The sequence below is a fragment of the Pinus tabuliformis genome, chromosome 1_1 (genome assembly GCF_031772625.1).
Source record: "Pinus tabuliformis cultivar Carrire ecotype Pingquan chromosome 1_1, CPIR1, whole genome shotgun sequence".
NCBI lineage: Eukaryota > Viridiplantae > Streptophyta > Pinopsida > Pinales > Pinaceae > Pinus > Pinus tabuliformis.
The window spans coordinates 237,727,247-237,871,425 of NC_142297.1; the positions used below are offsets into that span (position 1 = coordinate 237,727,247).

General features: G+C 40.5%; 2 protein-coding genes and 2 pseudogenes across 2 annotated transcripts; 3 read left to right on the forward strand and 1 right to left on the reverse strand.

Annotated features, from left to right (window-relative positions):
• Window positions 1-4,198: 4,198 nt before the first annotated feature.
• On the forward strand, window positions 4,199-83,904 carry LOC149212400 (histone H2A pseudogene; annotated as a pseudogene).
• A 103-nt stretch (window positions 83,905-84,007) lies between these two features.
• LOC149212401 (histone H2A-like) lies at window positions 84,008-85,033 on the forward strand. The gene is made up of 2 exons (XM_089390600.1): window positions 84,008-84,214; window positions 84,436-85,033. Exons 1-2 carry the CDS (start codon window positions 84,008-84,010, stop codon window positions 84,655-84,657), a joined length of 429 nt encoding a protein of 142 aa, XP_089246726.1. The 3' UTR covers window positions 84,658-85,033.
• Window positions 85,034-85,308: 275 nt separating this feature from the next.
• Window positions 85,309-92,521, forward strand: LOC149212402 (potassium transporter 26-like; annotated as a pseudogene).
• Window positions 92,522-94,258: 1,737 nt separating this feature from the next.
• LOC149212403 (putative protein phosphatase 2C 44) lies at window positions 94,259-116,783 on the reverse strand. Its single transcript, XM_089388676.1, has 4 exons — window positions 116,747-116,783; window positions 114,199-114,443; window positions 94,629-94,902; window positions 94,259-94,461 (listed from the first exon to the last, which is right to left on the reverse strand). The coding sequence occupies exons 1-4, from the start codon at window positions 116,781-116,783 to the stop codon at window positions 94,259-94,261; spliced, it is 759 nt and encodes a 252-aa protein (XP_089244802.1).
• Between the last annotated feature and the right edge of the window lie 27,396 nt (window positions 116,784-144,179).

A 144,179-nucleotide genomic window follows, 5' to 3' on the forward strand; every position in this document is an offset into this window, starting at 1 on the left:
CCAGGTTGTTATGAAACCAGCTCAAGAAAAGATAGAAAAGATAAATCCATGCCTTAGAATTCAGCCTCTTCGAGGGGGCAACCTCCTTTACATTACATAAATGAACAATTCTTGGATGATACAAATGAAAAGACCTCCTTTCTATATATAGGAGTCTGAGGGGTCATAACATAATCAGAGCCAACATAACAATAATAATGTAAGGGCACAATAATAACAATAGTGGGCTTCTATGGGGCACAATAGTAACAATATGGGCACTACATGGGTACATCAATATAATAAGTGGGTTGTCCTAATAACAATAAGGGGTTACACTAGTAGTATAGGGGCCTAGCAATAATAATGTAAGGGCACAATAATAACAATAGTGGGCTTCTATGGGGCACAATAGTAACAATATGGGCACTACATGGGTACATCAATATAATAAGTGGGTTGTCCTAATAACAATAAGGGGTTACACTAGTAGTATAAGGGCCTAACATGCCGCTCTCCTTCAAAAAGCGTTGTCCTCAATGCTTGAGTAGTTCTTGATGCTTCTGTATAAAATTCCTGTCCTCCCATGTGGAATCTTCAGTGAGTAAGTTCTTCCACTTGATGAGATACTCTGAAATTGATCGATTTCGTAGCTGTCGGGTTCTTGTTTCTGCGACTGCTCCAGGTTCCAATATTATTTTTCCTTCCTCTTCAATTTCTGGCAATATTGTTTGAATTGGGATCTTTTGCAACTTTTGAATAAGTGGCCATACTTCTTCACCCTTCTTCCATTCATCCCTTGCTTCATTTATCCAATCTGGTTGGATAATAGAAATATCACAAAATAATGCTTCCACATCCTCATCCTTGAAGAGTCTTCCCATTCGGTAAGGTCGCCATTTTTTAAGTGCATGTAGCATTGCCAACATTTCCTTCTCATAAATAGATTTCTTGAGATGTAGCAGTAAAAATACCCAATTACCTACATCAAAAATATTTTTCACTATGATGTTGATCTACCTGTTGTTTCGTTTGATTTTGCATTGAAGTGGCGTTATCCTTTAAAAGTTGGAGAACTTGTTGTTGTTGCTCGATGTGATATTTAACTACTTGAACCTTTTTCTTCTTGATATGTCCTTCTATCTCTAGAGTTTGAGGAGTGGTAATTTCTTCCAATCCTTTACAAGATATGGTCGGATTCATTTCTTGATGCTCGATGTGATATTTCACTTCTTGCACCTTTTTCTTCTTGATATGTCCTTCTATCTTGAGAGTTTGAGGAGTGGTAATTCTTGCCAATGCTTTACAAGATATGGTATGATTCATTTCTTCTTTCTCTGGGGTGGGGTCCTGGCATATATCCTCTTCTTTGGATGTTTCTTGATCCTTTTCTTCCTCCTCTTCATATTCTATGTAAAATAATTTCTTCTCAGCACACTTATGACCTTTAGTGCATTTGCTATCACAATTGTAACAAAGCCCTTTTTCTCTTTTTTCTTCCAATTGTTGTGGTGTAACCCTTGTAGGTTGTGGAAGGCTAGGAGAAACAACACTTCCATCTTTATAGTTGTGAGGGGTATGCTTCCTGGTTTCCATAATTTTGCTTTCCACTATGTCACAAAGCCCTTTTATTCTTTCCAATTGTTGTGGTGTTGCTCTAAAGAAGGTGTTGCTCTTTGTATGCTCATAATGTGCTATCATTTCCTCTGTGAAAATTGACCACGTAACAAGTTGTTTACGAGAACAAAGCCCTTCATACCATAAAAATTGATTCGGTTCTAAATATGAAGATGCAATACATAACTTTTGTAACAGTGGTACACCATATAGATCAAAATATTGCTCCATCTAAAGTATCCAATTTACCGATCCTTGCCATCAAACTTCCTCATGTTGCTTTTTCTTGATTTTAGGAGCTCGATCTTGAAACGAATGTAACTTTGTACTTTCGGATCTTTAAGTTCTAAAATTGTGACCTATAGTAGCCCTCTGTATCCTCTTTCCAATGCCACCAGTCTGATCCAAATTGGATTCTCCAAGGAAGAGTTATGCGAAATCGCCCACAGTGACCTGATTATAGACTAGTTCAGTAGAGCGAAATTGTATGACGTGCCACGAGTCACTGTTTCGACCTTTGGCTCTAAACAATATAGAGAAGAAACTACAGTCCGTACTCTTTCTGTACCTTCTTACGAAATTTCAATCCAATGCTCAGAGAGAAAGTTATGATGATTTTACCCGGGTCACCTGTTTGGAATGTAATTCAGGAGTCTGCAAAAAGACCAACTTCCTCAGATCATATCTCTGCAAATATAGTGCGAAATGTTCTAAAATTTGGACCCGAGATTCAATGCGATTTATTCTCAAATGGGTTTTTTTTTAGCTTCTGAAACATTGCAGAAAAAAAGTTATAGTGAAAATGCCACGATGACCTGTTTGGAGCAATGAAACCCTAGAATCCAAAGCTCTGATACCAAATGTTATGAAACCAGCTCAAGAAAAGATAGAAATGATAAATCCATGCCTTAGAATTCAGCCTCTTCGAGGGGGAAACCTCCTTTACATTACATAAATGAACAATTCTTGGATGATACAAATGAAAAGACCTCCTTTTTATATATAGGAGTCTAAGGGGTCATAACATAATTAGAGCCAACATAACAATAATAATGTAAGGGCACAATAATAATAATAGTGGGCTTGTATGGGGCACAATAGTAACAATATGGGCACTACATGGGTACATCAATATAATAAGTGGGTTGTCCTAATAACAATAAGGGGTTACACTAGTAGTATAGGGGCCTAACACAGGTTCTGCACAACCTTCTTAGCTGCCTCCTTCCTCTTCTTCACGGTAGCACTTTCAATACCCGTGCTTGGCCTAGCAGCTATATCTAAAGGAGCACACCGCTAATAGGGAAAGTCATGCCACTTCTGTGCTGGATCCTTCCGCGTTTGGATATATACTAGGTGAAAGTTATCCTTCAATGCTGCGTAGGCTGACAACTGCTTGTGCAAGGTTGGGGACAACCTTGGATGCTGGTTAATTTCCATCAGAAACCAAAAGATCATCGTCTCCATGATGCACACAGGGTCCTCTGTATCCCATAGGGAGGCAAACTGAATAGCCTCCGGCAATCCTTCTTCCAATGGAGGAAACTGGCTATCCTCTGGAAGTTCCCATTGAACCAACACAATGGAGAGAAGTAACTAAGCGTAATGAAATGGCTTGGTTTCATCCTAGGCCTCACGACAATTCACCACGAATTCCTGGCAAAGGTACTTGGACCAATTGAACAGTACACCTTTCATGCATTGAGCCCTTAGGGACACTATAGGTGCCAGAACTTCATTCGCACAACATTACTTCATCATCTTTCCAGCCAATATATGAGTGGCTAATTTAACTGTGGGGTTGTTTGTTGATAAGATGGAATACCCTCGCACCTTCTTCACAAGTTCATAATATTTTTTCATTCGCCCTGCCAGCTCCTTCTCTCCTGTCTTTTCACCAAATTCCTTAGCCAGATTCAGATCTTTATGAGGCAGGTGCATAATCCTATGAATCAACATGTCAGTGATGGGAATAGGCCCCCCTAGCTATAAACACCCATCACGCACCAAAGTGAGTAGCTGACGTATGAAAATTGTGTTAATGATGGTGCAATGGTAATGTGGCACCCATAGCAATTTGAGAAACCCTGATTGCTCAATGTTGTGAACCCATTCCTCCGTTTCTAGCGTAGTAACACCTGTTTCTTCATAATACACTCTCTTCATGCATTTCTCCATCACTAAGTGAGGTAACTTAGCGTGATGCATAAGGTTCCAATCCTCCATTTTCAATAGTGGGGATTGTGCGAGCCGCAGACCAAAAAAGGGAATCTTCTCAGGTAGTAGGGGTGTGGAGATGGTAAATTTCTCAGTCTAGTCTTTTGTAATCTTCACCTTTACCTTCCTCGGAGGGATATACTGAGGGAGATTTTTTATGGGCTTCGCCGCTTCAGCATCAACATATTTTGTTCCCTGGCCTTCATCCGCCTCCAGATCTACAACCTTCTGTTTTCCTTTTGTTGACTACTTGTATTTCTTCTGTGTTGGTGTCACGTATGCTTCCTTGGGGAAGCCCGTACCTGCACTAATGTTTTTTGCTTTTCTTGTACTGCAGGTTTTTTCCTTCACCATGGACTATTTTTGCCTGGGCATCCTCGGCGCCATGGGTACTGTAGGCATGGCTTCAACGTTGGGTACTTTTGGTCCTGGAGTGTCAGAGACAACTGCTTCCAAACTTAACACTTCGACAAGGTTAGTGGCAGACATCCTCTCCATAAAAAATTCATGAGCTTCACGAGAAATGTCTGTGTGTGCAAAGAATTCCTTCCAAAATGCTCGGCTCATGAGAAACAGACAAAAAATTTCATCAACAACTATAAGGGTGCAAAGTTTTCTCTGTTGGGCCAACATATAGAATTTATAGGGGGTTTTGAATTCAAATCCAACCGTTCCCCCCAATTTTTGACAATTAATGTTCTTTTGGCAGCAAATCTTCAAAGATTTTGGCCTTAAATGTCACCATCCTACTCCTCTTAACTGCCTTTTGGTTGTCAAGTCATGAATGTTGACTCCAACAGTCACTTTCTACTATAGGATAAAATGCATGGTGTATGGAGAATGAAGATACCCTCAAGGGTCTTCCTAGGACCCTTGGCAGATTGTGAGATTATCTACAGTCATCACAAAGTTACATGCATGTCCATAAACATTAACTAACTATCAAGGAAAAATTGATGGATTACGTCAATCCTCCATGTAGATTTTCTAGAGAGCGTAATGTAGCCAAGTGGAAATACCTTGAGCCGGCTCTAGATCAAGTCCTACACATAGAATAGACAAGCACAATCACAGCATACAACTCTGGTAACTAATACATGAATATATAAAAGACATCTAACTACACATAACTAAGCTACTCATGCTAAAAGGTATTTGACAAACAAATAAATGAATGATAGTACCAACACCATGGAGTGGATAGTACAACTGTAGTTCTATATTAATGTCACAAGAGTGATTACAACCATTTGTTGCATCAACCTTCCCTTACCCCTCCAGCTTCTCTCTCTCTCCCTTCTTGCCAACTTCTTATGATCTGAGACAATGCTCGACAATCAAGTATGCTATCCTTTCAAATGATCTCACCTCTATCACCATAGCCCTAGCATTTCTTATGTAGCAATTGAGTTAGGGTTGCCAAGTTCCTCCATGAGTCTCTTAGGGTAAAAGCAATGATGTTTCCATGATTTTGAGCTCTTTCCCATTTTCCTCCTTCATTAGGATTAGAAATCCCACAAATAGGTCGAACTTGAGATGTTTCCTTGCTTTTCTAAGTAAACTGAGGAGAAAATATCTAGATATTTATGAGTCAATTTGCTCCCCTTAGATGCTCACTAGGATCCACTAGCATTGTTCTCATACTAAAAACTAGAGTTAGTAGGGTCACTAATGCTCCCTTAGGCTTACTGAGAAGCTTTATAAAGCAGGTTGTCAGTGTTTAGCCAATGTTAGTGTGGAAACAAGGCATGTGATCTTGGTCTTTGCTTTAGCTATCTTGTCTTTCCCCTTTGGGTTTATGAGGGGGTCATTTTGTTGTATAACAGATGCCCCCTAAAGTATGAGATCAGAGGCTATGACGATGGCTGAAATAATTTACTTAACTGTAATTTTCCTTCTTCGACAAAAAGAGAGAGAGGATCGGAGCTTCGGGTGGTACGGGAAACCTGATACAACACACACACATATATATATATATATATATAAAACAACTAAAATCATGTCCTAAGTCAGACATTCCCATGCTCAGTAGCTATGTCAGAGTGATTTTCTCATAAAAAGAGATATGATGATGTTGGCCATTGATAAGCACAATGCGGATCCAGTGTCATAATAGAATCATCCTGATGAGCTATCTCCAAAAAACAATATACGCAACTTGGGAGAGGAAACAAGGCTGAGTGATGCAAGCCTCTACCCAAGGTCTTGATTTCCACTTCACCGAACAACATATATCAATACATGTGAATATATGCATTGATGTCGAACATGCACGAAATCATCTGATTACCACTCAATAATGGAGACTGTTAACAGACGCGAAAAATGTCACCAATAATGGTGATGGTCTCCAAGATGCACAGTACAATCTAGCGAGTGTGAAAGATGTTTTTGTCGTCAAACACTTATCGAATCTCTTAACCAGGAGCCAATAATGAGAACCCTTGATCAAACACAAGGTGACCTTCCACTAATGTCTGCAAGTACCAAGGCACTAAATGTGTTTCTGGGTTGTCTTCCTAGATAGAGTGTTGAAGTCAATAGGAAGATACCTGTCGAAAGGTAGGCAATAATGTGTCCTGCATCAATCGACACGAAACGGGACAAGAATGATTTCTTTTTTGAGGAATCTTTGAGCATTGGGTCTAAACGACAGAGGGCATGATGAAAGGATATGCTTGATGGGTTGATGGAGGAAACAAAAGTTTAACCCTTGAACAATAGAAGGCACGACAACGATTTTAACCATGCAGCACTAGACTCATGAACACCAATGAGTGTTAGGATATAGAGATGCAAGAACATCGGGGTATTTAGGCTAAACTCATAGGCTGGTAAGACTCATATTGAGAAGTCGTCACAAGGAAGGCTTATCTGAGGGAGTGCCATGTTCAAGGGAACGACTGCTTTCAAACCATGCTTTCTAATACTGAATGCAGTTGTATTGTCTACTTTCCCCATATGATTAGTTTAGTGAGTCTAGACGGGTAAACTCGTCGATCTTTTCATATTTTTAGAGTCTGAAAAGGACTGCAAAAAGAGCTACTCTATGCCCTATTTGATTAGTTTAATGAGTCCAGACAGGAAAACTCGTCGATCTTTTCATGTTTTAAGAGTCTGAAAAGGATGTAAAACAAGTGACTCTATACCTCGTTTGTGTAATTTAATGAGTCCAAACAAGACAACTCGGTGGTCTTTTCATATTTAGAGAGTCTGAAAATATCGTAAAGAATGACTCCAGGGTGGTCCCTTTGTCATAGTTTTTAACTAAGTGTGACAAAGGTTTAATAGTAAACCTGGATCGATTACTTTTCCGTGAGTTAATCTATTGAGACCAAATAAAGAGAAACCTAAGTTCAATAGATGTTGACCTCATTTTAGTACAAATACGAGGAGACAGACTAAACTCAATTTTTGTCGTGAATTTTTAATGAGTCATGTGACGACAAACTCAATACCTTCATCAAATTTTAAAGAGTCAAATGAAGAAAACTCTAGGTATCTTTTTCAATTTATTGAGCAAGAAAAAAGAGATAAAATAAATGTTCATTCCTTCTCTGTAGATTTAGCGAGCCCGAAGAAGGGAAAAACTCGGGGATTTTTCGATTTAAGAGGGAGAAATGGTCCCAAAAAAGTAAGTGCTCTTGTTGCAGCAGTAGATTTTTAATGAGCCCGGTGACAAAAAATCGGGATTTTTCAGTTTAACAAGTGAGAAAAGTACCTAAAAGAATGCTCGGGTCATATTTATAAATGTTTAATGAGCCTAAAGAAAAAACTCTGGATTTTTTCAGTTTAATGAGCGAGAAAAAGTGCCTAAAAAGAATGCTCTAATGATCTTTTTCAGTTTAATGAGCTAGAAAAAGAGAAAAAAAAGGGTTGCTTAGACCGTCGTTGTATGTGTTTAACAAGTCCAATGATGACAAACTCATGGATTTTTAGTTGTTAGAGCAAGAAAATATCCCATAAAAGAAAAGCGCTCATTGAGAATTGCATGCAGTGATTTTTTCTTTTCATTCCTGAAAGTACTTTCATCAAAAGTGGAAAAAGTATAAAAAGCAGCAACTCTTATCCATATGGGGTCATGCATGATAAAAATTCATGGAGAATGGACTACTGCCTCTTTAATGATTTTTAAAAAAATCATGTCTCCAAAAATAAATATAAGGACGTTTTTTGAGCTTTCACATTCACCATTTTCACTATTTGAGCACTGTGAGAGCATTTTGGAGCTAAAGAGGAGTAGATTTTCCACGGACCATTACAAGAGATCCGGGCAACCATTCGACGTGCCGTTAGCCCCAAGTAGAGGCCAAAACCTTGCTCTATGCATTTCTTAACCTTTATTATCAGTTTCTGTGGTGGATTTTTGCAGATCTAAGATGCCCTAAAGTGGTATTTGCACACTAACACCCTCTAGCTAGCCTGTAGGGAGCATTAAATACCCTATACGACCTGCTAGAGGGCATTAGTCCTCCCTGTGTACCACTAGGGTGGGGGGCATTATAGCTTAAGGGTATAGTTTATAACCTCATACAGTGATTCCTGAAGTTGTTTTGCCCCCATTTTGACTGATTTTAGGGTTATTTTGCATACGTTTCAAGCCATAATGACTAGCCTATGGAGAGAATGGGCCCATGATAGCTAGGAATTGCTGATGTGAAATGATCCAACATGCATACTTGCATTGCGCCACTGTGGTTTACTGAAGTATGCAAAGTTGGAGCTGATGAAAGGGTAGGATGATTTATTGAGATGGATTATCCAACATTGGGATGAACATGAGCAGGTGTTCAGGATTGAAGATCAGGAGCTGGCCGTGGTTCGAGATGACATTTACTTTTTGACTAGTTTGTCATGCCATGGAGCACAAGCAAACCTCACCGGGGGTAGGCTTGATCCTATATCTACCCTAGAGCTGGTGCAATCCTACTACATCCCTGAGAGCAGACTTGTCAGTAATAGAGTCCCCATAGATAGGGTTAGGTCTCAGTATATGAGGGCCATTTTATGGTTGATTGTGTGGTTGGTGGGGTCAAAGAGTCCCAACGTAGTGACAAAGACCCAACTGTTACTTGCACTTGACTGTGTCCAGCCGCAGATGTTCAACTGGTGTGAAGCAGTGCTTCGCCAGTTGAAGGTAGAATTAACCACATGCAAGACTCGAACCCAACAAAGTTTTCGGCATGGTACACTCATAGCTCATTCATTCTTGAGAGGGTGCCTATTATGTGCCCAAGGATGAGCTTAGGTCCCTTTGATCCGAGGGAGCCGAGACAGGGGCGATGGTCATCACTTGATCCTCACACAGGAGGAGGACTGATCCGACACTGCTTTGAGGAAGATCTCTTCCAGTGGCTTCGAGGTCAGATCGTGATGATTGACGACTATGCCTATGAGGGCATGGATTTTACCGGCGACCCTGACTTGACGCTGCCAGCTGGGACCAACTGGGGTCCTCAAGGTGAGAATGATTTTTTATAGTACTTAGGTATTTTTTAGCTTTTGAATGTTTATGTGATGTTTTTTATGGATGAACAAGTACTGACATGAAGCTTTATGATTAACAAAGATGTGGTGCCATTACAACCTACAGGTGAACCTCGCCATATGCGACGAGGAGGCCAACTTCCTGCTCGGGGTTGATGCCGACAGTCTTCGCAAGGTTTTCAGGAACCTGGAGGGTTTGAGCATGGGTGTCCCCCCCCTTCCTATAAGGGAGATTCTCCCTCATATGCAGTGGCACACAGTCGGTGTACCTGAGCAGTTTCTGGTTCCTCTTTGGAGAATAGCTAGAGCCGTTTTAGCATTTCAGGAGCAGTAGGCTCTTTTTAGCAGGTGTTTTGGCATAGCCAATGGGTGTTTGTAGCTGGGCTTAGTAGCCATTTTGTACTTAAAACATCCAAGTTTTGGAATGTTTCGATGTAAAAGACTGGATTTTATCTATATATATATATATATATATATATATATATATATATATATATATATATATATATATATATATATATATATATATATATATATATATATATATACATATATATATATATATATATATATATATATACAAACATTTTGGTATTTTAATGGCATAAATGTTTTTCAAATGTTTTTTGTAAAATTTGTAACTCTATAAATTTTTACTTTTCATGCATGCTTCTATATTGAATGAGACAGATGCCAATTTAATACATAGTTAGCTCATGAATCAACAGTTGTATTAAATCTTGTATGAATGTGTTCATAAGTAATAAATTCGAATTTACGTTCCAAGATTCGTACTCTTAAATAATGATATAACAAGGTTGGATTACGAATGTGATAACGATTTGTTAATTTCATAATGACCAGCTGAGAGTCTAACCTGACCACCAGATTGGAGATATCCCTTGGTGACGCTTCTGTAAGAAGTGAAATGATCGACATACACTTGGCAATATTATTGGTGGCAGTACCAAGAAAGACTCCACCGGAAAAAAACAGTTTCGACTTAGGTGTGTAGATGACCCAAGCAGCTGATGAAATGTGTCGTGTGTGACGACTGGCACCATTCGCATATCCTACGTATGTTTAGGGTAATGAATACATTTGCATTGTGAGAAGGATGAATGAGACAAATATTCCAATAAATACCAAAACAATCCAATCACATCAAAAAAGGCGACAAAACTTATAAATACATAAAATTACAAAGCACATGCCCAGTGCAATACTAGCAATAATACTTTTTCAGATAGAGCCCATTTATGGGCTCAGTGAGCAGAATTCCCTCCCAATCTTGTTTTCGGGAAAAGTGTCTATTCAGAACGACCCTATCCCACAGGGTTGTGATAGAGACCTCATAAACAAACAGGGAAAAATACTCTTGTATTCTCCTTTATGGACTATAAATGAAGATGATTAAGATGAACCGACCTGTGTCTTACGCTAGTTGTTTGGTCCAATCTCTCTTCTCTTTGCCAGCTTCCAATGATCTGCTCCCTCACTTGCCTAGCGTCACCAAGTTCCTGCAAGTTCACAGAAGAGAGAAACTACACAAAGACATGGATTTATGTTCATAAAAGGCTTAGGATCAGATTTAAGCTAAACATACAAATATAACACACATCAGATATACAAGCATGTAGGAGAAACTCAAGTAGTTTTATTGATAAAACAAGAAGATCCAGGAGGAGTTACAACCAATGATTCCTGATCCAGCATCAACCTCCCAGCATAGAATCCCTTCTTCACCTCCAACAAAACATAAATCACCCAATACTCTGATATCTATCACAAAACCAACAGCAATTCTCTGCAATGTACAAAATTATAGCCTCTGGATCTCTTGGTGAGGGATCCATATATAGATGTATGCAAAGAGGATGAGTCAGCTCATGAATTAATTAGTGGCTTCTCTCTATCAGTTCTTGCTTCCACTTGGAGACTGAGAGCCTCTCACTCATCACTGGTCGAATTCAGTGAGGCAAGTGTCATTGGAGAAGATTCTGGAAGCTTCCATTGTCTCTCCACCTCGTTGAATGACTCTGCCACTTGTCATTTCCCGCTCAACGCACCCTGGTAGTGCATTCAAGTGCATTGCAACGCACCTATCCAGTGTATTTGGGTGCTTTGCAACGCAGTCAGCTAGTGGAGCACTTGAAATGATCCTGTTTTGACTAGTTTTGAGCAGTTTCTGGTGGAGAACTTCTGGGAGAAGCTGTAATTTGTTGACCTTGTTTCTTTAGGAGCTGGAACAACACTTTTAGGGACTTAGGATCCCTTGGTTTATGGACATTTCATGCCTATAGCTGTAAGGCACAAAAATGCCTATAACAGTTGCCCCCTAAAGTATGAGGTCGTTTATCGGGTGAAATGCTTTATTAGGAGGATCCGAAGTTCTTCTAATGCTGGAGAGGAGACCTGTAATGAGATACAATACAATACATTATTTTCATACTGTTTTCATGATCTAGCTGAGGTGGGCATTCCCATGCTCAACTTTATAAATTCATTTTCATGTACATAGGACAGACAATCGTCTGATGGTAGACTGATGATTCTGATGAAGTCATCATCCTTTTGGTAGGATGATTATCTGTGCTGCAATGTTGTACATTTCAATGTCTTTATTTTTCCTGAATATATATCGTAGCCCGGATGGATGAAACTAGATCCGAGGTCTTCAATCTCGTCCGATCTTCACTATAAGTACAAGTCGATCCATGTGAGAAATGTTTTGAAGTCGAACATGGAAAGACATCGCTTGATTACCAGTCAAGGATGTAAATTGTTAACAAGCGCGAGAGGAATCACCGATAATGATAATGACCCTCAAGGTACTGCAGTACAATTCACGTGGAAAGGACTTGGCGTCGAACACCACACAAAATCTTTCGGTCGAAGGTCATTGATGTATACTTGTCGCCGGAAGTGAGAAACTTGCCATTGAGGCATGCAAGCTTCAAAGTACTGAAGGGGTGTTCCTAGATCAACTTCTTGGATAATGAGCTGATGTAGACAAGAAGCGATCCATCAAAGGAGGGCCTTAATGAATCCCACATCAATGACACGGAACGGAGCAAATGATTTTGATGGAGGTGAAAACGATCTGGTGACATACGGTTCAGGGTAGCGGTCATGAAAGAGTGAAGTATAATGTATGGTAGTGGATGGGACACGGGTGACTTCTCTGGATGACTTCTCTTGAACATGTTGGCGACACTTATGTGATGGATCGGTAGCATTTAACCCAAATGTGGATGGTATGGCGTGACCATGGTGATGTGACCGGTGAATGAAACAACCCAACCCGACTCTGGCACGGAGTGGAAGTGTCATGTTCAAGAGCGACTTGCTACCAATAAAGTTTCTTTGAGTTTTCTTCCCAATTTTTCCCCAGTCATTTCTGACCAGTACCTCTTTATTTTTGTCAAGCTTGAGGAGGATAACATATGCTTGTTCTATAATTCACCCTTCGGGCAAACCCATCGCTATGTTTTAACGAGCCTAGCGATAGTGAAACTCGTTCTCGTCTAAAGACAAGTTTGTCGCTATTAATCTTTTTAACGAGTCTAATGACAAAGATAACTCGGTCCTTTTCCTTTTTAGGGAGTCTGAAAAGGTACGTAAAGATAACTCTGGAATTCCTTTTTCGTCATCTAATCCCTTAAGTCCGAAAAAGTATAAAACAATACAGAAGGGATGAATTTTCGATAGTTTTAACGAGCCGAACAAAACAAGCGCTCGATCGTTTTGTGCAATAATCCCTCAGGTCCAAAAAGATTAAAATCTAGAGGAGGGATAGCACTTCCTGTCGCTTTAACGAGCTGGAAGGCCAAAACTCGGCAATCTTTTCATATTTTACAAGTCAGATGAAAAGAGCTTAAAGAAGACTCGTCTTTTGAGGAACGAGTGATAAGACGGGTAGCAGCTGATTCCAGGTAAGGTTTGGAATTTTCCAATCACGGCAATGTCACAAGGATGGCTAGTGAAATCACTCTTCGCAGCTGTTCCTCAAAATGGGTAAACAATCAAATGGAGGTGAACGATCGGCCAATGGAAAAGTGGAGGTGACGGTGCAAACACGACCAAGGCTTTAATGGCTGAAAATGTTTCATTCACGATGGTTATTTACCGGAGGATAGTTCATTTTTTAACGAGCTTAAATGCGGGTGGAAACATTTGCTCGATCTTATGTTTATTTTTTAACGAGCTTGAACTATGTGCTAAAACTGCTCGATAAGTGGTCTTGTTTTGATTTTTACCATAGATAGCTTTGTCCTTCCAAAGATAGTACTGTATTTTTCAACTGCTTCATCAAACTAGTTAGAAATGATCAATATTTGCTTTGAAAATGAGATTAAAACACTAATACCTTACTCTGAACTACGTGAAAGTAATTAAAAAGTGTTTTTTACCTCTCATTTTACCATTTCATTTGAACTTGGTTTGTTGGAGCTTTGGAGGTGTTTTCCCCCTCGATTTTCATCTGCTGATTTCGGGAGATTCTGTCGACGATTCTCGGCGCCGTCTGGACCAGGTAGGAGCTAAACCCGAGCCCTTTCATTTCATGGTTTCCTTTTTGCATTCTGTGCCCTGTTCCCTGCTTTTCTGAGCCCCTGGGGTTTGATGGGATCGTTCTGCCATCAACGCACCCTGGGTACATCGAAACCTGCGCTGAATGTTGGTCCTCATGAAGGCAGTTTGACATTCAACGCACCTGTAACACTGCTGCAGGTGCGTTGGGCGCAGAAAGGAAAGTTATTGCACAGTTTTTAATGGAATTTTTCCCTGTTTCTCATCAAAATCAGGATCTAATCTCCTCTCTTGTTTGTTTTTGCAGAGATATTGGAGCAAAATGACCCTTACATGGCGAGAACGAGAACATGAAGAAGAGGACATGATTGCCCTACATGATCCTGTTACAGTGAACGCGCTGCGGAACTGTGGCTTGCTGAAGTTCTTCCGCATCTCTAGCATGAGACAGCAGATTAACTTGCTGAAGTATTTGCTTGACTCTTGGGATCCTATCAACCAGGTTTTCCAAATTAGGGGCAAATCTATCCCCTTGACTGCAGTAGACATCTATTTCTTGACTGGCTTGTCGAGGCGGGGTGCCCCCATCTCTTTGTCAGGTTCGGTCCGAGGAGGCGATTCTGTGAGAGATTATGTCCGTCAGTATTACAGGGAAGGATCTCAACCGAGTAAAGACGGCAAGATCATTATCCGTGATGTCACTGATAGGTCCCTTAGGACTATCCTATTTACGTTTGGTAGGATGGCCGGTAGCGCATCTCTTCATGTAGCCAACAGATCCTATATGCAGCATGCCTTGGAATGCCTTCAACCAAAGGTGTTCAACTGGTGTGATGCAGTACTTCTTGTTATGAAAGAGCAGTTGACCAAGATAAAGAACGGGAAGTTGAAGAACTTTGGGTTCGGTTCCATTTTGACCGCCTTTGCCTTGGAGAAGATACCACTGATGCAGCCGCAGTACATTGCGCTCGACTTACCTTCTCCTACTGAACCACGCATGCAGAGATGGGTTGACCATATGTCTAGGCATGCTGGTCAATCTCAGATTTCTTTCTCTGATACCTTCTTCAGGTGGTTTGATCGTCAGGAGATGGTCTATTCCGAGTATCCATATGCCGGCATGGACTTCCGGGGTGATCCAGATTTGGTACTGCCGGATGGCGAGCAGTGGGGTGCTATTGGTAAAATCTCTGACCATATTGTTGTTTACTGTTTTTGTTTATAATGTCCTTGTGATTTGTTCTATCAAGACTCTAATCAAACTCATGTGTACATGCAGATGTCGGTCCTGTTCGTCCAGTAGCTCGCGTGAGAGTACCAGCTGTTGTCCCAGCAAGAGAGGTCGCCGGAAGGGTTATTCTTCACGACCTTGATGTGGCCGAGACTCTTACAGCTGTGCAGGAGCAGGTGGAGAGCCTTACTCTCGGTATCCCGGAAGTGAGGATTGACGAGCTACCTTTGCAGTTACAGTGGCATACTACTAGTGAGCCTAGACGATGGACTCGTCTCTTACGCATGATCGCACAGGCTGTGACTTGCTATCACGAGCACCATTAGACTAGGGTGCCCCCTAGCATTTTGAGTTTTAGGCCATGTGACCGATTTTTGTCTTGGTTACAGAACATTATGTGTAAACCATAAACAACTATATATGTATTTTTTATTTTCGGAGTTTTATTCTGGTTGAGTTATATGATCCACATGTAGAACATTGATGATGTGTTTCTTTTTATAAATGTTGCAAATGTCTATCTAACACATAGTTCGCCAATGAGTCGGTTAATGTGTTTAAGTTTCTGGAAATGTGCTGGTATTGAATAAGATCAAATTGTCTTTCCAAAATCTTAACCCTTAGGAACATGCGATAAATAGCTGGGTTTCGGACGGAATATATACCATTGAGTTGTAGTATTACGAGCTGTGAGTCTAACCTGACGATTAGTCGACGTATACCATGAGTGATGGCATCAGAGAGAAGTTCTATCAACGCACTATATTCAGCGATATTGTTTGTTGATTGACAAATACATACACCTCTGAAACTTACTAACTCGCCGGTTGGATCAAAAATGGTCCAGGCTGCGGAGGACAGGTTCCGCGAACTACGACCCGCTCCGTTGGCATATCCAACACATGGTTCCAATGGGTTTGACATCTGCAATAAATGTAAAAAGGTGGATTACTCGACCAAAACAAACACTCTTAGCAAAAACAAAAATATAACAAAAGCATATTGGTTACTACTAGGCGTAGTAACGCTTGAGGTACAACCCATTACGAGGTTGCGCCAGTGGAATTCCGTCGTAATCCATCAACTCGTAGGCTCCTTTTGCTAACACCCGTTTAACAATGTAGGGGCCCATCCATAAAGAGTTAAATTTACCTGCTCCCAATTTATCAGATTCTTGGTCGTAAAGCAGGACCAAGTCACCTTCCGAGAAGACACGGGGTTTGACACTTTTGTCAAACTGCGCCTTGACTCGTTTCTTATGGGCTTCGTTGGCCAACGCAGCGTCACGATGGGTTTCATCCAATTGGATTAATTCCAAGAAACGAGATTCTTCTTCTGAAGTTCCGGGGAGGAGATCGATTGCGAGTTTGAGAGACGAGATTTCACACTGGACTGGTAAGACTGCTTCTAGGCCGTATACCAGTTGGAAGGGTGTGAACCCGGTCGCATTCCTTACCGATGTTCGGTAAGCCCACAAAGCTGAGTACAGGATTAGGTGCCATCTTCTTTTGTGAACTCCGATCATCCTTTGCAGCATGCGCTTCAGGACCTTGTTGATTGCTTCAACTTGTCCATTGGCCTGCGGATAATATGGAGTAGAGCTGTCGTGAGATAGCCCTAGTTTGGCAGCTAATTCAACCATCATGTGATTGTGAAAATGCGATCCATGATCTGTGACTATAGCCTGTGGTACGCCGAATCTGGCAACTACATGATTGAAAAAGAAAAGGGCAGCTGTTTCACTAGTATTATCTAATGTAGGCATCGCCTCGGCCCATTTGGTAAAATAGTCCACTGCGACTATAATATACCCATGCCCCTCAGTCAAGGTGGGGTTACATGTCATGAAATCGATTCCCCATTTGGCGAATGGCCCAACAGCAACTATTGGCTGTAAAGGTGCGGGTGGTTTTTTGGTTTTGCTATAAAAAATTTGACAAGCATGGCAACTTCTGACTGCGGTTATGCAATCTTTGAACATGGTTGGCCAGAAGTATCCTGCTCGTAAGATTTTTTGTGTTGTAGCATATCCAGATTGATGCCCCCCACACGCGCCTGAATGACACTCATTTAGGGCTTTTTCGGCTTCCTCATGGGTGAGGCACCTCCTCAGAACTGTATCAATACCACGACGGTAAAGTGTATCACCGACGATCATGTAGTCTTTTGCTTGGTATCAAATATGTTTTTGTTCAGAGTGAGAGGTATTTGGCCTGAATTTTTGGGTTTGGAGATAAATGATTATATCTCCATACCACTCATTTCTTGTAGATATCAGAAACAAACTTTCATCCACAATTGATTCTTCGGATGTTTCATCGTTGGACGACGATGGGAGATCACATAATAATTCTGCGAAAACTAGAGCTTTCTTTGACTTGGATTTTACAAATTCCAGATCAAACTCTTGGAGGATCACTATCCATTTTGAATATTTGCCCCCAAGCAACTGTCGCGACAATATATAAGTCATGGGGTTGCAATCTGACAGAATGGTAGTTTTCCGAAAGAGGACATAGTGTCGAAATCTTTGTATCGCTTGAACCGCTGCAAGCGCTAGTTTTTCAACATAAGAATATTTGCTTTCTGTATCATTTAAGTTCTTACTTAAATAATAAATAGGATGTTCTATTCCATCGACTTCTTGAACTAAAACCATTGCGATGGTCGTATCTGCTGCAGCCAGATACAGGTTAAAGTCTCTTTGATAATCAGGGGCATACATTAATGATGCTTTCATTAGGGAATCTTTTAAAGCATCAAAGGAAGCTTGCGTGACCTAATCCCAGTTAAAGGGTACCCCTTTTTTCAAAAGACGTGTATAACCTTTAGCAAGTTCAGCGTAATTTGGAATGAACCTCCTCAGAAAGTTTGCTTTCCCTTGGAATTTATGAATCTGAAGCAAATTCGAAGGTGGAGGCAAATTTATGATTGCCTGGACCTTACAAGGGTCGAGACGAATCCCATCCTTGGAGACTACAAAGCCAAGTAAATGACCAGAACTGATGCAAAATATACATTTGTGCGGATTGAGTCGTATCTTGTAGTGTCGGCAACGTAGAAATATTGCTCTTAAATGCTGCGGATGATCAGTCCGCTTTCGCGAATGAGCCGGAAGGTCGTCGAGATAAGGTTGAACGATGTTTTTGATGTCATGGAAGGCATAATTCATTGCCCTCTGAAACGTCGCCCCTGTGTTCTTTAAACCAAAGGGTAATTTTCGATATGCGAATGTGCCCCACAGACAAATGAATGCAGTCTTTGACTGGTCCTGTGGGCGGATATTTATTTGATTATACCCGGAAAATCCATCCATGAATGAAAAGATTTTGCATCCAGCGCATTCATCAATTATCTGGTCAATGAAGGGTGTAGGGTAGTTGTCTTTTGGACAAGCTTGATTTACATCCCTATAATCGACGCACACTCTAATTGTCCCCTGTTTTTTCATAACTGGGACAATGTTCGATACCCAATCGGTTAGCGGAACCGGGTAGATGAAACCAGCATGCAGGAGTTTTTCGACTTCTGCCTTGATGGCAGCGGCTTTCTTGGGGTGCACCTGCCTCAGTCGTTGCCGTACCGGTTTAACATCTGGATACATCTTGATTTCATGTTCAACGATACTCGAGTCGATGCCTGGCATTTCACTGTATGACCAGGCAAAGACATCTCTGAATTCGCGAAAAAGAGCGTTATATATTTCCAGTTCTGAAGGAGAACAACATTTGCCGACATAAATATTCTCTACAATATCTATTTTGGTTGAGATATTTATGGCTATAGTCTCTTCAATGTTGGACAAGTTTCGCTCGGAATCCACCGTATTTACAGTATTTGATAGAAAATCAATTACTGAAGGATGGTAGAGGTCATTTTGAGTATCTTCTTCGTAATTTGGAAGAAGAGAACGATGGTGGGAATCATTCCATGGCGCTCCTTCAACTTCCATAGCTTGGAGAATTCCTTCGTCGGTGTCATGCACTTGCGACCAAGGATCTGAAGGAGTACCATATTCTCTAGACCTATCCATCCAAACGCTTAACGAGCATTGATTTGGGTTTGCCTCCCATGCCAGAAACATTGATTGCTATAATATTTCTATTGGGCTTGGGGGCAAAACCATTGCATGATCCATGTGGATATCGTTTTCTGAGATCTTTGCGGAAGATATCATATTGCAGGTTCCTATCGACGCTACTTCCACCAAATCAATTGGAGGTGGAAGAGCGAAAGTTCCCATTAGTATAGGATCTTTTAGTAGGCCTACTCCGATATTCTGAAGCGAATGGGGGCTTCCATGGATCATGGTAATGCTTCCTGTAACTTGTGAACCATTGGGGAGGAAGTTTTGTTGGTCGACGATTGTAATCCCCCCCTGAAAGGGAATTGCAATCTTTCTAAAATAGGTCGACACAACAGCTGCCATGGCATATATCCACGGTATTCCTAGTAGGATGTTGTAATCAAGATTCCCATCGATGACTTCAACATCTATTTCTACTGTTTTTCCTCCTAGTTCGACTTTCAAGTTATTTAGGATACCGTACGGGGTATACGTCCTTCCGTCAAATGCTTTTAATGTTGTCGCAGATCGCGACAAGGTTGGAGATCCTAAAGTTTTCCAGCAGCTCATTGACATGATACATGTAGATGCCCCCTCATCAATAATCGTTCGGTGAACAGTTTTGTTGAGGGCTTTCACTTGAACAAGGAAATCTAATTGAGCTGGTAACTGAGGATCGTACCCTTTGTGGTCAAAGGATACAAGATTGGAATCCTTTGGATCAATCCCACCAATGGATGATAACAAAGCCTGCCTTTGGGATGGGCAGTTTTGTAGTACTTGAAGAGTCGACATAGCGGATGGCGATTGGTCCAAATCTTCCACTATGTTATAATGCTGCGTCGCTCTAGCGCGAGGATTAAATGTCGACTTGTGTACTACTCCCTTTGGCGGTTTTATTGTCAATTCAGGGATGGTGGGTGGTACAACTTCTGTCGAAGTTGTTGTCGAACTACTTGGTTGATCTTTATCCTTGTTGTTCGACAGCTGAGGATTCCCGTAATCTTTGTTCCTTGTCGAAATCAAAGCATCATTTTTCTGTTTCGAAATCGACAACATTAGCACTTGAGACGGGGAAGCATTTCCACTTTCAACCAGATTTGTTCCTGGATTCGGAAATGGATCGGTTAACACTGCTGAGGTTTTCTAACTTTTAAAGAATCTCTTAAGCTCAGCTTTGTATGGACATTCTTTCGTCCAATGATCCTCATCGCATATCATGCACCCTGAAGGGGGTTTCCTATTTCCAGGAGGGTTCGAAGAAGATTTTTCGGGAGATTGCTCATCCTGTTTCTTCTTCTTCCCTTTTCCTTTCTTCTTGCTTCCTGGTTGTTTGGTTTCTTTGCCTTTATCTGTTGATACGGCATTTACTTCCGAAGCAAGAAGTTCGTCTTTTGCATTTTGACCTGAAACCTTACGGGCCTTTTTGGATGTGGCCCTTGTCAATTTCGTGTCTGTCATGCCAATCACGCCATCGCCGGCATGAGATTCATTGTTTGATTTAGGAGGAGGAGGAATCGAGGATTCCGGTCTAGGGGCGTCAGGTATTTTGTCGTAGAGCGTGTCGGACTGAGTGTAAATCAAATCCAGATATTGTGCATGAGCGATCACTTGCTCTTCTGTTACGACTCCCCCCTTTGCCACATCTTCCGTGATGGAAGGCAGTAAAGACTTGATAAACCATTCAGCTAATAGCTGATCGGGAACGTACGTTTCTACCATCCTACGACGACATCGCCACTCATGTATATGATCAGATATGTGAGTGGCTATTGTCTGTTTAAAGTTGGTAAGCAGTTCTGTTCTCATTTCATACCTTATCGGTAATTGAAAATGGGTTAAAAAGGTTGTGGCTAAGGTGCTGAAGTTGTCGAACGAAGCTCTAGGCAATTCAATGTACCATTTTTCCGCTGGACCTGTTAGTGTCCTCTAAAAAAGGCGAAGCCTTATCGAATCATCATTTAAAGTGTTTGATGAACACCATAGATGAAACGTCATCACATGATTCGATGGATCTTCACCCGGATTTCCATTAATCTTAGGAATATCTGATGGAAGTTTGTGTGGAATCGCTGGCCACCAAGGGGCGTAAGCAATTGGATCGTTTGTTAGCCGGTTTTAATCATCTAACTCTAAAGTTGCCACGAATGTTAACTGTTGATTCAGGTTAGGTGAAGCATACCCAAGATACGATGGAATCGCCTGAGAAATTGGTCTTTGTATACCGGCATAATGCATTTGATGCTGATATGTTTGGTAAGGTTGGTGGACTTGACCATTATAAAATGGTTGATTTTGACCGTTTTGAATGTACGGCTGTCCACTGTTTGCAAATATCTGTTGCTCAGCACCTTGGTATACTTGTTGGAATTGTGGTTGTTGGTACTGCACCAGCCACGGTTGTGAAGCCATGTGTTGTTGCCCGATACTAACCGTTTGACCAAGGTGAGGGGTAATTGTACCCATCTGGGCCTGTTTCGCCCTACTAGTTGACGATTGTGGTTGAGTCGCAGGGTCAATAGGTTGTTGCATTACAACCTGAGAAACTTGAGGTTGACACACAACAGGCAGTGCTTGAACTTGCGACACAGTCACAATAGCTGGCGTAGTGGGTATGTTCGACATAGGTACGCATTGTTGCATCGAATATACAACTCTTGGTTGTTGAGGTAGTATAGGTACCCAACCACTTGAGGTAATTCCAGTATAACCTGAATGTTGTTGTGAACTCCCGTATGGATATCCTCCCGGAGGTGGTAATGAAAGGGCGTACTGCCCCCCATACGGTGGTAATCCAGAACTCAAGGGAATTGTTTTCCCTTGGGGACCGGACTGCCCAAATTGACCTCCAAATGGATCAATTTGTTGAGACTCAACATAAGAGTTTCCGGGTATAATTCCGGATGAACAAACAGGAACGGACCAGACTGTCGAAATAGCCCCTGGATGGGCTCCTTCTAGCGGTTGTGAGCTAGTCGGGACAGATGGTATGCCGGCGAACATTGTCGGAGTGACAACAGGGAGTTCTGTTGTCGCTGTGTCAGAAGACACAGTCCTAGATGTTGACGGTTGTTCAGACATTTGTAGTCTATCCAAAAGATTACCTAGCGATTCTACAGGAACTTCCGCTGGTGGTAGACTAACTTCTGATGTCGAAGGAAATAGAGTGACCCCAACTCCAAAATGTGTTGGAGTACTTGCTTGCGGATCTTCTACAATTTCCTCTATCGCAATCAGACCAGGTGGAAGGGGAAGACTGTCAGGTCCGTAAAATATTTCTGGTGCCGAAGAGGCAGCGACAGATGTTTGAAAAGTAAGACTCTCTGAACCGGTTATGGATGGAACTGGTTCAGTAACACAAGTGCTTGTTCTCAAACTAGGATCAGTATCACTGTCCTTCTGTGGCTGTTGAACTTCTTCTGTTGAGGCAGGGATTCCAGAAATGTTTGGAGTAACCGGAGTCTCTAATGTCGTTGGAACACTTGTTCTAACTTTGATTGGAGACTTGGATCCGGTTAAACGAGTCTGCTTTGTCCGTACTGGTTTCGTTTCCGGAGACAAAGACGGTTGACTCGTAAGCCTCCGCGAACGACGGGGTTTCAATTGAATTTCTTCCACGATTGCGGATTACTCGATCAACTAAAATAAAAGGGAAAGTATGTTTCCGTGTTAAATGAATTTTAGACGCTTTTGACACAACTTGCTTTTTCAGTTTTAAAGAGTCGAGAAAAAACAAAAGATGACTCTAGTCTCCTTCGATTTTTAATGAGCCTGAAGTGACAAGTGCTCAAATGGACCTTTTCCATTAAGGAGTCTGAAAAGGAATGAAAGGGACTACTCTGGAGGTCTAGGTAGAGGGAGTGCCAAACCAATCGCAAAACCGTAGAATAATTTTTAGGGTACGGCGGTCAATCTTCCTGAATGGTATGTTCAGTGCATTGCGATCAGTAGGGCGGCCGACACGGCTTCCTATGGATAAAGGTTTCATGCCTATAGGGGTCTCCCAATATATACTCGACGGTACGTGGGAGCACAAGTCCGTACTGGCACTTATCGTCTCAAAGTGGAGGAATCACCCAACCAACAGTGAGGACAACAGTTACCAGGCTTTACGACGCTGGAATACGTCTCTAGCCTAGACCTCTAGATGTTGTGCGTTAAGTTACAAAGCATTGTTAAGTTCATTGAATTTATTTTAGGTTGATCTTTCTTATGAAGTTTGCCTTTTGGGTTCACCACGAGATGTAGATGTAATTCCTAAAATGCAATCTAAAGATGATAAGCAAGCTTTTATCTCTTTTCAGTAATGAAAATCCTAGCTACAAGGGGAAAAGAAAGACACAATCTTTTCTCAAAGAGCAAAGAGCACACTGTAAATGCACTTTTCCTAAATCAAGCCATACAAACTGTCAATATGCAAATGCACTTGTGCATGTATTTTTTTTTCACTTTCTTAATATTGATGCCTAAAAAGAAAGTTGTTGTACAAATTTGAATTCGATTTCAAGTGAAAATCACAAACAAGCTTCTTTTCGAAATCAAAAAGTAGAGACAATTACGACACTTTATGATTTTGAAGTAAACACTTGTTTCGACACTAGAAATTCACAAATTCGAGCCAAAGGAAAAAGTAAAAGCGTAATCAACTGTCAACAGCAAATAAAATTTCTCCTAAGATCAAAAACGACACTTACGACAGATCTAGATCTAAGGGCGACAGTATGACCAGTTTAATTTTGCAATGGGAAACTGTAAATGACGTAACAAATACACAAAAACAAATACAGTTTCTTTTATACAACTGAGGCAGAATTAAGGCAAAGAAAAGGGGCTTTTAAACAGACAAACACACTGATCACAGGCTGCAAAAATCAGAGGCAAAACTGGAAAAAGTGAGCAAAGAACCTCAACTAGGCAGGGCTAGGCTGATCAACGCACCTGCTACACAGAGAAACTGAATTGCAACGTAGGTAGCCCTCTCGGGAACTGTGCTGAAATGCAGAGTCTCTTCACAGAGCCTGCGCTGAAGCAGAAACGAGAATTTTCTCTGGGTTCTAGGTCACGGTTTGCAGTTTAATCTATGGTTTTTGGTCGGATAAAAGCAATCAAATGTGTACAATCAGAGGGTTGATTTACAAGAGGTTTAAGAGCTATCACAAAGGGTAATCAGATCATTTGTGAGTCAACTGTTCAGATCATAAACAGGCCCAGTGAATGGACTAGAGTAGCAGATGTCTACTTTGCATTTGTAAATGGCAAATGCAGTTCGATTCGCTACTCCTAAGTTTATGAGATGAACAACAATAGAAACACAAATAAACTAACTAGACACGATCCCTAGCGGAGTTGCCATTTTGTTTTCGGGAAAAGTGTCTATTCAGAACGACCCTATCCCACAGGGTTGTGACAGAGACCTCAGAAACAAACAGGGAAAACTACTCTTGTATTCTCCTTTATGGACTATAAATGAAGATGATTAAGATGAACCGACCTGTGTCTTGCGCTAGTTGTTCGGTCCAATCTCTCTTCTCTTTGCCAGCTTCCAACGATCTGCTCCCTCACTTGCCCAGCATCACCAAGTTCCTGCAAGTTCACAGAAGAGAGAAACTACACAAAGACATGGATTTATGTTCATAAAAAGCTTAGGATCAAATTTAAGCTAAACATACAAATATAACACACATCAGATATACAAGCATGTAGGAGAAACTCAAGTAGTTTTATTGATAAAACAAGAAGATCCAGGAGGAGTTACAACTGATGATTCCTGATCCAGCATCAACCTCCCAGCATAGAATCCCTTCTTCACCTCCAACAAAGCATAAATCACCCAATACTCTGATATCTATCACAAAACCAACAGCAATTCTCCGCAATGTACAAAATTCCAGCCTCTGGATCTCTTGGTGAGGGATCCATATATAGATGTATGCAAAGAGGATGAGTCAGCTCATGAATTGATTAGTGGCTTCTCTCTGTCAGTTCTTGCTTCCACTTGGAGACTGAGAGCCTCTTACTCATCACTGGTCGAATTCAGTGAGGCAAGTGTCATTGGAGAAGATTCTGGAAGCTTCCATTGTCTCTCCACCTCGTTGAATGACTCTGCCACTTGTCATTTCCCGCTCAACGCACCCTGGTAGTGCATTCAAGTGTGTTGCAACGCACCTAGCCAGTGTATTTGGGTGCTTTGCAACGCAGTCAGCTAGTGGAGCACTTGAAATGATCATGTTTTGACTAGTTTTGAGCAGTTTCTGGTGGAGAACTTCTGGGAGAAGCTGTAATTTGTTGACCTTGTTTCTTTAGGAGCTGGAACAACACTTTTAGGGACTTAGGATCCCTCGGTTTATGGACATTTCATTCTTATAGCTGTAAGGCACAAAAATGTCTATAACAAATCTTGAAGCTCATATGCCCCTTTTGAGAGGGCCTTCTTGACGACGTAGGTACCTAGCCATAAGGGTTGAAGCGTGCCTTCCCCCAAGAGGTCATGTTTTTGATCATAGAGCAAAACAAGATTGCCCTCTTGGTAAGAACAAGGTTTGACCTTTTTGTCATACTGGGCTTTTACCCAGCACTTGTGGGCCTTGAGTGCTAATTCAACATCTCGACAGTTTTCATCGAGTTGATTAAGGTAGAGCAGGTACTCTTCTTCGGTAGTAGTACGGGTCAATAGTTCAATGACTATTTGTAGGGAAGGGACTTGATATTCTATTGGTAAAACTGCTTCTAGGCCGTAAGCTAGTTGAAAAGGTGTAAAGCCCATGGCCGTTTTGACTGAAGTTCGGTATGCCCATAACACCGAATATAACATTCGGTGCCAATTGGTTTTGTGATTTCCTACCAATATATGGATCATGGTTCTGAAGACGTCGTTGATGGCCTCTACTTGACCATTAGCTTGGGGGTAGTGGGAGGATGATTGATCCTGACGAAAACCAACCAGCGATGTTAAATGAGACATCATATGGTTCTAGAAATGAGATCCATGGTCTGTAATGATTGTGCGGGGTACACCAAAATGACAGATAACCTGACTGAATAGGAATGGTGCTGCGGTTTCTCCGTTAGCTCTATAGCTGGGAAGGGCTTTGGCCCATTTCATGAAATAGTCCACAATTACTATGATATAGTTGTGTCCAGTAGAGGAAATGGGATTGCAAGTGACGAAGTCTATCCTCCATTTGGAAAAGGGGTCGACGAAGATAACCGGGTGCAGTAGGGCCGGATAAGTGCACATTTTATTTGTGAATACTTGACAAGGATGGCATTGTCGAATGGCCGTGACACAATCTTTGAACAAGGATGGCTAGTGATAGTCTGCGCGCAATATTTTCTGTGCAGTAGATATGCCAGAAAGATGATCGCCACATGCCCCAGCATGGCAGTGATTTAAAATGTGTTCCGCCTCTTCATGAGTGAGGCAACGTCAAAGAACAAAATCCGCACCATGATGATATAACGTATCATTAATCACTATATAGTGTCACGTTTGGTGACAGATGCGATGACGGTCACTGGACGATAGTTCGGGGCAAAACCGTTGTGCTTGGAGGTAGACAAGGATGTCTACATACCAAGGATTGGTGGTGTCGATGAGATAGATAGCTTCATCCGAAAGAGGATCGTGGGCTATTTTCTTAGGATCGACAACAGGAAGTTCCGACAAAAGTTCGGAAAAGATTAAGGAGTTCTTTGCCTTGGCAACAGTCAAAACCAAATCAAATTGTTAGAGGATTACAATCCATTTTGAATATTTTCCTCCAATTACTTGATGAGACAAAATATGTCTCATGGGATTATCCAAGGTGATGACCGTAGTCTGTCACAGCAGGATATAGTGTCGGAATACTGCCAATGACAGCTTTTCCACATGTGAGTATCTGAGTTTAGGCCCAGCCAGGCCTTTCGACAGATAATAGATTACATGTTCACCTCCAGTCATCATGCATTTAAAACAAGACCATTCCCAGAGAGGTTGGCGAGGCAGTAAGGTATAGAAGAAAGTCTTGGCCGTAGTTGGGAGCGCTAAGGAGTGGGGCTAATATAAGTGCCTTTTTCAAGGCATCAATTGATCGTTAAGCTTGATCACCCCACAGATACGACAATCCCTTCTTAAGCCGGCGCATGAAGCCTTTCATCAACTCAGCATAGTTCACGATGAACCATCGTAAAAAGTTTGCTTTCCCTTCCAAACATTGGAGCTATAGAACGGATTGTGGTTTGGGCAATTGAGTAATTTCCTTTACCTTATCGGGATCAACCCTTATCCCGTACTTGGAGACAATGAATCCAAGTAAGCATCCAGACTTGATGAAGAATACACATTTATGTGGATTTAGACGTATGTTATAAAAGTGACACCTAAGAAAGATGTCTCTTAAATAGTTTAGGTGCTGCATTCACTACTTGGAATGGGCTGGAAGTTCATCCAAGTAAGCTTGAACGATATCCCTGATATCATGAAATGCGTAGTACATGGCTCTTTGAAAGTTGCTCCCACATTTTTTAAACGAAATGGGAGTTTCTGATACACAAAGATACCCCATGGGAAAACAAAGGTGGTTTTATGTTGGTCTTTGGGTTTTGGAGTAATCTGGTTCTAACCTGGGAATCCATCCATGAATGAAAATGATTCACAACTGGTGCAGTTGTCGATGATCTGGTCGATGAACAGTGTCGAATAATTATCCTTAGGACACGTGGCATTCAAGTCTCGATAATCGACACATACATGGATGGTTCCTTGTTTTTTATCAACAGGAACAAGATTGGAAGCCCATTCCGTTAAAGGAATAGGATAGATGAAATCACCATGTAACAACTTTTCAACCTCATTTTTTATGGTTGCCGTTTTGCAGGGATGGACCAGTCAAAGTCTTTGACGGAAAGGTTTTGCATTGTCGTAAAGCTTGATCTCATGCTCAACAATAGACGGATCTATGCTGGGTATTTCCTCATAAGACTAGGTGAATACATCACAGAATTCCTTGAAAAGGTAGGTGAAGCTTGCAATTTCCTCAGGATTGCAATCTCCTCCAATCTGAATATTTTCCATGATGCCTGTCATGACAGAAATATCGATGAGCAATGTTTTCGAAATATTGGCCATGTTTCCTTTTGAATCCAAAGATTGGATAGTCGTATATGGTGAGGAAACGATTTCTGGTATGTCAGGTGACAGGATTTGAAGAGGCATTGTGTCTGAATCAGATATCGAAACACGATGGTGCGAGTCCTCCCAAGATCGCTCTTCTAAACTCATGATTTCTCTAATAGCCTCATCTATAGGTAGGACTTGATTGAGTAGATTGAAATAAGAATCATTTATGGGAGGGGCAATGGTACCATTGGCCATAACCAAAGTGACTAGACATTCCAATGTAGATTGAATGGTTTCATAGGCCAATTCAGCTGGTGACAATGACATTTTTTCTTCGTTAAGTGTCAATATCTGAAGGAGCTGGTAGGATCCATGGATCAGTCTATTCATGAGGAATGTATGAAAGCATATTGACCATTTGTGAAACCTGGGGTGGCTGAAGAGGGAAACAACCCATGAGGTAAGAAGCCTTTAGAAGACTGGTACTGATACTGACGTAAGTGTCAGGGACACCACCTACTAGGGGTACAGAGCTGCTTGATAACAAAGAATATTCAAGGGTGTAGAAAGGGGCTAGTCCACTGTGACTATCTTTCCATCCAATGGGAATAGGATGATGTGAAAGACAATAGACATAATGGCCGTCATGGCATACATCTAACTGCGACCCAACAAGAGATTATAGTTGAGTTTTTTATCTACGACTTCTATGTCCACCGTTACCATTTTCCCATGCAAGGTGATGGGGTAGCTAGCTAGGTAGCCTTTCTGGATGAAGGTGTGGCTGTCAAAAGCTTTAAGGGAATTCGATGGTGGGGATAGGGTTGGAGAACCCAGAGTGAGCCAACATGAAGCCAACATGACGCAGGTAGAATAACCTTCGTCGATGACAGTTCTATGTATACCTTTACCTTTAGAAGAGATTTGCACCTACAATGCAAGCTGGTGAGAAAGGGGAGGTTTACACTTTTCCATGTCAAAAATGGCAAGCATGGAATCCTATGGGTTGATACCACCAATGGCTGAAAGCAAAGCTTTCCTTTGTGCTGGACATGTTTGTAATACTTCGAGCGCTGACATAGTTGATAGTGCTTGCGCCAAATCTTCTACAATGCTATAGTTTTGGGCGGCACGTGCAGATGTATTGTGTGTTGTGCATCGAAGTGCCCCTTTGGGGGGGTGAATCACAAAGTCATAAACTGGCCTTTCGATATGCAAATCATTAGGTGGTGGTGGGTTTTGACTTCAGGAAGGTTCCTCTGCATGAGCGATAGGAGCTCCATAAGATTTGGCTCTTGTTTGTAGATCTACCATTTCAAAGGTGTAAATGGTAGAAGATCCTTCACCAGTTGAAGGATGTTGCACACCACCATTGCCTTCTTGCGGGGGTTAGGGTTGGTTTGCAATGAGGTGTTGTTGCTGCTGAGAGGGGAAAGGATTATTTAGGACAACAGGGGTCCTACCAGAATCCTTTTTAGTAATAAAATCTATGCATTCCTGAAGACACGGACAATGATAGGTTAGGTGGTCGTCAACATAGATTTTGAAAGGGAATCGGCCAGGTTTATCCTTTCCATCGCCAGGAGGTGAAATAACCTTATGCTTTGGGTTTTGCTGCTTTGTTGACTGCTCCTCAGAAGGAGTGTACTTTTTATTATTCTTCTTGTTCTTACCACCGGGTTTTTGCACAGACTGCATAGATTTTTTATCGCGGTGGTAGGAAGAGCAGTCGATTTGGTAGATGGTTCCACTAACATTTGGGAAATGTGACTGGTGAGTTGTTTTACAGCAGCCCCAGAGGTTGCATCGATAATCCCATCGACGTGCACTCCAGGGTGTTGAGTAGCGGAAGCATTGGAGTTGCGAGGGGCATTGGGGATTATGTCGTAAAGAGTGGTAGACTGTGAATATATCAGATCTAAGTGTTGGGCATGATGTATGGATTGGTCTATTGTGATTGCACCAACTAAGGTGACATCCTTAGCGATTTGGGGGAGTAGGGACTTGTAGAACCAGTCCGCTAAGAGATGGTCTGGGAGGGGAGATTTAACTAACCTCCACCTATGTCTACATTCATGTATATGATCAGAGATGTGGGTGGCGGTATCTTGACGTAATGAAGTGAGGAGCTCCGTCCCAGTATCATAGTGGATGGGTAGTTGGAAGTGCTTTAGAAATTCCATCGCTAGAGCGTTAAAGGTATTTACTGATGCGTGTGGTAACTCAATGTACCATCTAGTTGTGTTTCCGTTGAGGGTGCAGGGAAAAAGACGTAATCGGATACTATCATTCACCATGGTGTTGGAAACACACCAAAGATGATAGGTGGTGATATGGGTGCTCAGATCCTCCCCTTGTTTCCCTTCAAACTTGGGGATGTCTGTTGGTATCTTATGTGGGATTGGCAGCTAGAGTAAGTTATGATAGATGGGGTCATTTGTCAGTTTATACAAGTCTGGGATATCCAACGTTGCCAAGAAAGGCATAGTGTGTGATGCCCTCGACTGGGACCAAGGTGATGACATATGACTTGAGGATCCTTGCGGTCCTCCCATCATTTGAGTCCCAATATTATACATAGGATGTGTGGTATAGTAGTTGCCATGGGGTATGGCATTATAATGTGGGTTTCCATAGGGATTTTGATGCTAGGGTATAGTATTGCCCCCAAGATAAGCAGTGCCCCCTTGACTCATTTGATATTGTGAGTAGGGTACCCCCATGGATTGGTTGGGTCCTCCTTGCGGATTCTCACTTGCCAAAGAACCGACCATTTGTCCTTGATTGACAAAAGGAGTACTCATTTCGATCAGTGACTGACCATGCATGCCTGAAAATGGAGGGGGAACTGTTATGTTCCTAACTAGTATATGCATATTGGGAGTGCCCCAGATACTTGAATCTGGGGGACAAAACTATACAATGGATTCCAACCATATTGTTGGTTGAAGGGACCCACACTAATGATGCTATATTGGGCATTATAAGGAGCGCTGTATGTAGCACTTGTCCAAGGTATAGAGTTTGACACTAAAGGGGTGGAACCCGGCATAGGCTGGGTTTCGCTCGTGGAGGGTGTCATGTGAGGGTTTGTACCTGGGACAAATGGGATAGCAGGGTTCACCATCAACAGTGTGGTGGTGACTGTCGATTGGGAAAGTGGTGGGGGACCAAAAGTGTCCACAAAGTCCCACAACCTGTTAGTCATTGATAGGATGGATGGAAAAGTTCCAATTGAAGAAATAGGGAGTATAGGTGCCGCGGGAACCAAGAGTGGGTCCAACAGATTCATGAGCAGAGGATTAAAGGGAGGAAGAAATCTTGCAGTAAAGAAATCCTCTGGTATGCTTGAATCGTTGGTTGTCCAAACTGATCCTGAGTGGGATCTTGGAGACTGATTCCCCGAAGATGGGGAATCTGGTTCACTAGAGCTTAGCTGCTCTTCTCCAATGAGTGGAGGAAGTCCTAACAATCGTCTATATTGATGATGAGGGCCGAATGTAGCCACGGTGGCCGTTAATTTTTATCAAATTTTTTTTTTGTGATATTTGTTAAAGTCTCAATGAGAAAACTTGGGTGCCTAAAAAATATAAAAAATACACAAAGTTAATTAATAAGAAAAACAGAGGGAAATGACTTTGTCTGATAAGCACCGATCACTGGAGATGAAACCCAGTATCACAATTAATAACAGAGAAGGCTAGCCAAATGTATAGTTACGGTTAATCTAGAGCTTTGCCCGAACCTTAGATTGAGGGGCCAAGTACGCTCGTGAAGATGAGCACCCTCCCAAAAATTGAAGACAGAGTAGGTCTGTCTGTGTTAGGTACCAGGGCAACCCACCCCAATCACCTTGTGTAAGTCCCTAAAGGTATGGCCACTAAAGATACCTCAAATCATAGACACTACCGGGGGGGACATAGTCGCAGACAGTACGCTATGTGGGCAGGATACCTGAGTCCCCGACTCAGCTCCGAAATCCCTGAAGAGATCCCCAATACACAAAATACCCAAAGGCGTTGTACAAGAAGGTGGGCTACCTTCACTTACATTTTGATGTTGTCTCGTATTTAGCTCCACTTTTACTGAAGTGGTCCCAGTAGTATGAGTGCAGAAGGAATTTTCTCTCTTTTAGTGACACTAGTTTTGGTTTCTGATCTTGGGCAGTTTACTCACACTGCCTATCCCAAGATCCTAGCTTGAACTAATGTTTGTTTGCTCAATAGAGTTACTAATTGATTTTTGATAAATTTTATGTGTGCTTTTTTATTTTCTTCAGTTGGGGTACTGATGTATGATGTCTGGTGGGACTCTGAATCAAAAATCATGCAAAATACAATGCTTGAAAATATTCAATTCGATGAAATCAGTTGTATTCTACGAGTGAGAATATTTCACATATTCATATTTGTTCCATGCATCCTAGTCATTAATACACATGCATAACCAACATAAATCTTTCTGATGCTTTATAGCTACTATAAAAAGCCAAAATAAAGAAAATTTTAACCAGCTAAGCAGAAGAATGAATAAAAGAATTGATGATTTTTCTTTGATAAAAACTTTTTCAAGAAATAAAAAAAACTTATCTCCTAAGAAAAAAATATTTTAGGACACCGATCTTGCTAACAAAATGCAGTAGCAGATCCTCTTTTAGTCCATGAGAAGGTTTCCTATCCCCTTGAGTTTGCAGATACAGCTGTAGGTCAAGATTTTGGGAGACTAACGCTTTGTAACAGTGGCCACAGAGAGTTACTGGGTCCACTAACGCTCTATGTGTGTAGACAAAGAGATTTATAAAGCACTTTGTAGTCTGCTAACTTGTGTTAGTGTGGGAAAACAACTCAAAACAGGGGTTTTTGGATCAGATTCAAGGTTGAATATATGAAGGCAGAATGCAACAAGGTTTTGGTGGGTCAGAAAGGGAATGCAAAATTATAGGGAGTTCTTAGAAGGAGGAGGAAACTGAGAACTGTTTGTGTTAACTGGGAACTAGATGTATAGTCCACAGTGGAGTCACCAATTCTGCTGTAGGATAAAATGCACAGTGTATGGAGAATGAAGATACCCTCAAGGGTCTTCCCGGGACCCTTGGTAGAATATAAGATTATTTCCAGTCGTCACAAAGTTACATGCATGTCCATAAACATTAACTAACTATCAAGGTAAAACTGATGGATTACCTCAAGCCTCCGTGTAGATTTTCTGGAGAGTGTAATGCAGCCAAGTGGAAATCCCTTGAGCCAGCTCCAGATCAAGTCCCACACATAGAAGAGACAAGCACAATCACATCATACAACTCTAATAACTAATACATGAATATATAAAATACATATAACTACACATGACTAAGATACTCATGCTAAAAGGTATTGGACAAACAAATAAATGAATGATAGTACCAACACCACGGAGTAGACAGTACAACTGCAGTTCTATATTAATGTTGGAAGATTGATTACAACCATCTGTGGCATCAACCTTCCCTTACCCCTGTAGTTTCTCTCTCTCTCTCTCTCCCTTCTTTCCAACTTCTTATGATTTGAGACAATGCTCGAAAATCAAGTATGTTATCCTTTCAAATGATCTCACCTCTATCAACATAGCCCTAGCTTTGCTTATGTAGCAATCGAGTTAGGGTTGCCAAGTTCCTCCATGAGTCTCTTAGGGTAAAAGCAATGATGTTGCCATGATTTTCAGCTCTTTCCCATTTTCCTCCTTCATTAGGATTAGAAATCCCACAGATAGGTCGAACTTGAGATGTTTCCTTTCTTTTTTCAGTAAACTTAGGAGAAAATATCTAGATATTTATGAGTCAATTCACTCCTTTTACCATTAGATGCTCACTAGGATCCACTAACACCATTCCTGAACTAACAACTAGAGCTAGTAGGGTCACTAACGCTCCCTTAGGCTTACTGAGAAGCTTTATAAAGAAGGTCGTCAGTGTTTAGCCAGCGTTAGTGTGGAAACAAGGCATGTGATCTTGGTCTTTGCTTCAGCTATCTTGTCTTTCCCCTATGAGTTGATGAGGGGGTCATTTTGTTGTATAAAACATTCTTGCTACTCTGTACGGTACCTCCCTTCATGGTGCAGCTCCCTCAGCACAACTTCATATGTTTCCACTTCACCATTTTCTGCGCAGCCCACCTGTTTCGTAGTCCTCCGAACCTGGCAATGTAGTTTACAGTCCCCCACTCCCTTGCAACTTCTCAGAGCAATAAGACTATCCTGCTACCATATAGTCATTACGTAGGATCCCCTATATATAGCTTCAATCGGCTTCCATTCACTCTCCCTAGAAAATGTTTTCCATTCAGCTTCGCAAGAGGGACTGTGCCTCCATCTATAATTTCTTTGATAACATACGACCCTAGCCAATGCATTTAAAAATTCCCTGGAAACTTAGTGAATTTACTATCATATAACAATACCATATCATTTACCTTGAACGTGTGAATCTTGATGTGTTGATAATGCCATGCTTTTTCACGTTCTTTCTGCACTTGTTGACGAAATCCAACTAAAATTCTATCTTCTTTGAGCTCCATCAATTGCGCGAGCCGTACCTCCAAGTCCTTGCGATCTGCCATATTCGTCAGTGCCATTATGCGTAGACTAGGCAAAATATACTCCATCAGTATTACAACTTCTACACCATATACCAATCTAAACAGTGTATTCCTTGTCATCTTTTTACAAGTAGCCTTGTAAGCCCATAACACTGCAGGTACGCGCACGTTGCAATCATTCTGCTGCATGTTGCAAATCTTTGTCAACACATTCTCCAAAATTTTATTAAAGGCCTCAACTATTCCATTAGCTTGTGGATGATATGGTGTGCCCTTCTGATGGTAGACCTGGAACTCCTCAGCCAACACACTAATTGTCTCATTTAAAAAGTGCGTACCTTTATCACTCATCAACACCTTTGGGTAGCCAAATTTGGTTAAGACTTACTCAAACAAAAACTTTGTTGTTGTAGTCCTTATAAAATCATTAACCAGCTGTGCCTCTTCCCATTGGTTATATATTCCATCACGGTGATGATATAATGTGCACCAATTTTCTACACTGGGGGTTGAATTGGCCCAACATAATCAATCACCCGTTTTTCAAATTGCTGCAAGGATTCTTGGGGATTTAGTGGCAACTCATCCCTTCATGATGGTCTACCCAATATTTCACATGCTTCGCATGCCCTACAATATGCTTTGGAATCTTTATGTAGCATTGGTCACCATAGAACAACACACAAAATCTTTTGTGTAGTCGCCTTTCCTTCATAATGTCCTCCCTTAGCCCCTCCATGAGCTTTAGCGAGAATGCTATCCCTTTCAAAATCCGGCACATATCTTCACAATATCTCATATGCACCCATCTTATATAGATGTCCTGTAATCACTGAGAAGTCTACCGCATTGACAACTAATTCCTTCTTTTTCTAAGTTGTATACCCTTCTGGAGCTATCCCTGTAATCAAAAAGTGGATAATATCTATAAAATGATTATCCGCTACACGCACTATGAAGAGTTGCACATCTAGAAACCCTTCCTCCAAATTACTAGGCTCCTCTCCTATTTTGATTCACGATAGATGATCAGGTCCTACATTTGACGTTCTTGGCTTTACAATTACCTCAAATTCATACTGCTGGAATAGTAGGAGCCATCCGCAGATCTTCCCCCCCAACAAAGAGTTATTGACAAGGTATTTCAAGGAAGAATGGTCAGTGTACGTTTTGAAATGTCCTCCTGTTACACAGTAATTTATCACCACCTTCACTCCTGGTCTTTCCACTGTGTCATGTGTCCAAGTCAAACATGCCCATGACAGACAGTTGCTCTCCCATGCTGCCAATTGACCCACTTTTCCTAAGTTATCTGCCTCATCGCGGATATGGGCTTAATATACGCGCTGAAAGGTGCTCATGAACAGCCCATCCATGCTTCCAGCACAGAAGTACATCTGTTTCCCGTGATGGCTCGATTTTATGCACTAGCACTGGGTCTAAGTGTTTCCTTAAGTGATGATCTGACTAGCTACACTGATGACTAGCGATGTCAGCGCGGAAGCTCTGTTATGTACCTGCGATGATCCAGATTGGGAAAATTATTCCAACAGTCAGCCTTCCAGATGACTTCAGGCCTGGTTGTTGGCCTAGTTTGTGTCGCCATTCCCTTCCTGGTGTGGCAGTTTTGTCAATTGTGCTACCTTCCTTTATGATAAGCTCTCCTTCCCACCTTTCATGGAGGCTCCTCCTCCTATTTAAACACTCATCTTTGATATGATCAGCTAGTGGGCATAGTTGGTAATTGAAGAAATCTTGGTTTGTATAGTACTATTAGTGCTTTGATAGATAGCTGGTGTGAGTGTGATAAGTGTGAGAGTGTTGTTAGTTTGGGGAAGGTTGTGAAGTGCCCTTGATCTCATGAAAAACTTGTGTGAGAGAGAGAGACTTGTTTTGGGAGATTCATCATCTAAGAGTGAATGCTTGAAGGACATGCTGACTGGACCCTCTTGAGAAGGCTTGTGACATCAAGACTTTGGTTGTAAGCTTACTCTTATTTCATTATTAATGCAATCAATGATGTTTTCCTATGTCTTGTATGCAATGTACTTTATAGCTCATGACTTCTTGACTTTGTGAGTAAATGGTTTATTGTTGTTGCCGGATTACGTGCTTTGTTGTATTTCCTTTGCTTTGTTTCAGGTTGATCACTCACTGAGGAGACGAAAGTGAAAGTTGGAGCAGCGCAACGGAACTCCATCGACCATCGGTTGAGGTAGGCCTCCAACTTGAATTGTTTAAGGAAAGCTATTGTTGATCTGTCCTTGTTTGTGACTAGACCCACAATAGGGCTAGAGGGGTTGCCTCTGTCTGCAGAGGGAACACTTTCCTACATCACAAATTGGCGACTCCACTGGGGAGCCTATCCTTTGTCTTTCCCTTTGCTCTTGTTTGATTTTTGAATTTGGTCTCTTTTGGCTTTTTGGAATTGGTTATCAGTTTCTAGGATCACCTGGGTTGATCTGGGAGGTCCCTCAGTCTGTTAGCCTAGCTGGTTTTGTTTGGGAGTCTCTGGCTCGATTGGCTTTTTTTTTTGAATCATTGTGGAAATTATCTTAACAGTCACGTTGACATCGCGATCACGCTTTTGTAAAATCCTGTGCATCGCGGATTAACGCTACACAGTCGCGACGATCCTAGAAATCGGATCATCGCGGGAAAGACGCATACTCCCTCGCTGATAGCACTCTGTTGCTACAGCTAGCTCTCTATCAGCGCTAGTTGATAACGTTATGCCCATGCTGACACCTGTAGAATTGATTTTTTCAATTCTGTCTCCTGAATTTGCTAGTCATTACCATCCCTCTGCCATTTTTGCTCGCTCAGTCACTTGTGTTTCATTGATTACAGTCAAGGCACTCTTGCTTGGGTTTTTTTAGATGAATCTTGCTTTTTGTCCGTGTAACCTTGTTCATTGTTTCAAGATCCTTGAATTGATTATCATTGGTTGCTAGTTTGTCCAAGGTTCGTTTGCAACTCCCTTATCTGTTTGACCGAGCCTTCCTCGTTCTTTGTTTTGGTTGATTTTTGGTGATAGTTATTGAACCGGTCTTAAGTATTGATTCGATCTCTTTCACGTGTGTTACGTCTTGTAAGGCAGCAGACACGGCTTCCTATGGATAAAGGATGATAACCTAGTGGGGTCTCCCCATATACTCGATGGTACGTGGGAGCTCAAAACCGTGCTAGACCACTGTTGAGTCACGGAAGGAGGAATCACCCAACCTTGAGTGAAACAAAAGTGACTAGGTTTAACGACGCTGGAGAACGTCTCTAGCCTAGACCTCTAAATGTGTGCGTTATGTTCCAATGTGTTGTTAGATTCATTCAGTTCATTTTAAAGTTGATCTTGTATTAGGTTTCAGTTTTCAAGCCTTACCGTATGTAATCTCTCAAAATTCCCTAAATGCAAACTATATGCCAAAATATGTCATTTCATTCGATGAATGCTAGTTACGAGAGGGTTTGAGGGCTTTCACGCAAATGAAATGATCACAAAACAACAAATAACTTCCCTAATGCAGCTAATGGAAATTAACAAACTTTTCTTCAAGATCACTAATCACTAATCAAAATGAAAAGCTTCTAATTCTCATTAACTAATACAAAGCAAAAGAGATTTTTTCTTTTGTTGATGGCAAAGTGCATTAAACAAACTTTGAGAAACGATAACAAACAAATGTGGAAAACCGGTTGACCCCAAACAATTGTGATCTATGTCCAGGTAGTGAAAAGAAATCGAAACAATGTCAAGATTGGTTCAACAACGATCACTTAAACAATCAACCAAAAGCTAGCAAAGGGGAAGGCTCAAACGAACCAATAGCAAGCAGTAAACGAACCTTTGCAAACAAGTAACCAAGCAAGGTTGATCCAACAAACTTGGAATAATAAAACTAGGTCACAAAGCAAAAAGGCAAGATTCGCTCAACAAAACTCACAAGAGAGTGCTTCAACCTCCAGACAGTGAAGAACAAGTCATAAACCAAGTGAGAATAGCAGGGGATAGCAAGATTAACATATTCAGGAGGCAGAATTGAAGAAATTCAATTCTACAGGAATCAGCGCGGATGATACACAGCAACAAAGCACTGATAAAGAACTACGCGTAGCAACAATGCGATGTCAGCGCGAAAGTACACGCCTTACCCACGATGGTCCGATTTACAGAACCGTCGCGACTGTTAGGTGTGATATCGCGATGAACAGGAGATCACAGAAAGGGTTGCGCGATGACAGCGCGACTGTTTAATTATAAAGCGCGATGATGTTCAAAGACAGCCACAATCGAGCCAAAAACTCCCAAACCAAGACAGTCAATTTTTAAACAAACAAAGCATCTCCCAGACCAAACCAGGAAACCAAGAAACAGAGAACTAATCCCCAAATTTTTGAAAAGAGACCGAAATAAAGACTCAAGGGAAGAATGAACAAAAAGGGACAAAGGCCAGCTCCAAGCTGTTTAGTTCGTAAACCAAACTGGAGATTGACTGATGTGGCGTTGATCTACTTCGCTAATGCAGAGCAATAGCGTTTCGAAGGCTATCTGGCCGTACTTCAGGCTCCGTCTAAAGTTTACAAATCAAACAACAAGCGGTTCCCCAGTGGAGTTTCCAAATTGTTGTGAAGGTAAATCCCCTCTACGGACATAGGTGATCCCTACTAGCCCAAATGGGGTCTAGCAACAATCAAACAACGCTAACATGCAGGTTCCTAATTGCAAATCAAAGATCGATGATGACGACCTACCTGGATTCCAAAGCTAGTACTTGTAGAAGAGTCGTCACTCCCATTCCTTTGCTCTGGCTGGTCACAATCCCCACGATCCTCGTGAATGGACACCTGCACATGCAAAGAACGACACAAACACAAGCATAAAATCCAATAGATGCAACTATATATCAGTCAGAAAGGATATAACTCAATCATCATTACAAAGACAATAAGAGTGGAACCATAATGATAGTCGTCTATTATTGATAAACAAAGAAGAATACAACCATAGTTCTGACATCAAATCCTTCTCAAGAGGGTCCAGCTAGCCTGTTCCTCAAGCATTCACCCTTGAAGATAGATCTCCCAAAACAAATCTCTCTCACTCACAAGTTCACGCAAGATCAAAACACTTCACAACCTTCTTCAAGCTCTCAAACAATCCCACACTTGTCACACCAGCTACCTATCAAGCTCACAACACTATCAGCAACACTCCAAAGACTAAGAATTCAAAAACTAGCAGCTCATAGCAATGGTGGAGGCTTAAATAGGAGAAGGAGTCTCCATGAATGGTGGGAAGATGAGCTTATCTCCAAGGAAGGTAGCTCAAATGACGGAACAGTCATGCCAAAGAAGGGAGGGCGACATATACAAGGCCAACAACCAGGTCTGGAGTCATCTGGAAGGCCGGCTATTAGAACAAACTCGCCCAGACTGGATCATCGTGGGTACATAACTGTACTGGAGCGCTGACATCGCTACTGCATAACGGAGAAGGTCATGTCATCGCGATCAAATATAAGCAACAGTCGCGCTGTCTCATGAAATCCGACCATCGCAGGAATCACATGTACTTCCGCGATGGCAACACGTTTGGTCTGTTTTGGAGCACTCGTCAACGTGTTTATTTTGACAACAGTCGCGATGATGCAGAAACTTTGGCAAAGTGGGTCATTTGGCAACATCAGAGAGCATGAGCATGAATGATTTGGACTCATGACACAGTAGGAAGACTGGGATGAAGGCAGTGACAAATTACTGTGTAACAAGAGGTATGGACTGGTAAGAAACTCTCTCTTTCACATCTGAGGGTATTTGGATGTGATGCATATGTACATGTTCCAAAGGAGAAAAGAACCAAGTTGGATAGTAAATCTGAAAAGTGCATCTTTATTGGGTATAAGGATGGTTTAAAGGGTTATAAGCTTTGGAACCTAGTAACAAGGAAGGTTGTGTACAGCCGAGATGTGGTGTTCAAAGAGGTGAAAGATGTTATTAAACATGAAATCCAACCAAAGGAACCTGAGAAGATAGAGTTTGAGCTTAAGGAGGAAGAAGCAAACTCAACAGCAAAGGAGGAATCAGAAGATGAAGATCCAAAAAACTCTGGGTGTGGGAATATCAGTTCGAGAAAGAAGGCAGCCAGAAAGGTATATTCCATCTGCTTTCTGTTCAAAATTTTCTTTACCTGTTGTTAATGATGATCCTAGAACTGTGAAGGATGTAGTAGATTCAGAGGATGCCAAACTCTAGAAAGAGGCCATGGTTGATGAAATGGAATCTTTGCACAAAAATTAGGCATGGGATCTGGTGGAGTTGCCGGCTGGAAGGAAACCCATTGGCAACAAATGGGTGTTCAAGAAGAAGACAAATGCAGAAGGAAATGTAGGGAAATACAAAGCTCAGTAGGTAGCAAAAGGTTATTCCCAGGTGTCGAGAATTGATTTTGGTGATATTTTTTCTCCTGTTTCCAAGGTAGCTTCTATTATATTACTTCTATCTGTTGTTGTTTCTTTTGATTTTGAGGTAGAACAGATGGATGTGAAGACAAAATTTCTTCATAGGGATCTAGAAGAGGAGATCTACATGAAGCAACCTAAAGGTTTTGCAGTGATGGGTAAGAAGGAACTGGTATGAAGTTAAAGAAGTCTCTGCATGGGTTAAAACAGTCACCAAGGATGTGGTATCAAAAATTTGATACATTTATACGGGGACTTGGCTTCACTAGAGGCAAAGCAAATCACTATGTGTATTTTAAATTAATTGGTGACTGTGTTATCTATTTGGTCTTGTATGTGGATGATATGTTGCTAGTTGGAAATAACAAAGAAATTATCCAAGATTTGAAGACCCAATTGTCCTCCAAATTCGACATGAAATATATTGGTGCTGCAAAATATATTTTGGGCATGGAAATTAAAAGAGATCGGGCAAAGAGGAAGCTCTGGTTAAACCATAGGAAGTATGTCGAGACAATACTGCAAAGGTTTAATATGTAGGATAGTAAATCGGTGAAGGTTCGTGTTAGCCATGAGATACAGTGCTGACTTTTTGAAGGATGAAGGAAAGGCTCGGTCTGCTTGGTTGTCCTTGAAAGGGTCCCACATAGGCCATCATTCCCCTTCTTCTTCTCCCCCCGCTCATACTCTACCCATCCCATTTCCTAAATTAACCTTCATACCTCGACAAATTCCTCTTTGGCCTTAGCCCCAAGCGCGACAGCCAAAATTCCCCATAAAACCTTATCCATATGCCCTACACACCTATAGCACATTTCTCGAAGACACCTCGTACCTTCACTACACCCTCGTCGTTGATCTATCCCCGCCAATCCAATAGTCCACGTCCCATCCGATATCCCAACTTGTCCGACACTCCTCCGTTGTTAGATCAGCCCCACCAAATCTAACAGTCAGCACCCATATCGCGCATGCAACAAGCACAAGAAATACCTGCGCGATGAGGGTGGTTTCTCTCTCTCCTCCACCACTACGTGTCATCCACTACATGGAAGCAAGTGGGCTCTAACACTTACCATTTACCGCCCGATGCCCTCCTGATGAAACCGCTCCGGCCTTGGAAACTGCTCCCTAGGCGTTATCATCTGCACATCTCCTCTACCCGATAGCCGTCAAATCTGGCCACCCAAGATCCCACGGCCCGGACTTATTCTGCTCCCGCCATGACCGCTAGTCTCCAAAAAGCAATCTCCACCACACATCTCCCTTGATCCGATGGCCACCACTCGTGATCACTCACAGCCATTCATCTGCCCATGCACCTCATACCCCACGTCCTGTTTGCTATGAGGAGAAGAAGGTGGCCGACCCTGTCAGTCTGGTGACAGTCTGAAGCTATAACTAAATTAAAAGAAGAGCATGGTCAAAGGAGAGAAGGACACAGCAAGACTCAGCAACCGAATTAAACAGTCATGCAACTCCACTGCCATGATCAATCCGACCACCTGAAGGATAGCACGGTACCAGAACTGATCAGGTTTTTCATAGTGGAGAAAACAAATAAGTTCAAAGACGCTATTATACAGTTAATAGTGGTTGGCGGTCAATTAAGACCCCTCCATCCCCCAAACAAATAAGGCCATTGTAATAATAGACTATAAATAGCCAGAAGAAAGATGTAATTAGGGTTGGCAATTGTGTTTCGGTTAAACTTCTGGAGACTGTATATATTTTGTAACTTGCAGTGTCTCATCTTCATTTTCAGAAATGCAAGCTTCTTTTGTTGTTAATTGTTCAATGCCCATTTCTCCTCTGTTCTAAGCCTATGCCTGAAGTTTTGTATTCATGATTTCTTCTACATCTAATGCCAGATAACTGTCATCTTATCTCTGCATTGATAGATTAGATTCACAAGTTTCTTTACTAGTTGCAGCTAGCGATCATACATTATGTATGCATCTACTGGTGTGGTTAGTATTCGTCGTCTATTCACCTAATTCCCAAATTATTGAGCAATGGTGGTATAAAGCCTTGTAGTCTGAGGGTGTTCTTGCATGTCTGGAGTGAAAATAGAGTAGAAGTGGTCATCTGTCTTGAATCAAATCGTCATCCATCTCAATAAGTTCCTAGAACCATATTGAAGATTATATGTTACCGGCATCTCTGAGCTACAACCTAGGAGAGTTTTCTGGAGAGTTAACATAATTGGCGTTGTTTCGAGGGAGAGGAGATTGAAGCTTAGCTTCCCTAGGAGATGACACAGATCCAGCTTTGATGATAGACAAATTCTGGACACATTTTTGGTTGTAATCATCTATCTGGCGACTCTACTGGAGGCTGAACCTATTGGCAACTCCACATCATAGTTCTGGCTCAGTTTGTGAGGCATACTCAGAGAAATCCTCAGAAATCACCAGCTGATCCAATGCCTGACCCTGAGAAGATTATCAAGGAAAGAAAGACATCACAAAAGGGAGCATCGGGATCAAGTGAACCTAAACAATCTTATGCATCTCTACAAGAAAGGCTTGTAACATAGCACATACATGTTGAGAATATAGCCTTTAGCACTAGCAGTGAAGGAAAATTTTCAAAGATTCATAAAGCTCCCCATTCTTTAGGTCCTCCTTTGGATTTTAGCCCAAAGGAAACCTCCCCTCCTGTCCATCACATCCCTTTAGGCCTGTCAGTCATTTCTCAGCTCCCTACCTTTCAGACTGCCAACACTCTTCCATTTACCCCAATCATGGCAGGCCCACAAGCACCCACATAAATTGAAAGAATCATAGCTGCTAGGTATGGGCCCTTGGTATTGCCTATCCCTTTGAATGCCATGCCTGTAGGAGAATATCAGAAGTACATGCCTAAGTTCACTGGGACAGAAGGAGTCACAGTAGAAGAACATCTTGGGTCATTCTATAGCTATGCTAATAACCTAAACATTATTGAAGATGATGTGTGGATGAGAGTTTTTGTCCAAAGCCTTGATGGAGAGGCTAGAAAATGGTTCAGGGAATTGACCCCTAGGTCTATAACAAACATTGAGGCCTTAGAAGATGTTTTCCTAAAGCATTGGGCGGATAAGAAAGATTTTCTCTATTATCATACTGAGTTTAGCAACCTAAAAGGGGAAAATGGGGAGTCATTGTCTGATTTTAACAAAAGGTTCAACTGCATGTATAGCAAGATACAGCGGAAGTGAAACCTATTCCCACCTCTGCCAAGCTCACCTATGCCAATGCCTTTGATTCTAACTTTTGCCTGCTATTAAGAGAAACAAGATGTGCTTCTATGGCTGAGATGCAGGATGTAGCCTTGGAGGTAGAATCTAATATCATAGTTGCACAGAAACTCAAAGTACATTCTGACTGAAGGAGATAGAGGGGTGAATCTTCTTCATCTTCAGACCCCAAGATAGACAAAATGACCAAGATGATAGAGTCATTTGCCTCTGAAATCTCCAAGCTGAAGTTTGACCAGCATTCGAGGAAAGGAAGGGGACCTAATACATTTGCTCCTAGAAACCCAAATCCGTATAGGAGAGCAAATGAACAATTGAAGATCATGCAAAGGGGCAAAGAAGCCAGTGAAGAATAGAAGGTGAAGACTCCTTTCCAAAATGTAGTCATGGAGGAGGAGCAATTTGATGAAGAGGATGAGATCCGCTACATGGAAGACGAAGGCAGTGCTTCCTTTTTGACATTAGCTACTTATGAAGAGTCATTAATCAAGGACCAGCCCAGCCAAGGGTGGGACAGAGAAGCTGTTCTGTAAACTGAAGATCAGCCGAGATATAACCTGAGGTCAAGGATGAGTAATGGTAAAGAAAGCCCTGACCAAAGAGTTGTTGTCTCCACAGAGCAGCACATTATCAAGCAAAAGTGATCGATAGTTGATCCCAACACCCTCAAAGTGCTAGCTCAAGTGGAAAGAGGTCCTGACAAGTTCCCTTCCCCTTTTAGTTTTGAATCAGAAGTCCAAAAGTTGAAAATATCTGTACCTCTGAGAGAACTAGTAAATAATGAGGCCTTTAAGAAACCCATCCTTGATGCCCTTGAGCTTAAAGCCACACAACTATCAAATGACTATGTGAATTTACAAGATGAAAAACCTGTAGTTGTGCTTAGCCCAATGACTAAACCCTCTAATGACAATTCCCCATCATTCTATGTCTCCTTGACTATTCATGACAAAATCCTTCACAACTGTCTGTTGGACACAAGTGCCAGCCATAATCTAATGCCTAAAGCTATCATGGATGAGTTATACGTTGACATCACCAGGCCTTATCATGATTTGTTTTCTTTTGTTTCTAGAAAGGTGAAACGTTTGGGGCTAATCAAAGATCTAGCTATCACCCTGTCTCAGCTACCCATGAAAAGCATGATGATGGATATTGTGGTAGTATATGTTCCCCCTAGGTTTGGCATGCTACTCTCCAGAGAATGGATTAAGAGGTTGGGTGGGACATTGAAAAATGACCTGTCCTATGCTACTGTCCCAGTTTTTGGAGGTGAGAGTAGGAGATTATACAGAGAAGCCCAGCTAGCATATATCATCAATGATGAAAAGAGTCCCACTAATCATCCCATTTATGCTGTGGACACTGACTTTGGAGCATGTATTCTCCAAATTGAAGAATCTCAGCTCGATTTAGTGCATCTCAAGAAACCAGTTTGTCAGATCATAGAGAAAGGAGGTCCACAAATTTGGGACATGTTCTTTGATGGAGCTTTCTCTAGGGAAGCTGCTGGAGCAGGTGTAGTTCTGATATCTCCCACACAATAACGCATACATCTGTCTTTCAAGCTAACTTTTCAGGTCACAAACAATGTAGCAGAGTATGACGCTTTTATATTAGGCTTAAATGTTGTTAAAGAAATGGGAATCAGAGACATAAAGGTGTTTGGAGATTTTGATCTCATCATTCAACAAGTAAACAAAACGTTCCAAGAAAAGCACCCCAGGCTGAAAGCATACTGAGATGAGGTATGGAGACTCAAAGATTCTTTTAGTAGCTTTTGTATCTCGTATATTCCTAGAGTCAAAAATTAGCTTGCTGACTCCCTTACTGTGTCTGCTAGTATGTTCATCCCTCCCATGCTCACTAAATTGGCTTATGAAATCCAAGTGAAATATATACCATCTCTACCTAATCATGTCAAGTACTAGAAAGTTTCTAAGGATGATGATGAAGTCAATAGGTTTCTGTAAGTCATTGATGAATTCTCTGAAATGCAAATTGGTCAAGGGAATGAAGCCCTGGAGGAATGTCACCAGTCTCAGCTAAGAAACAAAATTGGCCAAAACAGTATTGTACAATTGCCTAGTAACTATATACCTAAAGGGTTGGTGCCTCTAGAGAAGTTTTTTGACCATAATGATGTACCCTATAAGACTGCCCAAAAAGAAAATAAGTCTGCAGTCCATAGGCATAGCATAGGGAGCCCATATCATCCAAAGTATATAAATCTATCCACCCACTTGTCTATTGCTCAAAGTTCTAAATATTGTACCCTAATGAAGCAATTTGTCGATGTCTTTGCCTGGGAATACAGTGACCTTAAGACTTATGACAAAAACATCATTCAGCATAAGATCCCACTGGAGAAAGACACCATCCCTTTCAAGAAGAAGCTAAGACCCATAAACCCTTTGCTACTCCCTTTGGTTGAAAAGGAAATTAAGAAATTGTTGGCTGCCAAGATCATAGTTCCCTTGAGATATTCGAAGTGGGTAGCCAACCTGGTAGCCGTGAGGAAGAAAAGTGGGGAAATCAGGTTGTGTGTTGACTTCAAGAACCTGAACAAATGCTCTGAGAAAGACAACTATCCCCTGCCTAAGATGGAACATTTGCTGCAAAAAGTTTCAGGGGCTAAGGTCATGTCTTTCTTAGATGGATTTTCAAGGTATAACCAAGTTGCGGTACATCCAGAGGACCAAGAAAAGATTGCTTTCACCACTCCTTGGGGCACTTTTATGTACTCCAAGATGCCCTTTGGACTGATGAATGCTGGGGCCACCTTTCAGAGGGCCATGGATATAGCGTTTGTGGGAGAGAAGGATAAGTTTGTCCTGATTTACCTTGATGATATAACAATTTTTTCCAACAGTCATCAAGATCATTTGTAGCATCTGCAAAGTGTTTCTGAAGTGCAGAAAGTTTATTATTTCAGTAAATCCTAAAAAGTCACAGTTTGCTTTGGAAGAAGGCAAGCTTTTAGGACATATTGTTTCTGCTGTAGGGGTTAAGATTGATCCAGAAAGGGTTCAAGCAATACAGACGTTGTCCATCCTAAGATCGAAAAATGAAATTCAATCCTTTTTGGGCAAAATCAACTTTATGAGGAGGTTTATTCCCAATTTTGCAGAGCTAGTGAAACATATCACCTCCATGCTAAAAAGGGGATCAAGGATTAAATGGATTGATGTAGCAAGAAAATCCTTTGAAGCCATCAAAGGAGCTATTATGGAAGCTCCCACTCTGATAAGCCCAGACTATAGTAGGGAGTTCCATATCTTCTCTTTTGCTTCCTGTGACACCCTTGCAGCAGTCCTATTGCAGAAGAATGATGAAGGCGCAAAGCACCCAGTGGCCTTTTTCAGCAAAACTTTAAGGGATGCTGAATTAAGATATGACGTTATTGAAAAGTAGGCTTATGCCCTTATTAAGTCTTTAAAGGCATTCTAAATCTATATTCTGCACTCCAAGGTGATTGCCTATGTACCCTCTACCTCGGTAAAGGGTGTCCTAACATAGCCATATGTTGATGGAAGAAGGGCTAAATGGATTGCAAATCTCATTGAGTTCAACATAGAATTGAAGCCCACCAAGCTTGTCAAAGGCCAGGGCCTAGCTAAGCTTATAGTTGAAGAAAATTGTAGTCCGTTGGACATAAATTGCATAGGTGAAATTTCAGAGGTTGAACAAGAAGAGGATACAACAAAAGGACAAGGGCAGGACTAGTCATTAGCTGAGGATTTGACTTCTTATGATTGGTATTCCAGTATAATTCATTTCCTGTTAAAGCTAGAAGTCCCTCTAGGGCTTAGCTCAAGTCAAGCCAGAACCATCAAGCTCAGAGCAGCCAAGTTTTGCATCCATAAGAACCTACTTTATTGGAGGGACCCATCCAGAATCCTTTTAAGATGTCTAGACAAAGAGCAACCTGTGGAAGTCATGCACCAGTTCCATTCTAGCATCTGTGGAGGATATCATTATTGGAAAACCACAGCCCACAAGATCCTGAGAGCTGGGTATTATTGGCCAACTCTATTCTCTGATGTGTTTTCACTTGTGAAATCTTGTGACAAATGCCAAAGGTTTGCAGGAAGACAGCAGCTGAAATCTTTGACCCTAAAGCCAATACATACCAGTGGCCCTTTCCAGCAGTGGGGTTTGGATTTCATAAGGGAGATTAATCCACATTCTAGTGGCCAGCATATATGAATTTTAGTAGCCAATGATTATTTTACCAAATGGATTGAGGCCATCCCCACTAAGAAAGTCGGTCACCGGGTTGTCATGAAATTCTTGACAGAAAACATTTTCACCAGGTTTGGTTGCCCAACTAAATTGGTTATAGACAATGCAGCAGCTTTCAGGGAAAAAGAGTTGGTGGACATGTGTGAGTCAATGGGCATTAAATTAGTGCATTACACCTCATATTATCCTCAGGGTGATGGCCTAACAGAATCATCCAATAAAAGCCTAGTAAGGATAATCAAAAAGCTACTAGAAGACAACAAGCAGAGCTGGGATTCCAAACTAAAGTTTGCATTGTGGGCTGACAAGGTTACCACCAAGAAATCCACAGGGAATTCCCCATTCAAGTTGGTATATGGCACTAAGTATTTTTTTCCAATCCAATTGATCCTCCCTGTGGCCAAATTCTAGCAAGAGGAGCAGAATGAGGAAAATGACATGGAAAGGAGGATGAGTGACTTGGCTAAAGTTCATCAGAATAGAGATCAACTGATTGAGAAGTTTGAAATACATCAAAGGAAAATCAAGGAAGCTTTTGACAGAAAGGCAAAGATGGACAATTTTCAGGTTGGTGACTGGGTTCTAAAATGGGATGCACTTAAGGAAAAGAAAGGAAATCATGGTAAATTTGATGTCTTATGGACATGACCATTTGTCATCTCTCAGGTCCAGGGAAACAATACTTTCATGCTACAAAGTTTGGAAGGAGAAACTATTTTTGATGGCCCAGTAAATGGGCAGTTTTTGAAAGATTATTTTGTTTAAGGCTTTTAGGCCTCAATATTGTAAATATGTTATTTTTCAAAGTTTAGTGTAAGCTTAGATAGACTCCATGCCCAATGGAATACTAGGTAATATTTCTGATCTTGTTTTTCATGTAAAAGGTAGTGGTCTATGGTTCTTGAAACCTCACAAGGAGAATTTCACCCACAGAAGGAGCCAGTGTTAGCCCTAAGATACAGTGCTAACTTTTTGAAGGATGAAGGAAAGGCTCAGTTTTCTTCGCTGTCCTTGAAAGGGTCTCACATGGGCCATCATTCCCCTTCTTCTTCTCCCCCCGCTCATACTCTACCCATCCCATTTCCTAAATTAACCTTCATACCCTGAGAAATTTCTCTTTGGCCTTACCCCCAAGTGCGGCAGCCAAAATTCCCCATAAAACCCTATCCATACGCCCTACGCGCTTGTAGCACATTTCCCGAAGACACCTCGTACCTTCACCGCACCCTCGCCATTGATCTTCCCCCTCAATCCAATTGTCCACGTCCCATCCGATATCCCAACTTGTCCGACACTCCTCCACTATTAAATCAACCCCGCCAGATCTAACGGTCAGCGCCCATATCACGCGAGCAATAAGCACAAGAAATACTCGCGCGATGAGGGCGGTTTCTCTCTCTCCTCCGCCGCTGCGTGTCATATGTTGAATGGAATTGGGAAGGCTCTAACACTTACCATTTACCACCCGATGCCCTCCCGATGGAAACTGCTCCCACCTTGGAAACTGCTCCCTAGGGGTTATCATCTGCACATCTACTCCGCCTAATAGCCGTCAGATCTAGCCACCCGAGATCCCACGGCCAGGACTTATTCTGCTCCCACCACGACTAATAGTCTCCAAAAAGTGATCTCCACCACACATCTCCCTTGATCTGATGGCCAGCACTCGCGATCACTCATAGCCATTCATCTTCCCATGCACCTCATACCCCATGTCCTGTCTGCTACAAGGAGAAGAAGGTGGCCGACCCTGTCAATCTGGCGATAGTTTGACGTTGTAACCGAATTAAAAGAAGAGCATGGTCGAAGGAGAGAAGGACACAGCACGACTTAGCAACCGAATTAAACAGTCATGGAACTCCACTGCCATGATCAATCTGACCACCTGAAGGACAGCACGATACCAAAACTGATCAAGTTTTTCGTAGTGGAGAAAACAACTACGTTCAAAGATGCTATCAGATAGTTAATAGTGGTTGGTGGTTAATTAAGACCCATCCATCCCCCAAACAACTAAGGGCCATCGTAATGATAGACTATAAATAGCCAGAAGAAAGATGTAATCAGGGTTGGCAATTATGTTTCGGTTCAACTTCTGGAGACTGTAGATATTTTGTAACTTGCAGCGTCTCGTCTTCATTTTCAGAAATGCAAGCTTCTTTTTTTGTTAATTGCTCAATGCCCATTTCTCCTCTATTCTAAGCCTGTGCCTGAAGTGTTGTATTCATGATTTCTTATACATCTAATGCTAGATAATTGTCATCTTATCTCTGGATTAGACAATTGAATGTATCAGTGAATGGATCACTTAGGTTTCTTTTGTATCTAATTCAAGATAACTATCATCTTATCTTTGGATTGATAGATTAGATTCGCAAGTTTCTTTACTAGTTGCAGCTGGCCATCATACATTCAATATGCATCTGCTAGTGTGGTTAGTATTCTTCGTCTATTCACCTAATTCCCAAATTGTTGAGCGTTGGTGGTCTAAAGCCTTGTAGTCTGAGGGTGTTCATGCATTTCAAAAGTGAAAACAAAGTAGAAGTGGTCATCTAGCTTGAATCAAACCGGCATTCATCTCAATAAGTTCCTAGAAGCATATTGAAGATTATTTGTTACCAGGCATCTCTGAGCTACAACCTAGGAGAGTTTCCTGCGGAGTTAATAGTTCCTATTCCTATATGTGTAAAGTTATCTGTTGAACAGCATCCCAAGACACAATAAGAGGAAGAGGACACGTCCTGTGTTCCATATGCAAGTGCAGTCGATAGCCTAGTGTATGCAATGGTCTGTACTAAACCAGAAATTGCACATGCAGTGGGAGTATTGAGCAAGTTTATGTCAAAACCAGGGAAGGAGCATTGGACAACAGTGAAGCTGGTTTTCAGGTATTTGTGTGGCACTAGTGATTATGGTTTGTGCTACCAAGGAAGACCAGGATTGGACAGAGTGTTGGATATTCGTGGATTTGTTGATGCAAACTGGGCTGGAGATCTGCATCAGAGAAGATCTACAAGTGGGTATTTGTTTAACCTATTTGGAGGTGTAGTTAGTTGGATTAGTAAGAAACAATCTGTAGTGGCACTATCAACATCAGAGGTAGAATACATGGTAGCCACTCATGCAAGCAAGTAGCTTGGTTGCAAAGATTGTGTTCGAGTATGGGGTTAGTACAAGGAGCTATAAGGATAGACTGTGACAGCCAAAGTGCAATTTTCTTGGCAAAGAGCCCTACTTATTATTCAAAGACAAAAGAAATTGATGTTCAGTATCACTTTGTCAGGGATATGATAGAAGACAAAAAGGTGTTGCTGGTAAACGTGGACACTTTGAACAATACTGCAGATGCATTGATAAAATATGTGAGCTCTGAGAAGTTCTCTTGGTGTAGAGAAACAATGGGCTTTGCAGGGTTGGATAAATGACTAAGCTCTCCTATGGCCCCCTGTGGAAAGGAAACAACAAGTGGGAGAATGTTGGGCTTTGTTATATTCTTTCCATGACTAGCCCACGTAGTCAACCTAGGGGTTAGAGGGGGGTAGAGCCCCCCCTTTGTTGCACAGTGGGGGGGTGGAAGCCCCCCTATCCAGGGGGTTTGAGGGGGGCAAGGAGCCCCCTTCTATGGGGGCAAGGACCCTATATTAGGTTAGGCAAACTACCTATGGTTTTGTGCATGGTTTACGCACATGGTTTTGGACGTGATGGTTTTCGGTCCATGGTTTTGGACGTGATGGTTTTCGGTCCATGGTTTTGGACACGATGGTTTTCAGTCCATGGTATTGGATGCTTCGGCATGTATAAATATGTATTGTAACATTGAAAGGAACATAATGAAAAATCAAGCTAGGAGTCCCGATTTTGGGATCCAGGGGAAAATCTCTTTGTATATGTGTTTTATGTGTTGTGCTCTCGGATTGTTTATTTTCTGTGTTTAGAATTCGTATGCATGTAATTTCTGTATGAGGTTAAAACCTACAGTTTCCAAAGCAGTGGGTTTTAATTATGTGCCTTAGCTGTAATAACACATAGAGTGGTGTATTTGTGACTTTGGTGAAACAAGTGTATGATTTTGTGGAGGGTAAAGTGTATGGCATGAAAGGTTCTAACATGATGAGAGGAAAATGAGTGCGCCCTTTAGAAGCGTGTAATTGTACATAGTGTGAAAGGAACACACGAGCATAAAAGACATCACAAGTCAGCTTGAAAAATAGTTCACAAGTTAACTGTGACAGAAATATACACAACACACATTCAACAATATTCATACTAATGCAAACTAAATAGTTCATAAGCATTAGTGTAAGTTAAACAACATATATTGCAAACATAACAAGAATAGTCCTACTATATTCACAACATATGCATGAATTTTTTTTGGCTCTGAGCTTTTATTAAAGTGAAAGTTCCAATCATTCATATACCATTGACAAACCACTAGCCCCAATAGTGGAACATGAAGTCTACACCTGCTCCTCCAAAGAAAGATACTCCCTCTATGCTATGTATAAGCCAAGGATCTCAATAAAACTCCCCAGCTCCTGATCCCAAAATCCCTTTACATGAGTTATGAGGACATATTTATAACAAAAGGGGTAACCATTCATCTCCCTTTTATGACTCTTGGACTACCCTCATGACTCTTCAACTTCTTTACAAAATGACTCTTCAACTTCATTACAACATGGCTCTTCACATTCTACAATTGACACTTGGAATTTCACTTACAAATTAATTACAAAATATTATTACAATATACACATACCCATAAAGGGAAAAATTGGGTAGAGCCAACTAGACAACCTAATAAGACAAAACAAGTTAAGCTTGAGTTTGGGGAAACTCTAGCTCAGCCACTTCAACTTGTTCTTTCTCAGCCACATAACGATGTCAAGCTTTATACTACGTGATGAATTTCCCAAAATGTGTGATGGTATCAAGATGGAAGCGGACTCTAACCTCCATGGAATCCAAGTACACTGATTTCGAACCAATATGATTTTCCTTATTTAGCAAGAGAAACACGGTATTGATTTGGACAGGGACACCAATGTAATTATGCATATTATTCTTGTTCACTTCAAGATATTCCTTAGTGGCGATCTGTCTAAACTGATCCAAGTATTCTTCAATCTCCTACTTGTCTTGATTCCTAAGTTTGGCTTCAATAAGTGAGGAAACTGATGGGATCTTATGTGATTTCACCATGAAATCCATGTTGTTGTACAATTGTGCATATGATGCCTGAATATTGGCAATGCATGAGGTGGGTTGTTTGTTATTCTAGATGATCATCCAAACCTTTGAATTCTCTAAATCTATTTTTTCCCTGTTTTATTTCCCAATTCAAGTGTTGCCCTTTGTATTGCAGTGACCATTCACGCATGAAAATGATAGTTGTTTGAACAACCTTGAGAGTTTTTACATGATCTTTAGACTTCTTCTGCAAGTTGTGCAAGTGGACATCTTCCTTATGCATAGTAAAAATATCCTCATAAATATTTTTCATGGTATCTTCCAATGTCGATACTTCTCCAAGTATGGTTGCCTTCAGTTCTTCCAGATACACTTGTGCGGGAGTTGCATTCTGAACCTATGCTCATAGATATTCAACTTCTTGCCTCACAGTCTGCAAGTTCTTTGCCAACTGTTTGCTCGCAGCCATCAGATACTCAGTGTTTGACTTTTCTACTCCAACGAAGGCCAAGTTAGCTACCATCATGGAATTTGGATTCCTCCTGGTGTTTTTCATAATCACCCTTTCTCTGATGAATGTAGGAGACACAAGTTCATCCATAAAATGTTTCTTCCTTGCTTGTATAATCTTCTTATGAAGTTCTTCATAAGTCAGATTGTATGTGTCCATGACCGGACCATCATCAAGGGGAACAATTTCCTCTTCTTCGCTTGGAGCTTTCTCTACTGTCAGAGGAGGGGGACACTAAATGGTGACCTGTTGATTGCTCGACATCAAATCAACATCTTGGTTATGCGGCTCTGGTTCCACCTCCATGTCTTGAATCACAATCAACTCTTCAATTTCTCAAGCGAGCTCCTTGTCTTGCATCTGTTTTCTCTCCTCTTTTAGTTGTTGGTACTGCTCTTGTTCTTCGGCTTGTCTTCGTGTTGCTTCTTCTTATTCTATTCTTCACCTTTATTCTTCTTCTTGCTTATGCTTTTATTCCTCCAATCTTCTCTGCTCTTGTTCTTCCCTCTACTTTTGTTCTTCTTCCTGCATCCTCTGTTTCCTCTTATTCTTTTATGCCATGGCCACTTTCAGAATGATTAGTTTTGCTTTCATCTTGTGGCTTGTATCTCCCCCTGGGCTATGTGAAACCTTCCTCTTACCCTTTTTGTGCACTGGGTTGCACCTTTCTACTGGTACTACCTCTGGAGTGACTTCCTTCTGCGGAGTAACTTGTGATGTTCCTGTAAAGCTGACTGACTCGCGGGACTTGGAGGCATTGTAAGAATTCTTCATCTCCTCCTCCTTAGGCCTATAAAATGTCCTACTTGGCCACTGGAAATGAATCCTTGCACAATGGTCTTTACAAACATTCCTTGGATCGAACGGATTGAAGTTCAAATGATCGAATGCAAATTTTTCTATCTCCTTGCCTTCAGTGTCTACAACTTCCAAGTTCTTGATTTCATACAATCGAATTTTCATTGGAAGAGCGGGCCAAGATGCTCTCTTCTTCCTATCCAAAATTACTGAAAAACCTATGGAGAGATGGTACACAACTTCTTGCATGAATAACTTATTGATGACATACCTCAGCAGAAGGTGCAGAAACTTTTGTCCACGAAACGCTCAGAGGAAAGTGCCATTTGGTGAGGCAAACTAATCTGCTACCCTTGACACTACTTCCATTGCCCCACATGACATGTAAGGTGACTCTTCCTCAAATATTAACTTGTAGAACGAAATGAGGAAGTCATCAGTCAACTTTTCCATTACTCCTATATGGCTTCACTATGAAAGAAATGTGCTAAAAATGTGTGTGGTAGACTCTCTTGGTGTCCATGTCTAATTCATGCCAAAGAATGAATTCATGAGTGCATATTGCATCCAGTAGTTAGGTAGACATGTAGAATCTAGCTTGTTTTCCTTTGGGAGGATTCAGGGAATTAGCTACATGGATCTTTAGCTACTGAGCCAATAAGTCTGACTAGTTGAATGGTCTTCCTTTGTTCACAACTTGGTTCAGCAAAAATTCCCACCCTTTGGGGAAGGTTTCAGTACTTTTCTAACCATAAATTCTGTAACATAGAACTATCAAAAACTGATATTCCCTCCTGAGAGATTTTTTCTAATAGGTGTTGGTGGGATGTGTCTGACGGAACATTGTTAGCTCTTTCACCTAGATTTTGACAATATCCTTTGTGCTCAGGTAGCTAGTGGTTGCATAGAAGTAAGAATCCATGAGAGATTTCAGCTCTCAAAAATGATACATGAGATGGTAATCCCGTGCTAGAAAGGAGGCAAGCCTTTGTGCATTGACACTGCTAGAGTCATAGTCTTCGCATCTATATGAGACAGTATCCAACTGATAATTTCTACACATGGGAAAGTTGAGAACCTGCATGAAACCTTATGTATGCTTGGCCTTTGGACATTTATATACACCTATCAGTCTTCAAGATATGCTTTGAAGCTTCTTGCTAAGAAAGCTTCAATCACTTTGTGCCATTTGATATCTGATTCCTTTTCTATGAATAGTAGAGTATCTAAGAAAATTGGCGTGTTCACTAAAGTGCTCTCAACTACCTCCCTGGTGTTGCTTTCTATAGTGTCCTTTGAAGCAGATCTCTTTAGTGCAATGACAAAAGTAAATGATGAAGAGAAGGGCTCAACAACTACAATACTTGTAGGAGGAAAATTCACTCATGGAAAACATGAATTAGCTCAACAAAATGACTTTCAAGGAAAGATCACAGTAGCAACCACATGAATGAATAGGAAAATTGCACAATTCCTGTGTTGGGGGAAGGGACTGCCTCCTAAACTAAGCATTAAGTAGTCTCAACGGCCAAGGGAGTAGCTTGAGGCTTGAGACTGCACAATGCACAGTCTCAACCTGGGAAGACTTAAGGAGAGTAGACTTCGCATTGCATAGACATAGTGGCCAAGGGTCGGGCTTGAACCCTGGAACTGCACAATGCACAATTAGGCTAGCCAGGTACTGTGCATTGCATAGTCTTAGAAGCCAAGCATCAAGATTGAGCCTTGTACTTGCACAATGCCCAGTTGAGCAAGGAAACTGTTTGCCAAGTGAAGGGCGGATATGCCCCGAAAGAGTATTGGAAATTGTGAGATCTTAGTGATGGTGCAAGTTAGAGTGCATATCTAACTAAGGATAGATAGATCAATGAAAATCAAGAGTAGATGATCAACATGTAGAAAAAAATCATGCAGAAGGAGTCATCGAAACGACTACCACTAATGGGGAAAAAACTGATGTGACACTTGTAAAATGAGAACGATGAACTGAACCAACACTTGTACCATATAATATAATTTAAAACACCAAAAATATTGAAAATAAACGAGAAAAACAATACTCACATAAGTGAAACAACAAAAAGTGAAAGAAAAAACGGCAAAAGATGACAAAAGAAAAACTCACCCAGAAAAGCGTTGTAAACTCCACTAAAGGATCCTTGATATCCTTGGAAGGCTAGAGATCCAATATAGAAGGTGAAAATGAGCTCTAGGGGCATCTATTATATATATTGAGGTTGGTTAGGGTTTATGATGTGCGTGCCTAAAATCAAGGTAAAAGAAACACTTGGCGAAAAGTCCAAAAATATAAATTGTGCCACTCTTTGGGAAACTAATGATGACTCCCTATTTTCTAGGGATTGCTTTTTTATTTTTTGGGAAACTAACCATTCACACTTCCAATAAGTATTGTGAAATTCCCAACCACAAGGGACTATACAACTTCTTGACTCAGTGCATTGCACAGTTTCTAAGAGCAAGGGAGGCTTTGCACAATTTTTGAGCTCAAGGCCAAGCTATCTCCCAAAATTGAGTAGTTTCTGAGTGCAAGGCTAGCCTACCTATTTGGATTATTCAATTCAGATCATCAGGGTTGGCATGCCTTCCAAGCTTGCATATTTTTTGGAGGGAAGCCCAGCAAAGCTGCGAAATCAAGGCAAAGACTTGCTTGTGATTGAAAAAGTTCAGCTCAGGATCAAAACGAGGAATCACAAGTACAACCATGAAAACATAAGTACTGAACATGGCATGAATACTTGATGACAGTAAATGATAAGCACCTATGGACGGAAGGGAAGCTCCAAAATCAAAGCATGGGAAAAATTTTGGAGGGTGGTTGTAGTAGCTATAATAGGTTAATACTTTTATTTTCCATCAAAGATCATGGGTTCAAAGCCCGCTAAAACTATTTTAAAATCATTGCAGACTATAATAGCTTCAAATAGAAGTTTCTACTTATACATAGTAAAAATCAATGGTTGGTACAACAATGAGTTTTTAGGTTGTTACCGAAGAGATCGCAAGTTAAAACCACTCACTTGAATCTTCCGCAGATGGTAGGAGCATTTTTTTCTAACTTGGGTTGCCATGTGGCACAAGTTGTTTGTTCCAGATGTCACATAATTAGAGTCCAAGTCTCAGTTAGCTACACATTCACCTGTTAAGTTAGTTTCCACATAGATGCCACATCATTGCCTCTGCCACATGCCCTCTACCACTATTGCCATGCAACCATGCCATGCTAGCTTCTTGTTATGTGTCTTCTTCTAAGCCTCCCAACTGTCCTCCATACAACCTGCCACATGTCACCCTCTAGGACTTCCACATGTCACCTTTTTCCTTCCTTTTGACCATTTTTGCAAAACTTCAGAATGTGATCAATTTATCATACAAAGTTCGTTTGATATTGTTCAAATTGAATTAGGAAGATTTTGTCAAGATCTCATCATGGTGACCTTTACATATTTATTTGAGACTATTGAATTTCGAGTCTTCTTAGATCCTCCCAGTTCAATTCTCCACATTAGGAAGCTTTCGGACAAAAGTTGAATTACTCAACAAATAGGTGAGGGTATTGATCCCTCACTTTCACTATCTCAATCCATTGTTCTTTGTTTGGATGCATTCCATTAAGGTCCACTCAAAGATACTCCATATTTCCTCATCATGAAGTCCTCATTTTCATGTCTAGAATGGCATCTTCTTACAACTGGTTCAGATACTTAAGATAAAAATCATTGATGGAGGGAACTTGAATGCGCACATCTTGATATTTAGCCATTGTAGGCTCATATAGTTTCAATTTCTACACATTTACAATTAAATACATCTACATGTAAGGTGGTATATCTAAGCAGAAATCATTAGTCTTAATCATATCTAAACAAGTAAATGGGTCATATCAAATTGGTTTGATCTATTTACCTTCCCCTTTTAACTTGTGTTTTCTAATATGCAACCAAAATAGATTACCAAATTGGAAGTGATGTTCCATCTTATGTTTATCATGCCTATCCTTGTGTTGGGCTTGTCTCTTCTCCAACTATTCTTGTACTCTATGATGCACCTTGTATTGGGCTTGTCTCTTCTCCAACTATTCTTGTACTCTCTGATTCATCTCTATGCTCAACATAACCAATATCTTTCCCAAAAATCAAATTAAATGGAGACAGTGGAAGGTACCCAAAGCAAGTTTCAAATGGAGAGCTTTGTGTAGAAGAATGAAAGGTTCAGTTGTAGGCATGTTGCACATGGTGTAGTCATCCCAAATCTTAGGATGTTTACTACAATATCCTTGGAGAAAATTTCCAATGGTCCTCTTGAATACCTTTGTTTGTATTTCAATCTGTGGATGAAAAACAATACTTCTCTTCAACTTGGTGTCCATCAAACTCCACAAACTCGACCAAAATTCTCCCAAAATGTGGGAATCTTGATCTAAAATAATGGAAGCGGGAAATCCAAAGTGAACCCAAACATGTTGAAAGAATAAGCATGTGGTCTATTTAGTTGTCACTTGCTTCTTACAAGGCATACAAGTACACATTTTTCTAAACATATCCACAATTACATACAAGTAATCATGACCTCTTTTAGCCATAGGAAAACCCCTTACGAAATCCATAGAGATGTTGTCCCATGGATGAGAAGGAGTTATAAGAGTTGTATACATACCCGATTTTATATTAGTGGGTTTAATAGTGACACAGAATACATACCCTTTTACATATTTGAATACAATTTCTCCCGTTGAAGACCAATAAAAAAATATTTGTAAATGAGCTACCTTTTTTCCTACCCCAAAATGCGTTGAAATAAGAGATGAGATTCTTTGATTACATGAATTCTTTCATCTTCTGGAACACATAGTTTTTTAACATGATAGAGTAACTTGCCTTGAAAATGATAATTCTCCACTTGTGAACCATGAGTTAACCTCTCATATACATCTTTGAATTCAACATCCCTACCATACTGCTCAACATAAATATTAATTGTTAATGAATCAGTGTATAAGATGATAGATGCATTGATAGGAGGTCTAGATAACATGTCAACCATTTTGTTATTTACACCCTTCTTATATTTCATGACCAAATGAAATTGTTGTAGAAAACCTATCGACCTAAAATGTATTTATTTTTGTAGCTTTTTTAGTGGTTGCAAGTACTATAATCGTTGATGATCCTTGTGTATTATTGTTTTTTTTCCCATTAACTAATGCTTCCACTTTTTAACACTTTGTACCAATGCATACAACTCTTTATCATATGTAAGATAATTAAAAACAACTTAAAAAAAGGTCTCGGGGTGATAACAAATTTACTTACACTGATGCATCAAAACTACTCGCATGGAATATCCACTTGCATCGCTCTCAAACTCAAACTGTTGTTGGAAGTCTGGAAATGCTAACACTAGTGTTGTGCTAATATTTTCTTTCAGTGTATCAAAGGTCTTTTGTTGCTTGTCTCCCAATTGAAAGAGTTATTTCACGCTAGTCAAAGCATGTAAAGGAGATGCAAGAAATGAAAAGTTAGAAATAAATTTTCTCCAATACTAGATTACTCTTAAGAAGATCCTAACTTATATTGATGATGTAGGATTGGGCCAGTTTACAATCACTTCAACTTTAGAGGGAGCTATTTTCAATTCACCACCACCTACTATGTAACCCAAGTACATTAATAATGTTTTGCAAAATTCCTACTTTCACATTTTCACATACAACTTGTCCCTTAAAGTATATAATACTTGTCTAACATGCTTGACATGTTTATCCCAAGTTCTGCTAAATACAAGTATATCATCTAAGTAGATAATTACAAATTCATCAATGAATGGTTGAAAAACATCATTCATCACATGCATAAAAGTTGTTGTGGCATTATAAAGCCCAAAAGGAATCACTAACCATTCAAACAAACCCTTATTTGTTTTGAAAGTGGTTTTCCAAACATCACTTTTTGCAGTCTAAATCTAATGATAACCACTTCACAATCTAACTTAGTAAAATAATTTCCATTTTTTAACTAACCTAACAAATCATTGATACAAGGAATAGGGTATCGATTCTTTAATGATAATTTTTTTACTACACGAAAGTCAATACACATTATCCATGTACCATCCTTCTTTGGTTTTGAATTTTTTAACTATGGTCAGTCTTTATAATTATTGTTTTTGGTCCATGATGTATTTGTAACAAAAAAAATTGTAAAGCATGTTCTTCATGCTCTTTTCAAAAGAAGAAAATTGAATTTTTAAAAATATAATTTTTGGCTCCTAAAGAAGCCATGTCGACCTCCTCCTAGTCAAGTTGGCCCCTTAAAGTGTTCAAGTCATCTTTATCAAGGAAGGAACCCGTTCGGCCTATTGGATCTCTATATATCAGAGATATTCAACCTCTTCTCAAGCACCAATTCGGATTTGATCACAAAATACATAATATATTCTCTTGAACCATGTAAATGAGACAAGAAAGAAGGATGAAGATGAAAGAGGAATTTCTCTCTTTGTTGTATAGGACCGAATTTTTGTGGTAGCCCTCTATGCTAGATGAATCTCTATTGTATGAGACCGAATCTCTGTGGTAGCCCTATGTGCTAGATGAATATATGTACTAGATCAAATTTCTAAGGAAGGATTGGATTCTGAAGAAGGCGGAAGGAATAATTCTAAGCAAACATAATCATACCAAATTTTGTGGAAAAATGAATTGACTAGGATGGAGTTGGACTATGTTTGACCAAGTTTATTTGATGATTAGTTTGACCTTGTAAATGAATAGGATGTCTAGATATATCTCTTGTTATAAACAAGAATTTCTATAAGGAAAAGGTTGTTGGGTTTTTCCCCCATTTGGGTTTTCTCAGGATAAATGTTTGTGTTCATGTGCAGTGGTCTCTTTATGATCCTTCTGGCATATTATTTTAATGTTGAGCTCCTTTGTGTAATTTATTTATGATAGTAAGTGAATACAAGAAAGTATTAACCTAACTAAAATCGTAAGTAATTTTTAGTTTAGAGGATACCCTAAAAATAAACATTTGGTACTATCACAATAGGATATCCACATGAAGAGGAACTAGTCATGATGACTCCCTTTTCAATAAAGTATTGAGCTTACTTTTTATCTCTACATTCTCAATTATGTAAATCATGTACTTACCAACATTAGGAAGAGGGGCGCTTTCTTATAGCTGAATCTCATGCTGAATCTCCCTCTTGGGAGGAAATCCTTTAGGTTCCTGTAATATTTCATCATAGTTATAAATTAGATTAATTAATTCATCCTTATGAGAAATATCACAACACTTAAGAGCATCAAATTGCTCAAAATCTTTTTTCTTTCACAACTATAAGTACAAATTTCTTTCTAGCCTTTATGAGCCTCTTCATTTTCCTTGCACTAACAAGTTATAATGTAGTCTTAATCCTATGTGCCCTTACAATAAACTCAACCCCATATTTGGTGAGGTGATATTTTTTCTCCTCCATAAAGAATATGGATTTCCTTTCATACAAGTAATGGCTTCCCAATACAATTCCACAAATATCAAGAGGAACCACATCTAATTGAAACCCATCAACAAATTTTGAAGTGATAGAAAATTTAAGTTTACTCTGTTTGGTTACTTATAGCTTTGCATCATCACATACCCAATTGAGAGGTTAAGATTTCTTGTGAGGTAATGTTTCTAATACCAGTTTCTTGAAAATTGCATCAAATATTACATTTACTTGGGAACCAATATAAAAAATATTATCAACTTTCATACGCTTAATTATCACCCTTATGTGAAAAATATCACTTCTTCTACTTTCGGGACTAGGAGATGGAATAGAACTACTAGAACTAGCATGCAAAGATGTTTTTACATTACACTCCTACAATTGTGATCTAAGCTTCATCCGTTGAATCGAATCCCAAATTTTATTGCATTATGGCAATATTATTTTTCTCTCCTTTTCCTCCAAACCTTTTATGCCTTACTTTAGGATGTAGCTTCCAACAGTGAGCATCATCGTGCCCTCCCTTTTTATAATGAGAGCATGTAGGATTTTCCACTTATTTCTTCATTGTAGCAAGCTTCTTTCCTTTCCCTCTTCCTTTGAATTTTCCTTCTTAAAACTTGAATGTTTGCTTCTTTTTTAAATCACTTTGCACATTCTTTCCCCGGGACTCAAGATGAGTAGCTTGGACACATACTTCATCTAAATTAGTTGGATTAAATAAGAGAATAATATGGTGAATGTAATTGTGCAATGCACTGATATATTTTAAAAGAGTTTCTAGATTATATAATGGAATATTTAAAGCCAATGTCTTCTTCCTAAATTATTTAGTAAATTTTTGCATGCCTTGTTTTTTTCCTTGTCTCAAAATTTTCCATTCCATGATTGCTTTATGGGTGTATGCTAAAGGACAAAGCTATTTGTTGTAGGGAAAAGTATCCAATACAGAATGCCCCTATCCCACTCTAAGGGTGATAGTAACTCATCAACAAAGAAGACAAAACTATCTAAGTATTCTTCCTTATGAAGAGAAAGATGCAACCAACCGATGTCTTTCGCTAGTTTGCTGATCCAATCTCACTCCTTCTGCTTGCTCCCCAGCTGCTTGCTCCTTCACTGGCCCAGCTACACCAAGTTCCTGCAAAATGGCAAGAGAGGGAAACTACAAGAAGCATACATTCATAACTAGTTTAAGGATTAGAATAAACTAAATATGCAAGTAAAGCAAAACATCATTGAGATACATGCATATAGAAGAAACTCAAATGGCTTTATTGATGAAGAAGTAAAGTTCAGGAAGTGATACAACCATATGAGGCCCAATCCAGCATCACCTTCCCAGCAGAAAGGAATCTCCTCTTCACCTCCTTGAAAGCAAATCACCCAATAGTTCTAATCTCAAACCAACAGCAATTCTTTGCAAATACCAAATTCCAGCCTCCTTGATCTCATGGAGGAGAGATCTATATATAGGAGTTTTGGAGAGAGGATGAGTCAGCTTGTGGCTGGTATGAAGCTGACTAGTGTCCTCTCCCACTTTCAGTTCTTGAATCCACTTGGAGGTTCTTACTTCCACTTGGAGATTTGGAACCTCTTACTCATCACCAGTCGAATTCCTTGATGCAAGTGTCATTTTGGAAGCTTCCTGGGCATTGACACCTTGAAGAATGAACTTGCCACTTGTCCAAACTCGCCCAGCGCAGGTAGCCTTTGTTGGAGTTGACATTCAACACAGGTAGACAGTGGAGCAGTTGACATTCAGCGCAGATGCTCAGTGGAGCAGTTGACATGATCCAGAATTAGCTTGTTTTTGAGTGTTTTCAGGTGGAGAACTTTTGTGAACTGCTGTGGTTAGTTGGCCTTGTTCCTCTAGGGGTAGGAACAACATGTTTAGGGACTTTGGATCCCTTGATTATGGACATTTCATGCTCAGTGATGCAAGGCACAAAAATGTCTATAACAGTTGCCCCCTAAAGTATGAGGCCGTTTATCGGGTGAAATGCTTTACCAGGAGGATCCGAAGTTCATCCAATCGCTGGGAGGAGACCTGTAATAAGATACAATACAATACATTATGATTCATACTGCTTTCATGATCTAGCTGAGGCGGGCATTCCCATGCTCAGCTTTATAAATTCATTTTTGTACATAGAACAGACGATCGTCTGATGGTAGACTGATAATTTTGGCGAAATTATCATCCTTTGAGTAGGATGATCATCTGCTGCAATGATGTACATGTCAATGTCTTTATTTCCTGAATATATATCGCAGCCCGGATGGATGAAACTAGATCTGGGGTCTTCAAACTCATTCGATCTTCACTCTAAGTACAAGTCGATCCATGTGAGAATTCTTCTGAAGTCGAACATGGAAAGACATCGCTTGATTACCGGTCAATGATGAAAACCGTTAACAAGCACGAGAGGAGTCACCAATAATGACAATGACCCTCAAGGTACTGCAGTACAAGTCATGTGGTGTGAATAAAGGACTTGGTGTCGAACACCACGCAAAATCTCCTGGTCGAAGGTCATTGATGTATACCTGTCGCCGGAAGTGAGAAACTTGCCATTGAGGCATGCAAGCTTCAAAGTACTGAGGGGGGTGTTCCTAGATCAACTTCTTGGATAATGAGCTGACGTCGACAAGAAGCGATCCGTCAAAGGAGGGCCTTAATGGATCCCACATCAGTGACACAGAATGGAGCTAATGATTTTGATGGAGGTGAAAACGATCTGTGATGTATGATTTAGGGTGGCGGTCATGAAAGGATGAAGGATAATGTATGGTAGTGGATGGGACACGGTTGACTCTTTCTGAACGACTTCTCTTGAACATATGGCGACACTGATGCGATGGATCGGTAGCATTACCCCAATTATGGATGGTATGGTGAGACCATGGTGATGTGACCGGTGAATGAAACAACCCAACCCGATTGTGGTACGGAGGAAAAGTGTCATGTTCAAGAGCGACTTGCTACCATCAAAGCTTTCTTTGAGTTTCTCCCAATTTTTCCCCAGTCATTGCTGACCAGTACCTCTTTATTTTTGTCAAGCTTGAGGAGGATAACATATGCTTGTTCTATAACCTGCCCTTCGGGCAAGCCCATCGCTATGTTTTAACGAGCCTAGCGATAGGGAAACTCGTTCTCGTCTAAAGACAAGTTTGTCGCTATTTAGTGATTTTAACGAGTCTAACGACAAGGATAACTCGGTCCTTTTCATTTTTAGAGAGTCTGAAAAGGTACGTAAAGTCGACTCCAAGGTTCCTTTTTCGTCATCTAATCCCTTAAGTCCGAAAAAGTATAAAACAATACAGAAGGGATGAATTTTCGATAGTTTTAACGAGCCGAACTAAACAAGCGCTCGATCTTTTTGTGCAATAATCCCTCAGGTCCAAAAAGATTAAAATCTAGAGGAGGGATAGCTCTTCTGGTCGCTTTAACGAGCTGGAAGGCCAAAACTCGGCAAACTTTTCATATTTTACGAGTCAGATGAAAAGAGCTCAAAGAAGACTCGTATTTTGAGGAACGAGTGATAAACAGGGATAGCAGCAGATTCCAGGTACAGGTTGGAATTTTCCAATCACGGCAGTGTCACAAGGATGGCTAGGTGAAATCACTCTTCGCAGCTGTTCCTCAAAAAAGGTAAACAATCAAATGGAGGTGAACGATTGGCCAAATGAAAAGTGGAGGTGACGGTGCAAACACGACCAAGGCTTTTATGGCTGATGAATTTACGATCTCAAATGGTTATTTACCGATTCATTTTTTCTGGATGAGCTTGAACTCTAAGGGGAAGCTTGCTCACAGCTTATGTTTATTTTTTAACGAGCATGAAGTCCGCGTTAAAACTGCTCGGTCTTATGTTTATTTTTTAACGAGCATGAACTATGCGCTAAAACTGCTCGGTTATATACATGGTCAAATTTCGATTTTTACCATAACTAGCTTTTCTCTTTTCAAGGATAGTACTGCATCCTCAATTGCTGCATCAAACTTAGTTAGAAATAAACAACATTTTCTTGAAAATGAGATTAAAACCCTAATATTTCGCTTTGAACTACGTAAAAAGCCATTAAAAGGTGTTTTTACCTCCCATTTTACCATTTCACTTGCACTTGGTTTGTTGGAGCTTTGGAGGTGCCTCTTCCCCCTTGATTTTCACCAGCTGATTTCGGGAGATTCTGTGGACGATTCTCGGCGCCGTCTGGACCAGGTAGGAGCTAAACCTTAGCTCTTTCTTTTCATGGTTTCCTTTTCTTGTTCTGTGCCTGTTTCCCTGTCTTTCTGAGCACCTAGGGTTTTGCCAGGGCGCTCTGTCTATCAGCGCAGGTTGCCCATTCGAAACCTGCATTGAATGTCAAGCTGCCTTAAGGCAACCTGACCTTCAACGCAGGTAGGACACTGTCTACTTGCGTTGGGCTCAGAAAACTGAGTTTTTAGCACAGTTTTTGATGAAATTTTGCCAGTTTCTCATCAAATCCAGGATCTTACTCATTCTCTTGTTTGTTTTGCAGGAACCTTTGAGCAAAATGTCCCTTACATGGCGAGAACGAGAACATGAAGAAGAAGATATGATTGCTCTCCATGACCCTGTCATGGTAGACGCACTGCGGAACTGTGGCCTGCTGAAGTTCTTCCGTATCTCTAGCATGAGAGCACAGATTTCTTTACTGCAGTACATGCTTGATGCTTGGGATCCAATCAACCAAGTATTCCAGATTAGGGGAAAATCCATCCCCTTGACCATAGTATACATTTACTTCTTGACTGGGTTGTCAAGGCGGGGTGCCCCATTTATTTGTCAGGTTCGGCCCGGGGGAATGACTCCGTGAGAGACTATGTTCGCCAGTACTGCAGGGAAGGTTCCCAGCCGAGCAGAGACGGCAAGGTTGTTATCCGTGAGATTACTGATAGGTCTCTCAGGTCCATTCTGTATACTATTGGTAGGATGGCCGGTAGTGCATCCCTTCATGTTGCCAACAGATCTTATGTGCAGCACGCCTTGGAGTGTCTCCAACCGAAAGTATTCAACTGGTGTGATGCAGTACTTGTTCAGATGAAAAGTCAATTGACCAAGGTGAAGGACGGGAAGCTGAAGAACTTTGGATTTGGTTCTATCTTGACTGCCTTCGCCTTGGAGAAAATACCACTGATGCAGCCTCAGTATATAGCACTCGACTTGCCTTCTCCGACCGAGCCACGCATGCAGAGGTGGGTTGACCACATGTCTAGGCATGCTGGTCAATCTCAGATCACTTTCACTGATACCTTCTTCAGGTGGTTCGAGCGTCAGGAGATGGTCTTTTCCGAGTATCCATATGTGGGTATGGATTTCCGAGGTGATCCAGATTTGGTGCTACCGGATGGCGAACAGTGGGGCGCTATTGGTAAAATCTCTGACCATATCACTATTTACTGTTTTTATTCATAATGTTGTTGTGCTTTATTCTGTCAAGACTTTTAATCAAACTCTTGTGTGCATGCAGATGTTGGTCCTGTTCGTCCAGCCGTCCGTTCGAGACCGCCAGTCGCTGCCCCGGCAGGAGAGCCTGTTGGGAGAGTTATTCTTCGCGACCTTGACGTGGCCGAGACTCTTACAGCTGTACAGGAGCAGGTCGAGAGCCTTACTCTTCGCATTCCCGATGTGAGGATTGACGAGTTACCTTTACAGTTGCAGCGGCATACTACTGGCGTGCCTAGACGATGGACTCGTCTCTTGCGCATGATTGCACAGGCCATGACGTGCTATCATGAGCATCACTAGGCTAGGGTGCCCCCTAGCACTTTTTGAGTTTTTGGGTCATGCGACCAATTTTTATCTTGGTTACAGAACATTATATGTAAACGATAAACAGCTTATATATATATATTTTGATTTTCGGGGTTTATTCTGGTTGAGTTATAAGGTCCATTTGTACAACGTTGATGATGCATTTTCTTTTATAAGTGTCGCAAATGTCTGTCTAACACATAGTTTGCTAATGAGTCGGTTAATGTGTTTAAGTTCCTGGAAATGTGTTGATATTGAATTAAATCAAACTGTCTTTCCAAAATCTTAACCCTTAGAAACATGCGATAAATAGCTGGATTGCGGACGGAGTATATACCATTGAGTTGTAGTATTACGAGCTGTGAGTCTAGCCTGACGATTAGTCGGTGTATACCATGGGTGATGGCATCAGAGAGTAGTTCTATCAATGCGCTATACTCAGCGATGTTATTAGTTGATTGTCCAATACATACACCTCTGAAACTTACTAACTCGCTGCTTGGATAAAAAATGGCCCAAGCTGTGGAGGATAGGTTCCGCGAACTACGACTCGCTCCGTCGGCGTATCCAACCCATGTCTCCAACAGGTTCAACATCTGCAACAAATGTAAGAAAGATGGATTACTCGACCAAAACAACCACTTTAGCGAAAACAAAATACAACAAAAGCACATTGGTTACTATTTAAGCATAGTAACGCTTAAGGTACAACCCGTTGCGGGGTTGCGCCAGTGGAATTCCGTCATAATCCATTAACTCGTAGGCTCCTTTTGCTAACACTCGTTTAACAATATAGGGGCCCATCCATAAAGACTTAAATTTTCCTGCTCCCAATTTATCGGATTCTTGATTGTAAAGCAAGACCAAGTCACCTTCTGAGAAGACACGGGGTTTGACATTTTTGTCGAACTGCGCCTTGACTCGTTTCTTATGGGCTTCGTTAGCCAAAGTAGCGTCATGACGAGTTTCATCCAATTGGATTATTTCCAAGAAACGAGCCTCTTCTTCTGAAGTTCCGGGGAGGAGGTCGATTGCGAGTTTAAGAGACGAAATTTCGCACTGGACTGGTAAGACTGCCTCCAGGCCATACACCAGTTGGAAAGGTGTGAACCCGGTCGCATTTCTTACTGATGTTCAGTAAGCCCACAAGGCTCAGTACAGGATTAGGTGCCACCTTCTTTTGTGAACTCCGATCATCCTCTGCAACATACGCTTCAGGACTTTGTTGATTTCTTCAACTTGTCCGTTGGCTTGCGGATAATACGGGGTAGAGCTGTCGTGAGATAGCCCTAGCTTGGCAGCTAATTCAACCATCATGTGATTGCGAAAATGCGATCCATGATCTGTAACTATAGCCTGCGGGACGCCGAACCTGGCGACTACATGATTGAAAAAGAAAAGGGCAGCTATTTCACCAGTGTTATCCAATGTAGGCATCGCCTCGGCCCATTTGGTAAAATAGTCAACGGCGACTATAATATACCCATGCCCCCCGGTCGAGGTGGGGTTACATTGCATGAAATCGATGCCCCATTTGGCGAAAGGCCCAACAGCGACTATTGGCTGTAACGGTGCAAGTGGTCTTCTGGTTTTGCTATCAAAAATCTGACATGCATGGAAACTTCTGACTGCGATTATGCAATCTTTGAACATGGTTGGCCAGAAGTATCCTGCTCGTAAGATCTTTTGTGCTATCGCATATCTAGATTGATGCCCCCCACACGCGCCTGAATGACACTCATTCAGAGCTTTTTCGGCCTCCTCATGGGTAAGGCACCTCCTTAGAATTGTATCGATATCGCGACGGTAAAGCGTATCACCGACGATCATGTAGTCTTTAGCTTGGTATCTTATACGTTTCTGTTCAGAGTGAGAGGTGTTAGGCCTGAACTTTTGGGTTTGGAGATAAACTATGATATCTCCATACCACTCATCGCTTGTAGATATCAGAAACAAACTCTCTTCCACGATTGATTCTTCGGATGTTTCATCGTTGGATGACGATGGGAGATCGCACAATAATTCCGCGAAAACTAGAGATTTCTTTGATTTGGATTTTACAAATTCCAGATCAAACTCTTGAAGGATCGCTATCCATTTTGAATACTTGCCCCCCAGCAACTTTCGCGATAGTATATAAGTCATGGGGTTGCAATCTGATAAAATGGTAGTTTTCCTAAAGAGGACATAATGTCGAAACCTTTGAATCGCTTGAACAGCTGCAAGCGCTAGTTTTTCAACATAAGAATATTTACTCTCTATATCATTTAAGTTTTTACTTAAATAATATATAGGATGTTCAATTCCATCTACCTCTTGAACTAATACCATCGCAATGGTCGTATCCGCTACAGCCAGATACAGGTTAAAATCTCTTAGGTAGTCCGGGGCATACATTAATGATGCTCTTACTAGAGAATCTTTCGAGCGTCAAAGGAAGCTTGCGCCACCTCATCCCAGACAAAAGGTACATCCTTTTTCAAAAGACGAGTATAACCTTTAGCAAGTTCTGCGTAATTTGGAATGAACCTCCTCAGAAAGTTTGCTTTCCCTTGGAGTTTCTGAATCTGAAGCAAATTTGAAGGTGGAGGCAAATTAATGATTGCCTGAACCTTGCAAGGGTCGAGACGAATCCCATCCTTGGAGACTACAAAGCCAAGTAAACGACCAGAACCGACACAAAACACACATTTGTGTGGATTGAGTCTTATCTTGTAGTGTCGGCAACGTAGAAATATCGCTCTCAAATGCTGCGGATGATCAGTCCGCTTTCGCGAATGAGCCGGAAGGTTGTCGAGATATGGTTGAACGATGTTCTTGATGTCATGGAAGGCATAATTCATTGCCCTCTGGAACGTCGCCCCTGCGTTCTTTAAACCAAAGGGTAATTTTCGATAAGCGAATGTGCCCCACGGACAAATGAATACAGTCTTTGACTGGTCCTGTGGGCGGATATTTATTTCATTATACCCGGAAAATCCATCCATAAATGAAAAGATTTCACATCCGGCGCATTCATCAATTATCTGGTCGATGAAGGGTGTAGGGTAGTTGTCCTTTGGACAAGCTTGGTTTACATCCCTATAGTCGACACACACTCTTATTGTCCCTTGTTTTTTCATAACAGGGACAATATTCGATACCCAATCAGTTAGAGGAATCGGGTAGATGAAACCAGCATGGAGAAGTTTCTCAACTTCTGCCTTAATGGCAACGGCTTTCTTTGGGTGTACCTGTCGAAGTCGTTGTCTTACTGGTTTGACATCAGGATACATTTTAATTTCATGTTCAACGATACTCGAGTCGATGCCTGGAATTTCATCATATGACCAGGCAAAGACATCTCTGAACTCGCGAAAAAGGGCGTTATATATTTCCAGTTCTGAAGGAGAACAACCTTTGCCGACATAAATATTCTCTACAATATTTGTTTTAGTCGAGATATTTATGGCTATAGTCTCTTCGATATTGGATAGGTTTCGCTCTGAATCCACCGTGTTTACAGTATTTGATAGGAATTCAAAGACTGAAGGGTGGTAAAGGTCCCCTTGAGTATCTTCTTCACATTCTGGAAGAAGGGAACGATGGCGGTGATCATTCCATGGTGCCCCCTCAATCATCAGTGACTGTAAGTGAACTATTCAAAAATCATGAGAAATTAGTCAGTTACGACTACCTCTCATGGAAATGGTCATACGTTTGAATGACTTACTTAACGCAGTTGAATCCCAAAAATGATATCTAAGATTCCTTCGTCAGTCCCATGTACTTTTGACCAAGGATCTAATGGGGTACCATATTCTCCGAACCTATCTACTCAAACGCTTGATGAGCGATGATTTGGGTTCGCCTCCCATGCCTGAAACATTGATTGCTACAATATTTCTATTGGGCTTGGGGGAAAAACCATTGCATGATCCATGTCGACTTTGTCTTTCGCGACCTTCGTGGAAGATATCATGTTGCAGGATGCTACAAACGGTATATTTCCTATGTAGATAGGAGGTGGTAGCGCGAAAGTTCCCATCATTATGGGGTCTTTCAATAGGCCTGCCCCGATATCTTGAATTGAATGGTCGCTCCCATGGATCATGGGAATGCTTCCTGTAACTTGTGAACCATTAGGTAGGAAATTCTGTTGGTCGACGATCGTAATCCTTCCTTCAAAAGGGAATGCGATCTTCCTAAAATAAGTCGACACTACAGCCGCCATGGCATATATCCATGGTCTTCCCAGTAGGATGTTATAGTCAAGATTTCCATCGATGACTTCAACATCTATTTCTACTATTTTGCCCCCTAGTTCAACCTTCAAGTTATTTAGGATACCGTACGGGGTGTACGTCCTTCCGTCGAATGCTTTGAGTGTTGTCGAAGATCGCGACAAGGTTGGCGATCCTAAGGTTTTCCAGCAACTCATCGACATGATACATGTCGATGCCCCCTCATCAATAATTGTTCGGTGAACAGTTTTGTTGAGGGCTTTCACTTGAATAAGGAAAGCTAGTTGGGCTGGTAACTGAGGATCGTATCCTTTGTGGTCAAAGGATACCAGATTGGAATCCTTAGGGTCAACCCCACCAATAGCTCATAACAAAGCCTACCTTTGGGATGGACAATTTTGCAGTACTTCAAGAGTCGACATAGCGGATGGCGATTGGGCCAAATCTTCCACTATGTTATAATGCTGCGCCGCTCTGGCGCGAGGATTAAATGTCGACTTGTGCACTACTCCCTTGGGCGGTTTTATAGTTAATTCATGAGTTATTGGTGGTACAACTTCTGTCGAAGTTGTCGTCGAACTACTTGGTTGATCTTTACCTTTGTCGTTCGACGGTTGTGGATTCCCGTAATCTTTGTTCCTTGTCGAAATCAAAGCATCATTCTGTTGCTTGGAGATCGACAACATCAGCACTTGCGACGAGGAAGCATTTCCGCTATCAACCAGATTTTGTCCTTGATTGGGAAACGGATCAGTTAACACAGCTGAGGTGTGTGAACTTTTGAAGAACTTTTTAAGCTCAGCTTTGTATGGACAATCGGCTGTCCAATGATCCTCGTCACATATCATACATGGAATTTTCGGTTTCCCTTTCCTAGGAGGGTTTGAAGAAGTTTTTTCAGGGGATGACTCACCCTGTTTCTTCTTCTTCCCTTTGTTTTGCTTCTTCTTGCTTCCTGGTTGATTGGTTTCTTTGCCTTTATCTGCTGATATGGCATTTACTTCCGAAGCAAGAATTTCTTCTTTTGCATTTTGATTCGAATTCTTACGGGCTTTCTTAGGCGAAGCCTTTGTCGATTTCGCGTTTGCCGTGCCAATCACGCCATCACCGGCATGAGAGTCACTAGTTGATTTAGGAGGAGGAGGAATTGAAAATTCCGGTCTAGGGGCATCAGGTATCTTGTCGTAGAGCGTGCCAGACTGAGTATATACTAAGTCTAGATATTGAGCACGAGCAATGACTTGCTCCTCTGTTACGACTCCCCCCTTGGCCACATCTTCCGTTATGGCCAGAAGTAAAGACTTTATGAACCATTCAGCTAATAGCTGATCGGGAACGTACGTTTTCACCATCCTACGACGACGACGCCACTCATGTATATGATCAGATATGTGAGTAGCTGTTGTCTGTTTGAAGTTGGTTAATATTTCGGTTCCCGTTTCATACCTTATTGGTAATTGAAAATGGGTTAAGAAAGTCGTGGCTAAGGAGCTGAAATTGTCGAAAGAGGCTCTAGGTAATTCAATATACCATTTTGCCGCTGGACCCGTTAATGTCCTCTGAAAAAGGCGAAGCTGTATTGAATCGTCATTTAGGGTGTTTGATGAACACCACAGATGAAATGTCATCACGTGATTCGACGGGTCTTCACCTGGATTTCCATTAAATTTAGGAATGTCCGATGGGAGTTTGTGAGGAATCGCTGGCCACCAAGGATCATAAGCAATCGGATCGTTTGTCAACCTGTGTAAATCGGGTAACTCTAAAGTTGCCACGAATGGTAACTGTTGACTCAAGTTAGGTGAAGCATACCTAGGGTACGATGGAATCGCCTGAGTAGTTGGCCTTTGCATACCAGCATAATGTAATTGATGTTGGTATGACTGATACGGTTGGTGGACTTGACCACTATAAAGTGGTTGATTTTGACCGTTTTGAATATACGGTTGTCCACTGTTCGCAAAGATCTGCTGCTCAGAACCTTGGTACACTTGCTGGAATTGTGGTTGTTGGTATTGCACCAGCCACAGTTGTGAAGCCATGTTCTGTTGTGCTATACTAACCGGCGGACCAAGATGTGGGGTAATTGTACCCGTTTGGACCTGTGTCACCCCACCAGTTGGCGATTGTGGTTGTGTCACGGGGTCAAGGGGCTGTTGCATTACAACCTGAGAAATCTGAGGTTGACATACAACAGGCATCGTTTGAACTTGTGACACTGTTACAATAGCTGGCGTTGTAGGGATGTTCGACATAGGTACACATTGTTGCATAGAATACACAACTCTTGGTTGCTGGGGTAACATAGGTACCCAACCACTTGTCGTAACTCCAGTATAACCTGAATACTGTTGTGAACTCCCGTATGGGTAACCTCCCGGAGGGGGTAATGAAAGGGCATATTGCCCCCCATACGGTGGCGATCCTACACTGAAAGGGATTGTTAACCCTTGAGAACTGGATTGCCCAAATTGACCTCCAAACGGATCAATTTGTTGAGTTCCAACATAAGAGTTGCCGGGTATTATCCCGGAAGAACAAACAGGAACGGACCATACTGTCGTCATTGCCCCTGAAGGGGCTCCTTCCAGCTGTTGAGAGCTAGTTGGGACAGATGGTATGCCGGCGAACATTGTCGGAGTGACGGCAGGAAGTTCTGCTATCGCTGTATCATTCGACACAGTCCTAGATGTCGACGGTTGTTCAGACATTTTGAGTCTATCCAATAGATTGCCTAGCGATTCTACAGGAACCTCCACTGGTGATAGACTAACTTCTGATGTCGAAGGAAATAGAGTGACCCCGACTCCAAAATGGGTTGGAGTATTTGCTTGCAGATCTTCTACAATTTCCTCTATCGCAATCAGACCAGGTGGAAGAGGAAGACCGTCGGGTCCGTAAAATATTTCTGGTGCCGAAGAAGGGGGTGTTTCGACAGCGACAGTTGTTCGAGGAGCAAGACTCTCTGAACCGATCGCAGATGGAACTGGTTCAGTAACGCAAGTATTTGCTCTCAGACTAGGATCAGTGTCACTGTTCCTCTGTAACTGTTGAACTTCTTCAATAGAGGCAGGGTTTCCAGAAATGCTTGGAGTAACCGGAATCTCAGATGTTGTCGGAACACTTGTTATAACTTTGATAGGAGATTTCGAACCAGTTAAACGAGTTCGCTTTGTCCGTACTACTTTCAATTCGGGAGACAAAGATGGTTGACTCGTAAGCCTCCGCGAACGACGGGGTTTTAATTGACTTTCTTCCACGATTGCGGATTACTCGATCAACCAAAATACAAAAGGGGAAAATGTGTTTCCGAATTGAATGAATTTTTTAGACGCTTTTAGACACAACTTGCTTTTTCACTTTTAAAGAGTCGAGAAAAAGCTAAAGATGACTCTAGTCTCCTTCGATGTTTTAACGAGCCCGAAGTGACAAATGCTCGAATGGACTTTTTCTGTTATAGAGTCTGAAAAAGGCCAAAAGAAACTGCTCTGGAGATCTAGGCAGAGGGTGTGCCAAACTTTTCGCAAAACCACAGAATACGTTTTACGGTACGGGTGGTCGATCTTCGTGAATGCTGTGTTCACTGCATTGCGATCAGTAGGGCAGCCGACACGGCTTCCTATGAATAAAGGCTTTATTCCTATAGGGGTCTCCCAATATATACGCGACGGTACGTGGGAGCACAAGTTCGTATTGATACTTATCGCTTCACCGTGGAGGAATCACCCAACCACTCAATAGTAAGATATCACGTTTAACGACGCCGGAACACGTCTCTAGCTTAGACCTCTATGTGTTTGCGTTATGTTTCAAAGCGTTGTTATGTTCATTCAATTTATTTTAGGTTGATCTTGTTTAGAAGTTTGCCTTTATGGATCACCACGAGATGTATGGTACAACTCCTAAATGCAGTCTAAAGATGATAAGCAAGCTTTTTCTATCTTTTCAACTTATGAAAATCCTAACTACTGAGGGAAAAGAAAGACATCATCTTTTCACACAGAGCATAGAGCACACACTAATGCACTTTTTCCTAAATCAACATGCAAGCTGTCAAAATGCAAATGCACAATGCAGGTATTTCTTTTCTCTTTCTTAATGTTGATGTTTTACATAAAGAAAGCTGTTGTATAACTTTGAATTCGATTTCAAGTGAACACAAACAAGCTTTTAGTCCAAAATCAAAAGACACCTTATGATTTACTTGTTTCGACACTAGAAATGCATAAATTCAAACCATATGACGAAAGCAAAAGCTCAATCAGCTATGAACAGCAAACAAACTAACTCTTAAGATCAAAACGACACTTATGACAGGTCTAGATCTAAGAGGCCACAGCAAGACTAGTTCACTTTCGTAATGGGAAACTGCAAATGATGTAAGAAATACACAAAGAACAAATACAGTTTCTTTATACAACCGAGGCGGAATAGAGGCAAAGAAAGGTGGTTTCAGATAAGAACACTGACTGATAACAGGCTGCAAAAACAGGGATCAAAACAGGGCAACAGAAAGCAGAGAACCCCAGCTGCACAAGGCTAAACTGGTTCAGCGCAAGTCTAACACTGTCAGTTTGACATTCAGCGCAGGTAGCCTTCACGGGACCTGCGTTGAAATGCAGACTGCCTTCACAGCAGTTGCGCTGAAGGAGAAACTCTCGTCCCTCCTGGGTTCCGGGTCACAGATTGCTCAAAAATCAACAGTTTTTGGCCAAATCAAAGCTATCAATCAGGTATAAACTAAAAGATGATTCAAAGGAGGATGAAGATCTATCACTAAGAGCTGTTAGAGCACTTGTGGATCAGCTTTTCAAATCATAAACAAGCCCAGTGCATGGACAAGAGTAGCTGCTCTCTACTTTGCATTCGATAGAGACAAATGCAGTTCGATTCGGCACTCTATAAGTTTATGAAATGAATAGCAAAAACACAACTAAACCAACAAGATACGATCCCCAGCGGAGTCGCCAGTTTGTTGTAGGGAAAAGTATCCAATACGGAATGCCCCTATCCCACTCTAAGGGTGATAGTACCTCAGCAACAAAGAAGACAAAACTATCTAAGTATTCTTCCTTATGAAATGTAAATAGAGGAGAAAGATGCAACCAACCGATGTCTTCCGCTAGTTTGCTGATCCAATCTCACTCCTTCTGCTTGCTCCCCAGCTGCTTGCTCCTTCACTGGCCCAGCTACACCAAGTTCCTGCAAAATGGCAAGAGAGGGAAACTACAAGAAGCATACATTCATAACTAGTTTAAGGATTAGAATAAACTAAATATGCAAGTAAAGCAAAACATCATTGAGATACATGCATATAGAAGAAACTCAAATGGCTTTATTGATGAAGAAGTAAAGTTCAGGAAGTGATACAACCATATGAGGCCCAATCCAGCATCACCTTCCCAGCAGAAAGGAATCTCCTCTTCACCTCCTTGAAAGCAAATCACCCAATAGTTCTAATCTCAAACCAACAGCAATTCTTTGCAAATACCAAATTCCAGCCTCCTTGATCTCATGGAGGAGAGATCTATATATAGGAGTTTTGGAGAGAGGATGAGTCAGCTTGTGGCTGGTATGAAGCTGACTAGTGTCCTCTCCCACTTTCAGTTCTTGAATCCACTTGGAGGTTCTTGCTTCCACTTGGAGATTTGGAACCTCTTACTCATCACCAGTCGAATTCCTTGATGCAAGTGTCATTTTGGAAGCTTCCTGGGCATTGACACCTTGAAGAATGAACTTGCCACTTGTCCAAACTCGCCCAGCGCAGGTAGCCTTTGTTGGAGTTGACATTCAATGCAGGTAGACAGTGGAGCAGTTGACATTCAGCGCAGATGCTCAGTGGAGCAGTTGACATGATCCAGAATTAGCTTGTTTTTGAGTGTTTTCAGGTGGAGAACTTTTGTGAACTGCTGTGGTTAGTTGGCCTTGTTCCTCTAGGGGTAGGAACAACATGTTTAGGGAATTTGGATCCCTTGATTATGGACATTTCATGCTCAGTGATGCAAGGCACAAAAATGTCTATAACACTATTTATTTAATGCATTAATGAATTTTGACCATGAATAAAGGATCTTAACATTTTTTTTTCTACCTTCTTCAAGTTTACTCTCCCACCAAACCAACATTATACCTTCAATTCATAGATATGCCAACTAAATCTTTTCCTCTTCTCCAACAATCTTCTAAACATAACAATAAAATTCTATTTTCCAAATCCAATGATCTAATCTCTTTGCACTAAGCTTTCCATTATACATTGACAAGTCAAAGTTGACATCAAACTTCAATAATGGCTTCGTGGATTCAAAGCTAATCTATGCTATTTTAAAATCGTTGCAGGTCGTAATAAATTCAAATAGAAGTTTCCACTTATACATAGTAAGAATCAGTGGTTGGTGCAACAACGGATCTTTGGGTTGCTGCTGACGAGGTCGTGAGTTCAAACCATTTTCTTGACTCTTCTGAAAAGGTGAAGAGGGTTTCGTTCCAACTTAGGTTACCACATTAAACCACTTGATTGTTCCACATGTCACACAATCAATGTCTAAGACTTAGTCAACTACACAACCGCTTACAAAGTCAATTGCCACATAGATGCCACATCATCGCCTCTGCCATGTGTCCTATGTCGATGCTACCATGCCACCATGTCACGTTAGCCTCCTATCACGTGTCTTATTTTGATCCTCCCATGTGTCCTTCATACAACCTTCCACGTGTCACCCTATGGGACTACCACATGTCACATATATCCTTCCTTTTTGCATGTTTTTGCAAAACTTCAAAATGGGATAACTTTCTCATACGAAGTTTGTTTGAGCTCGTTTAAGTTGCATTGGAAAGATATCATCGAGCTCTTCTTCATGGGAACCTTTTCATCTCGATTTTGGACTATTGAATTTTGAGACATCTTGGATCCTCCTGGATCACTTTAAAACTTCTTATGGTTTCCTTGACAATCCTCCCTCTTTCAAGTGCTTCACATGAAAAAACACAACCAAATAATAGATTTCTTCTTGGTCTACCTAACTCGAGTGAAGGTATCTTTCTCTGATTTCCTCAACTTACACACTTCAAGACTAGAATCTATAGTCCAAATTCTAATCGTAGGTTTACAAGTTCACAGGGTTGTGGTTCTTAGGTTCACAAGTTCACAAGGATTATAGGTTCACAGACATAGTTCAAGTATTTTTTCTATATTTGTCTCTAATTGTTACCATCCTCCAAACTCTACTCAAAATAACTAACTCAAAATTGACATGTTTTCTACCCACAAGTGTTGCTTCACACAGGAAAGATACAAGTTCCCCTTTTTGGGATGTGAAGTCAACTAAGACTTTACTGTGAGGTACGTAGCCCATGCTTGGGTGGCTCCAACACCTTCTCCCCCATCCTCTCATAACTACTTGGGTAGTTGGTAGTTCAACAAGAACATTAGGGTCATAACATTAAATTTAGGGAAGATGGGAAACTTCCCAATTTCCCTTACAAACTTCCTAATTAGTCAATCCTTCCATACATTAGGATTCATATAAGATTCTCTGTCTTCTTCAACTTTAGTAGTTTATAATTAAATCAAAATATTTACAATAGACAATCTTGGAAATATATCCATGTTGGCTCTCCAACATTATCATCATTTAATTACAATGAAAAACTCGAGGATTAGAAAAATGAATGTTACATTAGAATCATAGTGGAGAAGATCCTTTTCATTTATGGCAAATCCTAGAGTTTGTGACTTGAAGGGAATATTTTGGAAAGTAGTATTTAAAATGATGGATGGTTGAAGTCAAAACTACTATGGTCCATATAGTAGCCTCATATATTTCATATAAATGAGTAGAGGCATGTGGGATGATTAACTTGAATATTGTAGATGAACCCTCCTTTACATTTCATTGCTAAGATTATTAATCTCACGATAGTGAATATAATGGAAAACATGAAGATTCTAATCATACCGAATAATAATCTCAATTATCATTTCAAAAAATGAAAGCATGTAAGTTTGAAATGAATGATTATCACCTCTCCTCTAAGATGACTTTAAAAGTTGGCCCATATTCCCATTTTATTGTACTTCCAAACATGAATTTCAAATATTTCATTTTTCCTTCCAAGGAAATCCTACATTATGGCCACTACAACCTTTTGTGGTACATGGTTGCAACTTGTAACTATGTTCTTCAACATCAACTATCTTCTTTCGTTTCACATTTTGAGACTATTCTTACTCCTAAAACCAATGTTATGTTGCACCAACAACATCTGTCAATTTAAACTCACCTTGCCTATTACACTAATTTAAGGTTTAAAGATATGCTAAGAAATTATGAATCATTTTTAATAAAGATGCGTAGTAAAGATATAAATATGTATCATGAGATATGTCTAAGCTTAAAATTTCCACAAGTAATAAAGCTTCTTGTTATGACACACGATTTGAAATTCATATATAAATTACAACTTACACATAAACAAAACTTAATAAAAATAAATTAATTATTATTAAATATATATAAAATAAAATTTAACTAATTAAGTCATTGAAACAGTGACTCATCTTTTTATAAATTCAAATATTAATTCAAATATATTTTTAATAAATTAAAATATTAGTTCAAATATCTTTTTAAATTAAAAATATGAGTTCAAAATTTTTAAAATACATTTATAATTATAACTCTATAACCCAAGCTAGGAAAGGTTAAACTTTGACATGAAGGAACTCCCCTTTTCTCACAGTCATTTCATGTTTGTCAATATCGTCCACAAACTTAACATAATTATAGGCAAATATACAATATAAAGAAAATTAGATCGCAAACTTTATAAAGACGCGACCAATTTGATGCTTCCTTCCCAAAATTTTGACTGCAGTGGTGATTTTGGAAGATGTCAACATAAGGTGGTCCCTACCACTATAAATATTTAATCAAAAAAATATTTTCAATCTTCCACCGAATCTCATGTTAGTGGGCCATACTGTACAACTGTTAGGTGTCATACTTTACCTAAGTTTCCATGCCAATTGAAATTATCATCTACATCTGGGACGAAAGGACAAGAAACGACCCACTAAATTTAGAAGATTGCCAATTGTGTGAATGTGGGGTCCTACAATGTTGTTGATAATGTGGGGTCCTACAGAGTATTCCACCACAAGTCAGTCTGTGGCGACCGTGTAGGGCCCGCAAAGGAGTAGGGTGCACCGCCACTAATATGGCCGTATTATTTGTTTCCTTCGTCAATGCTCATTTTCTATCTTTTTCGTGTTATCTTTCTTATAGCATATTTGAAAATTCGGAAAATGATGGTTTGAAATTCAATCCGTTTGTCCCCTCTTTAGACTACATGAATTCGAAATGGACCACCCCAAATGAAAAAGCATTGGCTTCACTCGAAAACGACTACGTATGTTCACACCCAAAATAACTCATTATGATCCACTTCAAAAAAAATCCATCGCATGCGCCTCTACTTTAGGAAAGCATCCTCTGCGTGGCATCGGTGAAGCTGGTTAACAATGAACCCCACACGAGGCATCCACCGCGTGTAATTTAGAAATATGATCAACAATGAACCCCACACGGTTTATGGCCACAAGGTGTGGTCCATTGCTCGAAACGCGCTTCATTACAAGGCAGCCCTGCGATTTCGATTTTCTACGAACTATTAGATATTGTGTCGATATTTTACCCATATGATATTGACATGGCATGAAATTCCAGTGGTGGAGTTAGTATATTTGATTGGTAGTTGTCAAATTATTACCAAATTAGACTTATTACGCCGTAAGGCGTTTCCCTTTGAAATCAACTTTCCTCTGGGGTTACATGTACAATTCTGAGCCTTTGATTTAATTGTTAGACGATTAAAATAATCTTACCCATCCAATTGATTTAACTACAAATTATAAAAATGAGATGCGACCCAGCAGATCGACCTCACCCTTGCCCTCGCTCGATGCTACGCTACTTCCAAGTGCTTGAGACCTCGCACTTGCCCTCGCTCGGTGATACTTCTAAGTGCTTCTCGGACTGGAATGGAATTGATCATCTGATTTGCATTCACTCTCTGCATCGATCGAAGGCTTCAAGTCGGATGTCGCGGGCATGGTGGAGGACAGACAAGCTTAAAGAAACTGTTGTTGTGGGAAAGAGAATTCGGCTCCCCTTCTTCTCTATTTTATTTCAGGCATAGTAATTTGGGTTTTTTGGTGTAGCTTGCTTCAAGATTTCTATGTGTTGGTTTACCCATTTCTGCTTATTACATATGCGGGACAAGTGGCTTATTTGATTTTTGTCAAAGTGGAGGCTCAAATGCATAAATAAACAAATAATTAGACTTTCCGTGTGTCTTCGCTTCATAGCATCTGCATTATTGTGTACTGTGTAACTCCTGGATTGTTGTAAACTGACAGAGAACTACCTATGGAAACCTTTGCTAAGTCAGGGAAGGGTGCAGGAGGCTGAAAGGGAGGATCCAAGAAAAATCCCATCACGAAATTAGTCAAGGTCGGCCTTCAATTTCCTGTTGGAAGGCTCGCCAGGTATCTGAAGAATGGCAGAAATGCCAACAGGGTTGGGATTGGAGCCCCCATTTTTCTTGCAGCTGTGCTTGAATACCTAGCAGTTGTGCTTGAATACCTAGCAGCTGAGGTAAATATTGATATGAATTCTGTTTTTAACACATTGATTTGGTTCTATGATGTAGCGATTTGTTTGGTGGTTCGATTGTATCAGTGGATTTTGTCAATTAGTGTGCTTTCCGAGTTAGGGTTTTGGCGCTTTACAAGATATTGGATTTATTTCGTGGGGTGTTAAGGGTTTCGTTTTGGGGAATTCGTTGATTTAGTTTTGGGGCTATTTTTTCGGTTCCAGGTTCTTGAATTGGCAGGAAATTCTGCCAGAGACAACAAGAAGAATAGGATAATTCCCCGCCATATTCAGCTGGCCGTGAGAAATGACAATGAATTGGGAAATCTTTTGGGGAAAGTTACCATAGCTCATGGAGGCGTAATTCCCAACATTCACCAGGTGCTCTTGCCCAAGAAGGCTAGAGAAAAGATGTCAGAGAAGATATGCGGGACAAGTGGCTTATTTGATTTTTTTCAGAGTGGAGGCTCAAATGCATAAATAAACAAATAATTAGACTTTCCGTGTGTCTTCGCTTCATAGCATCTGCATTATTGTGTACTGTGTAACTCTTGGATTGCTGTAAACTGACAGAGCGCTACCTATGGAAACCTCTGCTAAGTCAGGGAAGGGTGCAGGGGGCCGAAAGGGAGGATCCAAGAAAAATCCCATCATGAAATCAGTCAAGGCCGGCCTTCAATTTCCTATTGGAAGGCTCGCCAGGTATCTGAAGAATGGCAGATATGCCAAGAGGGTTGGGATTGGAGCCCCCATTTTTCTTGCAGTTGTGCTTGAATACCTAGCAGCTGAGGTAAATATTGATATGAATTCTGTTTTTAACACATTGATTTGGTTCTATGATGTAGCGATTTGTTTGATGGTTCGATTGTATCAGTGGCTTTTGTCAATTAGTGTGCTTTCCGAGTTAGGGTTTTGGGGATTTACAGGATATTGGATTTATTTCGTGGGGTGTTAAGGGTTTCGTTTTGGGGAATTTGTTGATTTAGTTTTGGGGCTCTTTTTCGGTTCCAGGTTCTTGAATTGGCAGGAAATGCTGCCAGAGACAACAAGAAGAATAGGATAATTCCCTGCCATATTCAGCTGGCCGTGAGAAATGACGATGAATTGGGAAAGCTTTTGGGGAAAGTTACCATAGCTCATGGAGGCATAATTCCCAACATTCACCAGGTGCTCTTGCCCAAGAAGGCTGGAGAAAAGATGCCAGAGAAGGCTAAAGGTTCAAAGAAGTCCTAGTGGCATTTGGATTTTGGGGTTTTGGCGTATTTGTAAGCATCCATAGCCATGAATACGAATGTGCCTGATTTGACTGTCAGCGGGCCTGGGTTTCGTGATTTTGGGTTTTTTTGTGTGACTTTGATGCTAATGTTGTAGCCTTCGAAGGTTTTATGGGTTACGGTGCCTGTATGGCCATGTTGCTCCCTGTTTTGTTCACGTGGAATCGATCTGGAGACTGGTGGTGATGCCTTTTGTATAGTAAATAATTTGGATTAAAATCCTTTTTTCTATGTGGTTCATTTGCCAAGTTTTATAAGTTTGAAACACAAAAGCCTCTTGTGAATTGCAGGTTCTCGCTTATTATTAAATATAATCCCTGTTTTAATTTCTGAAATTCTAGGGCTACTGATTACGATCCTGCTATTCATTTGGTCAGAAATTTGGAATTTTCTTATTAGGCCCTTTTGGGTTCTAATGAAATCTATGAATGGCACGGCTCCATTTTAACGCGTACACGTTCACAGAATCAGGGGACAAATTACATTATCCTCTCAGTGGAATCAAAGTAATTGTCTATATAGTCCTTTTTCGGAATCAAACCTAAATCCTTATCTAGGGTTTTAATAATCTAGGGCTTTAATATGAAAGACTTCCACGACACCGGTGGAAATGGATCCTACAGAGAAGATAAGGATGGAAGACACCCCTGGTTTAACGTTTAAGACTTTCAGTGGCACGATGAGTGGTTTCGTTGGGGGTATGTCTGAGGAGGTATGGTGGCCAGATGGTATGATGTGCCGAAGGTTGAAAGGAGCATTTCCCTTTCAGGTTTGATCAAGACTATGCAACTTATGGGGAGTTATGGTCTCACATTTGCTGCAATCTGAGGGGTCTTTGCATTGACGAATCACGTGGTTGAGAAATTTCGAGAGAAGGACTTCTGGAATGGAGCCATGGGTGGCTTTGTTGCTGGCACCTCCATCTTGGGTTTGAGAGGTAGAGATTCTACCTGTTCGAAAGCTCTGTTTTTTTTGGGCAAAATTCTTCTAAATTCAATTATAGTGCTGATAATTAATTATTTATATTAGACAAAATGCTTACTTTCATCACTGTGTGGAAATTGAACCCATGGCTAATATGAATATATTACTATTTAATGTAGCCTTCTTACGAGATACAGTTCTAAAGATCCCTTTTGTTAGAAACCGTGGGTGTGTATCTTTTCTATTATAATGTCTCCCCAGACTTGTATCTGGCCCTGGTTGCTTGTCATGTTTTGCTTCGCAAGATGTTCCCTGGCCTCGAGGGGCGAAACGTGTCTCTAAGATTCGAACGTTGGTAGGAGCATGTAACACACCTCTTTCCTAACCAAACACCCTTGTTGACATGTAATTTTTTAATTCGATGTCTCAATACAATCGACTTTTTGAAGCACATGATGGGAACGACAATTTTATTTTCCTGTCGATCCTCTGTGGGTGTGGGTTGTATTTTAAATCGAGTTTGATGAAACACATCTTTAGTTCAATTTTCTTTAGTTAAGTACTCCTGCCAACTCAGCAATTTCACAAGGTGTTTCTCCAGCAACACCTTGAATTGGCAAAGAATACACGGGTTGTCAACCTTGAAAAAAGCACTGGCAAGCAATTCACGCTCCTTTTTTTCTGTATAAAGACTAATTCTATTAAGAGAGGAAATGTATAGTACAAACAAGCTTGCAAGCAAGCGTAGCAAAAAAGCGAGGGAGCCAAAGGAGATAGGCTCTCTACCTCGCTCCTTAGAGGCAGTCAAGGGACAGCCAAAGAAAACACAGGAATGCAAAAAGAAAGAACTAAGCAGAGAAAACTACCCCGAGGGGTCAGTTCCTGTCACACGACATTTTTTTCCTTTTTTCTTGTTTACTTTGACCCACCCAGTGGTGTTTGGCTGAGCCATAACAAGTTGTAGACTATTCTTTACTGGCAGCGGAATATCCTTATCAGAGTCTGAGGACGAAGAAAAATGAGTACGTTTCTGAGAAATCTGAGGTTTAGAGGGGACTGCCGGATCGACTGAGGGAGTGTCCATCGGAGTCTCATCATTCTGCTCATCTACTACAGTTTCCTCCTCATCCGAGCTAGAGAAATCTAAATCGTCCATACGACAGGGAGGCTCACAAGGATTCTAGCGCTTGGATTCGGGTTTGCATTTCAGATTCTTCTTTTTGTCGAGGAACTGGGTGCAAGTACTCTGGAGGTGTCCCGCTTGATGACAATGACGGCAACGGAAGGTTGTATTCTCGTAATACAAGGTTTGAGTCCAGTGGAAATCTCCAATCTCGAGGTTTATCTGATCCGGCAATCCTTTGCTGATATCTATTTCTGCACACAGTCTACCATAGGTGTAGAGACCATTTTCCTTTCTTGAAGTATCTGTAGCCAGGTAGTGTCCCAAAGTGTTTCCAATGGCTAGGAAGACAGAGAAATGCCATAGATGTGCTGGAAGATTCGGGAGCCTGACCCAAATGGGAATCTTGGTGATGACGGCTGTAGAAGGGTCAAAGTCTGGAAACCAAGGGGTGAGGAAAAGCCCAGCTGAACCCCAGAACCAAGGGCCTCCCGTTAATGCTTTCTGGTAATCTTCATTTGAGTCAAAAACCACAATGAAGAATCCTTTTGAACATAAGTAGATCTTGTTTTTTTTAGTCCAAGAGGTATGGATCCATTGGTATAGATCTGCTGTGCGAGGCCAAAGCCCATTAAATCTGCAAATGAGTGCAGATTCTGCAAATATTTGGTAGCGATTTTCAATCTCAGGATGAGAGCAATTGATGGAAGGAATTTCCTCTGATTTGTCTACCAGAAACGGTTTTGGAACCCCATTTGGCTGGGCTGCTTTCGAAGAGGTCTGAGGTTGGGCAGCGTCTTTGCAAGCTGCATCTTTATAAGAGAAAGAAGGGGCAGAGGAAGTCTGCCCAAAGGAACCCCCTCTTAACCGAAAAGAAACCCCAATAGAAGCGTCCTTATGAATGTTGTAGAAGGAGAGAGGAAGGGGATTCATAAGTTGCTTACCCTGATATAGCAATCTGAGATAAGAGGAGGGGATCCTCAGCCGACGTTCGAGTTTTTGCAGAAGATCCTGCACAAGATCTATTGCGCGAACCCACTGCATCATCGTCTTGCTCAATAGTTTGATTTGGATCTGAAATGCATGTGTCTCTTCAGACAGATCTGGCTGGTTCAATGGAGGAACCTGCTTCCAACAAATCAGATTCGTCGGTCTTGGAGCATTGACTAAAGCTGGACGAGGAGCACAGTGGATGTGTGCTGCTAACCTTGATACGTCTGCACGCATATCCGGCAAAAACAAGAAGCAGGTGCGTTGCTTTCTTACGGCAGATATGAGATCTGGAGCATTCCAGCCACAGAAAAGGGATGAGGTGGAGACAGTTATCCTTGGCTGAATCTTTGATTCGATGCTTCGGAAAATGAAATCGGCTCTGTGTGTCGCAGGAGAAAGGGGGCGGAGCGGTTCCCAGGCATCGCACGCTTTTTCTTTAGCTGCCCTTTTCTCCCATTTGATACTGCTCAGCGAAGCCGGCCTTTCTGCGCGTTTCTAGAGGTGGCTGTCCCTGGCCTGTTCTGCAATGGGCATGAACGCTTCAATCTCTTCGAATATTCTCTGGTTCGAAAACTCCCGACCTCCAAAGTCGAGATGCTTTATAGGTATGGGCGCATGAAGGGGCAAAGAGTAGACCTGAGCACCAAGCATTGAAACCTCCCGGCTTGGAGTGCCCTTCCCGTCAACTTGAGGAATGAAACGTAGGGTTGCAGAGGCAGCCATGGGCGCAGCGTCCGTCCAAATTCTCCAATCCTTAAAACTAGAATAATAAATGTAAATTTCCAAGCAATTCACGCTCTTTGCATCATATGCTAGATTTAATTTTTTCAGTATGCAAAATGGTGGAAATGCTATAAACTCGAAGACAAAGGAATTGCTTGAGAAGAGTGCAACGACTCAGAAAATTTTTCTGATTGTTGTTATGATGGTGGCTTTGTTGCCGACACCTCCATCTTGGGTTTGAGAGGTAGAGATTCTACCTGTTCGAAAGCTCTGTTTTTCTGGGAAAAATTCTTCTGTTCGTTTTTGAAAAACTCAGTACAAGTAAAGTTAGCTTCATGTTCTCACCCATAATGATTGCCTGGTTTGTGACCAATGTCATGACAGGACTGTATAATATTGTGAAATATTATCCTGGAGCATTCAAGGAATTCAACCTATATTATATATACTATTACTTTCATGAATATCACAAACAAGGATGGGTGATGCTTGGAGGTGTAGTCTTGTGTATAACAGGTATTGATTATTCTCATGATGATATGTGCCTCATTTTATCATATAGTATACTTGGAACTGTTTTCTAACTCAATTGATAAATCCATACCAATGATTTTCTCAAAAAAAATTCATAACTTCATCCCAATTATTTATGCTAAAGCTATACAAATAGAAACACTAACATCAGTTCTTTGCTCTAACTGGATCCAGCTGTCGAGGCCATGTTTGCAGAATTGGGCCATTTCAACAGGAAATCAATCCAATTCCAAGCTATATGTCACGAATATTGAATATGGAAAAACACCTATAAAAGTATGCATCTTTCTTCTTATCTTTTCTACTTAACTGATGATGCTGATGTTGTTTTATCTTGTGGTTAGGTCTAACATTTGGCGTCCATCATCTACATTCCCACATTTTCTATACCTGCCAACAAGGGTGATTCCAACAGCAAAATCTACCTCAAACCCACTCTTAATAATGTCAGCATGGATCTTCTTCCCCTATTCCAGAGTTGTACTACCAGTGCAGGCCTTGACAATGGTGCCAAAGGTGAAGTTATTTGGCTTAAAAACACTCTCCTTCATTTGACCAAAAAAATTTAGGGCCTCATGGCATTACCCATTTTGTGCATATCCTGAAATTACAAAATTCCATGTAACTTCATCTAGCTTAGGCATTGCATTAAATAGTTTCAGTGTTTGGTCATTACACCCATGTTTACCATAGCCACCTATCATTGCATTCTATGCAATTGCACAACATCTCTCCACCATTATTCATAACCTTGTTTTCTCTAGAAACAACAATACTCATGCAAAACCCAAATTCCACAACACAAATTTGCCCAATACAGAACCCACAACTTAGTTCTATTGTTGCTACTGCCTAATGCCATAAAAAATGTATACATTATTTGGCATTAACTACATTTTGCAATTTAGTATTTAAACATTAGCCGCTGATGAATCATGATAGTAATTGTTACTAAGCTTGAATAAATCTCTGATGGGCACTTGTATGGTGATTGGTTGGAGCGCTGACTCCTACAATCAGGTCTGCCCATAAATGTATCTCAAAAAATCCTTTCATGTCAAACTGGTATCAACGTGGCACCTCAACTCAATGCTCCATCACACATGTTGATTTTGTTCCAAATTATGATGCCTTTTTTATTCCTACAGTGATGTCAGCTATGCAAGGAATTTAGTCAAGGAATAGTAACATGAGCCAAGGTAAGATGATACAAGAATGCGAAGTAGACACTATTAGCTTGCCTTCCATGAGTATATTGGGATGTAATCAAGTTTTCCAGTATGGTTTAGTTTATTTGAAGGAGGGATGTAGCTCCCTATCATAAACATGATATCATCTGTGAGTATAATGTGAATTATGGCATCCCACTTCCTGACATAATTTATGTTTTCGTATGTTAACTCATGCAGGCGTTGTTGTACTCGTCATTTTTTATCCTGTTACTACTGTTCCTTTTTCAAAATCTCAGTACAAGTAAAGTTAGCTTCATGTCTCAACCATAATGATTGCCTGGTTCGTGACCAACATCGTGATCAGACTGTATAATATTGTGAAATATTATTTTGGAGCATTGAAGGAATTCAACCCATATTATATATATTATTACTTTCATGAATATCACAAACAAGGATGGGTGATGCTTGGAGGTGTAGTCTTATGTATAACAGGGATTGATTATTCTCATGATGATATGTGTCTCATTTTATCATATAGTATACCTGGAATTGTTTTCTAGCTCAATTGATAAATCCATACCAATGATTTTCTCAAACAAAATTCATAACTTCATCCCAATTATTTATTTTAAAGCTATACAAATAGAAACACTAACATCAGTTCTTTGTTCTGACTGGATCCAGGTGCCGAGGCCATGTTTGCAGACTTGGGCCATTTCAAAAGAAAATCAATCCAGGTCCAAGCTATGTCAAGGACAGAATTATTAGTATTTCATCATACATGTGTGCTTCATCCTCCTTAAGTTTTAGTACCATAATGAGAAATTTGGGTTTTTTGGTGCAGCTTGCTTTTTTGTGTGTTGGTTTACCCATCTTTTCTTATCACATATACAGGACAAGCGACTTATTTGATAAAAAACCTAGGGGACATAGGCTGTACATTCTACAAAGAAATACCACAACCTGTGTATTGGCCAATGTTCATTGTTGCCACTTTAGCAGCCATTGTAGCCAGTCAAGCATTGATTACAGCAACAATCTCAATCATAAGACAGTCCATGGCTCTTAGTTGCTTCCCTCGAGTGAATATTGTGCATACCTCACAAAATTACGAGGGTTAGATCTATTCACCTAAATTTAACTATGTTCTCATGGTTATCTGCGTTGCAATTGTCGTAGGATTCTGAGATGAAACACAGTTTGGCAATGCATATGGTAAGAATATACAAATTTATATCTGACAACAGAATTTGGTAGTCTTTATCGATTCTTTTGAGTTTCCAAGGATAATTTTAGGTGTTTGGCGGTGCAGGGGTTGTAGTGATTGGTGTCATGTTCATTACGACGTGCGTAGTAACCTTGGTCATGCTTGTGGTTTGGAACATGCATGTTTTTCTTATACTACCCTTCACTCTATTTTTTGCTATCTTTGAAGGAGTTTATCTATCATCTATATTGAAAAAGGTGCCACAGGGAGGTTGGTGTCCCTTCCTAATTGCAACAATTTTGGTCATGCTTGTGGGTTGGAACATGCATGTTTTTCTTATATCACCCTTCACTCTATTTTTTGCTATCTTTGAAGGATTTTATCTATCATCTGTATTGAATAAGGTGCCACAGGGTGGTTGGTGTCCCTTCATCATTGCAACAATTTTTCTAACCATAATGTTCTCTTGGAAATAAGGAAGGTAGAAAAAGTATAAATATTTAGCACAGAGAAAACTCAGCATAGAAGGTTTGAATGGATTGGTTGTCGAGGTGAATTCACTTGTACCAGGAATTCATTTCTTTTGCAATGACCTTATTTTTGACTTACCACCAATTATTGAGCATTATGTAAAGAATGTGGGGTCTCTGCATGAAGTTGTTGTCATTGTCACCATAAGAATGGTTCCAGTCAAGACAATACTTTTGTCGGAGAGATTTATGGTTGGAAAACTAGAGCCAAAAGGTGTATATAAATGTGTAGCCCAATATGGTTACAAAGATGCCCCAAACATTGAAGGATCTAAATTTATCAACCAGGTTTTTGAAAGCATAAAAGACTATCTCAAGCTTAGAGGAACTCATTCCTCCTCACATGACAGAAGTTATGCAAGCAAAAATATAGTGGAAGAAAGTAACTACTCTTAGATGAGGAATTGTAGTAGATTGAATTGGCAAAGAATACAAGGTTTGTGTATGTTCTAGGAAAAACCACATTGAAGACTAATAAGAGCACTAGGCCTTTTGAAGGATTATTGATTGACAAGCTCTACAGGTTTCTCCAAAACAATTGCAGGTTGACTTTGTCTCCCTACAATATACCACCTGTGCATTTACTTCAAGTCATAATGGTGCAAGAAATTTAGAGTTCGTTCACACAAAACTGTTAGAAGACAATGAAATTATAAGCTTTTACTCATAATAAAGCTTTTAGGGCCTTAAAGTTCCTGATCACTAGAAAATAAGATATAATTTTGTACTATTGTTACTATTTTAATAGATTTATAAGATTTCGAAATGCAAATTTCTATTGAGATCAGAAGAAATAAGCATTGAGTTTTTTACCATTTCTGCAATAAATCATGAATCATGTAGAGTGAACTGGTACATACATGTTTAATGTTTTGTGACTGGCGAAATGGAAAAAAATGATAACAGCTCATTACTTTTTAGTTTCAATCCTTGTTTTACAGTAAGGCTCTTATCTTTTGATGAAATGCAGAGGCTGGTAAATTAAAATTTTCAAGAAATACCCGGTAGAGTTTGTTAAGAGGGAATTTTAAATTTTAATAGTAACTCCTTTTTATCCTTTGTCCTCGAAAATTTGTACTGTTGCCACTTTAGCAGCCATTGTAGCCAGTCAACCATTGATTACAGCAACATTCTCAATCATAAGACAGTCCATGGCTCTTAGTTGCTTCCCTCGAGTGAATATTGTGCATACGTCACAAAATTACAAGGGTTAGATCTATTCACCTGAAGTTAACTATGTTCTCATGGTTATATGCCTTGCAATTGTCGTAGGATTCCATACAATCTTGAATATTGAATAGTGAAATATGACAGAATGAAATTAGATGTCCAAATAATAATAAATATGACTTGGAACTTAATCCTTGAAAATATTTTTTCCTCTCTTTAGCCCATTATCAGCTCAGCATTGGCACGTTTGTGGTGGTTTACAGTGATGATGGCTCCTCTTCTGACTCTCACTCTGACCTCGTTATTGCTCTTCCTCAAACTTCCCAAGTCCTAGCTACTTCCACGAAACATTTTCTGGTGCAACACTACTACTGGAATGCTTTCCTCTAACTTACTTCATTGTCTAGGGTTTACGCTTCTGGATTTGCCCCCCTTTTGAGTCCACCTGGACCCCTTTTCCATCTTATTCTCTACTCTTCCTTTCTTTCCTTAACATAGATTTTAGACTGTTTCAGAGATGCTCTAGGCAGTCAATCGTTGTTCTTCCCAGTCCTGTTGACCTGTTTTGGTCATTTGAGCTCATTACAGATTTTAGACTGTTTCAGAGATGCTCTATGCACCTCCTTATTGCTGTTGTCAATCGTTGTTCTACCTCTTCCCAATCGGTAGGTTTAATTTAGTTTGACATAACTGAACTTGCTGTCAATGTGTTTTTTCTTCTGGAGAAACTGTGATCTCGATTGAAACTTCAGAATATTTGATCTATATTCTTTGATGTTTTAAAAGTATTTATGTTAATAATTACGTATCATTTCCATAGAAGATTTTATTTTCCCAATAGGCATTGATTCAACTGGTGAGGTCGATGGAATGTTAATCCAACCACCTTACCTCCATTCTCGCTACATTTTTCCGCATTCCTATAGCATAAGTTAAGGGGTGACACTACGTGCAATTCCAGGCACTGGGTAGATAAATACCCCTCGGATATGGCACCTAGGGAAAGGAAATCCTCTCTTTGCAATGCAGTTACTTGGGGCATCTTTCATTAAACACTTCAAAAAAAAACCTCTCTGGTATTCAGATGAAGTACTCGAGTAAAATTAATGACAATACAGTAATCAAAAAATTTCCTAGATGCTTTCTCCCATGAGATGAGTTTGCGAAAAAAAAATATGCATCTAAGAGTAACTATGCAAATGAGTCAATGATTGGAAAAAATGCCTTGCCTTCCACAATCCATCACTAGCCAAAATGAGAAATTCTATGGTAGCATCTATGGTCGTGTCTCTCACATCTCGTTGTGAACTTAAATGTTGCTTCAGACTCTTGTCACCAAATGCACGAGCTACAACAAGCTGCCCATTAACTCGAGGTACATCTCCTAATATATGAAAAAAGAATGCCATTAAGTATACAGTTTCTCCCTGTGACCATTCAAATGTTACTCTTGAGCTAGAACATTAAGATAGAATTATAAAGTTACAAATCAAAAAATCATTTAAGTATGTTCTCATAAAGTTAATCTCTGCACAACATTTGTAGTGGTACCTGGCAGGAGTGTCACAAATCCACCCTTCTCGATGTTTTGGCGTTCAATACTTGGCTCATGATCAACAGTCAGTTGAATAGCAGTGCCGTTTTTACATATAACAACCCTGGAATCCCCTGTATTTGCTACAAAGAGTTTTTTCCCATCAACTAAAATAGCAGTGACTGCTGTGGAGCCATCGGGCCCTAAATCAGCTGCCTTTGCTAAAATTTTCCCATCAGTCCAGTTGTATGCATTCTTGATGGCACTTTCTGGGTCTGTCCAGAACTTTGGCTCCATTATTATCAGAGATACTTGTCAGCATTAAAATACTTAATTAGCATTTTACACCATACGAAACTTTGAAAATAGCAAGTGACAACCAATACAACAAATGGCAGATCAGCTGTAAAAGCATTTTACTGGATGTGCATCAGAGTCAGAAATCTCATCTGATATACAATTTTTTTCTAAAGAGTCATTTGAGAACCATCATATTTATATAAATGAAGGAAATTATCAAAAATGATAACGATTTGTCGCAAATGCAATTTTTGCAATAAGGAAGCACTATTGCTTTATGCCATGACGTAATGCTACTACTGGACGTTTTTTCTTTGGATAGGTGCAAGAGACACATGAACATATAAGTATAGGAAATATATGAACAGTTTAAGCTATTTGAAAAATAGTGGATTTACGCATGAAACATATTCAACTAGAAATATGATGGGGAAAAACAAGAAATTCATTATATGTGAGAAGTAAAATGTTGGAGAATCTTCGCCTTTGAGGTTTGAGAAATGGACATGGCGATATATCACAACTAGAAAAATCTTGTTCATAGATGCAAATCATTGTTACAATTAACAATATATATCATATGCCAAAGATAAAACACAGGAAACTAACCCATGAATTCAATGCAAGTAGAAACACCATAATAGAACCAATAGAGGAGAAAATGAAATTGTTTCACAAGTTACAATCAAGTTAGGCAACTGAGATAAACATATGCAATTTGGAAAATGGAAAGAAACTTTGAACCTGCTCCAATTTAATGTATAATTTTAATTTTTGATTGACTAGCGATAATAAAACAATACATGTCACAATACAATCAACTATAAAATTTAAATAGATGTTGAATTTAAATAGATGTTAAATTCACAGAGACCTTCCAAGTATTCCCTATGATTCATAGATGCTAAACCAAGTAGACCATCAGCATTGATTACAAGTATTCCCCATGATTCATGGATGGTAAACCAGGTATACCATCAGCATTGATTACAAGTATTCCCCATGATTCATAGATGGTAAACCAGGTAGACCATCAGCATTGATTACACTGCATAACCCCAAAGGAATCGTAAGAGTTGAACTTGTGACATCCCATTTCTGAGAAGTTTAATGTCTAACTCCAAGGCCAATCAAGCCAAGCCCAGGGCTCAAAAACAAGATAATAATATATATATGCAATTGGTAACGAGGCGTGATACCTATCATCCAGCGCAGAAAGGATATAGTTTGGTAACAATTGAAATAGACTTGCAAATTAGCTAATTTAGAGAGTTTCATTGTGGGCAAAATCAGGAATCTCATTCTAGATTACGATTTAAGTTGGGAATGAAACCCTACTCAACTAATGAAAGGACTGAAATTTGCTAAACCCCTTTCCAGCACTAATTTAAATATGTAGACTATAGATTGGTACTACCCAGGCACTCCTTAGGTGACATTATCAAGCAGCACATAGGTAGCTACAGAGTGATTGATATAGATGTGTGTTGGAGAGGTAAATCCCCTCTACGGATAGAGGCGATCCCTACTAGCCCAGACCGGGTCTAGCAACAATCAGTCAATGCTACTATGCAAGTTCCTAATTGCAAGTAAAAGGTAGGCAATGGACACCTACTTGGGTTCCAACGCTATTTTTTGATGAAGAGATGCCGCTCTCGCTCCTTCGCTCTGGCCGGTCACGATCCTCCATGATCCCCGCGAATAGACACCTGCACACACAAAGAGAAAGACAAACACAAGCGTGAAATCTAATACAAGCAATTATACATCAGTCAGAAAGGACGTAATTCACATTAACCATTACAGAGACAAATGAGAATGGAACCATAACAGTAGTCATCTATTATTAATCAATAACAGAGAAGAGTACAACCAAATGTTCTGACGTCAAATCCTTCTCAAGAGGGCCCAGCCAGCAAGTCTCTTAAGCATTCACCCTTAGAGATAGATATCCCAAGACAAGAAACTCTCTCTCACACAAGCCACACTTCACAACCTTCTTTAAGCTATCTAGCAATTCCACACTTATCACACCAACTACCTATTAGTAGCAGCAATCTGAGCACTATAAACTCCACACAATCCAAACTAGCTGCTCATGGCAATGGTAGAGGTTTAAATAGGAGAAGGAGTCTCCATGAATGGTGGGAGGATGAGCTTATCTTCAAGGAAGGTGGTTTCAAATGACGAACAGACATGCCATAGAAGGGAGCGCGATACTCACAAGGCCAACAACCAAGTCTGGAGTCATCTGGAAGGTTGGTTGTTGGAACAAATTCGCCCAAACTGGATCAGCGCGGGTGTATAACTGGACTGGAGTGCTGACAGCGCATCTGGATAACGGGACAGGCTGTGTCAGTGCGTCTTAATACAAATATGTGGTGCGCTGGCTCATGAAATTCGACCAGCGCGGAAAACCTGTGTGCTTCCGCGCTGGCAGCGCATCAATTGTACTATCAGCCACCAGTCAGCGCGGTTATTTTAATAACAGTCGCGCTGATCAAATAAACTTTGGCAAAGTGGGTCATTTGGCCAGATTAGGGAGCAGGAGCATGATCAAATGGAGTTCATGACACAGTAGGGAGACTGACAGGGAGACAGTGACAAATTACTGTGTAACAGATGCCCCCTAAAGCATGAAGCCTGAGAGAGTGGGAGGGGTGAAATGCTTTACAAAACGCACTGAACTGGAACACCACCAGGAAGGACCTGCACGTACAACTGATATCTCGATTACATGTAGTCTAGGCATGGGCGCAGCCATCCAGAAGACATATGAAGAAGGTCTGTGGTATGGACGCAGCCACCCAGCTGAAGAGACCATGATGATAATAAGGTATGGTTGCAGCCATCCTAAAAGACTCAGGCATGGGCGCAGCCATCCATCAATGAGTCATGCAATAACAATCCACAAAATCGCAACCTGGTTTGCAACAGACAAAAACCAGGGTCTCGTGCTCCATCCCAATCCGAACAAAGTACAAGTGCAAGCATGTGAATACATGAGCTGAAGTCGAACATGCATGAACATCGTCTGATTACCAGTCAGTGATGAAAACTGTTAACAGACGCGAGAGGTACTACCAATAATGACAATGGTCCTCAAGGTAATTATAGGTACAATCTGTGGCGTGTGAATCAATGAGCTGGTGTCGAACACCCGCAGAATCATTCGATCGGAGGCCAATGATGAGAACCTCGCGTCGAACACGAAGAACCTGCCATTGAGGCATGCAGGCTCTAAGGCACCTGGAGGGAGTCTCTAGGTCACTTTCCTGGATAATGAGCTGAAGTCGACAGGAAGTAACCTTGATCGAAGGTGGGCCATAATGTTTCCCACATCGTCGACATGAGACAGAGGAAAATATTTTGTGCGAGACATTAGAGGGAGGTGGTAAGCTTGCAGAGGTCAACTTCTCTTGAACATATCGGTGGCACGACAGCGGATTTGGCAGCATTTGACATCAAATAAGCAGAGGTCGCAGGGACAAGGCAATGAGTAGATGAGAAGTCAAAACGAGGTGACCCAAACCCATGGAGGCTAGTGTGAAACAAGATGAGAAATCCCCACCCAGACACGGATGCAGACGGGTGCCATGTTCAAGAGCGACAGACTGCCGACACGACTATTGTTGCAGTTCCATTTTCCCCACCATTTCTGGCAGGTACCCCGATTATTTTTTGGATGACAAGCTTGACGGGGATAGCATATGCTTGGAGAGCGTCATTTCGACAGTGTCCGATGTCATGAGGTTTTAACGAGCCTGACAAAGGAAGAGCTCGGCGTCTTTTCCTATTTAGAGAGTCTGAAAAGACAGCGAAAAAGAAAACTCCAGGGGGGGTCCTTTTTCGTAAAGTTGTGTCTCCCGAGCCCGAAAAAGTATAAAACGATGCTCGAAAGAACCGCCCGACCAGTATGGTCGAGGAGTACTTTTCGTAAGTAGTGACTTCGACCTGAAAAAGTAAAAAAGCGGTTAGAAGCACGTCGTTTTGGAGCCAATAACGAGTGCGAAACGACAAACACCCGACAATCTTTTTAAGTTAAACGGTCGAAAAAAGAGCTTAAAAAGCGACCGCCCCTCGTTCCTTTTAACGAGTCGAGAGGGAACCCGGCAATATTTTCTTGGTTTACGTCGGAAAAGAGCTTGAAGACGACATTTTTTGGGACCAAGTGTATATAGAACCGTCACGACCCTACTGGTTACGAGGATCTGCACAAGGAAACTACCCGCATAAACCTGTTCGATATGTTAAAAACATCTTAAAACATGCATAAAACACATAGCAAAGCGACATTGGTATAAAATACATGGTAAACATGACAAAAAACCCACATTTATGAGAAATTATAATGAATTATGAATTTTTTACCATAAATAGGGGGGTAAAAGAAATTTTTTACCATTGTTACCATTTTGAGCCGTGGAGAACGTTGTGGAGCTACGAGGTTGACGGAGCGAATTCCATCCCGTGCGGGCACCATTCATCTGGCAGCTTGTTCCAGGTAGGTTCTCCTCCCCCTGCGCTTTATTTTGAGTCTTTTTGGGAGCAATTCCACAGTGGGAAGTGGCCCTTTGGGCAAATTCTTTGAGCTCTAATGCGCTCTCAGTCAGCGCGGATATCCTCATCGGGTCCGCGCTGATCGATTTATTTTACACACACCACCACCCGGGTCAGTGCGGAAAACACGTGTGCTTCCGCGCTGACCCAAGGAAAAAAACACTGGGGCGCCATTATCAACGCGACTGTTTTAAAAACAGTCGCGCTGATGCCGTGAAATTTGATTTTTAAAAAATTGAACGTACAAACTTCAACGGTCAGGGTCCTAATATTTTTTTATGGTCTTGCAGGACACAATGGCATTTGTTTGGCAAGAGAGAGCTCACGATAACGAATATATCGCCGCTTATGCCAATGTGGAGTGCCGAAACGCAATGCGGGCATGCGGGTTCCTTAAATTCTTCCTCACTCCGCGCCTGAGGGCGCAACCTGATCTCCTCAAGCTCCTAATCAGAGCTTGGAACCCAGTTGACGGAAAATTCACAATCCGTGGCCGAGACATTGAGTTTGATTCAACGGATATTTATTTTTTGACTGGATTGTCACGCCGGGGCGAGATGCCCATCCTGGAGGGGCAACGACCTAGTGGCGAGACCCTTGACATGCTCATGGCTTGAGTGTGCCCACAGGCACGTAAAACACGGAGTGGGAAGGTGGGTATTCCGACGGTGGATGACATCGTCCTTCGCACCATACTCTTCATGGTGACCTGGGCAGCGGGCTCTTTGGCCAATCATGAGGCCTCGAAGACCCATCTACTACTGGCTCTCGAGTGCTTACAGCCCACCATTTTTAACTGGGCAGCAGCAGTAACGACCAGCATGAAGAGGAAACTGAGCAACTATCGACACGGAGAGTCGAAGCAGTTTGCTTATGGGTCGCTCTTACTTCCGCTCATGCTGGAGCGGGTGCCGGCCCTACAGCTACAGGACATGGTTGTGGATCCACCCAGAGGTCCCCGGGAGACGAGGGCCAGTCGATGGGGCCATGTCATGCCGCGCGGAGGCGGCAGCCGCCCAGTGGCTTGGGGTGTGTATTTTCGAGAGTGGCTGGATCGGCAGGTCATTTTTGTAGAGGACTGGCCATATGCCGGTATGGACTTCCGCGGTGATCCCGACATGCCACTGCCCGCGGGGGAGCATTGGGACGATGGAGGTATGACACTTGATCTCTTTTTAATGTTTTTTAGTGTTTTTTGATTTTTCATGTATATGTCTTGATAAATGTTATGGTGTGCAGATGTAGGACCCGTGAGACCCATTGGTCTAGCCCCAGAGGCATGGAGAGAGGGGCAAGGTGCTAGAGTCCTGGCCCTGGCTCCTCCAGGAGTCAATACAACGGAGACTATAGCTCACAACCTCGAGGTTTTACTGGCGGGGGTGCCAGATTACCAGGGGATCGAGGAGGTCCCCATAGCTTCTCAGATCCACACAGTGGGGGTGGAACCCAGGATGCACCACCTTTTGAGGCGGGTGGCACGAGCAGCTGTATGCTATAGAGAGCATAACCCAGCTCAGTAGTCATCTAGGTTTTATTTCCACTGATGTTTTTTGAGAGACATATGTCTCAGATGTACTGAGGACACCGACTTTACTTTAGACATATACACTTATTTTTTGAGCGCCTTGGTGCGCCGCGATATATATATATATATATATATATATATATATATATATATATATATATATATATATTGTTTTTGGATGGATCTTTTCACATGTGATGATGTTTTTATATGCTATGCAAATGTCTAATACAAATGTAATCTAATGTATCAGTTGCACAACACACGACCCATGTATTTTAATTTTTATGCAAGCTTAAAAGCACATATGCAGACACACATGCAAACTATGCTTGGAAAAAGATTGATTTATATACATATGCTTACTCTATGGTCTTATTATGCTTTCTATGTCTTCTTGTATGATGTTTATCTGTTTCGCAAATGCCTGTCTAACACATGATTCGCCAATGCATCAGTTAACGTGTTTAATCGTCTCGGAATATGTTGATATGTGATATAATCAAAATTCCTTTCTAACAATCTGACACGTAGATACAACCTTAGAATGCATTGGTCCCTGACGGAATATCGCCCGTTGAGTTGATGGACGACAAGCTGAGAGTCCAGGTTCACCACCATTGCATGAATGCCGAGATCAACTGCTTCGGCTAGTAACTCAATTACAGCACTGTATTCGGCAACATTGTTAGTGGTACGACCCAAGCAGACACCTTGAAGGTCTAGCAACTCTCCGCGAGGATCATAGATTGCCCATGCCACAGAAGACAAATTGCAAGTACTTCGGCAGGCGCCATCAGCAAAACCAACATAAGGTGCACTAGACATCTGCACAAGAAGCAAAAAACACAATAAGAGGGAAACACGCCTTCACACCAAAGCAAAACGTAAAATCATGCACTCATAACACACTAAAACACACGTATGTACAAGCTAGGTGCACGAAATCATGCATAGTATTTCTTCAAATAAAGCCCGTTGCGGGGCTTGTCGAGAGGATTTCCTTAGTAATCAATCAACTCATATGCGCCCTTCTGCAAAACTCTCTTCACGATATAGGGGCCTAGCCACATGGATTCGAGTTTGCCTGCCCCTAGCTTATCCTTAGCCTGATCGTAGAGCAGTACTAGATCTCCCTCAACAAAGGAACGAGGTTGAATGGTATTGTCGAAATGAGCCTTAACCCTTTTCTTCTGCGCTTCAATAGCTAGAGAAGCTAAGCGACGGGTCTCGTCTAGCCGCTCTAGGTAAAGAAGCCGTTCCTCCACCAGAGTGGTGTTGGGAAGCAACTCGACAGCTAACTTTAACGAAGGAATCTCACATTCAATAGGAAGGGTGGCCTCCAGTCCGTAAACGAGCTGAAAAGGAGTGAAACCGGTGGCGTCCTTCACAGAGGTCCGGTAGGCCCACAAGGCAGGGAACAGCATCAGATGCCAATTAGACTTGTGTGCACCAACAGTACGTTGGAGCATTGTGATCAAAACTTTGTTCACAGCTTCAACTTGACCGTTGGATTGAGGGTAGTACGGCGTCGAACTATCTTGACGCAAGCCTAGTTGGGTCGTTAGTTCCGTCATCATGTGATTACAGAAGTGTTTTTCGTGATCCGTGACGATAGCCTGAGGGACTCCAAACCGAGTAATGACATGATTAAAAAAAAACTACGCCGTTGTGTAACCGTCTTCGTTCAGTGTAGGCATCGTTTCGGCCCACTTGGTGAAATAATCCACGGCAACGATGATATACCCATGCCCCCCGGCCGAACGAGGGTTACAAGACGTATAATCAATGCCCCATTTGGCAAATGGACCTACGGTAACAACAGGGTGCAGTGGTGCAGGAGGTGCACGCATTTTCCGGTGGTAAACCTAGCATTCATGGCATGCACGGATGGCAAGGATGCAATCCTTGAAGATAGAAGGCCAGAAATAACCAGCACGGAGAATTTTCTGGGCGGTAGCATATCCGGACATGTGGCCGCCACAAGCACCGGAGTGGCAGTCATTCAACACCCGCTCAGCCTCCTCGAGAGTCAAACATCGGCGGAGAACAGAATCAGCGCCGAGGCGGTACAGGGTATCGCCCAGAATGCGATAGGGTTGAGATTGGTGACGAATCCGCCGTCGAGCATCTTTCGATACATTGGGACGGAAGGAAGACGTCTGCAAATATACTATGATGTCCCCATACCACGGGTCGAGGGTGCTGATGAGAAACAATGTTTCATCCGGGATATGCTCCTCCGAACGAGATGGTGCAGAATGAGATGGCAAGGAACAGAGCAATTCAGCAAAGACCAGAGACTTCTTAGACTTGGCCGCAGTAAATTCCAAGTCGAAATGGAATTATGATCCATTTCGAGTATTTGCCCCCCAGTAGCTGACGCGACAAAATGTAGGTCATTGGGTTGCAGTCAGAAATCACGGTCGTGGTGCGCAACAGGATATAGTGCCGGAAACGTTGGACGGCGCAAACAGCTGCCAATGCCAACTTCTTGACATACGCGTAGCGAGTTTCCGTATCCAGAAGGTTGCGACTAAGGTAATAGATAACGTGCTCGTTGCCGGCATCATCATCTTGCACCAGAACCATGTCGATGGTGGTGTCAGCGGCGGCTAGATAGAGAGTATAATCACGGTGGTAGTTCGGAGGTCTTAAGAGCGGAGCCGAGACAAGGAGGTCCTTGATTCGCTCGAAAGACTCCTGAGTGATAGCATCCCAGCGAAAGGGTGTGTCTCGCTTTAATAACCGTGTGAAACCCTTAGCAACCTCGGTATAATTCTGAATGAATCGTCTAAGGAAATTAGTTGTGCCCTGCAAGCTCTGCAATTGCTGCAAAGAGGCAGGGGGAGGAAGATTTAGGATGGCCTCGACTTTGAGGGGATCCAGACGGATGCCTTCTCAGGAGACGATGAACCCGAGCAGTAGTCCTGATTCTACGCAGAAGACACACTTATGAGGATTGAGTCAAATACGGTAGTGTCGACAGCGGAGAAAAAATTCGCAAAGGTGAGAGGGATGGTCCTGACGCTTGACTGAATGAGCCGGAAGGTCATCCAGGTATGGTTGTACAATGTGACGAATATCATGAAAGGCGTAAGACATTGCACGTTGGAAAGTGGCGCCGACATTCTTGAGACCGAAAGGGAGCTTCTTATAGGTAAAAGGTGCCCCAAGGACAAATAAAAGCTGTCTTATGCTGGTCTGCAGGGGCTATGTTGATCTGGTTATAGCCAGAGAAGTCGTCCATAAACGAGTAAATTTCACTTCCTGCGCACTCATCAATAAGCTGATCGATGAAGGGCGTAGGGAAGTTATCCTTCAGACAGGCACGATTGATATCGCGGTAGTCAACACAGACCCGGATAGTGCCCTGCTTTTTATTCACAGGGACTATATTAGACACCCAATCCGTAAGGGGAATGGGGTAAATGAAACCGGCTTTAAGAAGCTTTTCGACTTCGGCCTTGATGGCTGCAGCCTTTCGAGGGTGCACTGGGCATAGGCGCTGACGGACAAGCTTAGCCCCTAGGTATGTCGGTATTTCGTGCACCACGATACTAGGGTCGATGCCGGGCATTTCCTCGTAGGACCATGCGAAGACATCACAGAATTCGCGAAATAGAGCAGTATAGAGTTGAACCTCCTCAGGAGTACACGTGACTCCAATGTAAATGTATTCGACAACCCCTGGTTTGACAGAGATGTCGATGGGTTGGGTTTGCGTGATGTTACCCATATTGCCCTCAGAAGACACTTGATATAGCTGAATAGGTGTTTGGAGGGGCGGGGATGGGACACACGAAGCAAAACTGCTCGAGACATGCGACCATTTCCGAATGTGGAGGGAGAAACGAAGAGTGATGGTGGTGATCTGACCAAGGGAGCTCTTCGAGAGACATGGTCTCTATGATGGCTTCATCGGAGGGAAATATTTCCTTCAATGGATCCGAAGTAGCCTCGTCTCCTAGCCAAGGGAAACAATCGTATGAATCGGGAACACTGCTCGGAAGAGCAGGTTCAACAGGGGGAGCCGATGCAGCGATAATCTCGACGTAGTTGAGCTCGGCAGGACTCAACGGCATCATATCACCCCAAGAGTCTTCCTGATTAGCGGGAGGAAGAACCCACGGATCAGAACGTACAGAGATCATGTTGATAGGGGCGAGATTCGGAGGTGGGAGGGGAAAGACTCCCATTAAAGCGGGATCTTTGAAATGTCTGGCACCCACACTCTCTAATGACTTGGAGGTATGCTCCACAAATGGCACATTACCCTCAGAAGAAGAAGCGAAAAAGGAGAGCTGGTCCACCGTGACAATCTTCCCCTGGTGAGGGAAACGAATGACATGGAACAGGGAGGAAGCCACGGCTTGCATGGCGTATGTCCAGCTACGTCCGAGGAGGAGGTTGTAGGTGAGATTGGCGTCAACAACTTCGACCTCCACCTCTACCGTCTTCCCTTCTAAAGAGATGGGCAAGCGTTGGAGGATACCGTAAGGACGAGATTCTCTTCCATCGAAGGCTTCTAACGTCGTAGGAGACTGACTCAAAGTAGGAGAACCAATAGCCTTCCAGCAAGCAACAGACATGATGCAGGTTGAGGCACCTTCATCAATAACTGTACGATGAATCGTTTTGCTATTGATGATGACCTGTATAAGGAAAGCAACTTGGTGAGGCAGTCTCTGTTTAAAACCCTCGAGATCAAAAGAAATCAAATCTGAATCTGCCGGGTCGATGCCACCAATAGTTGATAGCAAGGACTTCCTCTGGGAGGGGCAGCTCTAGAGGACTTCTAACGCGGACATAGCAGACGGAGCCTGAGCTAAGTCCTCAACAATGCTATAATGTTGGGCAGCACGAGCATTAGGGTTATAAGACGACTTCCTGAGTACACCTTTTGGAGGGGGTCGGGGGATCGTCTCAGTGCTGGGCCGTTCGATGTGGAGAGGACCAGAACTGGACGGAGGAGCGCTGGAGGGAACCTCCGGCTCTTTCCCGGCATGAGATGGATAGTCTTTTGCTCGAGTTGAAACATGGATGGGAATCGTTCCAGCCATGAACACTTGAGAACCGAACGAGGAAGAGGGTTGAGATGGGTCTGCCACCATTTGAGTCTGCTGGGAAGGGAAAGGCTCTTTAAGCACAGCAGGAGGCCCAGGAGCACCTTTCAAAAGTCGACTAACTTCGGACCGCCTTGGGCAGTCCTTAATGTAGTGATCCTCATCACAGATGAGACAAGGATACTTAGGTTTTCGTTTAGCTCCTTCCTCGGAGGGAGGTTTAGGGGGATCCTGCTTGGGCTGTCCAGATTTATCTTTCGCTTTCCCTTTCTTTTTCCCTTTTGAGGATTTATCCGCCACGGTGGACTGAACGGCGTTTACCTCGGAGGTACTCCCAGAATTAGATTGGCCCTGGGAAGCATTTCCATTAGAAGCGTTCTGTTTTTGCTTCCCAGGGTTCGCGGCCGATTTCTTCGATGACGAGTTTACAGAGCCAATGACTCCATCAACAGATGGTTTTGGCGGAGCCTTAGACTGTCCAGGCCTCGGGGTGTCTGGCAAATAATCATATAAAGTACCCGACTGAGAGTACACTAAGTCGAGGTACTGAGCACGCGCGATCGCTTTCTCTTCAGTTACACAAGCTCCCATGGCGATGTCCCGTGCAATTGTGGGGACGAAGGAAGTCGTGAACCAATCGGTCAGGAGTTGATCAGGAATCCAGAATTTGATCAAGCGACGACGCCTTCTCCATTCATGTATATGATCAGATATGTGTGTAGTCGTGTCCTGCTTGAGAGACGTGAGGAGATTAGTCCCCATCTCGTACCGAATGGGTAACTCAAAATGAGTTAAGAACGCCATAGCCAGCGAGTTGAAATCTTGAAACCTGCCGTGATTCAGCTCAATATACCACTTAGCGGCTGAACCGGTGAGAGTTCTCTGAAAGAGGCGGAGCCGGATAGAGTCATCAAGCCATGAGTTCGATGAATACCAAAGGTGATAGGTCATGACATGGGCTTGAGGATCTTCACCAGCTTTGCCATCAAATTTTGGGCAATCACCGGGTATTTTAGTTGGAACTGGTGGCCAATACGGATTATGCAAAATAGGATCATTTGTCAACTTGGACACATCCGGAAGTTCCAACGTTGCTAAGAAAGGCAACTGAGGGTTAAAGGACATTTGTGGCTGCGGATTCGAGGCAGTATTAGGGTTCCAACTAGATGGTGGTTGCCCCCATAGACTCTGTCCAGATGGACCCAGCCCGAAAGGACCTGGCCCATAGGGACCTTACTCGTAGGAGTTCTGTCCATACGGATTTTGGCCATATGCGGACAGTTGTCCCTGGGTCTGCCCCCCAGCACCCCATGTATTAGCAACTTGACCTGCAGGTGCAGCATACTGGTAATTCTGGTAAGGAGTGACTTGCATCTGTTGATAATTTTGATAAGGGGTAAACTGAGTTTTCCCCTGGGGTTGCTGGTAGCCATACATTTGCTGAGCTCCATACTGAGCCTGAGAAGAAGGCTGCGTTGGGTAAGAAGGTTGGGGCCGTGGCCCGCCTTGCATTTGATAACCCATTTGAGCTTGGGGCCCAGAATAATGTCCTTGAACTGGTTGGGCTTGGATCATCTGGCCGGAAGGTTGGCCTGGTTGGGTTTGGGATGGACCTGCTTGCCCAGAAGGACGTACTTGCTGGGTGCCAGGTTGTCCGTGAACTACCAAGGGTTGTTATTGCGGAACAGATGGCCAAGCAGGCTGGATGGCTAGTTGACCTTGAGGTTGGCCAGCCTATCCAGACGGATGATTAGGGCGGACAGTGGGTTGGCCTTGCTGCATAGAAGGCTGGCCCATCTGCCCAAAAGGGTGCATGGATTGAGCAGTGGGTTGGCCTTGCTATATAGAAGGCTGCCCCCCTTGCCCAGGAGGACGCATGGATTGAGCAGTGGGTTGGCCCTGCTGTACGTAGGGTTGCCCCCCTTGCCCAGAAAGATGACTAGACTGAGCAGTAGGTTGGCCCTACTGTATGTAGGGTTGCCCCCCCTACCCAAGAGGATACCCCTGTTGGACTGCTGGTTGACCTTGAGGAGTATAAGCTTGCCCAGCTTGTCCAGAGGGGTAACTCTGCTGGAGACCAGGTTGGCCTTGTTGGACATAAGGCTGCCCTGGTTGTCTAGATGGGTAACCTTGCTGGATGCCAGGTTGCCCTGGATAACCAGAAGGTTGACTCTGATAGGAAAATGATGGACCACCAACGGCCGAAGGTTGTCCCAGATAGGGTTGTCCTTGTGGGCCCCCAGATTGTCCTGGGTAAGACTGGCCATAAAGTGGTTGCCCTTGGGGGGCTTGCACATAAGGTGGTTGACCTTGATTTGGTGGTCCTTGAGGCTGCCCAGGGATTGCCTGGCCCCCATGAAAAGAATGAGTACTGGCGTCCCAAGTAATGGATAACGGTACTGAGACTTCAACGAAATGTTGAAGAGGCGCGGATTGAGCGAACTGGAGGTACTGACCAGTAGAATCATAATAAAAGAGTGGACCTTGGTAATTCGGGTCCACAATGGGTTGCCCCTGGGCATCATACGGCCCCCCTCCTAGAACAGGACCAGAAGAGGGTTGAGCACTCTGTGCAGGATCGACGACTCCAGATGAAAGTTCCGGCTGGCCATTACTCACTTGACTATGAGAAGGACCAGCACCACTGCTTGTGGACGAAGATGTTGTCACGGCACTTACGACCGGAGTCGAGTATGCTACACAAACGGTTGGATTGGTGGGAACCGAGGTAACAGGCGTATTATGGGGTTGTGAAACAAAGGGTTCCATGGTGGCAATGACACTAGGATCCCATATAGTCGTAGAAGGACTCCTGGCAGCTATTCTATCCCTCATCGACTGATATCGTGGAGGGAGTGGAGAAGTAGCTGGAATGGGAGTGTCAATATTCGACACCACGGGTGTCTCACCTGCGCTGGGAGATGTCTCATCCATGTGGGAAGTGGACATCGGAGACGACATACCGGGAGGGGTAACAGGAATATCGTCCTCGTCGGGCTCCCAGATAGGGTTCCAATCTTCTTCGTAATCTTCGTCGCCCGGGGCGCGTACGTTGATAGGCTGGATACTCGGGATAACAGGAAGAGTATCGCTTACAACTGGTACCTCAGGAGTGACAGAAGATGGAGAACCTTGATCACTTGGACCGGGAGTTGACGGGTCAGCCAGGATGAAAAGACCCCACACAAAACCTAAAGGAAACTAACGATAAAGACCCTACTCAAGCTAACGCACAGAAGATCTAACCAGGTAGTGTTATCGTGGCCGAATAAATTTTTAAGACAAAGGAACTAAACTTGACCTTTTCATGTTTCAAGAGTCGAGAAAAGGACGAAAAGATGACTCTAGTCTCCTTCGAATGTTTAATGAGCATGAAGTGACAAGATGCTCACTGGCACCTTTTCTTTTAGGGAGTCCGAAAAGGATCAAAAGTGACTGCTCTGGAGACTCTAAGCAAAGGGTTTACCAAGTAATCCGTAAAACTGCTTATACACCTTGGCAATCGTATGAGAACCAAGGACTTTCCATACTGCAGTCAATCTTCCCGAATGCTGTGTTCGGTGCGTTACGGTTCACAAGGCGGCAGACTCGGCTTCCTATGGATCAAGGATGAAAGCCTAGTGGGGTCTCCCTATATACGTGACGGTACGTGGGAGCATAGTCCGTGTTAGACCACTACCGAGTCACAGAAGGAGGAATCACCCAACCGTAATGTGAAACAATAGTGACTATGTTTAAAGACGCCGGAACACGTCTCTAACCTAGACCTCTAGATGTTTGCGTTAAGTTCCAATGCGTTTTTAGGTTTATTCAGTTTATTTTATGGTTGATCTTGAGTTTAAGTTTCGGTTTCAGGCCTTATCGTGTGATCTCTCACAATTACCTAGATGCAAACTATATGCCAAAGAACACCATTTCGTTCGATGAATTCTAACTATGAGAGGGTTAAGAATTTTCAATCAAACAAAATGAACTCAAGCAATCAAACAATCTAGTGCAGCTAATGGCAAAGAAACGAGACTTTTCTTTTGAGAACACAAATCAATGAAATGCTCTTCTTTTCATTAACTATTGAATGCAAAAGATATTAGTTCGATTTCTTTTTCAATGGCACAATGCACTTAAAATGAATTTTGAGAGACAGCAACACCGAGTAAAGAGAAACCAAATCACTCAATGAAAAACACAACAAGCGTGAAAAGAGCCGGTTGAACCCAAGCAATTGTAATCTATGTCTGGGTGGTGAGAAGTAATCGAGACAATCCAAGGACTGGTTCGAGGACAATCACCTAAACAACCAAGCAAAGAAAGCAAAAGAGGAAGGTTTTCGCAAAAGCAAAGGCAAGTAGCAACGAATCTTTGTGAACGAGTGATAAAACAAAATCAATCCAGCGAAAACGGGATGATAACACTAGGTCACCGGACACAAAACAAAATCCGCCCGACAAGACTTCACAAGCAAGTGCTTCACAGTTCAAACAATGAAAAACAAGCCATAAACCAAGTGGAAAGAGTAAGGGGCAGTCAAACCAACAGGCTCAGGAGGCAAATTTGAAACAAATTGAATTCTACAGGATCAGCGCGGGTAGAACTCAGCAACAATGCGCTGACCAGAGGCCACGCGTAGCAAAAAAGCGCTGTCAGCGCGGAAGCACACGGATTAGTCGCGCTGGTTCGTTTTTCAGAATCATCGCGACTATTTCGTGTACAAGCGCAATGACCACGAAGTCAAAGAAACAGCTATGCGCTGTCAGCGCGACTGTTTTGATATAAACCGCGCTGAGGCTAAAAAACAAGCACAAACAAGAAAAAAACTCCCAAACCAAGGCAGTGACTCTTTAAACAATTAAGTCACCTCCCAGATTGAACCAGGAAGGTTAAAAGCAGAGGACTAACCCCTGATCTTTGAAAAGAGAGGAACAAATCAAACTCAAAACAAGAATGAACAAAAAGAGACAAAGGCCAGTTCCCCAGCGGAGTCGCCAAATTTGTTGGAGAGGTAAATCCCCTCTACGGATAGAGGCGATCCCTACTAGCCCAGACCGGGTCTAGCAACAATCAATCAATGCTACTATGCAAGTTCCTAATTGCAAGTAAAAGGTAGGCAATGGACACCTACTTGGATTCCAACGCTATTGTTTGATGAAGAGATGTCGCTCTCGCTCCTTCGCTCTGGCCGGTCACGATCCTCCACGATCCCCGCGAATAGACACCTGCACACACGAAGAGAAAGACAAACACAAGTGTGAAATCTAATACAAGCAATTATACATCAATCAGAAAGGACGTAATTCACATTAACCATTACAGAGACAAATGAGAATGGAACCATAACAGTAGTCATCTATTATTAATCAATAACAGAGAAGAGTACAACCAAATGTTCTGACGTCGAATCCTTCTCAAGAGGGCCCAGCCAGCAAGTCTCTTAAGCATTCACCCTTAGAGATAGATCTCCCAAGACAAGAAACTCTCTCTCACACAAGCAACACTTCACAACCTTCCTTAAGCTATCTAGCAATTCCACACTTATCACACCAACTACCTATTAGTAGCAGCAATCTGAGCACTATAAACTCCACACAATCCAAACTAGCTGCTCATGGCAATGGTAGAGGTTTAAATAGGAGAAGGAGTCTCCATGAATGGTGGGAGGATGAGCTTATCTTCAAGGAAGGTGGTTTCAAATGACGAACAGACATGCCATAGAAGGGAGGGCGATACTCACAAGGCCAACAACCAAGTCTGGAGTCATCTGGAAGGCTGGCTGTTGGAACAAATTCGCCCAAACTGGATCAGCGCGGGTGTATAACTAGACTGGAGCGCTGACAGCGCATCTGGATAACGGGACAGGCTGTGTCAGCGCGTCTTAATACAAATATGTGGTGCGCTGGCTCATGAAATTTGACCATCGCAGAAAACCCGTGTGCTTCCGCTCTGGCAGCGCATCAATTGTACTATCAGCCGCCAGTCAGCGCGGTTATTTTAATAACAGTCGCGCTGATCAAATAAACTTTGGCAAAGTGGGTCATTTGGCCAAATTAGGGAGCAGGAGCATGATCAGATGGAGTTCATGACACAGTAGGGAGACTGACAGGGAGACAGTGACAAATTACTGTGTAACAATGTGGATGCTTCTTCTCCCTCCTCTACTTTTTACATTTATACCTAATGACAAGTAATGGGCACTTCCACAGTATGTTGTAACTAGTTTACTTTTGAGCCCCGTTGACCTCTCTTTTGGTCACCCACTGCCATTAATAAAACTAGTCTTATCTTATCTTCTATCGTCCATTAATAGGAAATGGTACTGTAATATAAAAACAATACTAAATAGCCAGGACTAAATTTCACCAATTTAGATCCTCATCTAGGAGTGAGCACTTAGTGTCTATACTTTCTTTTCTATATTTGAGGCCAATGTACATCGAGAAATTACACTGTACAATACAAGTATTCAAGAGACATCTGCTATCAATTCCATCTGAGCAACGGCAATCTCAGTTGCATACCATGAACCACATAATCCAAATGTACATCAAGAAATTAAACTGTACAAAACAACTATTCGAGCGACACCTCCCATCAGTTCCGTTTCAGCAAAAGCAATCTCGGTTATTTACCCTGAACCTCAAAATTTTGACGACATGGTTCATGGTATACAACTAAGATTGTTGTTTGCTGAAATGGAATTAATGGAAGGTTTCACTTGAATAATTGTTTTGTACAGTGTAATTTTTTGAGGTACAATGGCCTCAATAGCCATTTGGTTCTAGGCTTATTCTACATTACATCTTTAATATCGGAAGCAGGATCCAATTTTACCCATCTTTAATATCAGAAGCAGGATCCAATTTTACCCAGATCTATATACATAATAATAATAGTGGATTGAGTACCATCAAAATTGTGTAATAAAATAAATTTTGTTATTTTAAAATTTATTAGTTTTTTTTAACAAATTTGATTTTCATTTTATTTGGTATAGAAAGTAAATGTTTGAAATTGTTGGTGTATAATTAGCCCATGCCATATAGTTCAATAATGAACATTGCATGCAGTTTTGTTAATAGTGTTTTTGTAATTCATTGTTAAAAAATTAGAATTAACCATATGTAGTGGTAGTAGGCAAGAGCTTTTTTCGCACCATTTATGACTGAATTTTTTCAGATTTTATGAAGAAAATTGATATTTAAAATTCTCTTTCAAGAGGTTCTAGGGAATTTGTATTTGGAAAATATTATATCCATGGTTTATAAATTACTCACAAAAAGTTGATTCAAAGTAAAATTCCAATTTCTATTGTGATGGGTTAGAAATGGTTTTAACTATTGAATTTTGTATTTTAATTTTCCCCTAGCTTTTAAATACATTTCAAACTCTTTAATTGGCTTCATGGATTGTGAATGCTTAGAATTATTGACCTAAATATATGTATTATTAATGTCTTTTGCAAAACAACCCTTCACAACTGCTATAAATAAAATAGACACTAAAATCTTTGAACCCCACACAATATTTAAAATTTTTAAATCAGTAATATTATTAACTAAACTAATAACATTTTTTTTTGAGAAATTTAAATTTTATAAATTCTCAATATTACTTGCAATTATTCTTAGCTATAAAAATTTTACATATTTAGGGGACGAAAGGCACACTTATCATAAGTTTTACTTCATGAATTGGAAGGTCAGTGTACCAAAAGAAAAATATAGTATTTTCTTGGGAATTGCATGAGAGTAACAAGGTGCTCTACAACCCAGTATGACATAGATGTTTATATATATATATATATATGGCAATATCTAAAAAATAAATAAAATAGCATAGATCCATTTTAAACCAGGATCTGTCAAATACCAAGAGAGATCAAATAATAATAAAAATTTACACCTCAAGAAATTTGATCCCTCTTAGTACTTGATGAACCCAATTTTGATGAATCTACACTAGTTTTAATAAAACCCTTTAAAAAATGTTTAAAAAATGTATTAAAACATCATCATTAACAAAATTAAATAAAGTTGATCAGTTCAAAAATTTACGAACACGGTTGAAATGCAATACAAAATCTTGCAAAAAGGCCAAGAAAATTTGAGATGACCATCCAAGGCACGAGCACTTCATACCTACCTCATTTAAAATGTTGTCAAAAAGATTTGATTGCAAGTAACATGGGACACCATGTCCCAAATGTCCGTCAAAGATAGCAAAAAGCCCAAAATCATGATCTTCTACATGCTTATACTCTGCGACATGGTAGTCCTCCATATCATGCCTTGTTTTACCCTTCACTAAATGAAATCCATGAATTACTTTATTGTTTGGTAACTTGCAATGTCCTTTTCCTGTATCAGATGAGGATGGAGTGAAGCCAGCTGCCGTATTGTTGCCACTTTAGCAGCCATTGTAGCCAGTCAAGCATTGATTACAACAACATTCTCAATCATAAGACAGTCCATGGCTCTTAGTTGCTTCCCTCGAGTGAATATTGTTCATACCTCACAAAATTACGAGGGTTAGATCTATTCACCTGAAGTTAACTATGTTCTCATGGTTATCTGCCTTGCAATTGTCGTAGGATTCCGGGATGGAACACAATTTGGCAATGCATATGGTAAGAATATACGAATTTATATCTGACAACCGAATTTGGTAGTTTTTATCGATTCTTTTGAGTTTCCAAGGATAATTTTAGGTGTTTGGTGGTGCAGGGGTTGCAGTGGTTGGGGTCATGTTCATTACAACGTGCGTAGTAACCTTGGTCATGCTTGTGGTTTGGAACATGCATGTTTTTCTTATACTACCCTTCACTCTGTTTTTTGCTATCTTTGAAGGCATTTATCTATCATCTATATTGAAAAAGGTGCCACAGGGAGGTTGGTGTCCCTTCCTAATTGCAACAATTTTGGTCATGCTTGTGGTTTGGAACATGCATGTTTTTCTTATACTACCCTTCACTCTGTTTTTTGCTATCTTTGAAGGAGTTTATCTATCATCTGTATTGAATAAGGTGCCACAAGGTGGTTGGTGTCCCTTCATCATTGCAACAATTTTTCTGACCATAATGTTCTCTTGGAAATAAGGAAGGTAGAAAAAGTATAAATATTTAGCACGGAGAAAACTCAGCATAGAAGGTTTGAATGGATTGATTGTTGGGGTGAATTCACTTGTACCAGGAATTCATTTCTTTTGCAGTGACCTTATTTCTGACTTACCACCGATTATTGAGCATTATGTAAAGAATGTGGGATCTCTGCATGAAGTTCTTATCATTTTCACCATAAGAATGGTTCCAGTCAAGACAATACTTTTGTCGGAGAGATTTATGGTTGGAAAACTAGAGCCAAAAGGTGTATGTAAATGTGTAGCCCAATATGGTTACAAAGATGCCCCAAACATTGAAGGCTCTGAATTTATCAACCAGGTTTTTGAAAGCATAAAAGACTATCTCAAGCTTAGAGGAACTCATTCCTCCTCACATGACAGAAGTTATGCAAGCAGAAATACAGTGGAAGAAAGTAACTACTCTTAGATGAGGAATTGTAGTAGATTGAATTGGCAAAGAATACAAGGTTTGTGTATCTTCTAGGAAAAATCACATTGAAGACTAATAAGAGCGCTAGGCCTTTTGAAGGATTACTGATTGACAAGCTCTATAGGTTTCTCCAAAACAATTGTAGGTTGACTCTGTCTCCCTACAATATACCACCTGTGCATTTACTTCAAGTCAGAATGGTGCAAGAAATTTAGAGTTCGTTCACACAAAACTGTTAGAAGACAATGAAATTATAAGCTTTTACTCATAATAAAACTTTTAGGGCCGTAAAGTTCCTGATCACTCAAAAATAAGATATAATTTTGTACTATTGTTACTATTTTAATAGATTTATAAGATTTCAAAATGCAAATTTCTGTTGAGATCAGAAGAAATAAGCATTGAGTTTTTTACCATTTCTGCAATAAATCATGAATCATGTAGAGTGAACTGGTACATACATGTTTAATGTTTTGTGACTGGTGGAATGGAAAAAAATGATAACAACTCATTACTTTTCAGTTTCAATCCTTATTTTACAGTAAGGCTCTTATCTTTTGATGAAATGCAGAGGTTGGTAAATTAAAATTTTCAAGAAATCCCAGGTAGAGTTTGTTAAGCGGGAATTTTAAATTTTAATAGTAACTCCTTTTTATCCTTTGTCCTCGGAAATTTGTACACTCTCAAGTTGTTTGGGGCTAAGTACCAGTTCATGTGTTACAGGCCCAAGCCACCAAACAACACTTTTACGATGTTGGGTCCCTTCAAATTCCGAATCTAAGAAGCCCCATAGGAGCAACAAAATGAACATGATACCTAGAAAATCACTCTTCTTGCCTAAGCCACCAAAAGGCACCAATCCTAGTAAGGCTTAAGGAGGACCAGTGATAATTATAAGGATCCCATGCTTCCACTATACTCTCTATTGCTTTATGATCCAATATGTTTCTCATCCTACCTTTCCATTTTGTTTTGAATGTGGAGTCTTTACAGCCTAAGCCCCTGTAGCAATATTCAAAATGTGGCTAGACTTGCTTTACAGTATCTGTAGATGACGGTATGCAAAATTGTTTTACAAATACTACAACACATACCCCTTTTTCGGATTGATGTTTATGAGTAGTAGGCCAAAACTTGCCAAACACTTCAATTTCTTTTCCAAAATTTCAAAGATGCCCATTTGAAAAACCTTAAAATAATGTACAAAAACACGTTCACATAAACAAAAACTACTACATGGATAATGGATAACCTCTACCTGACATTAACTATAACTCATTATCATCCACCCATTCTTTCAAGAATGTCCATTCACATGTTGCTATTCTTCCACAAACTACTATTACTTACAAAATATCCCTATTCAAAACACACATAACTAATAGTTTCAAGTGTGACTCAATATCATCCACACTTGCTTTTAACAATGTCCATTCACATGTCACTATTCTTCTACACACTATTATTTACAAAATATCCATATTCAGCATACGCATAACTAACAATTTCAATTGCAACTCATTATCATCCACCCTTGCTTTCAACAATGCCCATTCACATGTCGCTATTCTTCCACACTCTAACTAACAATTTCAATTGCAACTCATTATCATCCACCCTTGCTTTCAACAATGCCCATTCACATATCGCTATTCTTCCACACTCTATGCCTTACGGGGTTTCCTTTGCAACATCAGATGCAAATGCTAGTTTAATACTGGATCTGTATGTGTTGAGAAGATCAAATCTTTTATAAGCAAAGTTTGCTCTATGACAGATTTGATCTCAGATTCGTTTTCAAACCTTCAAAGTTTTTTCACCTTTAATTGTTGGTTTTAATTTTAGTTTTTTTAATTATTACTTTTGTTATAAAATCTTGATTAATTAATATATATATAACTCTATTCCGGGTTTTTGGTTAATTTAGATGGTTTGTTTCTTATTAATGTTTACTATTAATTTTTTATAATAATTACATCGAAATGGTTACTTTTGAATCAGTTGGTTACCTACCGTGGTCTACTTTTTGTTTTCCACGATACATCTGTCACGACTACTTTAATTTTCCATCATTAACTTGTCACTAGTAGTCGTCTACACTTTTGTTTTCCAGATACATCTGTCACTACTACTTTAATTTTCCATCGTTAACTTGTTACTACTACTTTGGTTTTCCGTTGTTAACTTGTCAAACAGCGTGCGGGAAAACCTCCGAGATGGCTCTGCCAGAATTGTCGACACCCTCTCTCCATCATCGGGGCAGAGTCCTACGCAGAAAAGTTTGGAGCAGAGCCCTCAAAATCAGGGTAGTTTTTTAATATCAATTAATCTTTTGATAATTTGTCTCTCTTCGATCTTCCGAAATCCATCGATTGGGCAGAACGTTGTGCGATCATGGCATATAACGCTTGTTTTGCTCGGCCAAATTTCAATAACGGAGGTGGTGGGTGATTTTAACGGAGGTGATATAGTCGTTATTTGGAATTAATGACCGTAATCTTTGAATAATGAATGTCGAAGTGGGCGGGGCAGTTGGTGGCACTTATAACACCTACCACCATGCATGGAATTGAAGATACTACAATTTTTTCGCAAACTCGGGGATCTACCTACATCCCACTATATAAATCATCGCATCCAGTCTTTCTCTAGCTACCGTTCTTCCCACCCAAATCTTGTCACAGTTTTAACCAGTTAGGGCGATCTGGTAAAAATCTAATTGTCACTGTTCTACCCAATTAGAGTGATCTGGTAAAAATCTAATTCTGTTAGTGCGATCTGGTAAAATTTTATGTGTGTTATTGATTGCTCTGGTTCTGTACTGCAAAATGGCCGAGAGGGGAGGCAGTGTGTGGCTTTTCACAATGGGCATGCTGCCCCTTTGCTTGATGATTTAGTCTGCACTTCTGGTTGAAGGCGCCACCTACGCAGTTGGGGATCGCATGGGTGGGGTTTTCAAACCGACTAGTCTCGCTGGGTTGGCGAGAAGAAATTCAAGGCCAGCGACACTCTCGGTAAGTTTAATGTGTTTTAAAGGCCATGCATCTGGTTGATGAACAAGGGCCATTCCTATTTCCATCACAGTTTTTTAATTAATGTTCCTGACATGCGGGGGCTATAGGGAAATATAAGGGAAAGTGGAATAAGAAAGTAGCAGGAATAAACGGCGAGCCTTATATTTCCCTGTCGCCTCCGCATGTCAGGGGGCATTAATTAAAAAACTGTGGTGGCAATAGGAATCGCCCTGAACAAGGCTGTTTTATGTGGCTGATGGGGCCATCTTTATCATTGTCCATTTATGGAATATTCTGAGTTTTGTTTCTGATGGTTAATGGAATCGTCTTTATAATTGTAAATTTATAGAATATTTCCTTAGTAAAGCAATCTTTATTATTGTAAATTTCCAGAATATTTGGGAGAGAGGTAGTGAATTCAATTTATTCATCTCACTCTTGTTCTCCTATTTTAAAATATTTTTGAAATTGATAATGCAATTAAGTTTAGCTAAAGTGAAAGTGTTTAATTTCTTGACCTCACTCTTTTAAATCCCATTTTAAAATATTCTTGAAATCCATTGAATTAAATTCAAGTAAATATACGTGCAATATTGAACTATTACTGGAGATTACATGACGTGGTGGTGGCAGACGCGAACGTTATAAAACGTGTACTACAAGGAATTCAAAACGCTACGACACTGGCAACGACATGATTACTCTGAATAAGGGTACTAAGTTCTAACTACTTTATTTGCAGTTTTCCTCGGAACTGCTCTCTTGCTGGGATGAGAGTCGCAGTCACCGCTGATTAGACATACGTGTGATAATTGCCACTCGCATCTGATCGAATATACATCGCTGCGCTCTGGCCGTTTCTCCACGCATGTAATCCTCATTTTTTGGTCCCTATCTATGCTTATATAACCATATCTATATATCTATATATTTATTTATCGCTGCTACTTGTGTTTTGTTCATTATGTTTGCAATGATCTGTAAAAATATAGCTACTAACAGCCCAAAGATCATCAATACCAAATATTTCACATTCAGAACTTAATATGTTGTTTAAGATGACATACCTTGACTAACAGCGGAAGATGTAATGGTTGCCATCTTCTGTCTTCTGTCTTCTGTTCCGTCTTCTGTCTTCTGTCTTCTGTCTTCTTCTCAGAATTCGGTTTCTCTCCTCTTGCCCTCACTTCCTTATGTGTTTCTTGATGGAGAAGAATACAACTATCGTGGGGAGAGAGAGGACCCAATCCTTTATATATATCATTTAACTCTTAATCTGGTACGTCCATCATATACCAATTCAACGCTTTAATGCTTTAATGCATGCTTTAATGCTTTTAACGCTTTAATGCTTAAATTATAGAATAATTTATTTATGACTTAATTAATCGGGTCACATTAAGATTTAGAAACTGCAGATTTCTAACATTCTCCCACTTGACCCGACTATTCATAATATTAAGCGTTGAACATCATACTATGATAAATTGCTGAGAGTTATGGCGGTTGTGCACTATTAATTCAGTGCATTCCCTTCCATATACTACAATACCAGTAATCCATCAATTCATACTCATAATTTATATAAAACAGCATAATGGTCCACATAATGTCTTATGTCATAATGATTAAACATAATATCTTTATAAGACTCTCTCTTGTTTAAAATTACGTAAAATACGTACTATTACATTAAAACAAGAGACACATAATTGTATATCAGAAACACATAAAAGAGCTCAGAATGTCACACATCAATTATTATTAATACAACCAAGATCCATTCTTTGAACATGTTCCTTAAATTGTTTTGGTTGTAACCCTTTCGTCAAAGGGTCTTCAATCATAAGTTCTGTCCTGATGTGCATGATTGACACTCTTTGTTTCTGAACCTCATCTTTCACAACAAGATACTTCAGATCTATGCGTTTAGCACCTTTAGAGTACTTGTCGTTCTTTGAGAAAAATACTGCTGCAGAGTTATCACAATAAATTTTCAGCGGCTTGCTAATGGTGTCGACAACCGCAAGTCCTGAAATAAAGTTCCGCAACCATAATTCATGAATTGTGGCTTCAAAACATGCCACAAACGGAAGGAGCGCAGTCGTTATAAGATGGAAAATATTGTGTTTCATCCTCGTGGGTTAAGATTCGTGATCAATTTGTTCTCATGTTTGTTTTTTCCGTAATTTGCACAGCTCTATGGCCGCTATTCGGATTCGGTTTTTAAGAGTTTAGTTTTCTGAGTATTGTCTCGTTCTCGCGAAATATTTACACTTTTCGGAATGTTTAGCCTTAAGCATCGCCTTTTTGGTTCATGTTGTATGTGTCTAAGGCGTAATGATTCAAATTTATTCTGTAAAAAAGGTTGTAAGTGTGCTAATGTTTAAATGAAACAAAAGGCTGCATAAAATTTTCCTTTATCTGTCCTAAAAGGTTTCGTAGTTGAAGATGGACGAATTTCAACAGTTGAAATGCTATAATTGACAGTGTTACACTTGCAGTGAAATAAAGAATGCTTTTTCGGAAGTGCATGTCCAATCTGTTGTTTGAATGAACCGTTCATGTGTTTCCGGCATAAAGAATCCCGATCCGGTAATGAAAGTCCAATCTGTTGTTTGAATGACGCATTCGTATGCCTTTCCAGTAATGGAAATCCAAAATAATTGTTTGAATTTTAGGCATAAAAGCAATTGCTCTATGACTGATTGTTTTGCATAAGGTATGTGTTATAAATTATTTATGCACATGAGATTTATGATTTTGTTAATCACCAAAGTGGTCAAAATCAGAATGTTGTTTTGCATAAGGTATGTGTTATAAATCATTTATGCACATGAGATTTATAATTTTGTTAATCACCAAAGTGGTCAAAATCAGAATAATCATTTAGTGCATAAGTGACATAATGATTATTGGTAGAAATTGCCAGTTATAATAATACCAATTAAGAACTGGCGTCACTAATGATAGAACCTGAGAACTTACCCAAAGGAAAGTCTTGTTCTATAACTAGTTGACATGATGAGGTTTGATAGATATTTTGATTAAATAAATATTGATCATCCAAAGATGTCAGTTCTATTTAATTGAATATATTTATTACCTACTTATGTTTTGGTATTTAATTATGTTAAGTATAAGATAGTATCTACCCAAAGGAGTGCTATATTATACTATTATGTCTACATCTGAATCGTGTTAGTTATGAGCTATCTTTCGTATGTTTTGAATCAAATTTAGTTGAAGTTCCTATTAATACATGGTGGCTTGATACTGGTGCTACAACTCATGTTTCCAACAATATGCAGGGATTTCTTACGATCCGAACCATAAATCCAAATGAAGATCGTTTTCTCTTTATGGGAAACGGAATGAAATCTTCAATTGAAGGCATTGGGACTTATCGTCTAATTCTAGAAAGTGGATATGTATTAGACTTATACAATACCCTTTATGTACCTTCATTATCTAGAAACCTTATTTCCGCAAGTAAATTGGATATTTCTGGTTTTAGATGTATGATTGGATCTGGTTGTTTTGATTTATATAAGAATACTGATAATGTTGGTTCTGGTATTCTAATTGATGGTTTATATAAATTGAAACTGAATGACACTTATGCGAATTCCTTGTTGAATGTAGTAAATAATGTTGGATGTAAACGTAGCAGGTTGAATGAAAATTCTGCTTTCTTGTGGCATAAACGACTAGGTCATATATCCAAAGAAAGAATGATGAGATTAGTAAGTAATGAAATTTTGTCAAATTTGGACTTTAGTGATCTAGAATTATGTGTGGATTGTATTAAAGGTAAACAAACCAAACATAATAAGAAAGGATCCACTAGAAGCAGCCATCTTCTTGAAATAATACACACTGATATTTGCGGACCTATGGACACTCCAGCCTTTAATGGAGAAAAGTATTTCATCACTTTCATTGATGATTTTTCCCGTTATGGTTATGTCTATTTGCTTCATGAAAAATCTCAATCTGTGAATGTCCTTGAGACGTTTGTAAAGGAAGTTGAGAGGCAATTAGATAAAAGGTGAAAATCATAAGGTCTGATAGAGGTGGTGAATATTATGGTAAATATAATGAGTCAGGCCAGTGTCCAGGTCCATTTGCAAAATTCCTCGAAAGTCATGGCATATGTGCGCAAAACACAATGCCAGGTACACCACAGCAAAATGGTGTAGCAGAAAGGCGCAATAGGACGTTAATGGATATGATTAGGAGTATGATGTCAGATTCTACACTACCTAAGAATTTGTGGTCGTATGCTCTCAAAACCGCTAACTATTTGTTGAATAGGGTTCCTAGTAAAGCTGTTCAAAAGACTCCTTTTGAGTTGTGGACTAACAGGAAACCTAGCTTAAGACACCTGCATGTTTGGGGTTGTCCAGCGGAAGCGAGAATTTATAATCCACATGAAAAGAAATTAGATTCTTGAACGATCAGTGGGTATTTTTTAGGTTACCCTGAGAAATCTAAAGGGTACGTGTTTTACTGTCCTAATCATAGTCCAAGAATTGTAGAAACTAGTAATGCAAGATTCATTGAGAATGGTGAAGTCAGTGGGAGTACTAGAAGAGAAATAGTAGAAATAAAGGAAACAAGGGTAAATGTTACGTTGCCTAGAATAGTTCCTCCATCTACTATTACTCCAAATGTTGTTCCAGCTGTTGTAGAACAGCATGATGATAATGAACAACATATAAATGAAGAAGTACTTCCTGAAGGAAATGACTTACATAATGCTGATATGCATAATGCTGATATGCATGAACCACAACAAGTAGCATTAAGAAGACCTCAAAGAAATCGTAGGTCAGCTATTTCTGATGATTATGTGGTTTATATGCAAGAATCAGATTATGATATTGGAATCAATAAGGATCCAGTTTCGTTTTCACATGCTGTAGACAGTAAAGAGTCAAAGGAATGGATTAATGCCATGAAAGAAGAAATGAAATCCATGCAACATAATGAAGTTTGGGATCTCGTTGAGTTACCACATGGCTGTAAAAGAGTCGGATGCAAATGGGTTTTTAAAACCAAACATGACTCTAGTGGTAATATCGAACGGTATAAAGCTAGACTTGTTGCTAAGGGTTACACTCAGAAAGATGGTGTTGATTACAAGGAGACATTTTCTCCTGTTTCGAAAAAGGACTCACTAAGAATAATAATGGCATTAGTAGCTCATTATGATTTGGAGTTGCATCAAATGGATGTGAAAACAGCCTTTCTGAATGGAGATCTTGATGAGGATGTTTATATGGATCAACCTGAGGGTTTTTCTGTAGAAGGTAAAGAACAATTGGTGTGTAAACTTAAGAAGTCAATATATGGGCTTAAACAAGCATCCCGACAATGGTATATTAAGTTCAATACCATTATTACATCTTTTGGTTTTAAGGAAAATACGGTTGATCACTGTATATACCAAAGGATCAGTGGGAGCAAGTTTATTTTTCTGGTCCTTTATGTTGATGGGAACATTGGCAAGCTGCAAAGAAAGTTTTGAGGTACTTACAAGGCACGAAAGATTACATGCTCATGTATAGAAGATCCAATGAATCAGAGGTGATTGGATATAGCGATTCAGATTTTGCTGGATGCATCGATACTAGGAAATTGACTTTTGGTTACCTGTTTATGTTTGCTCAAGGTGCCATATCATGGAAAAGTGCGAAACAGACTATCGTTGCTTCATCCACTATGGAGGCAGAATTTGTGGCATGTTTTGAAGCCACAATTCATGAATTATGGTTGCGGAACTTTATTTCAGGACTTGCGGTTTTCGACACCATTAGCAAGCCGCTGAAAGTTTATTGTGATAACTCTGCCGCAGTATTTTTCTCAAAGAACGACAAGTACTCTAAAGGTGCTAAACGCATAGATCTGAAGTATCTTGTTGTGAAAGATGAGGTTCAGAAACAAAGAGTGTCAATCATGCACATCAGGACAGAACTGGTTCAGGGAACATAAATGAGTCAAGCATTAATTCAAGCTGCATCAGAACCAAAGATCATCAATACCAAATATTTCACATTCAGAACTTAATATGTTGTTTAAGATGACATACCTTGACTAACAGCGGAAGATGTAATGGCTGCCATCTTCTGTCTTCTGTCTTCTTCTCAGAATTCGGTTTCTCTCCTCTTGCCCTCACTTCCTTATGTGTTTCTTGATGGAGAAGAATACAACTATCGTGGGGAGAGAGAGGACCCAATCCTTTATATATATCATTTAACTCTTAATCTGGTACGTCCATCATATACCAATTCAACGCTTTAATGCTTTAATGCATGCTTTAATGCTTTAATGCTTTTAACGCTTTAATGCTTAAATTATAGAATAATTTATTTATGACTTAATTAATCGGGTCACATTAAGATTTAGAAACTGCAGATTTCTAACATGATCAACACTACTTGTTTGTATTCCTTGAATATAAATATTGTAAAGCTGAGAATGTCGCTTATCTATGTTTATAACGCAAGCAAATGATGATAGATATCAGCACTACTTCTTCTTATTCCCTGAATAGAAATATTGTAAAGCTGAGCGTCTCGCTTATCTATGTTTATAACCCAAGGAAATGATGATAGAACCGGATAGTCGTTGTAAATCATAGTTACCAAAATTCGCTTGAATTGGGGTAAAAAGTTTGGAAATACGTTAATTCGATTGGAACAACGAATGGTTCGATTTGGTTCATTTATTTGAGCATTCGATTTAGTTCAGTTATTTGAGCCCGTCTTTAAAGAGAGCAATATTTTAACATAATAGTGTTTTTTAAGGAGTTAGGATGCCATGCAAGTTAGGAGGGTTTGCTTTGACTTTTTGTTAGGAAATAAAATTGTGTGGCTCTATGATTTGTAGGCATATAATAAGATTTTAACACATATAAATAATTGTATTTAGAAAAAGAAAATTAAAGAAAAGAGAAATAATTGTGAAATTAGAAAATTTTTATTTTTTAATTTTAAAAGAAGAAAAAAAAATGTATTTTGTGATTCATTTTCTAAATATATTTTTATTTTGAACTCTACATAATCAGTTTAAAATGGTGATTTTCTAAATATGTATTTATTTATTGGATAAGAATTTTTGACAAATAAGTTAAAAGTCTAATGAGTGAAAGTACATTATTACTCATTTTCTAAATATATTTTTATTTTAACTAAATCTACATAAATAAATAAGTTTATTGATTTTCTAAATATGTATTTATTTATTAGATAATAATTTTTGACTTGAAATTTTCATGGGAAATTTTATGGATTCGAATTCAAACTTGGTAACTATGTTGTAAATTAAGATGAAAATAATAATGGTTTTTCAAGAAAAACTTTTAAAATTGTGTAATAAGTTGATTTATTTAGTTTTTTAGAACATAATTTACAGCCCCAGGGTTATGGATGGTGTGTTAAGACCGGTATATGCAAAATTTAGATTTGTCATATTATAAAAACATTATAAAATTATTTTAATTTTCACAATTTCATTGGATTCCTTAATAAATTTAAGATGGATGATAGATTCATGTATATAATTAATTAAATGTTAAATAATATTAATAACCATGTTAAATAATATTAATAACCATTTATTAATTCTATTTATAAGATATATTAATTTTTAAATTTATTTATGCATAAGTATATAGCAGTGTAAATTGCAAATTGATATAAATTTAAAAGTTCGAATAAGCCTAGGATTGTCTTGTTTTCAATTTTTGTTGTTTCAAGATATGGTTGTTGATTGGAATTTTTCATTTCTTACCGCTGTAGGGATAAAGTAAAATGGTTTTTCTTATATTTTATTTTAATTTGGTGAGAGAGATCGCTCAATTGCTCAAATCGAAACAATTTTTGAGACCTTTAATGTCGTTATATGATGGAAATAAATGTTCAAAATCCTCATCATATTATTTAGCATCTTCGAAAAAGTGTGGTGAAATAGTGAACAAGTGTGGAACTCTTTGCAGGGTACACTGCATTCACTGGATTTCTATGGATGATGGACGCACATGCGTTGCAGTGTCCATCATGACTTGCTTGCAGTGTTACCACTTGACAAAGTCCTGAACAACCCATTTTGGCAACCTTTTCACCTTTTCCCACATTAGTTGTAGATTTTCCATTATCGCATTCCCCTTCCTGCACACACCCCTATTTAATTTATATTAGTATTAATTTTGAGTTTAAATATTATTTTTGTGTGTCTTATAAAGTATTGGATTTCATAGGTTTTGAACTCCAAAGCGTGTCAGCCACATCAATGAAGGTTGGTTTGTGGTCAAGTAAGAATATATACTGAATATATTTTTTAAATTTCTTTGGGTTTTCACTTGGTTTTTTTATATGACAGTTATAAATGGGTTTATTCTTTTCAATATCAACTAGTCTAGTCAACATTTCTTGTTATAAATGGGGTTATTCTTTTCAATATTAAGTCTAGTCAACTTTTCTAGTTCAGGAAAAGAGGTTGGACATAATGCCCCTGTCATGCAAAGTCTATGAGAAACTTTTGTTATTTGGTTAAATTCTTAGTGTTATTATTGTCATGGATCCCTAATCAAATTTTCATGTTATGGATTCTTAATCTTTTTGGCAGGCATTTTGAGAGTGTTTGAATTGAATCAGAGTTTTTAAATGTTGGTCACACCGAGTCTTGAAATTTGAAATTCTAAAGATTATTTTTTATTTTTATTTTTTAAACTTATTTTACGGTAAATTAAAATTTATACAAACTTTATGAGTACACTCTTTTTATGACTAGATAAATTTTCTAATTTTTTATTCCTTCGATGTATCTTTGCAGCTTTAGGTTCAATTGCTAGTTTTTTTTTTTTTTTTTAACAAGAACGGTTATGGATTGTATTAATGGGTCGGTCTAAATACCAATCTTCTGATTACAGTAGGAGTGGGCACGATCCAATTGGATTCGTCCTTCTGAGACGCTATTAGATTTGCTTTCCACTTCCATCTCCTTTTGGGATCAGCAATTGCGCTTATTTCTACAATTTGCCCCAGTTTAAATATACAAACAAACAGCTTTAGAATTAAGCAAAAAAACATATCTGCTGAAATGATTTAAGGAATTGGGACCCATGCTTCTTCCCCGTCTCTTTTCATTGCCCCGGCCGATAGTTGTGCAGCTTTATTGGCTTCAAGATCTGCCTCCTTGTTGTTGGCTCTCAGCACGTGATAGTATTTCAGATTTTGGAACAGCTTTGCCATGCTTCTGATTCTTTGGATCAGCCTTGCTAATTTTAAATCCCTTGGAGTAGAGTTAGTCACCATGAGTTTGATGATCACTTCGGAATCCCCAAGGATATTAGCCTCCTTGATTTCCAGCTTCAAGAGCTGCTTGAGTCCTTGGTAGAGGGAAAATGCCTCAGCTTGGATGCTGGAATTGATTCCTAGACCCCAGGCAAAGTGGAGGATCTCTGCACCGTCAATGTTTTTAATTACTCCCCCTGCTCCAGCGTTGCCCGGATTACCTTTTGCTGCCCCGTCGAAGAAGAGGGAGTGCACCTTTTGCTTGAGGATCCAGTTTTGAAAATCCTCGCTACCTTTTCCCCTTATTTGCCATTCCTCAGGAGGAGCCATGCTTCTGATATTTTGATGAAAATGCAGGCTCAAGGAGGACCCCCAATCTCTGTCTAGCTGGGTGAGGTTAGAGTCATCTTTATGTTCTCCCAAACATTCTTTTAATTGAATCTTTACCTTGGCCGCCACCGTCTTGGCATTGTGTTGGATGTTCCTGAAGATTCTGCTGTTGCGCTCTAGCCATAGCTGCCAGCAGCAAATTTTAAGCAGTGATGCCCAGGCCGCTTTGATCACTTTATTTTTGGGAGAGGGCCCGGGATAGCAGGTTTTCCAAGTGGCGAACAGATCTATTATGGCGGCAGGAAGCTCGAATCTGGGGTTCCAATAGTCCATCAGTTCTCTCCAGACCTGAATGGAGAACTTGCAATTGAGAATCAGATGCGTGGCGCATTCCTCAGAGTCTTGGCACAAGGAGCACCTGGACGGTCCGTAGAAGCCGCGCCTCTGGAGTTTATCTTCGGTTAATATTTTCCTGTGGCATAAAAGCCAACAAAAAAAATCAATTTTTGGCAGCGTGGAGATGCCCCAGACTGTCTTCCACGGGGCCGGGTCTGGAGGCACATTTGGGATTGCAGCAAGGCACGCATATCCCTGGGCAACTGTATATCCGGCCGACTGATCGCCCCAGCCTCGCCTATCTTTCCTGTTGATGCGCGTGGGTGCAATTCCGTTCAGTAATTCGCAGAGGTGGATGATCTCTTGGTGGAGGTCTGAAGGCGGATCCGACAGACTCCAGCCCGCCCATTGCGTTCCATTCCATGCGGATATGTCCCACAGCTTAGTTTTCCCGACTGCCGTCAACCATTCTTTCAGCGATTTCACCTTTGGGCAATCTCCTATAGGCTCGCGATCCATGATACGATCATTCCATATGCTTATTTTTTTCCCATTTCCGGGAATCCAGTAGGCTTTGGATTGAATCAACGGGGCAGCTTTGGAGCAGAGGTTGACGAACGGCGAGGCTCCTTGAGGTAAAGGTCCATCTAAACATCTCAATCTCGTGCCTTTGAGGTATTTTCTCCAGAGTGTTGTCTGTGCCCAGCCTGGTTTAGGCGCAATTAATCTCCAGAGGAGCTTGGCTCCCATTGCTATGTTCTGCTGAGGGAGCTTCTTGAAATTGAGCCCACCCTCCATCTTAGGTTTGAGAACAGTCTCCCATTTAACAAGCGGGAATCTTCTCTCATTGTGTTTACCCCCTTTCCAAAAGAAGTTTCTGATGTATTGATCCATTTTCTGGAGTATACCAATGGGCGCTAGAAGCACAGAGAACTGGTATAACGGGAGGCTGCTAAGGACGACTTTAATGAGAACTGTCTTGCCTGCCATATTTAGCCAATTTTCTCCCCATGCCTGGAGTTTGCTTTTAAATTTTTCTACCTGCGGCATCCAGTCCCTGCTATAGGCGCGCTTGAGGAAAATAGGTAGACCCAGATACTTGAACGATGTCCATTCTGAGGAAGCTGCAAATCCTAGGCATCTGGTGATGATATTGAGCAAAGAGGGCGGGGTGTTCCAGCAGTAAGTATGGCACTTACCCTTGTTGAGGCTGCTACCAGACTCCATACAATACTCATCGAGCATCTCTTTAAATCTTCTGGCTGAGTGGATCGAAGCTGTCCCAAGAAGCAGAGTGTCATCTGCAAATAAGGCGTGATTTATGTTTTGGACCCCCCTCGCTATGGATATCCCTGAAATCTCCTGCTCTTGCATTTTTTTGTTTAGATGGAAACTGAGAACTGAAGCTTGAATAACAAACAGCAGAGGAGACATGGGACAGCCCTGTCTTAATCCTCTTGTAGCTTTGAAGAAACCTGCAGATCTACCATTGACTAAAGGAGCGATCCATGGTTCCGAGATGCAAGCCCGGATCCAATTGATAAATCTCACCCCAAAACCAAATTTTTTCAACACATTCAAAAGAAAACTATGATTAACTCGGTCAAAGGCATTTGCTAGATCCAGTTTGATAGCCATACCTTGTTCTTTGCACTGCTGACTTGATAGAATTGCCTCTTGGACTAGTGTGAAGTTGTCCACCAAATGCCTTCCGTGGATGAAGCCTCCTTGGTTCTCTGGAATGATTTTAGGAAGTATATGCTTCAACCTGTTAGCAATAACTTTTGTGATCAGCTTGTAGCCAATGTTACACAGGGATATGGGGCGAAACCTATTGAAGGAGTTGGCTCCCTTTTCCTTGGGAATGAGAGCAAGGAAAGAGGAGTTAGTACTTCCTCCTAGTTTCTGGCAAGCCTGCGATTTTTGAACCATTTTATATAAATCTTTCCCCACTATGTGCCAGCAGGTTTGGAGAAAAGAGGCGGAAAAACCATCAGGGCCTGGGGATTTATCTGGGTTCATGGCATAGAGGGCCCTTTTGACTTCTTCCATTGTGACTTTGTTTTCTAGATGGCGGTTCATCTCAGCAGTTATTGAAGTGGGTACCCCGTCCAGCAAACAAAAGTTCTGATTCATATTCGTCTCTTCACTATACAGGCATTTGAAATGTTGATGGGCTGCATGTTTAATGCTTGCAAATTCTTTGTGTATGGTGGCAGCTTCCTTAATTTCAGTTATAGAATTGAAACCTTTCCTGGCTTCAGCTTGTTTGTGAAAGAATGAGGTATTTCTGTCGCCTGCCTTTAGCCAAAGACAACGCGATTTGATCCTCCACGTTTCCTCTTCGGCCAGGCAAGATTTATGGTAATGCTGTTGGAGATGAACCTCTTTGTCTAAGATTTCTCTAGATATATATGCCTCTTCTGTGATCAATTGATGGGCTTCAAGCTGGCTTTGGATATTTTTCCTTTCAGCTGCTGGGTTGACAAGAGATTTGGCCCAGCACTTTAGGGCTGATTTCAATCTCCTGAGTTTTTCTTCCCAAATATAAAATGGAGATCCACTGACAGGCTGGGACCAGCTTTCTTTGACAATCTGCAAGAAGATGGGTTCCTTGATCCACAAAGGGCTAAACTTGAAGGGAATGGGGCCAAGGTCAGCGTGAGCTCGAAGGATTAGCTTGATTGGCTTATGATCAGAGGTGCTACAAGGGAGAATGTGCATGCTAGCGTCTAGGCCAAGCAGAAGAAAGGAGCTATGCACCAAGAATCTATCCAGCCTTGCTGCAATATGGCCAGGACCTATTCTTTTATTGGACCAAGTGAACTTACCTGAGGCAGGCTTGATATCTAGCAGATCCCAGTCTTGGAGGAGATCCTCTACCCATTCCCTTGCCGGGTCTCGCACAATGCAGCCTCCTCGCTTTTCAGAAGAGTGCAGAGTGATGTTCAGGTCACCTGCTATGATGACATTTTCCAGATTGCCCAGATCTACTTGCTGCCTTAAGGAGTCCCAGCAGATCTTTTTTTCTCCAGCGTTGACCGGAACATAAACGTTGAAAAGACAAAAAATTTCTTTTGTAATTAGATGTTGCATCTTTAACATCGCCCAGTGGGTATTTGATGCCTCTGCCACCAGCGAAAACCTGCTTTCGTTCCAAAGAGTACCCAACCCTCCAGAGGCTCCTCGGGCTGAGACAACTGTTGCATTACTCTTTTTCCAAAGTTTTTTGCTTACCTGAAGAAAATCTGGCTCCTCCATCTTAGTCTCCTGGAGAAGGAGTATGTCGGGGGCCTCTATTCTTATTAGATTTCGTATAGCCTCTTCTTTGATTTTGCTGCCCATACCCCTACAGTTCCAGGAGATTATCTTCATTATTTACCTTTGCTTGGCTGGGCTCCCTTGGAGCCTTGATGCTGATTTCTTACCATCTTCGGCTTTTTTGCTAACAGCTTCTCCAATGTTGGTTGACTTCCCTGTAGTTTATCTTTGTACGTTTCGTGCTCTCTTTTCTCCCGATCCGTTTTGCGCCCTCTTGTAGATCTCCTTACAGAGGATTGGGATTCTCCTATTTCTCCTTCCTCCTCCGATTCTTCTGATTCTTGATCCTCCTCCTCGACTACATCGGGGGTTCCTTTTGAGCTTTCTGCGGCTCCCGTGTCTTTAAAGTTGGGGGGTTGGGAACCTTTGTCTGGGGACTCTGGATTTTGAACTACCACTTCATGGGAGTCCTCTGGTTGGGAGCTAAGAGGATCGAACCTGTTCTCTGGGGTGAACTTGGGCTGGGACTGTTGGATCTGCTGAGCTGGATCCTGCTGGGGGCCTTTGCCGGTAGTTCCTCCCGGCTTCTGGGTCTTGGAAGACATTTTGGATCTTTTAACTTGATTCCAGCCGGCCTCCTTCCCTTGAGCTGCTTCATTGACCGTTGGGCAGTTTCTGGCGAAGTGCCCATAAACCTGGCATTTCCGGCATTTGAAGGGCAACTGTTCATAGTCTAGCTTCTGCACATGCGTCCAGCTTCCTACTTTGAGTTTGATGGCCTCCGAAAGCCCCTCCTCCAGATCCACCTCAATGCAGATCCTTGCACAGTCGTATTGATCCTTACTGTTCGCTCGGTCTATGAATTTCCCCAGGGCATTTCCAATATGCATCAAAGAATCCCAGTTCCAGCAATGAACTGGGAGGTTGGGAAGCCTAACCCATACCGGGACAGCTTTGGGTACGTCTACTGCTGGATCGAAGTCAGGAGTCCATTTGTTCAGATACAGACCCTGGGGGCCCATAAAGTAAGGACCATTTCGAAAGATCAGCTCTTTATCGTCTTTGGAGGTGAATTCAAAGAGGAAGAATCCTCGTCCCAGAAAATATGAGGTCACACTTTCTTTGATCAGCGGCGACCAGTTTCTTTTGACCCAACTCTCTGTTGACTTGGGAGATGGCCATAGACCAGTAAACTGGCCTATGAGAGCCCGCTCAGACAGGGACAGAGCAACCTGGATCAGGGTTTCCGGAGGTAGAGAGATCTCAGGGATATCGTCGAGCTTCTTGACGAATTTCGCCGCTTCTACATTTTTCTTCTTGGGTAGCCCATCCAGAAGCCGACTGAACGCCTCAGCTGAGGAAATCGTCGACGGAGGAGGAGAGGGAGGGGCCTGGGAGATGCCCAGCACCTCCATGGGCGCTAGATCTGACTTGACAGGTGAAGATCAATCCTCCATGACCAGTGGGCCTCGCTTGGGCAGATCCTCGACTGATCGGTCTCACACGCAGTCAGGAATGCGCAGGGGTCTGAAATCTGGAACGTGGAGCAACGCACAGATCTGATCGCAGTCTTCGATCACAGATCCTCGACTGATCGGGCTCATGCACTGGGATCTGGAAAGGCCGAAGGGGCCGAGCTGGGGTAGGAGTAGCGCTCAGAGCTTTTCGCTGGTAAATCTAGATATTTAATGAAACTCATGCAATTGCTAGTTATTATACACTATAATATTATTATTTTTAAACTAGTCGTTATAGGAATATTATTTGATCTTAATAATCATTATTAAAATATTATTTTTCATAAATTAGTTGTTATTAAAAAAAAATTACCCTCCCTTTTGATTGTTTTATAGGGTTCATGTTGATCCTCGACTATCAACCCAACATCATTATGTGTCAATTTGATTGTTGATTTTAAAGCTTTCGTTATAATGGATCAAGTGTGTCAATTTGATGGTTGATTTTTAAGATTTCATTGCAATAGGTTGAGATCGCCTACACTACATGTCAATTTGATGGTTGATTTTTAAATTTTTGTTGCAATGTGTCAAGTTGCCTTATGCTAAGATTTTGGAATAGCTATACTTTTAGCATTTAAAAAGAATTTTACTCTTGGTATAATGACTCTTTCATTCAGGTGTTCATTTTTAAATATTTTTTAGTCATATAATTTTTCCATAATGCCATGGTTGAAATGTATTGAAAACTTAAGGATTTTTGCAGTCGTGATATTTGGTTTTAATTCCATGGTTGAAGAATTGTCAAAATTTTAAGTTTTTTCTAAGTCACGATATTTTATCTTTAATGTTATGGTTGAAAACAATTATAAGTATTTTATCTTTAATGTCATGGCTTGAAAATTGTTTGAATTTTAAGTCTTTTTTAGAGACATGATATTTTATCTTTATGTCACACTTGAAAATTGTTGGAATTTTAAGGTTTTTCGAAGTTATGATATTTTATCTTTAACGTCATTGCTAAAAAAGGTTGAAAAATTACCTTGAAAAAAAACACTCTTGATTTCAAAATGTTTTTGCACAAAAAAATTGCTTTTATTGTTTTTTATTGTTATTTTTAAAAAATATTGAAAATTTACTCTGAAATAAATATATAAAAAAATGGTGATGCAGAATCAACAATTTTCTTTTTCGAGTTGTTTTTTTCATGTTTTTTGGGTCTTTTGGATAGAGTTCTTGTTTTCAAGTAATAGTTCTCGTTTGATCGATAACTTTGTTAAACAACATTCATCAAATGCATAAAAGTTGTTGGGGCATTGTAAAGCCCAAAAGGAATCACTAACCATTCAAACAAACCCTTCTTTGTTTTGAAAGTGGTTTTCCAAACACCACCTTCTGCAATTTGAATATGATGATAACCACTTCACAATCTAACTTAGTAAAATAATTTGCATCTTTTAGCTAACCTAACAAAGCATTGACACAAGGAATAAGGTATCGTTTCTTTACCGAGATACTTTTTATTGCACAAAAGTTAACACACATTCTCCATGTACCATCCTTCTTTGGTTTTGAATTTTGTAACTGTGGTTGGTCTTCATAATTATTATTTTTGGTCCATGATGTATTTGTAAAGAAAAAATTTCTAAAGCATGTTCCTCATACTCTTTTCAAAAGAAGAAAATTTGAACCTTTAAAAATATAATTTTTGTCTCCAAAAGAAACCATGTTAGCCTCCTCCTAGTCAAGTTGGCCCCTTCAAGTGTTCAAGTCATCTTTGTTAACAAAGGAACCCATTCGGCCTAATGGATCTATATATAGGAGATATTTGATATCTTCTCAAGCAACAATTCGGATTTGATCATAAAATACATAATATCTTTTGTTAAGCCATGTAAAGGAGAGAAGAAAGATGGATGAATTTCTCCCTTTGTTGTACAGGATTGAATCTTTGTTGTAACCCTTTGTACATGACAAATATACGATGTGCATTACCGAATATTTGTGGTACCCCTTTGTGCTAGATGAATCTATGTTGTATGAGACAGAATCTTTGTGGTAGCTCTCTATGTTAGACAAATCTTTGTACTGGACCAAATTTCTAAGGAAGGATTGGATTTTGAGGAAGGAAGAAGGCCTAATTCTAAGCAGACCTAATCATACCAATTTTTTTGGGAAGATAGCTTGACTAGGATGAAGTTTGATTATGTTTAACCAAGTTTATTTGATGGTCAATTTGACCTTGTAAATGAATAGGATGTCTAGATGTATCTCTTGTTGAAAACAAGAATTTCTCTAAGGAAAAGGTGGTTGGGTTTTTCCTCATGTGGGTTTTCCTAGGGTAAATGCTTGTGTTGATGTGAAATTGTCTCTTTGTGGTCCTTTTGGCATATTTTTTTATTGTTGAGCTCCTTTGTGTAATTTCTTTATAATGAAAAATGAATACAAAAAAGGATTAACCTAACTGAAATCATCAGAAGTAATTATCAGTTTAGAGGATACCCTAAAAATCAACATTTGGTACTATCACAGTAGGAGATCCACATGGAGAGGAACTAGGCATGATGACTCCCTTTTCAAGAAATTCTTGAACTTAACTTTTATCTCTACATTCTCAATTATGGACATCCTGTACATACCAACATTAGGAAGAAGGGAACTTTCTTGTGATTGAATCTCATGTTGGATCTCCCTCTTGGGAGGCAATCCTTCAGGTTCCTGGAATATTTCATCATAGTTAGAAATGAGATTAACTAATTCATCCTTATGAGAAGGATCACAACCGTTAAAATCAGTATATTGTTCAACATATGTTGCTTTCACAACTATATGTACAAATTTCTTTCTAGCATTTATGAGCCTCTTCATTTTCCTTGCACTAACAAGTGATAATTTAGTCTTCATGCTATGTGCCCTTACAATATACTCAACCTTGTCTTTCCTTTCATACAAGTAATGGCTTCCCAATATAATTCCAGAAATATCAAGAGGAACCACATCTAATTGAACCTCATCAAAAATTTTTGAAGTGATAGCAAATTTAATTTTACATTGTTTAGTTACTTGTAGCTTTGCATCATCACATACACAACATAGAGGATAATGTTTCTTGTGAGGTGTTGTTTCTAATTCCAGTTTCTTGAAAATTGCATCAAAAACTCACTTCTTCTACTTTTAGGACTATGAGATGGAATAGAAGAACTAGAACTGTTATGAGAAGATGTTTTACCTTGCACTCCTATAGTTGTGATCTAAGCTTCATCCCTTGAATAAGATCCAAAATTTTGTTGCACTATGGCAATAGTATTTTTCTCTCCTTTGCCTCTAAACCTTTTAGGCCTTAGTTTAGGATGTATCTTCCAAAAATGAGCATCACCGTACACTTTCTTTCTATAATGAGAGCATGTAGACTTTGCCTCTTCTTATTCATTGTAGCAACCTTCTTGCCTTTCCCTTTCCCTTTGAATTTGACTTACAAAAACTTAGATGTTTACTTTTGTTTGAAATCACTTTGCACATTATTTCCCATGGACTCAAGATGAGTAGCTTGGACACATACTTCATCCAAATTAATGGGATTAAATAAGAAAATAATATGGTGAATGTATCTATGCAATGTACCAATACATTTTAAAAGAGTTTCTAGATTATATAATGGAATATTTAAATGTAATGCCTTCTTCCTAAATTATTTATTAAAGCTTTGTATGCTTTGTCCTTTTCCTTGTCTCAATTTTTCCCATTCCATGATTGTTTTATAGGTGTATGCTAAAGGATAAAACTTTTTCTTTAATGCATTAGTGAATTTTGACCATGAAGAAAGGATCTTAAAAATCATTTTTCTACCTTCTTCAAGTTTACTCTCCCAACAAACCAACGTTGTACCTTCAAGTCATAAATAGGCCGACTAAACTTTTACGGCTTCTTCAACAAATTGCTAAACATGATAATAAACTTCTATTTGTTAAATCCAATTATCTAATCTTTATGTATTAAGCTTGCCATTATACATTGAAAAGTCAAAGTTGACTTCCAATTTCAACAATGGCTTCATGGGTTCAAAGCCCACCTATGTTATTTTAAAATCATTGCAGGTTGTAATAACTTCAAATAGAAGTTTCCACTTATACATAGTAAGAATCAATGGTTGGTGCAACAATGACTCTTTGGGTTGTTGCTGACAAGGTCGTGAGTTCAAACCATTTGCCCAACTCTTCTAGAGAGGTCAAGAGAGTTTTGTTCCAACCTAAGTTACCACATTACTCCACTTGATTGGTCCACATGTCACACAATCAATGCCCAAGACTTAGTCAATTGCACAGCCACCTACGAAGTCAACTGCCACATAGATGCCACATAATTGTCTCTGCCATTTGTCCTCGGTTGATGCTACCATGTCACCATGTCACGCCAGCCTCATATCACGTTTATTCTTTTGATCCTCCCTTGTGTCCTTCATACAACCTGCCATGTGTCACCCTTTGGGACTAACACATGTCACCTATATCCTTCCTTTTTGCATTTTTTTCAAAACTTCAAAACGTGATAACTTTCTCATATGAAGTTTTTTTGAGCTCATTCAAGTTGTGTTGGAAATATATCACCGAGCTCCTCATCATGGCAACCTTTTCATCTCAATTTCGAACTATGTAATTTTGAGGCATCTTGGATCCTCCCAAATCACTTCTCCACTTCCTATGGTTTCCTTAAAAATCCTTTCTCCTTCAAGTGATTCACATGAGAAAACACAACCAAATAGTAGAGTTCTTCTTGGTCTACCTGACTTGAGTGAAGGGATTTCTCTCTAGTTTCCTCACCTAACACACTTCAAACCTATAATTTGTTGTCCAGCTTCCAATCATAGGTTTACTAGTTTGCAATGTTGTCGTTCTTAGATTTGTATGTTCATAAGGATTACACGTTCACTCAAATAGTTCAAGTCTTCTTTTATATATTTTTTTCTAAGTGTTACCATCTTCCAAGTTCTACTCAAAATAACTAACTCAAAAAATTGACATGTTTTCTACCCATGAGTGTTGCTTCACACAGGAAAGGTCGAAGTTCCTCTTCTTGGGATGTGAAGTCAACTAGGACTATACTGTGAGGTACATAGCCCATGTTCAGGTGGTTCCAACACCTTCTCCCCCATCCTCTCATAGCTACTTAGGTAGTTGGTAGTTCAACAAGAACATTAGGGGTCATAACATTAAATTTAGGGAATATGGGAAACTTCCCAATCTCCCTTACAGACTTCCTAAGTAACCTATCCTTCCATACATCAGGATTGATATAGGATTCTGATTCTTCTTCAAATTTAATACTTTATAATTTAATCAAAATATTTACAACAAACAATATTGGCAATATATCCATGTTGGCTCTCCAAAATTATCATCCTTTAATTACATTGGAAAACTTGGGGATTAGAAAAAGGAATGTTACATTAGACTCATAATGGAGAAGATCCTTTTCATTGGTGGAAAATCCTAGAGTTTGTGACTTGAAGGAAATATTTTAGAAAGTAGTATTTAAAATGATGGATGGTTGAAGTCAAAACTACTATGGTCCATATAGTAGCCTCATATATTTCATATAAATAGAGTTTCCTTCAAGCAACTACTAATATATTTAATCTCACAAATAATGAAAGTTATTAGTATCTTTGATCTCATAGAAGAGGAAAACTACAAAAGAAATGAACTACGCAACCTGTTGTCGCTTTAAATGGCACCCGTAGCACAAGTGCTTCGGGAGACATAGAAATCTTCCTAGAGACAACCTTTGGGTTGATTGTAGACTAGTGCCTAGGACATCTTAGATAGAGGAGTGCATGGAAGATTTTCAAGAGGGGCTTTCGGTTGCACTCCAATTGTCACGTAATTGAAAAATAGGATAAAGGGGGCTTGGTTAAAATCAACCAATACATGGATCCAAGTGCTCAGGGGGTAAATCGGGCTGACCTCAAAGAGAAATGTCTGGTTCTAGTGGCCGACACACAACAACAGGCAGCTTAATATTTATGTTTCAGTAAAGTGAAGAGGAGGAAAGAGAGGAGGGAAATTGGTGTGTAGGGATGACTGCAATGCAAAATCCTAAGCCACAATGTTCCAGTAGAAATATGGAAGAGGGAGGAGATGAAAGAGTGACAGGAGTGGAGCGCTAGTTAGGGTTTCAAGCCATATACTCATGGGCACATTTGTATCCAAAAGCTTAAGAAAATATGTGCATATTACAGGTACTTAAGTAAATCTATAGCTAACACAGGTACTATTGCTACTTGGTAACAAATATACAATCATGAACAAGGGAGAAACCGACAATTTCATCACACTATTTTAGAGAAAGAAAAACATATATGGAATGAGATTGCAGAAGAGAAAACATATTATGCATTGATCTGCTTGGAATCACCAGAATAGTTTCATTAATACTTGGAGGGTCCAAATAACTAGTCCATAACATTCAATAGTGTATCGCTTTAGTCCCTCATGAACAGGAAATTAGAACCAAAGTGGAATCACATAATTTGGACCACTGTGGGTGGAGAATTATCGAACCTGTATTAAGTGTTTCTCCCCTTCATTTATATAGAGAAGGGGGGCTTTGAAACCACATTTACAAAATATCTCAGTGAAGGGCCAGTGGTATGATTAACTAGCTGCCTCAGCCTGCGATAGCTCTGCTACCCAAAATGATTTCTAAGGATTTGATTCCTTTCTTGAAAATAGACAGAAATTAAAGAATAACGAAAAGAAAAGGAAAACAAAAAGATGATGGAAGAAGTATCCCTCTGTTGTTCCTGTGAAGGCCCCTTGATAAGGGCATGTGTTTGCCACAATGTGTCCCTCCTGCTACTTCACCAGTTTCTGTCGCTTTCGCCTTAACTGACCGACTTCTCCACTCTCTATAGTTGGTAGCGATTGACTATGTTTGCTTGTCACAGAGCGACAACAGAGTTTGTCCAGGAATTCCTTTGCATTTATGACCGAGTGGAGCTCCACGCTAAGGCATTAAGTCTTCCTGAGTCACATACCTCCATTTACTCTCTGAAGATGTGCATTGCAGCAATCGAATTCATTTATGAGGCAATTGTTGTCCCGGGTTTCTTGTTGCAGATGCTTCCACAAGATTAGCCCATATCACTCTCCAACTACTCCATACATCTATTCAAAGTCTCAGCTGTTGACCCATCCAACTTTAAAACAATGTACCATGCTATTGGGGCATCACAGTATCAAGATTTTCATTCTAGAGGATGTTACAAATAGCGAGTCTCAATGCTCCTTAGACCCCTTTGGTTTATACCCTTTCAGTATTTCTTCATCATAGGACTGGAGGCTATGTCGAGGCTCAACCTTTTCGATCGGAGGTTTATTATTGGCAACTTGCAATTGGTGACTTAACTTTGAGTGATGCAATATCAGGTTTTGCCGATTTTTCGATCGTCGATCACCTCTGTGCTTAGCCCCTGGTTTCTTTGACTCTTTACGTGACTTCGGGCCAGCCCCTTATCGGAGATCCTTTCTTGGCGGATTGCAATCATGATTTTCAATCAGGACCTTTACAATGGATCGGCAACATGTTTGTAACCTTCGATTGTGATAGCCCTTTAGTGCTTGACCATTGGTTTTTCGCTAAATTTATTTGTTAAATGCTTTTCGGCCTTCCCCGGTGATTTACACTATCCTATTGCAACTCACAATATCGAAATATTTTAGTTTTTTCACCCCACTGGCGTGTCGATAAGCCATGATGTTCTGAGCATGATTGTCGATCATCGATTTCCATGGACCCCCGACTGCCGATAGGCTGATATGCGCTTAGTGCCATTGACGAGAAATCACCGATCTACCGATTTACGATATCGACCATCGTTGACCGCTAATTTCACTCCACATCTCTAATTGCCTCATTTCTACCTATTCCGCCAATAATCGATTTGTGATATGCTCTCTGACCTCTGATCTGTGATTCTTTCCTCCTTTCAACAGTGACAAAACCCTCAACTTTAACAGGTCATATCTTCTGATTCTGGGGTCCATTTGAGGAGTTTCATATATCGTTGGAAATCTTATTCCGAGCACTATCCAATGGATGGGGTCTGATTTAGCTTTGAGAGCTTTTGTGGCTTGGGAGATGGCTACAAATTTTCTGCTCTTTTGCACCCTTTTGACAGCAGAAAACAAAATTTTCAGTGAGTGAAAACACAACCCATCACAATCATCACTTTTAATGAAGAAATATAATAATGAGAAAGCATAGTGAATAACATAAATAGTGTGTGATTATAGCTAATTCAAAGGTAATGAAAATGATGTTTGGAGGGCTAGGTTTAGGGTGAAAAAACAAATCAATCCCAAATTTTAGCTTGTAAAGCTTAGTCTCATGATAACCAAAAGTTTACAAACAAATTCCCTAGTAGAGGGAGACAACATTATCAATGTTCCTAATAGATTCCAAAGACAATAAACCTTAAACTTTCTCTACCTTTCTTTGCAACCTCGATCCCACTGCATATCCCCATTTCAAATGTTGTTTGAAGACCCAAATTTTATCAAAACCCTTAAATCATGGTTATAGAGCTTTATATATAATTCCTTGGTCATAATCAATATAAATTTATTAATTAAAAGTGCTAACATAGTCATTTACAAACTTTATTAGTTGAAAAAATAATACAAATGTGTACTTAGAACAAGGGCTTCTAAATATTGGTAATTAAAGGCCTCGTACTTGGGAAATGCTAGAAGATTGGATATAAATATACCATGAATTGCTCAATTCTGGAATCACATAAATGTTGTGAGGTGTTATAGGATGAGGGAATTTCACTAACATTTGGGCATAGCAAGAAGTCATAGTTGAAGAGTTTAAAACATAACTTATTGCCATTTTATCTATGCAACTCTGGTAGCTTATTGATTGAAGTAGATTTGAAAGATTTGATGGTGTTTATGTTTAGTTGATTTTGAAAGGAAGATCCATGTGCTTAAACAACAAGCATAAGTGATAATGAAGAAATATGAATCTAAAAAATGAGTAGAGATATATGGGATGATTAACTTGAATATTGTGGATGAACCCTCTTTGACATTTCATTGCTAAGATTATTAATCTCATGACAATGAATATAATGGGAAACATGAAGATTCTAATCATAACCAATAATAATCTCAATTATCATTTCAAAAAATGAAAGCATGTAAGTTTGACATGAATGATTATCACCTCTCCTCTAAGATGAATTTAAAGGTTGGCCCATATTCCCATTTTATTGTGCTTCCAAATAGGACTTTCAATTCTTTCGTTTTTCCTTCCAAAGAAATCCTACATTATGGCCACTACAACCTTTTGTGGTACATGATTGCAACTTGTAACTATCGTCTTCAACATCAACTATCTTCTTTCTTTTTGCAGTTTGAGACTATTCATACTCCTAAAACCAATGTTATGTTACACCAACAACATCCGTCAATTTAAACTCACCTTGCCTATTAAACTAATTCAAGGTTTAAGGATATGCTAAGAAATTATGAATCATTTTTAATAGAGATGCGTAGTAAAGATATAGATATGTATAATAAGATACGTCTAGACTTAAAATTTCCACAAATGATAAGTCTTCTTGTTATGACACATGAATTTTATATTACAACTTGCAAATGAACAAAATGTGATAAGAATAAATTAATTATTATTAAAATATATATAAAATAGAATTTAACTAATTAAGTAATTGAAATAGTAAATCATCTTTTTAAATTAAAAATATTAGTTCAAAATTTTTAAAAGAAATTTATAAATTATAACTCTATAACCCAAGCTAGGAAAGGTTCAACTTTGACATGAAGGGGCTCCCGTTTTCCCACGGTCATTTTATGTTTGTTAATATCATCCAATTTGATGCTTCCTTCCATCTTCCACGTCATTCATGCCAAAATTTTGACTGCAGTGGTGATTTTGGAAGGTGTCAACATAAGGTCGTCCCTATCACTATAAATATTTCCTCTAACATATTGTCAATCTTCCACCGAATCTCATGTTAGTGGGCCATACTGTACAACTGTTAGGTATCATAATTCACCTAAATTTCCATGCCAATTGAAATTATGTGCCATACTTGTTTTAAGTCTTGATTCCTAGATAAATTAGGATGTAATAGGGTCATACTTGTTGTCATACTGTGTAACACGTGGGTCACCATTTAGGAAATTCCATGGCGAAGGCCCACCCGGGACTATGGTGCACATCCCCTAATGTCATGGGTGGCCAATATTTCGTTGGAAATATCAATCGATGACAACTATACTGAAGTGGTCCCTACCAATTAGGATGAAATAGGGTCATACTTGTTGTCATACTGTGTAACACGTGGGTCACAGTTCAAGAAATTCTATGGCGAAGGCCCACCCGGGACTATGGTGCATGTCCCCTAATGTCATGGGCAATCAATATTCCGTTGGAAATATCAATCGATGACAACTATACCGAGGTGGTGAATATGATGTTAGTGGGGTGACTACACTGTGGATCATCGTACTTGACATGCTTTTTTCCATCGCAGTGAAATTGTGATATCCCACTTCACGTGCGAAGAGAATTCCACGAAAAGTCTTGCGTGGTGAATGGTGCACTGCTCTCAACATCATTATTCTGTCGATACGACCATTTAGTGACAACGACAACATATAACTCGCAATTAAAGACTGCAATAAAAAGGCTGGCAACCTCTCTCGCAATCATAACCTATAAATTTCTCCCATTGTAATTTCTCCCCCTTCATAAGAAATTTCATCATTAAGGCTAAAGGTGTGGAACTTGTTGTAAAATCATTGTTTATTCCAAGGTGGCATCTTTTGGTTACATATATTTTTATTGG

Excerpts from the sequence above, each read along its gene's own strand:
- LOC149212401 (XM_089390600.1), top strand. The coding sequence starts at position 84,008 with ATGGAAACCTCTGCTAAGTCAGGGAAGGGTGCAGGGGGCCGAAAGGGA. Across the intron at positions 84,215-84,435 it reads TTGAATACCTAGCAGCTGAG|GTTCTTGAATTGGCAGGAAA; the intron begins GTAAATATTGAT and ends TTTCGGTTCCAG.
- LOC149212403 (XM_089388676.1), bottom strand. The coding sequence starts at position 116,783 with ATGGGCATCTTTGAAATTTTGGAAAAGAAATTGAAGT. Across the intron at positions 114,444-116,746 it reads TTTGGAAAAGAAATTGAAGT|CTGGCTTCACTCCATCCTCA; the intron begins GTTTGGCAAGTT and ends ACAATACGGCAG. Across the intron at positions 94,903-114,198 it reads TTGACAACATTTTAAATGAG|CCAAAGTTCTGGACAGACCC; the intron begins GTAGGTATGAAG and ends ATAATAATGGAG.